The sequence below is a fragment of the Rhinopithecus roxellana genome, chromosome 12 (genome assembly GCF_007565055.1).
Source record: "Rhinopithecus roxellana isolate Shanxi Qingling chromosome 12, ASM756505v1, whole genome shotgun sequence".
Taxonomy (NCBI): domain Eukaryota; kingdom Metazoa; phylum Chordata; class Mammalia; order Primates; family Cercopithecidae; genus Rhinopithecus; species Rhinopithecus roxellana.
This window is the reverse complement of record NC_044560.1, coordinates 24,311,717-24,433,612: the sequence shown is the minus strand read 5'-3', so window position 1 is coordinate 24,433,612 and position 121,896 is coordinate 24,311,717. Positions and strand designations below refer to the sequence as shown.

At 58.5% G+C, this 121,896-nt stretch overlaps 4 protein-coding genes across 13 annotated transcripts in view; 2 read left to right on the top strand and 2 right to left on the bottom strand.

Moving 5' to 3' along the window:
• Positions 1 to 3,315: 3,315 nt before the first annotated feature.
• PEX10 (peroxisomal biogenesis factor 10) lies at positions 3,316 to 11,004 on the top strand. 3 transcript variants are annotated; one of them, XM_030912576.1, is made up of 7 exons: positions 3,365 to 3,539; positions 5,452 to 5,532; positions 7,087 to 7,217; positions 7,419 to 7,493; positions 9,011 to 9,186; positions 9,287 to 9,422; positions 10,053 to 11,004. In XM_030912576.1, the coding sequence occupies exons 1-7, from the start codon at positions 3,428 to 3,430 to the stop codon at positions 10,119 to 10,121; spliced, it is 780 nt and encodes a 259-aa protein (XP_030768436.1). In that variant the 5' UTR covers positions 3,365 to 3,427; the 3' UTR covers positions 10,122 to 11,004. The 3 variants fall into 3 exon arrangements, with proteins under 3 accessions (XP_010350891.1, XP_030768436.1, XP_030768437.1); XM_010352589.2 differs by having other exon boundaries at positions 3,316 to 3,539; positions 7,087 to 7,493; XM_030912577.1 differs by lacking the exon at positions 7,419 to 7,493.
• Positions 10,432 to 26,292, bottom strand: RER1 (retention in endoplasmic reticulum sorting receptor 1). Of its 4 annotated transcripts, none has more exons than XM_030912578.1 (7): positions 26,170 to 26,292; positions 20,242 to 20,329; positions 18,905 to 19,009; positions 16,129 to 16,228; positions 14,731 to 14,809; positions 13,478 to 13,613; positions 10,432 to 12,786 (listed from the first exon to the last, which is right to left on the bottom strand). In XM_030912578.1, exons 2-7 carry the CDS (start codon positions 20,320 to 20,322, stop codon positions 12,697 to 12,699), a joined length of 591 nt encoding a protein of 196 aa, XP_030768438.1. In that variant the 5' UTR covers positions 20,323 to 20,329; positions 26,170 to 26,292; the 3' UTR covers positions 10,432 to 12,696. The 4 variants fall into 4 exon arrangements, with proteins under 4 accessions (XP_030768438.1, XP_010350893.1, XP_010350894.1 ...); XM_010352591.2 differs by lacking the exon at positions 26,170 to 26,292 and adding an exon at positions 24,235 to 24,425; XM_010352592.2 differs by lacking the exon at positions 26,170 to 26,292 and adding an exon at positions 23,965 to 24,162.
• Positions 24,390 to 92,734, top strand: MORN1 (MORN repeat containing 1). Of its 2 annotated transcripts, XM_010352587.2 has the most exons (14): positions 24,390 to 24,734; positions 26,195 to 26,266; positions 28,823 to 28,921; positions 29,950 to 30,060; positions 31,575 to 31,665; positions 32,398 to 32,485; positions 42,960 to 43,056; positions 44,918 to 45,028; positions 55,377 to 55,500; positions 56,489 to 56,655; positions 78,411 to 78,544; positions 78,712 to 78,791; positions 89,858 to 89,904; positions 92,418 to 92,734. In XM_010352587.2, the coding sequence occupies exons 1-14, from the start codon at positions 24,659 to 24,661 to the stop codon at positions 92,642 to 92,644; spliced, it is 1,524 nt and encodes a 507-aa protein (XP_010350889.2). In that variant the 5' UTR covers positions 24,390 to 24,658; the 3' UTR covers positions 92,645 to 92,734. The 2 variants fall into 2 exon arrangements, with proteins under 2 accessions (XP_010350889.2, XP_030798892.1); XM_030943032.1 differs by lacking the exons at positions 78,411 to 78,544; positions 78,712 to 78,791; positions 89,858 to 89,904; positions 92,418 to 92,734 and adding an exon at positions 59,801 to 60,084 and having other exon boundaries at positions 24,443 to 24,734.
• Positions 92,735 to 103,627: 10,893 nt separating this feature from the next.
• The window catches only part of SKI (SKI proto-oncogene), an 88,948-nt gene continuing 70,679 nt past the window's right edge, over positions 103,628 to 121,896 (bottom strand). The window contains exons 2-8 of one of the 4 annotated variants that reach the window (XM_030943028.1): positions 115,332 to 115,553; positions 111,091 to 111,216; positions 110,793 to 110,908; positions 109,731 to 109,999; positions 109,249 to 109,541; positions 107,529 to 107,759; positions 103,628 to 107,195 (exon numbers count right to left, since the gene is read on the bottom strand). In XM_030943028.1, coding sequence (XP_030798888.1) covers positions 107,007 to 107,195; positions 107,529 to 107,759; positions 109,249 to 109,541; positions 109,731 to 109,999; positions 110,793 to 110,908; positions 111,091 to 111,216; positions 115,332 to 115,553 — 1,446 coding nt within the window. In that variant the 3' untranslated portion in view covers positions 103,628 to 107,006. The remainder of the gene's footprint in view (positions 107,196 to 107,528; positions 107,760 to 109,248; positions 109,542 to 109,730; positions 110,000 to 110,792; positions 110,909 to 111,090; positions 111,217 to 115,331; positions 115,554 to 121,896) is intronic. The other 3 variants (XM_030943029.1, XM_030943031.1, XM_030943030.1) reach the window with 3 other exon arrangements.

The window sequence follows — 121,896 nt, the reverse complement described above, 5'->3', positions numbered from 1 at the left end:
CACAGGGCCTCCAGAGGAAGGATGTCGGATGGGATGACACACCTGCGGCTGCTAGGCGGAAGTGGGTGAGTGTGACGGGCAACGCTGAGAGCCCTGCTCCGACGCAGGCTTGGTCTGGGAGCTTGCTGGAAACACAGAACTGGACCTCGGCTCAGGCCCATCCACGCAGACCTGCACCGTGACCAGACACCAGACGATGTGTGCACTGGGCAAGAGCGAAGTCAGCTCTTAATAAACACCAGTTGATTATTACCCAGTCCCATTCCACACACAAGACTGAAGCCCAGGGGAGCTCAGATGGAATGGGTGTGAGAGCCCCCTGTAAACGGCAGGGCTGGCAGAGGGCACAGTGGGCTGCGGTCAGAGGCCAGCCAGGAAGCATTCCTGTGCAGTGTCCCCAGTAGCCTGGTTTCAAAGCTGGGCAGTATATAGGCTGGGTGGCAAGAGATGGTGAGGTACGTCGGGGCTTATCGATTCAAGAACAGGCTCCTCTAGAAGGATAGAAAGCACCGCCAATAGGAATAGCCCTCGGTTTAAAGGCTGCGGTGATCCCCTGCTGGGGCCTGGCACATGGCTGTCAAGAAACCCAAGACTGGGGCTAGGCCCTGTTGGCCACTTCTGCCCAACGCCTGTGGTTGCTCTCCCTAAAATCCACAGCCTTGGCCGGGCGCAGTGGCTCACGCCTGTAATCCCAGCACTTTGGGAGGCTGAGGCAGGCAAATCACAAGGTCAGGAGATCGAGACCCTCCTGGCTAACACGGTGAAACCCCGTCTCTACTAAAAATACAAAAAATTAGGCAGGCATAGTGGCGGATGCCTGTAGTCTCAGCTACTCGGGAGACTAAGGCACGAGAATGGCATGAACCCCAGAGGCGGAGCTTGCAGTGAGCCGAGATCGTGCCACTGCACTCCAGTTTGGGTGACAGAGCGAGACTCCATCTCAAAAAAAAAAAAAAAAATCCAGTCTCTAGCCTCTGCCTTCCTGCCCTCAATCCCCGAAGCAGAGAGGGACAGGGTTTGTGAAAAGTCCCAAGAGCTCAAGAAGCGGCTGCCACAGGGAGACAAGGGCACCAAGCGGCAAATGCCCCCTCCCCTGGCAGGACCCCCCATGCCCCACCCCAGAACCCTGGAACCCGCCAGAGCTCCCTGGTTGCCTGGTCAGCTAGGACATGGAGACCTGACTCCCGCCCCACCTCCCTGAGACCCCCTCCAGGCGCTTCCTTCCCTCCGCCATTTTGGGTAGATGGTCGCTCCACTTGGCTGGTGGTTCTGATCTACATTCGATTGCCTTTGGGGCAAAACTCACCGTCTAATCCCGTGTAACTACAGGGGAGCCCGGTGGAGAACAGATGGGCCAACGCTGCCACCTGCTGGCCATCCCAGGATAGGACCCCCAAATTCATGTCACCCTCATGAAGGACCCTCGGGGTACCAGAGGCCTTCGAAGCCCCAGTGAGTGAGGAAATTGAGGGTCGTGGGTACCATTACAAGACCCAACCAAGGCCTAGAGCCAAGGCTTGAACCCTGGAGGACCCCCAAACCCCACCTGCCCAGGAACAGCAGACACTGGGACACTGTTTCGGGTCCTGCCCAGGCCCCTCCCACTGTGAGGCTGGGATTTGTCGCCCAGGGTGCAGGTGAGAAGAGTGGAGAAAGCAGTCCTGAGCCTGGGCGGCGGTGGGGGATGCCTCCCAGAGCAGGCCATCAGTCAGGGGCCCATCCTAGAACCGAGCGTGAATCCAAAGGAGCCACATCCTCCTCCTCAGAATCAGACTTGGAGCTGTGAACCCAGGGGCCAGAGCAGTTCTGGGCCAGGAAGGGGAGCTGCATCTCAAACTGTTATCTAAGCATTGACCAGAACACACGATCACCTCAGCGGTTCCATGTGGGCGATGCTGGGCTGCCTGGTCCACGGATGAGGGATTCCAACCCAACCAGAGGGCAGTCTCTGTGTCCAGGAGACACGTGTGCACCCGCCGGGTGAGAACGCCAAAGGGGTGCAGGTAGGGGAGGTTCAGTAGCCAGAGGGCCTGCGGGGCCACCCAGGCCATGCCCCTTCCTGTAAGAGGGGTCATTCCTGCAGGGTGAGGCTCTGGCTTTGTGACTGGGCTGTGCCAGTCTGGGTATGATCCCACAGCTGAGCCCCTGTAGAGTAGATGTAGGTGAGGCAAGGAACCCCACGCCCTCCCCACTGAGGTCAGCGGGGCGCAGACGCCCCCTTGTCAGTGCCCTGCCTTCCTCCTGCAATCCTACAGGACTCTCCAGGGCCAAGTGCTGCCCCTGGGGCCAAAAAGCGCCTTCTCCTTCGCCTGCCCTGCGGCCATTCAGGGATGTGCGGGGCACCTCCTGCCCTCCCTGACCAGGTGGCCCCAGAGGCACAGCCTGCAGACACCACCGGGGACCTGCATGGGCCTCCAGTTCCCGCCCCAGCCCTTTCCATCCCCAGTTCAGGGCAGGTCCAGCGGTGGCCAGCGGTTGGGGAAGGCTCTGTCCCCTCCAGGTGTGCAGCCCTGGCAAGTGCTTCAGGCCTCCCTCCACTCCTGCCCTGTGAGCAGAGGGGTCGGGGCGCCTGCGATGTGGTTCCCCAGAGCACCAGCGGGGCTCAGGCCAGGCAGGGTGGAGGGTGGAGGGCCACCTTCCGCCCGTCCTGGAACCACGCAGCGGCCTCCCGGTTGCCCCCCACCCGCCAGGCCCTGCCTCCCGTGGGCACCAGTGGGGAGTCCACACCAAGCCGGCCATGTGCTTTTCGCGCGGGATTACTGGGGAAGCCGGCTGCTCGGTACCTGGAAGGTCCCGGGTCTCGCCTCGTGCCCCTCTGGCCCCCAAACCCACCGGCGCCCCGGAACTAGCCAACCGGTGCTGAGAGCCTGCGCAGCTCAGAGGGCGAGAGGGCGGGACAGCCGCGGCCGGCGCTGGGAGCTCGGCTTCCCGGAGAGCCAAGCGCAGGCCTCCGTCTCCCCAGCCGCAAATGGGCCCGCAGCGTCTCCGCCCCGCAGCGCTGCCCCCAGTGGGAGGGCGGCCCGTGGACGTGCAGGGAGCACGGCTGGGACCCGAAGCAACGCAGGACCCCGGGGGCGCCGCACCCCGCGGCGCTAGCCCATCCCGCGGCCTCGCCAGCGCCTGTCGCCCGCGCGCCCCGCCCCCACCCCGGCTCGCGAGCCCCACCCCCACCCCGGCTCGCGAGCCCCGCCCCGCTCTGCGCCTCCGACTCCCCGTGCTGCCCCGCCCCGCGCCGCGCTGTTTCGGACTCCAGCCCCGCTTCCGCCCAGGCCCTGGCCCCACCTCCAGCCCCGGTCCGGCCCCGCCCCTGCACCGTGACGCAAGGTCTGCGCCGTACGCCGAGCCACGTCGTGATGTCATCAGGTCTCGCCCGCGTGGCTGTGGGCGTGGCCAGCGTGGCTTCTCGGGACCACCTGAACTCACGGCCATGGCCCCGGCCGCCGCCAGCCCCCCGGAGGTGATCCGCGCGGCGCAGAAGGACGAGTACTACCGCGGTGGGCTGCGGAGCGCGGCGGGCGGCGCCTTGCACAGCCTGGCGGGTGAGGGCCGGGCGCGGCCGGATGTCCTCGCAAGCGGCCCAGGGGGAGTTGCCCCTCATGGAGGCGGGGTGTCCACCGTGTGTGGTCACCGTCGCCTGGGCCCGTCCCACCACCTGGGACCTGGCAGTCTCCTTCGCCTGCCCTGCGGCCATTCAGGGATGTGCGGGGCACCTCTTGCCCTCCCTGCCCAGGTGGCCCCAGAGGCACAGGTCGCAGACACCGCGGGGGACCTGCGTGGGCCTCCAGTTCCCGCCCCAGCCCTTCCCGTCCCCAGGTCAGGGCAGCGGCTGGGGAAGGCTCTGTCCCCTCCAGGTGTGCGGCTTTGGCAAGTGCTTCAGGCCTCCCTCCGCTCCTCCCCTGTGAGCAGAGGGATCGGCGCGCCCGCGGCGCAAACGCCTCATACCTCGGTCCGGTTCACACTGACCCCGGCCTTTCCTAGGCCTGACCACCTGCCCAGGCCCCTCGCCCTTCTGATCCCAGGGTAGGCTCAGCCAGGCCCTACCTGCCTCACCAGGCCGTGAGCTGAGTACAGAAGCCAGTGTACTCAATGAAGCAGCGCCTGTCATCCCAGCAGTTTGGGAGGCGGAGGCGGGAGGATCCCTTGAGCCCAGGAGTTTGAGACCAGACTGGGCAACAAGGCAAGACTCCGTCTCTACAAAAAATCTGAAAATTAGCCGGGCGTGATAGTGGCGTCTGTAATTCCAGCTCTTCAGGAGGCTGAGGCAAGAGAATCGCCTGAGACCAAGGGATGAGGCTGCAGTGAGCCATGATTGTGCCACTGCACTCCAACCTGGGCCAGACCCCATCACCGATTAAAACACACACACACACACAAAAGGCCAGGTGCGGCGGCTTAGGCCTGTAATCCCAGCACTTTGGGAGGCCCAGGCGGGCGGATCACTTGAGGTCAGGAGTTCGAGACCAGTCTGGGCCACATGATGAAATCCCGTCTCTACTAAAAATACAAAAATTAGTTGGGCATGGTGGCATGTGCCTGTGATTCCAGCTACTCGGGAGGCTGAGACAGAATCACTTGAACACGGGAGGCGGAGGTTGCAGTGAGCCGAGATCACGCCACTGCACTCCAGCCTGGGGGACAGAAAAAAAAAAAAAAAGGCAATGCCATCAAGTCTTTGGGGGTGGGGCAGGCAGTTGTTAAAGGCATCAACTCCCAGCAGAACATTTCTAGTGCAGCAGTGGCACTAGAGCCCAGTGGCAGGGGTGTCATGGCAGCAGGAACAGTGCTGTGGGACAGGAAGAGCATGGGTAAATATCAGAGGACAGCCAGGCTCCCTGCCAGGAGGGCCGTGGGTATCAGGTAGACAGCCATTGGCAGATTCTGAACAGGAGAGTGACAAGAATTTTTTTTGTGTGTCCATATTTATTTTACAATACACTGGGCACTTAGCCCTGTGCCAGACACTGTTCCCGGTGTTTTACAAATATTAACTCATTGAATCTTCAAACATCCCTACAGGTAGGACTTACTATTCCTCTTCTGATAGATGAGCAAATTGAGATTCCAGAAAGACCTCACAGCCAGGAAGTTGGAGAGCTGCTATTTGATGCTAGACAGTTGGCCTCTGGCCTGTACTCTTACTACCCCAGACCGTCTTTCCATGTTGCCCTCATAGGCCCTAGAATGGTTGCTCAGGGGAATCCCAGCGCGAGAGATGGGCGCAGGTGGGAGGTTCTTAGCAGACTGTCTGCAGCTCACGCTAAGGCAGGTCAAGGTGGAGACAAGGTGGTGCCTCTGGAGACAGAAGCAGAGAGGGAGGCCGGGGACAGAGTGTTGGCTTCATGGAAGGGATGGGACTGGATCTGGGCCTAGACAACTCGGGGAGGACTATGGTCCCTCGTGCTCAGGGCATGCCCACCAGCTGCCCCAGAGTAATACTGTTTCTCCTCTCAGGTGCGAGGAAGTGGCTGGAGTGGAGGAAGGAGGTTGAGCTGCTCTCAGATGTGGCCTACTTTGGCCTTACCACACTTGCAGGTAGAAGCCCCCACTGGTCCTCAGGACTGAGGACAGCCACACACACCAAGTCCGGGGGACGGTGGCCAGGGGGCTGCCCAGCAGTGTGAGAAGCTCCCGGAGCTGGCCCGGGTGAGGCTGCCTCAGGGAAGTGCAGGAGGTGCTGCTCCGAGGGAGACGAGGTGTCAGCTCCCAGCAGAGAGCCCATTTTTCCAGCCTTTGTGTGTCCCTGGGGACCCACCCAGGTGCCACTGAGACCCATTTCTCAGTGGCCAGCCCTGGTAGCACAAGTGAGTCACAGTGCTGAGCCATGTCATAGGGTGCAGTGCCCCTGTCAGAGTGCCCTGGTGGAGCAACAGTGCTGAGCTGTGTCATAGTGTGCGGTGCTCGTGACAGTGCCCTGGCGGCGCAGTGGCGGGCCTGTGGCCCAGGCTGGTCGCCACCCTGGAGAGGGAGTTGTTGAAGAGGCTCCCAGGCTCCTAACCCCAGCTCAGCATGCAGCAAGGACCACGGAGCGCCAGCCTGGTTCCCTATGAGGGGCTCCCCCTGGGCATCCTGCTGCCATGGAGGGCGTGCTCGGTGGGTGGGAGACAGATGTGGCTGCGTCACAGGGCATCTTGGGAATCGAGGGGCTCTTAGAGAGAAAGACCACGTCTTGGGGAAGAGCATTTTCCAGACCAGCAGAGCAAGCAGCTGGGAAAGGCCCTGAGAAGAACACGTCCTTGGCCGTCTGTGGGGTGATCCCGGGGGCTCGTGGGTTTTCTAAGCCCGTAGCTTTCCCTGTGCAAGGCTTGGGGCATTGCAGGGACTTGGGCAGGGGAGAGGCCAACCACTGGCTAAGACCAGACCTCAGGGGACAAAGTTGGGCTCAGGGAGACTACAGAGGCTGACAGTCCCCCATGGGATGGTGGTGGTACAGAGCAGGGGCAGCAGTGAGGGGCTGAAACACGCAAGGAAGGTGCATGCAGGGTGCCCCTTGGGCTTGACCTCAGGAACTGGAGGCCTGGTGTTGCCATCCACAGAGATGCGAAGGGGGAGCAGACTTTTCTGGGTGGGGGAGCTGGAAGCTATCTTGGCAGGGATGGAATTGGGGGTGCTCATCTGAGGATACATGGCAATGTCAGGTAGGTGGCCGAACTGGATGGCTGGCACTGAAGTCAGGTCCAGGCTGGGCATAATCGGGTGGTGCCAGCTGTGCAGTTGGCGGAGAGCCACGGGACTGGATCCAAGTGCTTGGGCCGGGGGAGGTGGCGGGGACAGCTAGGGAGAAAGGGGAAGGAGCAGAGACTCCTGGGGAGAAGCCAGGAGAGAGAGGGACACCGGACACCGGCCAGCCAAGGCCCCAGGAGCTGAGAGCAGCCGTTGGCCAGGCCTGTCATGTGCTGCTTGAGGTCATGGTGGGCTTAGCAGCAGAAGGTCTTGTTGGCCTCGGCCAGCGCGGGGTGGCAGTGGGTTCAAGGGCGACAAGATGGAGCTATTGACAGGAGCCAGCAGAGGGTCGGCTGGCAGGGGCGCCGGGAGCCTGTCCCCGAGGCAGCAGTCTCAGGGTCCACATACCCATCCTCTTCCTTGCAGGCTACCAGACCCTGGGGGAGGAGTACGTCAGCATCGTCCAGGTGGACCCGTCACAGACACGTGTGCCCTCCTGGCTGCGCCGTGGCGTGCTGGTGACGCTGCATGCCGTCCTGCCCTACCTGCTGGACAAGGTCCTACTCCCCCTAGAGCAGGAGTTGCAGGCTGATCCTGACGGTGGGCGGCCTTCGCAGGGGAGCCTGGTGCCAGGTAGGCGTAGCTGCTCAGGGGTGCGGCGCTGGGTGCGTCACCACACGGCCACCCTGACCGAGCAACAGAGGAGGGCGCTGCTGCGGGCGGCCTTCGTCCTCAGACAGGGCCTCTCCTGCCTCCAGCGGCTACATGTTGCCTGGTTTTACATCCACGGTGTCTTCTACCACCTGGCCAAGAGGCTCACGGGGATCACGTACGTAAGTAGCAGGTGCTGAGGGCACAGCCGCTTCGGCCACCCTTGTCACCCCCATTGGACTTGGGTGTGTGCACAGAGCTGGCCCTCCAGGCCTCTCAGCCAACAGGGTTCCACACCCAGAACCTGTGTCAAGGCAGGAACCCAAATCCTCTGCTTGGAAAAAAGGCAGGTTTTGTTTAGTTACACTTGGCTGAAAGATCCAAGGAAATCCAGACCCTGAGGGTAGAATGGGCTCCTGCTGCAGCCCCACGTGGACACCAGGCCCTGCACTCAGCTTTTTACTGACCAGGGGGCCCTGGGTCACGCCTCACCACAGATCCCTAAACCTCGGCCCATGACTGCCCATGTCACTGCTGTGAGGAACAAGCAGCTTCTCCCAGAGAGTGTGGGAGCACATACTGCAGCCCCAGCCCCAGCCCCTCACCCCTCACCCGTGCCTGGCCCAGCAGTCTGCCCCATCAGATGGCTGTTCCCACCTTCTCCCCTCCGCAGCCGTCGGCACCTCTGCCCATCCTAACCCCTAGCTAACGCTCCTGCTTCCAGATTCAGCAACGAAGCCTCCCCAATGGTCCTGACACCATGTCCATCTGCCACAGCGTTAGACCCTGGCCCACCAGAGCCACTGCTGCACGAGCTCCTTCTAGAACAGCCCGCTGAGGAACCCCCTGTCTTCTGTCCCTAGAGCTGCACTAGGCCCCTCAGCCCCCACTTGCCAGGCGACCCCATCTCCACACACCCTAAACAGGAGGCCACAGTGATCTCCTCATCACAGAGCCAGTGGTCAGGCCTTCATTCTTAGCATACCCAGCCTCCCGCATATTTGACACAGTTCCTCGCCCTGTCCATGTTAGTGAGGGATTTGCTGAGCTGCTGTGACAGGGGCTTGGAAACGGGGCTCAAACCAGCTGGGAGGCTCCCTGTCTCCTAGGACAGCCAGGAAGTGGCTGGACACCCAGGGCCCACACTGGCGGTGTGACCTGCCACCTCTGTATGTGGTTCCCGGCCCTGGGCCGAGGCCATCTGGCTGTCTCCATTTCCCAGCCAGTGGAAAGGGACACGGGAAGCCGAGGGCAGCCAGCTGTCCTTCAGTGACACGGCCAGAAGCTACACACGTCACCAGCAGCATGAGGTGGGGAGCAGTGTCCCTGGGGCCATGTGCCTTGCAGCAGGGTAGCTGGTGGGCAGCGTCTACAGCCCAACATGTCTGCTCCCCCGCCCATCCCTTTCGGAGAGGTGGTCCCTGGACCTCCCCATGTCCTCACCCCCTCCGCCAGTGCTAAGACTCCCTCTGCGCTGACAATGCCAAGGCCGGTCTGGAGCTCAGGCCTTTCCGTCATGCTAGGCTGTGAAGCGGTTCAGACTCCCTGAACCTGCCCGTCTTGATCGTTTCTGCAGGGCGCTCCCAGTGCCAGGGAGAGGCCTGGTTCTAACACACTCCGTGCAAACTGACCCTCCCAGCAGGCGCTGAGGCCAGATCCCCTCAGGGTCCTGATGGGTGTGACACTGTCTGCCTTACAGCTCCGTGTCCGCAGCCTGCCCGGGGAGGACCTGAGGGCCCGTGTTAGCTACAGGCTGCTGGGGGTCGTCTCGCTGCTGCACCTGGTGCTGTCCGTGGGGCTGCAGCTGTATGGCTTCAGGCAGCGGCAGCGAGCCAGGAAGGAGTGGAGGCTGCACCGCGGCCTGTCTCACCGCAGGTGCGCGCGGGGGCCACACATGGGGGCTGGGGGTGTCCTTTACACTTCACAAGGACCTGTAAGGTGCACCCACCTTGACGCTCTGCCCCACCTTCCCCAGGGGCTCCCTGGAGGAGAGAGCCGTTTCCAGAAACCCCCTGTGCACCCTGTGCCTGGAGGAGCGCAGGCACCCGACAGCCACGCCCTGCGGCCACCTGTTCTGCTGGGAGTGCATCACCGCGTGGTGCAGCAGCAAGGTGAGGTGGGAGCCTGCTGGGGTCCTGAGATGGCTCAGCGGCTGCGCTGGCAAGACACACCTGGCTGCAGCAGCGGGGAGTCTGGCTCTGAGCACCCTTCAGGTTTAGAGTAGAGAGATGGGCGTCTTTTTCAAGGCTCCCAGGTAGGTCAGATGTGGGGTCGTTGTGGGGGTTAAAGTTCCAAATTCACGCGTATTGAGACTTTGCTGAACACAGGTTGGGGCAGCGGCCGACCCTGAAAGGCCCCACACCTCCCCCATGCACCCCAGCATGCCCTTCCTCCTGGGCTCCTCACCACACTTGGAAACCCTAGCACACTGAATCACACCCATGGAAGATGCCGGCAGGGTGAGAGTGACATGTCTTCCCAAGAGCTGGGCTTCCTGGGCTGTCAGCTGCGAGAGCAGGAGGGAACCTCCCAGCCGAGCCCCACGCCCCCAGCCACGCCCCGGCCCCCACTGGGACTCGGCCTTCTGAAAAAAGGCTGGCTTTCTTGGTCATTAGTTGAAGGAAATACAACATTTATGTTCCATGTCATGGGCAGAGAATGTGGACAGGACAAGAGATGCTGATGGGGACGGGCACGGCCCAGTGGCCCCAGCTGCTGTGACCACTTCCTCCTCTCTGCAGGCGGAGTGTCCTCTCTGCCGGGAGAAGTTCCCTCTCCAGAAGCTCATCTACCTTCGGCACTACCGCTGAGCCGGCGCCCAGGTGGGCCTGGACACAGATGACTTCTACGGAAGTCTGAACGCCAAGATTTAGTCTCAAGATGAACCTTACTTGCAGAGAAATTAGAACATTCTCACAGGTTTTCTATCATGTAAGATACTAACCCAGCCACCCCGGGAGAGAACAGAAAGCTGTCCGTGACTGCTTTCTCAGCCCTGGGAGGGGCGCTAACCCCAACCTGGTATGACTCAGCCACTTCTTCAGGAATTTCACTTATTTGGACAGGATTTTAGGTTTCCCTCCCTTCCCCAAACCATACAGTTGAGAAGTAATTCAGAAGTAGGCCAGAAGACACTTTATTCATTTATATTGTGAGAAAATGGTTCCATCAGGCTTGTGTTAAGGCAATGGACTGAATGAGTGCATGTTGAGTTGGGATGGGGCACGGGGGGGCTGGCGGTTTGCTTCAGCCAGTGTGGTGAGAACAGCAGTCCCACGGCCCCCATCGGAGGCGGTCAGGCTCTCCCCCAGAGTAGCTGGGCAGAGAAACCAACCAAGGTCAGCACCTCCATCTGAAGCATTTGGCACACACCTTCAAAACACATCAAGGCTGCTTCCAGTTTCCGAAAACAGAAATCTGCATCTCGGGCCTGACATGCACACAGAGCTCTCCTCCTGACCCAAATGCACTCACGTGCCAGGTCCTGGGGGTTGGGGGCTGCCAGGGCGCCCAAGCCTTCTCCTGGGGGCCCGCTGGGTAGGCAACCTGCTGACCCAGCGTCACTGCTGTGCTTAGCCCCTCAGCTCGGCCCCAGCCTATTTCCTGCCTCCATTTGACATTTCCAGGTTTTCAAAATTGCATTTAACCTGTGCCAGAGACTTCACTGTAGGCATCTTTAATAAACTCACTCCACCAAATGTGGGCACATTAATAACAAGATGGAACTTGAGATTTCCTAAAGCGCAGTGTTAAAAATGCCTCGAGGGCATATGCCCCATTTCCCTACTGACCTGTCGGCAAGGCCGAGGCCTGGCCAGCAGCACCGGCTTCCAGCAAAGACCCCCGCAAACCATGTCCTGCTGTTTGACTTAGGAATGAGGATGACCCTGTATTCCCGGGTTCGTCAAGGTCAGCTTACCAGCGGCTGGGGTGGGGAGGCTGTGACCCTCTAAACTGGGAGGAGCACCAAGAGAGGCCCTGGGGGCTGCAGCTGGGTGGGCAGATGCCACTGTGGCTCCATCCGTCAGCACCCAGTCCTTCGATTCACACTGTGCTCTGGCCAAGTGCATGCAACCTCCTGTCACATCTTAGGCCTGAGCGCTTAGGAAAACAGTATGAAAAGTGACAGACACTGCTGTCTGGAGTCTGAGAATCCAAGTGTCTCAACACAGTACCAGAAGTACCACCTGGGAGCAGCACTTGCTATCCTGGGCCAGGGACCCACAAGCTTGAACGGGGCCTCTTAAGAGCGGAGCTCAATGTCGGATATGCAAATACTGGCACAAGAAAATCCAGACAATCATCTTTTACCGTGTAAATTCTAAGACAGGACACACCGCCCAGAGTGAGGTGCCTGAGCAGCCCGGGACCCAGGAGAGGCCTTCACTCGCGTCTGTGTCTCATCTGGGACCACAGCTATGATGTTCTGCTGTTGGCAAAATGGGTTCACCTTTCGGAAAGGCCGAACGCAAGTCAGGCTTTCTTGTGTCCAGCGACTGTCGTGTTTTAGATAAAGACCTTAATAAAGGTGGAGTTAAAATCACTTGGTAAGATGTTGAGTATTTTATCACATCAAAAACGCTGACATGCAAGTGGGTTCTACCTCTCCCCCCACAGTGGGGTGCCGAGTGCTGAACCCACAAAGCCAGTCTGCTCGCCGCCAGCTTCGCTGCCCCTCATGGGGGTTGCATGAGGACAAATTTAAATTAAAAACAAAACACTCTTTACATATCAAAGAAATGTGTCAAAATAATCTCAAACAATTAAAATATAATATATATTTATAATTCTGGGCCCTCAAAAGCAATCATGGTAGTTAAGAACAAAGTTTTGAGTCATTAGGATAGAGACCAACTTTAAACATCTCCAGTGAGATGGATTAGGAAACTGGCATTAGAACCCCACACAGTTACTTGACAATCATCTTTAAAACGTCTCTTTCAGACACGCAGGAATCAGGCTAGATCATCACTCGGGCTCTGTGGAGTGGCTGGCACACCTGTGGCTGGTGGGGAAGGCGGCTGGTGGGGAGCGGCCCATTCCTCCCTCGCAGGCCTCGCTCCTGCCTGCCCACCTGGCACCGGGGGGGACCGGCCACTCGCCCTTGCTCCCATGGGCTCCACCCGCCTGGCTTCCTGCCTGCAGCTGACTAGAATTCCATCCGTGAGAAACACTTGAACGTCACTGAAAAAGAAATCCATGCGATTTGGTTTAAGTGCCAGTTTCTTCAAGAACCTGATATTTCAGTTACAAATCATTGAAGCTCCTTTTTAAAAAGAAAATTCAACTCCCTCGTAATCAACTACTTTATGTGAAGAAAAAAGGCATTGTTAACAATGGCTCAAAACCGTTCTTGCAACACGTGAGGCAGCCTCAGTCCCGCTTCTAGCTGGCAAAAGCCTTGCCGGCGTCCTCCTTGCCTCTGTACCTCCTCTTCCCATGTGTGAACGGGATGTACCGGTACTTAATCATGTGCTGGGGAGAGAAGCACAGACTCAGTCACTGCACAAGCGCTCTCCAACCAGCCACACTGTCCCCACATGGGAGCGGCCAAAGGCCCCCATCTTTTCTATACATCAGACAAGTGGAATTGGGGCCCCAGTGGCTTCCTGCGCCCACGTCAACACAGCAAGGCCTTCCATAGCCCACAAGGCCTAGGTTTGAAACCCCATCAATCCCAGTGTTTCCTGAGCCTCCTATGGAGGAAGGGCAAGGGGGATGTGAGGTGGCCCAGGGCCCTCTCTGCAGCCAACACCCCTGAGCACAGAGTGAGGCCTGCAGCAGCAAGGCCATGCCATCGAGGGGTCAGTCCGCAGTCTCAGCTAACTTCCCCCTAATGCCCTCCTCCTCGGGCAGGCTGGCGCAGGGTGCTGGGCCCCCTAAGAGGAGCCACTGGGACACTGCACACGCTGGGGCTCTCCCGTTCAGCTCCCACAAAGCTTCCACCAAGAGCCCACCCGCTCCGACAGATGCGCTCTCCGTTTAGTTCACCGGCTGTGCTGGGAACGGAGCAGTGTCCTCGTCACACACAAGACAGTGCCACTGAGCTCCACATTCACACCAGGCAGACTCTGCCACCACCCGCCACAGCCCACCACGGCTCCCCCATGCTGCAGGTAACAGAACAGCGACTGCGGCCGGCGTGGCGGCAGTGCCTCTGCTTTACCTTGATTTGCCTCTTCATTGTGATACAGAAGAGCATGATGAAGTACATCACCAGGATCGGCCAGAACACCGGGACGTTGAAAGCGTCGAAGAAAGTACAGACCATAGCCACAAGGATGCCCTTGGTAGCTGCGTGCCTTCAAGTGGGGAGAGAAGGTTAGCGCAGCGTCTGCAGCCAGCACCGGGCACCTGCCGGCCGCCTCCAGCCTTGCAGCTGCACCGACCGTCCCCGCAAACAGAAGCATCCCTGTGGAAAGGAGGGGTCTACCCTGGGCACAGCAGCAGCATGACCCTTTGCATGTAGCTCACAGAAATGTACTGTACTGCCCTCACCACAGAGACGTCCTTCTCTTACTCCCTTGAAGCGTACAATTCTTCTTAAAACTACACAAAGTATAAAGCATTAGTGCTGAGGCTGGGGGCCCCATGCCTGCTGGCTGGGCCTGCGATCTGGAGAGAAACCCAGGCTGTGTCTTGTGGACCATCCAGGGCCTTCACCTTGTCACTGTGGCATGGCCACCAGTGTTCCCTCCCGCCCCAGCACATGGCCAAGAGATGCCATCGCCCTTGAGTCTCAGCTCTCCCTTCCGACTCCAAGCCTCTGGTGGCTTCCAGGGCCCCTGATCTTTCTGTCCCCCACTCCATCTGGGGCTGCAAAGTCAAGGTGTGGAGCCCCACGAGCTCAGCAGGCTCCTTCACTTTACTGATCCAACAGACTTAGGTTCCTCTTGTACCCCCAGGGTGGGGTATGAGGGACAGGACAAACAGATGCAGCCACAGAGCTCCCATCCCTCTGACGGCTACGCCACCCACCTCTGCCTACCCGTGCAGATACGGGCACCTCGGCTCAGACTCCTCTCAAAAATGACTCCAGGAGGCGGCTAGTCCCCCTCTGCCAGCCACAGGGAGCCACAGGGCTGGGGATGGGAGAGAGGAAGGAGGGAGGACGGAGACTGGGGGCAGGGCCTGCCCTCCCCAGGCCACGACCACAGGAGCCAGTGCGCACTCCATCCCAGAGTCAGCCTCCTTTCCGCCAGCCTCCGGGGCACTGGTGCTGACTTGAAAACGAGAACGCGGCAAGGTAGTGAGTGGCCTTCCAGTGAGAGCCCCTGTGATTCCCCCTGTGCCCAGCCCAGCACAGCAGTCATCTTTCGGGTGACTTGAACAAAATTTCAACAAAAATCAGTGTAGTCTCAGTCTCAGCCACCCTTGAGCACAATTTTTCTTTTCAAATACCGTGAAGAATTAGCTCACCAAAATTTAAACTCTGGAAGCCTTCGAATGAAGGGGCGGAATTCCTCGTTCTGTTTGGTGGGTAGCGAAGGACCGTCATCTGCAAGGCAAAGCAACCATCAGGGAGGGGCAGCCTCTTTTCATTTCTACCATTTCCCCGCAAGGCTTCGGACTAGCAGGCCTCACAAATCTAAACCGAGATTTGTATCGGGTAACCAAAGAGAAAATGGGGGTCTGTGGTCAACTGACACACCCAGTTCACTGCTTTCAGAAAGTGCTATCAAAACGTTTTTAAAGACCTCCATGCGTTTTCAATGCACAAATAATTCAACCACATATAAACCTCCAGAACATGTCAGCTGTGCCACGTATAGGCACAGAAAGAAAACAAAGGCAAATTAACACAAAAAGCAAGCGGCAGAGAACAGGGCGGGGCAGAGGATGTGCTGACCGTGGAACCCGGGCACCAGGCCTGTCCCACCAGCAGCTGTGCCAAGCCCGCTCTTACCCCACCTCCCACCCGGACGGGTGCCGCTCCCCATTTACAGATGGGAAAACTGAGGCCTACAGGAAAGGGGCTCTTTATTATTTTCTAGTCTTCTCCAAATAGCAACAAATGAGAGGAGCTATGTTCCATCAATCTTCTCATCACATACCCTACCCAGAAGACTCACAGGCTTCTGGCCACACAATGAGAGCACACCCTGCTCCCTAACAGCAGGTTCCCCGGAGGAGGAGGATCCTGGCAGGGAGCTGCATGTGGGTTTTCCCGCAGTGGCCACGATGTCCTGGAAAGCAGTTGTTTGTTCCTCCCCTGGGGCTGGCCAGTCAGGCATGAACTCAGGGCCCCTACCTGGCCCAGGCAGACCCAGGAGCACCGTGAGTCTTCCAAGCATGGAGCACGAAGCGCCAGGAACACTTCAGCTCACAGCTCCTCAGAAACCAGAGGCCGCCCAAAGCCTGACCCGACCTGATGTTGGCATCAGGGTCCTAGCAGTCTCTGTGCACCACAGTGAGCTGCCTGTGGAACCCTCTGGCTATGGGAAAAGGTAACCTCATCATGGCCGCCTCCACTGATTCTGAAAGGGGCCGTTGACTGGGGTGGGATAGGGGCCAGAGTTGGACCATCTGCCTCAGACCCCCACTGTCTGTGGTGCCATGTGACCTTGAACACATTACCTAACCCAGTACACCTCAGTTTCCTCATCTGCAAAGTGGGAAAAGAGTGACCACCCACTTCGTGGCTATCAGGAGGGTTTGAAGAGTCGTTCTACAAACGTATCCTGATCACCCAACGTTACAAGTACATTTCAACCCCAAGAGAAGAGTCTCGGGTGTTTCCAAAGAACACTGGACAATCCCATTGGAAAAAAAAGGCCCAACCTGCCCACACAGCCCAGTGCACAGCCGCTACCCTACCTGAGTCTTCCATTAAGGAAGGATCCACTTTGGGAGAAAGAAAAGCTATGAAAAGATTTAGATGGTAGATCCCCAAGGCATAGGTCACAATGTACCAGCCCTGAAAGAGAAGGAAAGAGAGTCAGTGGTGCGCTCCAACCGTCCATCGGCCTGAGTCAGTTCATGTTTGCACTCCAGTTCACTCTCAACTTCAACTGATCTTAAAACACACAAAACTTACAGCAACGACAATGAAATACAGTGAAATCCCATGATAACAATTTATCTCAAATTATCCTTTGTGGGTACTGAAACTAAGAGGACAAGCGGGGCCCCAAATGAGCAAAGCTCTTCAAGGGTCCAGTTAGACGCACGTAATCCCCGAAGCCACAGACGCCCCACAAGGAGCGCAGCAGAAAAGGAGGCTTTTCTCAAGAAGCACATGCTCAAGCTACACCACGGGCTCGGGTGGCCCGGGCACCCGAGCAATGCTGGCCCAGAGCCCCCACCAGGAGCAGGTTCATCAGAAACAGAAGACAGAATGTCAACTGTGACTGGAGGTATGCTAGCTGATGTTCCTCTAACAGACAATTCACACTGCCAAACACACTCTGCCAGGAGGGCAAAACCTTTGCCCAGAAGAAATCCACAACTGGGCAATCAAGAAAAGAGAGCCTGAGCCAAGCCTTCCTCCAGAGACGCAGAGTGGGAGAACTCCGCCAAGATGCCTGAGTGCAGCACACTTGCAACTAATTCATTTTTAAAATGATTAAGTATATCCCATTAGAAGCCAGAACTGCATTCTCAATTTTAAAAGCCTTACATTTCTCAGTCGGGTGTGGTGGCTCACGCCTGTAATCCCAGAACTTCGGGAGGCCAAGGTGGGTGGATCACCTGAGGTCAGGAGTTCAAGACCAGCCTGGCCAACATGGTTAAACCCCATCTCTACTAAAAATACAAAAATTAGCCAGGCGTGGTGGCACATGCCTGTGATCCCAGCTGCTCGGGAAGCTGAGGTAAGAGAATCGCTTGAACCCGGGAGGTGGAGGTTGCAGTGAGCCAAGATCTCGCCACTGCACTCCAGCCTGGATAACAGAGTGGGACCCCGTCTCAAAAAAATAAATAAAATATAAACGCTTTAACTTTCTCATACAAAGAAGAAATCTTTCTGCCTAAACATTTTTCGAGTCAGACTTAGGGCTAACCACTAGATGTGAGGGTTAACTGGATGTCTGTGTATCTATCTTCGTGCTGCAAGGCCACGCCTGAAGGCACATCAAATGAGGCACGAGCTTCATTTAGAACATAGTAAAACTGCCGGGTGCAGTGGCTGAAGCCTGTAATCCCAGCACTTTGGGAGGCTGAGGCGGGCGGATCACGAGGTCAGGAGATCGAGACCATCCTGGCTAACGTCGTGAAACCCCGTCTCTACTAAAAATACATTAGCCGGGAGTGGTGGTACATGCCTGTGATCCCAGCTACTCGGGAGGCTGAGGCAGGAGAATGGCGTAAACCCAGGAGGCGGAGCTTGCAGTGAGCCGAGATGGCGCCACTGCACTCCAGCCTGGGCAACATAGCGAGACTCCGTCTCAAAAAAAAAAAAAGAACATAGTAAAACTGACCTGTGGGTGCTGCATTCTTCCTGTGCCCTGCTCCTGCCTGATGTCCCTGATTCAAGATTTCTAGGTTATTCTTTCCATTAGACAATGGACCGAGTTCCAATTAAAAAAAAAAAAATCGGCCGGGCGCGGTGGCTCAAGTCTGTAATCCCAGCACTTTGGGAGGCCGAGACGGGTGGATCACGAGGTCAGGAGATCGAGACCATCCTGGCTAACACGGTGAAACCCCGTCTCTACTAAAAAATACAAAAAACTAGCTGGGCAAGGTGGCGGGCGCCTGTAGTCCCAGCTACTCGGGAGGCTGAGGCGGGAGAATGGCGTAAACCCGGGAGGCGGAGCTTGCAGTGAGCTGAGATCCGGCCACTGCACTCCAGTCCGGGCGACAGAGCGAGACTCCGTCTCAAAAAAAAAAAAAAAAAATCAATTAAGGTGGTAAACAAGGAAGAATCTTCCACAGTCCCCAGAGGAGAAAACAGCCCTGACAAAGCTTTCAACCTGCCCTGCTCTACACATAAGATTAAATAACCTCCTCTAAAGATCTACAAAGAATTCCCGTCTTGCAGGTTTGCTCCTAGAAACCCCGTGTTTACTAGCAAGTAAAGGAACACCAAGGTGAAGTCTGAGACCACATCGCCTGACCTAGGGGTGCCCCAAAACACGTGAAGGTTTGAAACCTTCAAGGCCCCCTTTGGTCACCGTCTCTCTTATTTGACTCAGCGTCTCAACCTGCACTGTCCTCTTTGGCCTCATATAAGGTAGAACTCAGGAAAGGCTAAATAAACCCTTTGGATGCCAAATCATTCATGACACCCAAGGTATGGACTCTTCACCCGAGGAATGAGGCAGCCACAGAGCACCACTTTGTCCTCAGCATCATGCAGCAGGGTCAGAGGGACACAGCGGCTCCACTGTCCAGGCCTGGACACGCCCAGGGCAGGGCCAGGCTGGGCTCAGGACCGCCTGGGTACAGTGAGGAGCCTGGTGAGGGGACTCCGGGTGAATCATAAACAACCCTGTTTGTTAAAGACAGTCACTGAGATCTTTCTGACATTTGGCGTTTAGCTGAAAACTGATTACTACAGACCATTTCCTGCAATACAAACTGGATCAACAGCATCCCCACCAGCACCACGTCCAGGTAACATGGACAAGGCCAACTCACATCAGCCCACACCTACCTGCAGCAGGTAAACTCGAATCATGTAGACAAAGCTCAGGCCCAGTGTCACGACCCATCGCACGGCCGTGTAGGGTGTGGACTTGTCTAGCCAGGACTGATAAATCTAGAAAGACAAGAGTCCAAAAGCATGAAGCAAGCCCTGTAACTTCTGCACTGACCCTGCCACAAAATGTACCTTCTGCTAGCGTTGGCTTTCAATTTTTAAAAAAGCTAAGAGTGAGTTACAACAGGAAGAGATTGTCTATGTATCAGCACAAAGCAGTGACTATAATTAATCCAAAGTTTATTTTCAATAATTCCTGAAGCAGGTTCATCTCTTAAGCAAGACTATTACAAAACAATCTCCTAGGAGATTGTGACATGGTGCTGGCCTAAAGGGATCACTATGGGGAAGACCCGGCCTCACCCCAAAGAGAGGACTGTGCATCTCAAAGTCCCCACCCTACAGCACAGCCCTTATCGTCACATCTCAAGTCAGCTCCCCCATCTGCTACAGCCAGCGGCCAGCCTTGCCCCACTCCCAGGCCCACTGGCCACAGCCTGAGTCCCAGCAGCCACAACGGCATGTGTGTGCGTCCAGGCGGCTGTGGACATGACCAAGGGAGCCCTTAGTCTTATGTACTTATTTTTACAAATATATGTATGTATGGTTTTTTATTTTGAAATTTAATTTCCAAATTGTGAGAAATTTCCAAATTCACAAAAGTAAAAAGATTATAGAAGCCCACATATGCCCATCACCCAACTTCATTAATCGCCAATCGCTTTTCATATGTGATTTAATTAAGGTGATGAATTTTTTTTTGACCCAGATCCTCAGCACCTGGAACTACCAGTGACCCAAGCTTTTCCTGAGACTAAGGTTCCCAAGACTCCAGTGTTCAAAGGCAGCTCTAGGCACCTCACTCACCAAATGCACATGCAGCCCACACAAGAGCCTCCTGCCCTTGGGGCAGAACCTCCGACCTGACATGGGGCAGGTGGGGCTCCCAGCACCAGGGACGTGGGTGGCCAGGAGAGGGACAGCAAGAGTAGAACGGCAGCCACAGCCGTGTCTGTCCTGCCTGGGTGCTGAGACTGGGTTTTGTATTTTTAAAGGTTGGTAAAAGGAAAACAAAAACAGAAAACGCATGTGACAGACCACGTGTGGCCTCAGAGCCCGATCTCTCCACAGCTGGCGCTTTACGGTGAAGAGAGCGCTGTCTTCAGGAAGTCTGAGCCTGAGGCAAAGTAACTTCTCCACATCAGGAACACCAGCACACAGATCCTTCCGGAAAATGCTGGGAGTCGTTTCTTGTTCAAATATTTACACTCATCTACTAAAAACCCACCAACCTGTCCAAGTCTTGTGAAAAATCTGTACACCACCGAAGGCTTCCCATGGACGGATTCTCCCACACTGTCCCCTTCAGACATTCTGTAACTGGGAGAAAAACACAAAATACTTTTCAATAAAAAGCATTCAAGGGTGTGAAATCTTGGCCCTATTTTCACCAACACTGTCAAGTAGGTTTCTTCAACATTCAGTATTCTGTCCATACCATTTGTGTTTTTATCATGAACTGTTCGGGAAAAAGTAGCAGGTGCACAGGCTTCCGTGGAGGGGAAGGACAGCGTTAGACACGTGGGCCCAGCACAGGCCGCGTTCTCATTCCCACTCCGGCACCTCAGTCACCTGCGTGGGTGGCACTGTCCACCCCACTGGCGCCAGGAGCAGCCTTGGTGCCATGGGGTCCACTGGCTGGTCTATGGCACGTGGCACTGCACGTCCTCCCTCCAGGGACCACATCCTCTGTGGATCCCTCAGAGTACCCCCAACCCAGGCACCCTGTCTGCTCCATGCCCTGTCCTGGGTCTCTGGTCTGGCAGGAGCAGGAAGGGTCCCGTCCTCTCAGGGCCAGGTCCTCCACCCCATGAACAGGAAAATGTTACCTACAACTCTCAGGGAGTCCATCCGTGTCCCAGTTTCTTATCTGGCAAGTGGAAGTAACATATCTGCTCCTATTTCCACATACTGCTGTGGTGCTCTGAGGGTTTCACCTGAGAACCCAGGTGCCAGAGGTCACACTGTTCACCCACTTAATTCCCAGATGCCCAAGTGAAGGGCATCATTACCCACATTTCACCAAGAAGGACCTAGTCTCACAGTGGAAGCCACGTGTCCAAGGTCCCGCCACAGCTCTGCTTCCGGAGAGGCCAAGCCAAGCCTGACTGCTACCTGGCTCCTCAGCCGAGCATGCCACCACCCACTCCTGGGACCAGGCGGCACCAGGACCTGCCGCTCTTCAGGAAAGCGCTGCTGAGCACCCAAGGCCTGCCGGTTGTCATTCCTACTTTAGAAGATGAGATGCCTGCTGGCCCGAGCTAGAGAAGATGGCAGGGGTGCACTCACCTCCCCCGCCACCCCCATCTGCTGCCTCGGCAGGGCAGTGAAGAGAAACAGACTCCGGTCTCAAGTCTGGCCTAAAGTCCCACCTGTGCTAAGCGGCTGTGAGGCCTTCAACAAACCCTCTGAGCACGCAGCAGCCGGCCTCAGTTTCCTCATCTGTAAAATGAGGCTCTAAGAAACACCAGACAGGAAAGCAAAGACATCGTTCCTCGGCAACCCTTAGCGTCAGTCTTATCGTTCTCACGCACAGGTAAGAAACGTGAGGCCCACAAAAGCTAAAGCGTTGTCCTGGCCCATCAGCATGTTCGCAGTGGGCAGGAGCTGGAACCCGCATCTTCCTGAAACCAACGCTCCTCCAGTCCCACCCCGGGAGCGCTAGGGAAACCTTCCCTGCGGGTGGAAGGCAGAGGGGGCCAGATGCAATCCTGCCCTCAAGTGCCTCCGCTCTCCCATCACAACTGATGCGGGGAAGTGATCCAGGCAGCTCCCTCCACGTCATCAAGTCTGTGCAGAATGTGGCTCCCTGACACCATTCCTGGATCCTCCGTGAGGAGTGCCAGGCCAGCTCGAGGAGACCGAGGGGCCCTTTGGTCTCACGAAGCCATGTAAACCAAAGACACACAGGAGCACTTTTACTCTCCACTGAGAGAACTCCACATTTAAATAGAGGCTACACTAGAATGCGCCACCTGGAATGGCCACCCTATTTAGGCCAAAGCCAGGCCATCTGAAAGACACTCATCACATTCTTCGTCTTGTAGCTCCTTACAGTTTTCCCCCTATTTTACTCAGACTGTTTCCCATTAAAGCGCTTTTACTTGACTGCAGGTATGAGAGTAATGTCAGAGAGAAAATACTCGGCTCTCCCACCAAAGGGTGTTCTCTAGGCAAAGTTCAGAACGTCTCACTCTCCAGCTTAACGTGTAAAAAACCTACTCGAAACGCATCAGCCAATTCTGCTTCTCTGACACACACAACACGTATACCAAACACACACAGTTAGCTTGCACCCTGACTGAACACATCACCAGGAATAGCCTGAGGTAGTGTGGCAGGAGCAAGAACGTGAACTTTGGACTCCAACGGCCTGCTTTCAGATCCTGGCTCTGTCACTCTGTCAGTGTGACCAGGACAGGCCATTCCAGGATGCCTCAGGTTCCAGTCTGTGAAATGGGACAACAGCACCTCTCGTGCCTTCTTCACGAGGCTCTTGCGAGGAGTCACTGGGCAGCCCGTGGAACACCCTTGGATCCAGGCAAGGCAGTGCCAGCCCTGTTCCCAGATCAAGGCCAGCCCTCACAGCAGCTGTCCCCACTGCAGCCCTCCTCTCTGCTCAGTTTGAAGGCCACCTCCTCTTCAGAGGCCTCCATTATCGCCCACACTGACCCCCAGTACATTACATCACATCACCCTGTTTTTATTTTGTGTACAACTGTTTCCTGATACCTTTCTGGCTTATTTCTCAATTTTCTCCTACTAGAATGAAGCTCCTGGAGGGGTCCCTTGTCTGGTTCAGGGCTGGGCCCTACCACCTGGAAGTCCATTACATAGCAGACAGCCCATCAATTACCTGCTGAAGGTGACTGCTTTATGTCTAGTCACAGACAAAACAGAAAGGGAGATAAAACCAATCCAAGCAGAAACCTTGAGGACATGCCAGAAAGTGTAAAACTCTCTATATGCCTTGTTCTAGGGCCCGCCACATTCATCCACATCTGTGGTCCATCACTATGTGCGTGGTAAAGATGAAGTCCTCCGCCTGGCGTCCAGGAAGCACTGAAGTCTGGGATGAAGTCCTCCGCCTGGGGTCCAGGAGCACTGGTCTGGGATGAAGTCCTCCGCCTGGCGTCCGGGAGCACTGACAGCCTGGCTCCCACCACCTTTCTCTTCACGTCCCCATCCCCAATGCCTCCCGGACTAGGAAAGCCCCTGGCAGCGGTGCACCAAGCTTCAGGCCTCTAGTGTTCTTCGGTCCTCTGAAATGCCCTCCCAGACCCCATCTTTCTTCTTCCCAAGGCCACATTCCAGCTTGGGCTCCTCCCTCCTCTGGGCCTGACCATCTTACATCTCCACCTGGCTCTGACACACTGTAACCGCCGTCACCTCGGGCATACGGCAGAAGCCAAGCGAGTCTGAATTACTGAGAACCCTTCATCCACTTACGGGATAACTGCATTTCCTGTGAAATGTCAACCCAACTAAAAATAAAGTGTTTCCAGAACCAACGGCCAGCCTCTACTCTTCACAAAGGGAAAAGGGCGAAAGCCCACCGAAGGTACTCAGGCTGAAAGCAGCCCTCTGTGCTGTAACACACCTGGCAGAGAAACGAACGATAACTTTATCAGTGGGGCCACAGACCAGTACTAAGTCAGCCTGGAGAATTTATGATTTTATTGCCTATTTAGAATACGATCAAAACCGATGTAACTAGTTTCCCTTGAGCCCGTCAGTAACGCCTTCAGCCCAGGGCTTAACACTAAATCCTATAGATAAGCGCTGACCTGGACGCAAGATGGGGAGAGGGCCTATCCCCTCCCGAATCCAGCCCAACTCGCAGCGCTGTGGGGGCGGCGACTTCCCGCTTCCCCCAAATGCACAACAGGGAAAGCGGACAAGACGCGGCCCGGGAGGGAGGGCTGCAGCCCCCGCCCGGCCCCTCTCCCGCTCACCTGCCCCTCGCAGGCCCCAGGGCTCGGCCTGCACCTCCGGGCCCCTCTCCGCCGCACCCCCTGGCCCCTCGTCCCGGGTCGGCCCCGAGGCGCGACCCGTACCCTTCAGGGCCGCGGGTCGGGAACACGGTCCCCGCGGCCACCCTGGCCCCGACGTCCCTCCCCGCCCGGCCCTCAGCGCGGCCCCGCCCGCCCGCGGCCTTGACAGCCCGGAAGGAGCGGAGGCGGTGCTGCCCGGCCGTTCCCGCGCCACGCAGCCCTTCCTGGCACCTCGCAGCTCCGCTACGGCCGAGCCGCGGTCTCCCTCACGGCCGCGGGAAGGAGAACGGCGGGGCAGGGGCGGCCGCCGGCGCTGCGCTCTGGCTCCGGGAAGCTGCAGCGAGCACTTCCGCTCCGTCCTCCGCGGCGCCGCCTCCAGGGCCCCCAAGATGGCGCGAGGGCGGGGTCGAGGGCTCCAACCATTTCCGCTTCCGGCGCAGACGCGCAGGCCGTTGGCGGGCGGGCCTCTCCGCGGAAGACACGACAGCGGCGGAAACGCGCGCAGGCGCAGCTGCGTCCTCTGGCTCCGGGTCCGGCTGGCTTCGCTCCAGAGATTGCGCGGGCTCAGGGACTAGGCCCGTGGCCACACCCCCTTGCGACAAAGACCAATGGAAGCGGGCGTTGCTGGTCGCTAAGGAAACCCCCCGGCGGCAAGATGGCGGCGGCTGGCGAGGGCACCCCGAGCTCCCGCGGGTCGCGCCGGGACCCGCCGAGGAGGCCGCCCCGGGACGGTAACGACTGCGGGCCACGGGGCAGGTCGCCGGCTGCCCTGGGCTCCGTTTGGGGTGCAATCGCTCTACGCCCTCTACCCCCAAATGTTCACCTCTGAAAGTGGAGGTCCAGGTGTCGCGGCGGAGCCGGGGCCGCCTCCGCGTCCCCCACTCCCACAGGACTCGCCGTGCGCCTCCCCGGGTCCGGCTCGCACCCTTCCCCGAGCCCTCCTCCCGCAGCAGGCCCAGCCCTGCAGGGGGTCCCCCCCCGCTTGCTCCCAGCAGGGAAGACCGGGTTCCGGCCGCAGCCTCACAGCCAGCGGGACCTGGGGTTGCCATGGGGATCCCGAAGCCCGGGACGTGGGGCCAGGACAGGCGCAGGAGCAGCACTAAGCCTCCTGACTTCCTGGCCGGTGCTGTCCAGAAACGCTAGGACTCGTTTCAAAAGCAGATTTTGCCTGTCACTCCCAGCACTTTGGGAGGCCGAGGCGGGCGGATCACCTGAAGTCAGGAGTTCGAGACCAGTCTGGCCAACATGGCGAAACCCCGTCTCTACTAAAAAATACAAAAATTAGCCGGGCGTGGTGCCGCCTGTAGTTCCAGCTACTCAGGAGGCTGAAGCAGGAGAACCGCTTGAACCCAGGAAGCGGAGGTTGCAGTGAGCCAAGATAGCGCCACTGCATCCCAGCCTGGGTGACAGAGCAAGACTCCGTCTCAAAAAAAAAAAAAAAAAGCAGCTTTTGATAGGAACTGTTTCTAGAATCAAATAAACGGGTCTGGAATGAACGCAGAGCCTACACTAGTATCTTCAGGTAGAAGATTTGGGGCAGATACAGTAGCCTGTGGTAACCCCCTGACCTCCTCCTTGACATTTTCCCATAAACCCTCCCCCCAAGATGTGCCCGAGGAGGAGCTGGTGGGGAGGGAGCCCTACCCATTCCAGGAACTGCAGGAGTTGGCGGGTGGCACACCCAGCAAATGGGAGGAGTTGAAGCCGACCAGGCCCTCCTTAGGTTTGAGTGTGGATTTTGTCCCCAGGGATAGGAGACCACTGAAGGGTCACAGCAGGGGATGGGAGGGTCTGCTCCTCCCCTGTGTGCCTCACTGATGCTGCCCGCTCTGCCTTCCCCTGGCTCACTCATCTCCCTCAGCAAGGCTCCCAACCTGTCCCTCGCCACTTCCCGAGCACCTCTGCTGTCTCAAGGACCTGCCCTTGTTTCAACCCAGCCCTCCTCTCACTGGGCCTGCCTTCTCTGCACCAAGTAGGTCCTCATCCTTGTCACATAAACAAATGAGCAAATGGACGGCCCAGCAGCCGACAGGAGAGCTCATGAGCCCACAGGCCGCCTCTGGGCCGCTGAAGGTGATGTGTACCAACCCCTTGAAGGCCCTCGAGGGAGCTGGACTCCCTCCTTCAACACTGGAGACCATCCCTCATCTCAGTGTCTGTGCTCACCTGTGTGTGTCTTCTCAATATTCAGGTTATGGTGTCTACGTATACCCAAATTCTTTCTTTCGATATGAAGGAGAATGGAAAGGAGGGAGGAAGCACGGTGAGAAGCCTCTGTGGTTTCTTCTTGCAGCTGCCACCCCACGGCTGATGAAGCTGGTTTCTCCCCGGGAGGCTGGGTGGGCAAGTGGCATTTCCTGTGGCTTTCGAGCCCACTGTACCCTGGTGCTTCCCTGGCTGCTGGGGGTAAGGCTGGTTGGACAGGGGAAACAGAGGCCTGCGAGACCCCCCTGGAGGGCCACCTTTAGCAAAGGAAGCTGCAACTTAGAAATTCTCCCCAGAGGTTGAGTTAATTTGTCTTTTCCAGAGTGAAAACTGGCTTTATGGTTTATTTCTGATTATAAAGAGAACCTACTCTTGTAGTAAGTCCAAGTAATAGAAGAAAGTGTAAAGTCAGGCCAAGCGCAGTGGCTCAAACCTGTAATCCCAGTACTTCTGGAGGCCAAGATGGGTGGATCGCTTGAGGTCAGGAGTTGCAGAACAGCCTGACCAGCATGCTGAAACCCCGACCCTACTAAAAATACACTAGCTGGATATGGTAATGCACACCTCTAGTCCCAGCTACTTGGCAGGCTGAGCCAGGAGAATCCCTTGAACACAGGAGGTAGACGTTGCAGTGAGCTGAGGTTGCGCCACTGCACTCCAGCCTGGGTGACAGAGTGAGACTCCATCTCAAAACAAAACAAAAAACAAAGAAACCAAGTATAAAGTCAATAACACCTGTACCCCCTCAACCCCAGGAAAATGCCATGAGCCTTCCATAGTGTGGACCTTCCCACCACTGTGCTCCTCTCACACAGTTTTGTATCTGCTCTCTGCCAGTTTTCTTTTCTTTTCTTTTCTTTTTGTTTTTGTTTTTTGAGTTTTGCTCTTGTTGCCCAGGCTGGAGTGCAGTGGTGCCATCTCGACTCACTGCAACCTCCGGCTACCAGGTTCAAGCGATTCTCCTGCTTCAGCCTCCCAAGTAGCTGGGATTACAGGCACCTGCCACCACACCCAGCTAATTTTTGTGTTTTTAGTAGAGATACAGTTTTGCCATGTTGGCCAGACTGGTCTCGAACTCCTGACCTCAGGTGATCCGCCCACCCTGACCTCCCAAAGTGATGGCATTACAGGCGTGAGCCACTGCACCCAACCACTCTGCCCAGTTTTCTTTCTTTCTTTCTTTCTTTCTTTTTTTTGAGACAGTCTTGCTCTGTCGCCCAAGCTAGAGTGTAGTAGCTCGATCTTGGCTCACTGCAACCTCTGTCTCTCGGATTTAAGCAATTCTCCTGCCTCAGCCTCCCAAGTAGCTGGGATTACAGGTGCGTGCTACCACACCTGGCTAAATTTTTTTTGTTTTGTTTTGTTTTTGAGACAGAGTCTCACCTTGTCTCCCAGGCTGGAGTGCAGTGGCATGATCTCAGCTCACTGCAAGCTCCGCCTCCCGGGTTCACACTGTTCTCCTGCCTTAGCCTCCCAAGTACTTGGGACTACAGGCGCCCGCCACCACGCCCAGCTAATTTTTTGTATTTTCAGTAGAGACGGGGTTTCATGGTGTTAGCCAGGATGGTCTCTATCTCCTGACCTTGTGATCCGCCCATCTCAGCCTCCCAAAGTGCTGGGATTACAGGCGTGAGCCACCGCGCCCGGCTGACTTGTATTATTTATTTATTTATTTTTAGTAGAGAAAGGGTTTCACCATGTTGGCCAGGCTGGTCTCAAACTCCTGACCTCAAGTGATCTGCCCACCTCAGCCTCTCAGAGTGCTGGGATTACAGGTGTGAGCCACGGCACCTGGCCATTCTGCCCAGTTTTCTCATGGGAGGTTGGTCTTCTGGCATTTTTCTATATGAGCTATTTTTGTATCTGTCAGTATTTTCTATATTTTTAAAACGTTTAACTTTTCTTTAGTGTTTTTGCTATGCAGATGCTTTTTCTGTAGCGTCTGATAGGAAAGATGCTTGTCCACCAGGCAGGCGTGAAGGCTCCTGTCTGCGGCTGCTGTCAGAGCCTGGCCTGGGCAGGATGTTCCCACTTTTAAAAGGTGCTCTTCTGTGGCTCTATGTTCTGCAGACTCTCTCTCTGTCCTCACATTGACAGAAGCAGGGTGATGGGAGTGTCCCCTCAGGAGGCTCAGGGATGAAGTCTCATCTGCACTTTTATTTGTTTGTTTATTTTTGATGCGGGGTCTCTCTCTGTCACCCCGGCTGGAGTGCAGTGGTGCAATGACAGCCCACTGCAGCCTCAACCTCTTGGCTCAAGTGATCCTCCCACCTCAGCCTCCTGAGCGGCTGGAACCACAAACACGCACCACCATACCCGGCTAATTTTTAACATTTTGTGTAGAGTCAGGGTCTCTCCACATTGCTTAGGCTGGTCGCCTGCACTTTGATTGCTCTGCTTGTTCTGGCTGAAGGCGCAGGTTGCTCAGGCATGTTTCGGCAGATGATTTTGAGAGCATTTTTTATTTTTAAATACATGTATCGCATGAGTGATGGAGCCAAACACAGGTTTTGAAGGCAAGCTCTCCATTCTGAGAAACGGGCCCCACACTGCACAGGGCCATTGCAGTCAACCCAACCACTGTCTGACTTTACACAGCGATTTCTCCTGCCAGGTCATGGGAAGTTGCTATTTAAAGATGGCAGTTATTACGAAGGGGCGTTTGTGGACGGAGAGATCACGGGAGAAGGCCGCCGGCACTGGGCCTGGTCAGGTGAGCTCTAGCCGGGATGGCACATTCACTCCTTTCTCATAACCCACTGGGCTCAGTTGGTCCCACGAGTCTAGACGCGCAGAAGGCGTGACGTGTAGACGGGAACCTTTGTGCTGTGAGGAGCCTGGCCTACCCGGCAGGACTAGGGACCTGACTGAGGCTCTGTGGTCACCTCTGAGAGCAACTCAGGCTTCTGGAGACACTTTTCTGGAATAAAGATTTCTCTATCCCAAGTTACACTATTTCTTTTTTCTTTAAAGCTATTTCAGCCACATTGTATCCCTAGATGGGAAACCTCCTCTGGGGACTCCCGTGCTCGTTGCCGGAAGCTGTGTCTCCAGGAACCTCAGACCCTCACACCAGAGGGGTCGGTGGGTTCTCAGTGGAGGTCTTTTCTCTCCGGCTTGGCTTTCAGTTTTTGTGTTTTTTTTGAGACGGAGTCTCACTCTGCCGCCCAGGCTGGAGTGCAGTGGCCGGATCTCAGCTCACTGCAAGCTCCGCCTCCCGGGTGTACGTCATTCTCCTGCCTCAGCCTCCTGAGTAGCTGGGACTACAGGTGCCTGCCACCTCGCCTGGCTAGTTTTTTGTATTTTTTAGTAGAGACGGGGTTTCACCGTGTTAGCCAGGATGGTCTCGATCTCCTGACCTCGTGATCCGCCCGTCTCGGCCTCCCAAAGTGCTGGGATTACAGGCTTGAGCCACTGCACCTGGCCGGCTTTCAGTTTTTAAAGAGCCAGGGAAAAAGCTCACCCTTCACCCTGCAAACTCTTACCAGAGGGTCCTTTGCCCTCGGGATAGATGTCCGCAGAGAGTGTCTGCCTGGGGCTGTCTGCGTGCCCAGCTGCTGGGGAGACCAGACCTGCTTACCATGTTTTCCCTCATGAACCAGACTAAGTAGCACAATGGAGGTGGGGCCGTCCATTCTGGAGTGGCTCCTGCGTCTCATGGGTCAGGGACAGAGGAGAGCCGACTGGGGCCTCAGCCCTGAACCGAACCTCGTGTCTCTCTTCCTTCTTGTCCACACGCAGGGGACACCTTCTCTGGACAGTTTGTTCTGGGAGAGCCTCAAGGATACGGCGTCATGGAGTACAAAACCGGCGGATGTTATGAAGGGGAGGTCTCCCATGGCGTGCGGGAAGGTCTGGCGTCCACAGGAGCCGGGTGCTGTGAGGGGCGGGTGCTTTCAGGGCACGGGATCCTACGTCCGCTTGGGTTCTGGAACCTCTGATGGGGCCTATCTGACTTCAGAGGGTGGGAAAGAAGGTAGGGGGCCCATGCTATCTTCTCCCCACCCCCAGACCGTGTCCTGTGCCCTGCATACACCAGTATGCCCACCAGGTCCTGTGGCACTTGGTGCATCTCTGTTATCCGCTACTGCGGAATAGACGCCCATGGCTTAGGGGTTAAAATGGCCACTGCTTTATTAACTACTCCTGATCCTGGAGTCAGTAGGTTGGCCTGGGTCCTGCAGGGAGGGGCTTCTAGTCTGGTCTCATGTGGGGTTACTAAATGGCTATAGTCACAGCAACTCCACCAGACCTGAGGGTCCCTGACATCCTCATAGGCCTGGGAAGCCCAGCTCCTTGCCCAGGAGTCTTGGACAGCTTGGCCACTTCCTCTACCTTCTGTTGGCCCAAGCAAGTCAGGAGGCCAGACTCAAGCTAGGAGGGGGCTGTGCCCTGTCCCTCTACCCAGCCAAGCCAGGCAGAGCACGGTCCACAGTCCCATAGCCAAAAGGCCACCTGCACCCAAGACAGGAGTCAAACACGTGATACTCTCCACCACAGATGGGGCTTCTTTTTCCAATGTTTTTCTTATGTTAAGAATCTGAGGCCAGGTGTAGTGGCTTATGCTTGTAATCCCAGCACTTTGGGAGGCTGAGGCAGTCGGATCACCTGAGGTCAGGAGTTTGAGACCAGCCTGGGCAAAATGGTGAAACTCTACCTCTACTAAAAATACAAAAATGGCTGGGCGTGGTGGCACACGCCTGTAGTCCCAGCTACTCAGGAGGCTGAGGCAGGAGAATCACTTGAACCCGGGAGGCAGGGGTTGCAGTGAGCTGAGATCATGCCACTGCACTCCAGCCTGGCCACAGAGCGGAACACTCCGTCTCACAAACAAAGCAACAACAACAAGAAAGAATCGGAAATACTCTCAAATGTCTGAGTTGTCCAAAACCTGAAAATGCCACAGTTTACTGAACTCCCATCCTCTTGAGTTTCTCCTTGTTCAGGTGAAGCCCTGCCTCCCTCACTGTGAACTTGAAGTTTCCTGTAAAAACAAACGACAGGCCCCAACTGCACCCGGCCTCACCCCAGCAGGACGCAGAGCCTGTGCAGCCTCAATTGGCAGTCTGCAGGGTCCCTCAGCAGCACCTTTGAGAGCTGGACCCCAGGGCCATTTTTGCTGCCCTGTCGGCTGACCGACCTGTCCCAAAGCACATCTGCCCTTCCCATTCAGAGCCTCACCGAGCCGTGCCAAGGCCCTGTGTAGCCAGGCCTGGAGGGTTTGTCATGCTCCTGGGGGGTCCTGAGCCCCATGCCTCCTAGACTTACCACTTTCCTCCTACCTGCCCTCTGAGGAGCAGGGAGGCAGATCCTTTCTCAGATGCAGGAGGCACAAAGCCAAGTCTGTCTCTTGGTCCCTTCTCCAGGACACGGGTTTCTGGTGGACCGGGACAGACAAGTGTACCAGGGCTCCTTCCATGACAACAAGAGGCACGGCCCTGGGCAGATGCTCTTTAAGTGAGTATGAGTCTTGCAGGTGCTGCCCGGCGTATGACAGACACACAGGACAGTTGTGAGGCCATGTGGCCTGGGGGTGTAGACGAGACTGCCGTAGGACACCCCAGGCCTGTTCTGGCCCCTGCTGCCACCTGCCACCTCTCCAGTGCCAAGTTGCTGAGCCACATTCTGTGGTTTCCATGTTATTCTGTAATTTTCCCCTTATTGATTGAAATTGACCGATTGTGTATTTAGTAGATAAAACATCACCTCTCCCATTAAAATACCTCCTGAGAAAGTCAGGCTGGCAGCAAGATGGCACCACAGGAGCTTCTCCAGGTCTAAATGAGGATGGGGGTGCCCTCTGGCCAGCAGAGCCTCCCGCCTCCCAAGTGCTAGGCGTCTTCAGCCCGTGTGGAAATTCCCACGGCGGAGTCTCAGCCTCACTGGCTATGGAGACTGCAGCCCCCTCCTGTTGCCTCTCCGTGTCATTTCCCATTTTGAGTGGCGGAGGCTAAGCATGTCCCGAGCAGGCCTGCCATCTAGGGTGGGGGTGGGCGGACGTGTCCCCGCCGCCTGTTGTCGGCCCCCAGCCGGCCCTGGCGAGGCAGGAGCTCTCGGGGCCATCTGCTCGGGCCTATTTTTGCCTCCGTCCCGCAGTGCCTGCGGAGCCCGGTGGGAGGAGCCGGTCTGAGTCACTGCCACCACCTGGCTCCCCCTGCTGAGAGTGGACTCTGTGCGTGTGTCCCCCAGGAACGGTGACAAGTACGATGGCGACTGGGTCCGGGACCAGCGTCAGGGACACGGGGTGCTGCGCTGCGCCGACGGCTCCACCTACGAGGTACCCAGGGGTGCACAGCACCTGCTGCCCAGAGGGTGTGGGCCTCGTGGGGGCGGGGCGCGTGGGGTGTGTGGGGAGCCTCACCCTGGCAGCTTCTCCACGTGCCAGGCCCTGCAATTCCCTTATCCCGTGTGGGAAGATAAGTTTCCCTCTCCCCTCACAGCTCCCTGTCGGGAAAAGAGAGAAACAAACAGGAGCGTATTCATATGTGTGCCTTGTATGCACTCGGGAGGCGCGTGGAGAGGCAGGGAAGCTCACAGGCGGCCCTCACCTTTGACTGAAATCCCATCTTCAGCCAAACCAAAGGAAGAAGGGTGTTGGGGGCCAGTCATGGGATAAGGCTTGTGGTGCAGCTAAGGCAGGGCCTTCTCCACCTACAGGAGCCTTTGCGCCTTGGTGATCTGGGGCCTTTCTCTTCCTGATACGGAGAGGATAGACCCTTACCATTGGAGTTTCCTTTACAGATGCAAATTTTTCTTACAAAAGGGAAACTTCTACTCTGTTTTCAGAGCTTCTCCTGGGTCTCCAGTTTCTCAAAATAATCAGCTCAAAATAGTGCTGATGCCAAAGAGGCAGATTTTGAGGGGGTACATTCTGGTCTGTGACAAGCCCTACAAGGCAGGGACCAGGATTGTTCTCGGGGGCTTGGGGCAGCAGCCCCATAAGTACAGAGAGCAAATTTCAGGATGTTTGGAGGAGAGGATGCCAGACTTGTTGACAGGCTGGATGTGCGGGCAAAGGCAAGAGAAGAGTCCAGGTTGGCACCTGAGCTTTCGGTCTGAGTGTTGAATGGACAGTGAGGCCTGGTTCAGGATGCAGCCAGGAGGTAGAAGCAACACCCATCACTCCAGTGGGGAAAATGTCATGAAAGAGTCTCTAACAAGGACGAGGCAGTAGCTACCAAAAAGGGCCAGAGAAGGAATACCAGCATCGCAATGTCAGGAGGGTCCTGGAGACAGAGCTTCTGCAGTAGCTACCAAAAAGGGCCAGAGAAGGAATACCAACATTGCAATGTCAGCAGGGTCCCAGAGACAGAGCTTCTGCAGTGGAGTCTAGCAGTGGCGTGGTTGTTGCTTGGGCTGGGCTGCAGGCCTGAGCCCCTGGCTGGTGGGAAGGGGAGGCTGCTGGTCCACAGCCTGGGGGAGCTTTCCAGTTAACCAAGCCATCCCCCACGCTGGCCGTGAGACACCAGCCCAGTCGAGGGCCTCAGGAGCCCAGGTGCTGCTGTGTGAGGCTGTCACAGCCATGAGGATGACCATGACTGCAAGGGCTGTGAGGGGTCCCCTGAGCGTCCAGCAACACTAACAGGAAGAAACCACACATGCAGGTCTCTCAGTGCAGCACAAGTCACAGCCAGTCAGGACTGCCATGGCCGTGGAGAGAAGTCCCTTGTTCCCTAGAGCCTTGGGGCTGCTTTGATGAGAAACGCAACATTTAATTGTGTGGGTCGCAGAATTACAATGTCAGTTGAATTCCCTTCCTTGCCAAGATTCTCGTGTGAAAGTTGGAGCAGTGGTTGGAGTGAATAGTCCCTCGAACTGGGAGGAAGCCAGCACCCTCCTGAGACTCAGACCTCAACAGAGAGGGTGTGGCTGCCAGCCCAGGCGGTAGAGAGGTTTTCTAGGGTGCCAGGGGCCAGAGCTGCTTCTCAGGAAACTCCCACTGAGGTGCAGGAGACGCTTGCTGGAGACCAGACCCTGTGGGGTTTTCCACAGGCCACTGGCCCTGGCCATAGGAGTTAAAGTAGAAACACTGCTTCCCATAGTCCCGCCTTGTTCTCTGTTGACAAAACCTGGCATTGCACTTGCTGGCAAAGGAGAAACATTGACAGGGTCCACTTCCCATCAGGGAAAAGTGGGCAAGGAAGGGGGATGCTGGGAACTGAGAGGTGGTGGGTTCGCAGTTGGCATGGGGCCACACGGTAATGGAGGAGATGGGGGTGGGGATGGGAGCCTCATCCTGGCTGGCACAGCTGTCCGCTCCGCAGCAGGGCCTCAGAGGTGGTCAGATGTGGGGCCCCTGGAAGGGTGGTCAGGTGGGAGGTGCAGTGTGTCTCCCCTCCGCATGCATGTCCACCCTCCCTGCTCTTGAAACAGAGCCTCCTGCTTGGGTAAAAGTGCCATCCATGCCCTCTCCGGGGAGTGCCAGCCCTGCTCAGGGCAGTTGGCCATTGGCAGTGTCCTTGCTGGACCATGGGAGTCCTTGTCAGTCTCGCTGCTGCCCCTGCTGGCCTAGGCTGGTGCTGCAGGTTCTCACCTGAGCCACATGCAGGAGACACTGCAGCCAAGCCACGGCTCTGCCTCTTCTCCCCGGGGACGTGTGTCCATCCTGCAGGACCAGACTTCACTGCGTGCTGGGGCAGCCACCACTCCCTTGTCTTCACTCTCCAGAACGGCTGTGAGAGAGTGCGGCCAAAGGAGTCTCTGGGCAGAATTCTCTTCTCCCCACCCCAGCACACCCGGGCCCCCAGCCCACTGCCACCATGACGATTCCCTCGCCTTGCAGGGCTGGGGCAAAGCTGGGGCCGGCGCTGGTGCACAGCTCTGGAGCTTGGGCTCGGGTGTGTGGTTTCACTTCCTGGATGCGAGGCGCTGCTGTCAGCCTTTTGGTGCGTTGGCTCATGGTCCCCACCAGTCCATGCAGGGTGCAGGTGAGGAAGCTGAGGTGCAAGGGCAGCAGGCTCCCTCACCAGGCAGTGGCAGTACGGCCCTGGGGGCCCCCGGCCACTCACCCAACCCTCACGTTCCCTGAGATTCAGGAGGACCTGCTCAGGGCCTATCTCATGGCCCAGGGACACAGAGGTGCTGCCTGCTGCCAGACAGCGCTGTCCGCTCCAGCCTGGGCTGGGCAAGAAGCAGCTCTTGTTCTTCCAGAGGACCATGGACAGCTTCGTCCTCCCCACCCCTACTCCCAGCACAGCCCTGTCCCCAGAGGCTGTTCTGTCCCACAGGTCCCCTGGCTGCCACGCAGGTGCCAACTCGGGTCCACGCTGCTTGCTGGTCACCAGCACCCTGGGCCGAGAGAGAGGACCAGGCAAGGGACGGCGCCCTCCTCCTGGGCTGACGGCAGCAGGGTGCTCAGCGCATCCACCAGGGGGCGGCCCAGCCCTGTCCCGGCACCGCACTGGCCTCCCCGGGAGCTCCGAGCTTGTTCCCAGGCCATAGTTTGGACAGGCGAGCATGGCCTGGGATGGCCGCTGGGCCCAGGGGCTGGCTGGGTACTCCTGAGAGCCTGGCCCTCGAGCCGCCCCCCAGCCTTTCTGCTTGGGATGGTTTTTCCCCTTGGCGCTAAAGCCTTGAATTCTGCAGACGGTTTTGCAGAGGATTTCTATGAGAGTCTTGGTGCAAAACCCTTAAAGTGATCTACATTCCCAGGGGCTATAATATGACCTCCCCACTCCCTCTGCCGTCCAGGCCCAGAGGACTGGGAGACCTGGGCAGGCCCTGGGACCGCCTGCCGACCAAGGCCCACACACCCTCACCAGGCAGGCCTGTGGCCTGAGCCCTGTGGGGACACTGCTGTGCGCCAGTGCTCACTGCCCTGTGGGGTGCCCTGGGCAATGTCCCCGGTGGGAGCAGTCCCCTGGCCTTGTCCACACCCCTGACACCTGCAGGCACACACAGACTGTGGCCAGCGAGCTGCCCGCTCCTCCAGTGCCTTCTCCGGGCATTGCTCCTGCCCAGACCGATGTAAATGCTACAAACAGAGAAGGGTGCCGGAGGCCAAGAGGACAGGCTGGGCCCCCATGCCCTCAGCTCAGGACTGGGCCGGGGCCGCCTCCCACACAGCACAGCCATGGCTGCCAGACTGCACTTCAAAGGAAGGAGGTTTTCACATGGCTGTTTGGGCAAGAAAACATTACCAGGTCTGTCCCGTGGACGCTGGTGAATGAGGAGAAGCAAGGTGCTCTCGGCTCAGCTGCTCAGTTCTCTGTGTCTTAGTGCTGGGCCCTCCGGTCACAGTGCCCCTCCTCCACCTTTATCCTGGAGAGTCAATGGCATCCACCCGGAGAGGCAGCAGCTGCCAGAGATGGGAGTCACTCCACACATCCTGAGGGCTGGCCAGAGTGAGGGGACAGCTGTTCCTTGTGGTGTCATTAGTCAAATATTTAGCCTGCTTTAAAAAACGTTTTGTCGGCTAGGCATGGTGGCTCACACCTGTACTTTCAGCACTTTGGGAGGCCAAGGTGGGAGGATTGCTTGAGCCCAGGAGTTCAAGACCAGCCTGGGCAACACAGGGAGACCCTGTCTCTACAAAAGAATTTTTTAAAAATACAAAATTAGGCTGGGTGCGATGGCACACACCTGTGGCCCCAGATACTCAGGAGGCTGAGGAGGGAGGATTGCTTGAACCTGGGAGGCAAGGGTCGTAGTGAGCTGAGATCATGCCCACTGCACTCAAGCCTGGGCGACAGAGCAAGACCCTGTCAAAAAAATAAAAAACAAAAACACCAACCATTTTGTCATGGTAAAATCCATATAATATAAAACGTAGCATCTTAACTACTTTTTGTTTTGTGGAGGCGAGGTCTCATTGTGTCGCCCAGGCTCATCTCCAACTCCTGGGCTCTAAGCACTTCTGCCTTGGCCCCCAAAGGGCTGGGATTTCAAAGGGCGCGAGCCACTGCACTGGGCCATAACCATTTTTAAGCATGCAGTGGAGTGGCGGGAGGCACATGCACATTTTGTGCAGCCACAACCACATCCACCTCAAGAACTTTGTCACCTTCCCACCCGAACCTCCATCCCCTTCCAACACGAACTCCCCACGCTCCCGCCCCGGCGGCCACCGTTCCCTGGGTCTGTAGACTCTGCTGGTCTCGGGGCCTCCTGTGAGTGGTGCCCTTTCGTGCCAGGCTTGTTTCACCCAGCACGGTGTCCTCAGATGCCTCCATGCTGGAGCCTGTGCCAGCCCCTCCTTCCTTCCTACGGCTGAGCCGGTCTCCCCCCATGTGGACAGACATGCTTCTCTGCCCCTCTGTGGGTGGACTCTAGGGAGGCTTCCCCTCCTGGGTCCTGTGGGTGATGCTGCTGTGAATACGGCTGCACAGAGAACTCTTCGAGGCCCTGTGGGCCGCAGCCCCAGAAGTGAGACTGCTGCATTGGATGGTGACTCTGTTTTGAATTTTTGAGGAACCGCCATGCTGTTCTCCGCAGCGGCCTCACCCTTTTACCTTCCCGCCCACAGTGCACACCGTTCCGGTTCCTCCGCAGCCTCCCTCACCAACACTGCTTATTTTCGGTTGTTTTTGTAAACGGTTACCCTAATGAGTATTAGCCCTCTTAACAACGACCACACTTGAGACGCAAGCCCACCCACTGTCAGCTGTGGCCAGCACTGCGCACCCGGTCTCCCCCTCTTTGACACTTCTTGGTGACTGTGTTCTCCCCCAGTCCTGGCCACCAGCCGCCCCCATCCGGGAGCACCTGCCCTCGCCATATCGGTGCTGCAAGGCTTTGTGCACAAGAGGTCGGGCCATTTCGTTTCTTCCCTGGGAGCTTAAGCCATCACTCGAGGCCACGAGGCCGACGCCAGGCCCTTCTTGGACACTGAGTTGCCTCTGAGAACTGCCCTGCCCCTCCAGCCACACCCCAACCAGCGCCGGCTGTTTGTTTTAGAGATCATTTTATGTTCTGAAAAGACAAGAAAATGGTGAGTCCTTCTCTCTCTCCTGGCCTTCGTCTCTGCCCACGTCAGAGCATGCCCTTGGCACCTCCTACGTCAGCTCTATAGTAGGAGAAACTCCAGGAGACGTCGGCTGCTACCCAGGGCACTGTGAGCTCGAGGTGGCAAAGCCCTCCAGGAGACCTGTTCCCCTCTCGACGGCAGGTGTGTCTCCTGCAAACCGTGTCTCCTGCAAGCCGTGTCTCCTGCCTTGCAGCCAGTATTCCTTAACGCAGAGCTCTATGAAGAACCTTTTTTAAAAAAATGCATTCTAGAAAAAATACATTCCTGAAAATACACGTGTTACAGCTTCTTCTGACGGAAAATAAGAACAGCGGATCCCAAAGCAGAGGAGGCTCCTCTTCCACAGGGACAGGAGCCACGCAGCTCAGGCTGGGCCCAAGCCACAGAGGTCCTGGGCTGCGAGCACCCCCACCAGCCTGCGATGCCTCGGCCATCTCTGTCCCCCGCACTCCTGGTTTACGGCTTACTGCCTCAACCTCCCAGGACCCGAGGGCTTGGGCAGGCCCCACACATCCTCAGAACATCCTCGGTGGGAGCTGGACCAGAACTCGGAGCAAACAGATCGGAGGCCACGCGTTTGTGTACACATCAGAGCGTCTCCTACCCATGTTGGCAGCAGCGTGGGCCGCCGGGCGTCCCTGGCTGCATCAGCTGCACCATGAGTGTTGGCTGTCTCACACACCGGCTTTCCCAGAGTCGCCGCTGGGTGCCGAGCACCTGCTCACCACACGGAGCAGGTGGCTCCTTCTGGGCAGCTTTGCCCGCCGCAGTCCCCCAGCCTCCTCTCCTCAGCTGGGCATGTGTGGGAATGCCCACCCGGGGGCCTCCACGGGGCCTGCAGCCTCCACATTTGGGCCTACTGCCCTCGGACCCAGGGGTCACAGTCCAGGAAGCCTGGGCCAGTGGGGGTCCCCTGGCGTGCATGTAACACTGAGAACCATGTAAATAATTTGGGGCGTTTGAGCACACATGGCCTTTGGGGAGTCTGGCCAGCTTGCCTCACGTGGACCCCCCACCACCCTGGGGCAGAGGAGGGGGCCGGCTATCGGGACACCAGGGTTACACTAGGGCAGAGCCCATGTCCCCTCTGGAACTCCTCATAGTTCATACCTTGAAGCCCAGGCACTTGAAATGGGACCAGCGAGGTCAAACACAGGACCACTGGTCCTCACTGTTATCAGGAAGTAACACAGATGACCAGTCCTCAGAAACCGGAGCTAGCCCCACCCATCCCACCAAGGCACAGCAGCCCCTGGGCAGTCGCAGGGCCCAGGCAGGAGGGTCCGGCGGGCTCCTCACTCATGACATGGCCTGAGGGGGCTGGGCAGCTGATCCTGGGAGCCCCCACCTTGTGCACCAGGCCATAAACCTCAGCAAAGGCCCCGCCTGCTTCATGCCCAAGATTTGTCAATTTTGGGGGGTTACTTTCTCCAGACCACAACACCCTGAAGGCCGACACTGGGGAAGGCTAGAGCCCCCGCTCTTCGCCCTCACCTCCTGGGGCTGTCAAACCCCAAGGAGCACCAGACCCAGGATCCCCCAGGAGGGCTGGAGGCAGGAAGTGCCTCATGGTGCCAGGGCAGGGTGGACGCCTGACTATGGCCTGAAAACAGAGGGAGTTGCTTCCAATAAAGCACGGAAAGAAAACAGCATGAATGGACCAGAAGTGCTTCCCAGAGTGAGAAAGGAGAGCGCTCACAACCTCTTCCACCCCAGGCTGCTTGGAGTGGGCCAGCGCCAAATCAGTCCCCGCACCAGCCGAGCCGTCGGAGCTCATCGACTGTCAAGGAAGGTGTGAGCCTTTGGCCAAGTGGTGCTGGGAGCTGGGGAGAGCTGAGCACTGCCCAGGGCCTCCTGAGTGCTCTGCCACCTGGCAGGGCAGGGCAGGGAAAGGAGGACCCCTCACAGAAAACACCCTTATGGTCTTGGGGTCACCTTTGTGACCAAGGGGGATCGTATGTGTGTCACCATCATCCTGCACGACCGCTTCCTGACTTTGGAACCACTGTTTGCCTCTTTATTTTGGGTGTGGACCTGGACCCCAAGAAGCCCTTCCCCAAAGGTCATGTGACCATCACCACCTTCCTGGGTCCTGCACCATACACCTGTGCTCACCTGGGTGCCAGGCAGTGGCCCGGCAGGGAGGAGGAGGGAGAGCAGGTGGCGGCGTGCCCATTCCTCTGTCCCGGCCTCTCTGTGACTGAGGCCCTGCACATAGCTCTCCACGCTGGGCATTGCCCTGGGCTGTGCCTGGGTGCTCCCTGAGGCCCAGGCGGGAGGTGGCTGCTCCAGAACTTTCAATGCCCCAGTCTGTGCTGTCAGCAAGGAGATCAGGAGCCTCCCCTGCACCCTATTTAATAAGCTCCTGCTCATTCCTGCCTGGGGTGCATGCAACAGAAACTGAATTGTCAAAGGTGTGATTGATAACATGAATTAGACAAGACCATGCTATTGGATCCGTTGCATTGATCACTCAGATGTGCTTGGACTGACCAAGTGCTGCATGAAAGCTTGCCCGGCTCAGCCCTCCCACCCGGACACCAGCGGTGAGCACCGAGGATGCTGAGCCCTGACCTGATTGCTGAGCACCCAGGGAGGGGGATGCCAGGCAGGCTCGTGCCACATATGTGAGCCGCAGCCCCAGACCAACCATGGCTGGAGTCACTCACCCCAAAGGTGGGCTCTGCACCTCTGCGTTTCTCGTGACCTGAGTGTGTCTGGCTTCCCCTGCCCAGCCGTGGCCTCACTGGGTACTCACCCTAGACACTATATGGCAGCTGGTGCTGGCCCTGCCCCGCAGCTCCACCTTCCTCTTCCTGAAAGCCCAGGGCACCTTCCAGAGGCCAAGCAGGTAGAACGGGGCAGAGACCAGACATCACCATTCTCATTACTGATGGTGACAGGGGCCCCGGACGCCCTGAAGAGCCCTCAGCTGTGAGCTGACTTGCGCCTCTCCCCATCCAGCGTGAATGAGATGAGAGAGAGAGGACGATAGTCCCAGGAAGGGACCCTCAAGAAATGCCAGTCAAATGCAGTGGACTCTCGGCCAGTTTGGTGGGAACGCCTGAAGTCACAGGACAGAGAGCTGAGGGGGCAAGGCCGAGGGGAGGTGCTGTGTGCATGCCAGGGCACCCACAGCCTCCAACAGGCCTTGGCCTCCAGGCACGCCGTGCAGCAGCAGTCAGGACAGCCCATGGACTCTGCGCCAGTGCTCGGTGTCTGAACCCCAGAAGCACTCTCACCTGACCCCACATGCGATCAGCTCTGGGACTCCCATCCACTGTAGTTGCCAGTGTGGGTGGTGCTTGCCCAGGGCCCAGGTGGCACAGTGAACCAGACTCTGATCTTCAGGGCAACTGTCTGGACAATGGGGTGATGTCAGTGGTGTGCTCAGCTTGGAACATTGCAAGAATGCAGCCGGGTGGGTGCTGGCTGGGATCTTGGGGTCTGGGTGCTGGAGGGACAAGAGCCTCAGGAGCAAGGGCCCTGTCCAGACAGCAGCCGGGTCTCTGCCCACCTGGCACCCCCAGCTGGCTGCCAAGCCTCTCCTGAAGCTGAGAGCTGCCTTTTTGCTGCCTCTGGGCACCCAGGCAGGCTGCCAGTTGTCTCGGATCAGATCGGAGCCCCCTGTCTGGAGGCGTGAGCCGTGCTCCTGGCCCGCCGCTGTGAGTGGCCCCCGCCCTGCCCTGCCCCCAGCTGATGGCCTGGACCTGGAGGCTCGTCTTCAGCCACTCTGCAAATGCGATCCACACCACCCCCGCCCCCCGCCAGCCCCGCATGCACCGTGGCTCTCCCTGGCCTTTGGGGCCATCCAGTGGCCTTCAGGGCTGTCTGCAGAGCCCTTGTCTCCCTGCGGCCGGAGAGAACTCTGGCACCATCCACTTCTCCCTGATCTGCCGCACTCCTCAGCTCTGGCCCTCGGCCCTCCTTGTCTCTTCCCACGCATCCCAGGGCCCAGGATCCATGGAGAGGCCCTGGGAAGGCACACACTGCGCCCTGCAGACCTGCCGCGGCTGCCTCGGGGTTCGCCTGGGAAAGGCACCCAGGGAGGGCCAGGCAGGGAAGCAGGAGCCCCCTTGGCTCCTGCCAAAGAGCGAACAGAAGCAAAACGTGCCTTTGGTTAATTTTTCTTCTAATAGAAGTAATTGAGAGTCAAATGAAATACCGTTGAAATTTCCCATGAAAATAATCACCCCTGCTATTTCACATGATTTTCCCAGGCTTTGTTGTATGACTTGGAAACCAGGCTTGTTATGAAGGAGGCAGAGTTGGGGTGTGCAGCGAACAGGCGTTTCTCCCAAGTGCATGGGCACGTTTTTTCAAACTGTGTTCTTTAATTGGCCTCTTCATGTACAAATGAGCAGTGTAACGGACAAGCAGGGCACCTTAATCCCAGCGCCACAGTCGGCCAGTTTGCAGGTTCAGGCCTCCTTTATGATACATGCCACAAACGCAGTGTCTTTGTATTAAAAGGATTTTTGTGCTGAAATGTGCCCGTTCGAGGTTTTGTTTGCATTTTATATACTGTGCCATTGTTCCCATACCTCCTGGCATCGTTAAAATTCAAAGGGGAGTGTATTTTACAAAGCAAATTGGATCGCATTCTAATGAAATATAGTTTCTCACCACCAAGGGACAGGCTGCAAGGACCCTTGAGACGATGTGGTTTTCTAGCAGCCTTTGGTCCTCGGGCCCCGCTGTAGCCCCAGGGAGCTGAAGTGCCATGCGGGGACCCACAATAGACCCTTGGGAGCCACCAGCCTGAGCCTCACCCTTCTGTCTGCAGGGACAGTGGCACAGCGATGTCTTCAGTGGACTGGGCAGCATGGCCCACTGCTCAGGGGTCACCTATTATGGGTTGTGGATCAACGGCCACCCAGCAGGTAGGTGTCCCTGCCTTCCCGTGGGCACTGTGAGGTCCACTGTGGGGTGTGTCCCTGGCCCCTGGGCAGTCACATGGGAGATACTGACCCAGAGCACACTGGGGAGGAGTGGGGTGCAGTGGAATCTAAAATCCCATCCCTTTTTAGGAAAAACATGTTTGAATCTGATGTCAGAAGTGCTCCTGCTGCAAGTGGGGCCTCCCAGATTTGGGGCCTGAATGTTTGAGGGTGACCTGGTCACAGCTGCACTGTCCCCCAAGTGGCTTCTGTCCAATTTCCCTGAGCCCTCTGCACTGTGATGTGACCACAGGGTGGCCTCGGCTCACGGAAGGACCAGCCAGTTGGGCCTCCTCTGGGGGTGCCTCCCTGAGCCACCTTCCCTCTTCCTGTGGTGTTCCTCGTGGCCTCTGAGTGGCCTTTCGATAGATTTCAGGATGAGGGTGCCACCCCAGGGGTCAGTCTGGCCAGGGACATGACACTCATCCAAACCTTGGGGCCAAGTTCGTGACAGGTGCAGGTGCCGCTAGCACCGACTCGGGCTCTGCACTGGGGATACCTGCAAGGTCTCAGCCCAGGGAGCCCCACACATACCTCCTTGGCTTGGAGGACCTTGGAGGACCAAGACCTGTTAGCTGGGAGAGGTCACAGGGTTGACAGGTAACAGTAACTGCTGCCCTCAGCACAGACCTGCTGGCCCTGGGCTCCTCGTGGAGGCTGAGGTCTTGGGGAAGGCAGAAGTGGCCAGGTGCCTGGGGGGCCCTGAGAGGCAGGTCCCAGCACCCGCACGCACACAGTGCACCCTGCAGGGGATCCTGGGGCAGAGGCCGAGCCTGGATCCCGGCCCAGATGCTTCTCCCTCAGGTGGAGTCTCCCTGAGGGGCCCCTGGATCCTCAGCAGAGCCCTCCAGGAGCGTCTTGGTGACACCTCAAGGGGAATAATCCAGATCCCAGCCCCTCCTCCCAAAAGTCTCTTGGTCCTTGTTGAAATTCCTAAGTGAGAAAAACGGGGCAAGAGGTGCAGGACGTAGCCTGCTTCACCCTGAGGAGGGTCTCCCTCCAAGCCAAGGTGGGCTCTGGCTTTGCCCCCAGAACACAGCAAGAGCTCCCACGGGGGCCAGAGCTTCAGGCCCTTCCCCAGCCCCACCATGAAGTCCAGGGCACCCGCCACCCTGTGTAGCAGGCGTCACCTGTGCTGCCTTTCAAGGCAGCCTCAGATTCCAGGCGTTCTCCCAGCATCTGCTTTTAAAGCCCCTCCATTGTGCTTTGCTGGAGGCCAGTCCATAGTGGAGAGTCAGGGATGGCAGGTGGGGGGCAGGGGTGGTGGGCAGCAGGACACGGTGTGACAACACTGCCCACAGCGATGCCCCACAGGCCCCAGTAGAGCAGGGGCGGCCCTGGCTGCCAGGAGGCACTGGCCAGCCAGTGGACCCACCCTTGCCGGGCCTCGCCCCAGCCCCAGGTCCAGCACCTCAGGGTGCTGACTCAGACGCAGGGAATGCAGGGCCTGAATCCCAACCAGCGGGAAGACATGCCGGAACATTCCATGGGCAGGAAAATCCCACAGCCCCACACCGCCCACTTGTGTCTCTTGCGTACTCCGTGGTCCCTGTGGTCCACTTGATTCGATTCCACAGTGCTCCGGGCCAGCAGAGGCGAGCCGCACGGTCTGAGTGCAGACGACTGCCCAGGGTCGCTGCTCTGCAAGGTGGCTCGTGGTGGGCTTCGGCCCCAGCATGTGCTTGTGTTCCAGCTGCCACACCGAGCTCTGGTCGGTTCCCGGGGCGCCCACTGCTGACTCAGCCATGGGGTGGGTGGGGGGCTGTGCCAGTCACCGCTAAAGCCACACTCTGTCCTCTCCCAGAACAAGCCACGAGGATCGCGATCTTGGGTCCGGAGGTGATGGAAGTGGCCCAAGGGTCTCCCTTCTCGGTGAACGTTCAGCTGCTGCAGGACCACGGGGAAATTGCCAAGAGTAAGCATCTCCGGGGGAGATGACCTAATGTTTCCGAAAGAGAAACAGGCAGTAGGTTCTTAAGCAGTGAAGATGCGGACAAGATGTTGCATGTGGTTCCTGAGGCACAGAGGTGACTTCGTGCCCAGAGCCTGGCAGAGAGGTCGCAGGCGTGCCAGCTCCCCTGCCAGTCAGGGCAGCCATGGGTGTGTGTGCAAGCATGCGTGCACCTATTGTGTGATGTGCGTGCTTGTGTATGTGTGTGCATATGTGTGTATGCCTTAGGTGTGCACAGGTCTGACTGTGTATGCGTGTGGTGGGGGGCACGCGTGCATGCATGTCAGTGTGTCCTTCCTTTTTAGGAGGAATAGTCTCCGTTCCAGTGATGGGCCACTGTCTGCTTCCCCACTCATCTGCTGGTGGGCGTCGCAGTTGTTTGCACCTTGGGCTGTAGTGAATAGTGCTGCTGTGAACATTTGTATACAAGTTTCTGTGTGAATGTGTTTTCATTTCTCATGGGTATGTACCTACAAATGGAATTGCTGGATCACATGGTAGATTTATGTTTGAACTTTTTTTCTTTTTTGAGACAGAGTTTCACTCTTCTTGCCCAGGCTGGAGTGCAGTGGTGCAATCTCAGCTCACTGCAACCTCCGCCTCCTGCGTTCAAGCGATTCTCCTGCCTCTGCCTCCCGAGTAGCTGAGATTGCAGGTGCGTGCCACCAGGCCCCGCTAATTTTGTATTTTGAGTAGAGATGGGGTTTCACCATGTTGGTCAGGCTGGTCTCGAACTCCCGACCTCAGGTGATCAGCCCGCCTCAGCCTCCCAAAGTGCTGGGATCACAGGCATGAGCCACCGCACCTGGCCTGAACTTTTGAAGAAACTCCTAAACTGTTTTTCCAAAATGGCTGCAGCATTTTACAGTCCTGCCAGCAACGCATGAAGGTTCAGATTTCTCTGCATCTTCCCAGCACTTGGAATTACGTCTGTGTGTAGCAGCTGCCCTGTCGGTGTGAATTGGTAGCTCCTCGTGATTTTGATTTGCATTTCCCTAACAACCGTTGATTATGAGTGGCTCTCGCTGTGCTTATTGGCTATTTGTTTATCTTCTTTGGAGAAATGTCTATTCAAATATTGTACCCTTTTTGTTGTTGTTGTTGTTGTTGTTGTTGTTGTTGTTGTTGTTGAGACGGAGTCTGGCTCTGCCGCCCAGGCTGGAGTGCAGTGGCCGGATCTCAGCTCACGGCAAGCTCCGCCTCCCGGGTTCACACCATTCTCCTGCCTCAGCCTCCCGAGTAGCTGGGACTACAGGCGCCCGCCACCTTGCCCGGCTAATTTTTTGTATTTTTTAGTAGAGACGGGGTTTCACCATATTAGCCAGGATGGTCTCGATCTCCTGACCTCGTGATCCGCCCGTCTCGGCCTCCCAAAGTGCTGGGATTACAGGCTTGAGCCACCGTGCCCGGCCTCAAATATTGTACCCATTTTTTAAAAATCGGACTGTCAGTCAGTACAGTGGCTCACACCTAAAATCCCCGCACACTTTGGGAGGCTGAGGTGCGAGGATCACTAGAACCCAGGAGTTCTTTCTTTTTTTTTTTTTTTTTTTTTTTGAGACAGAGTCTCGCTCTGTCGCCCAGGCTGGAGTGCGGTGGCGCGATCTCAGCTCACTGCAAACCCCACCTCCCGGGTTCACACCATTCTCCTGCCTCAGCCTCCCGAGTAGCTGGGACTACAGGTGCCCGCCACCATGCCCAGCTAATTTTTTGTATTTTTAATAGAGACGAGATTTCACCATGTTAGCCAGGATGGTCTCGATCTCCTGACCTCATGATCCGCCCGCCTCGGCCTCCCAACGTGCTGGGATTACAGGCTTGAGCCACCATGCCCGGCCCCAAAATTGTTTTTAATTAGCTGGTCATAGTAGTGTATGCCTGTGGTCCCAGCTACTTGGAAGGCCTACATTGGGAGGGTCCCTTGAGCCCAGCAGGTTGAGGCTACAGTGAGCCCCGTGACTGCACCACTACACTCCAGCCTGGGAGACAGAGGGAGACCCTGTCTCAAAAAAAAAAGTGGGGAGAGAGAAACAAGAAGAAATTTTTGAAAAGTCGTCTTCTTGTTTCTGAGCCGTGGAGTTCTTTACCGATTCTGCCTACAAGTCCTTTATCAGATACATCTTTGCAAATGTTTTCTGTCCACGTATGGCTTTTCTTTTCATTTGCTTAATGCTATCTTTGGAACAGCAAACATTTTTAATTTTGATGAGTCCAATTTGTCCATTTTTTCTTTTATGGATCATAGTTGTGGTACCGTATTTAAGAATTCTTTGCCTAACTCAAGTTTCACAAAGATTTTCTCATATCGCTCTAGAAGTCTTATAGTTCTAGCTCTTACATTTAAGCCTGTGATCCGGTTTGAGTTATTTTTATGGAAAAGATAAAGTTCTAAATTCATCTTTTCTTCATGGGGATGTTCAGTCATCCCAGCACCCACCATTTGTTGAGAACACTGCCCTTTCGCCATCAAGTTGCCTTGGCACCTTGGTTGGAAATCAGTCAGCCCTAAGAGTCAGGGTTTATGCCTGGACTCCCAGTCTGCGCCACTGATCTGTCTATCCTGATTTATCCTCAGTCTATGCCAGAACCACACTCTCTGGATTCTTGTTGCTTTTAGCACGTTTTCCAGTTGGAGAGTCCTCCAGTTTTGTTTCTCCTTTTCAAAATGATCTTGACTCTGCTGGGACTTTTACATTTCCGTATGAAATTTTAAGATCAGCTTGCCAACTTCTGCAACAACAATAAAAGAAGGCTGCTGGAATGTTGAGGGGTGCGTTGAACCCCTTTGGAGAGAACGGCCAGATGAAATCTTACCAACACTGAGGCCTCCAGCTCATGAACGCAGAAGCATCTCTCCATTTAGTTCGAGTTCCTACTTTATCACCAGTGTCTTGTTACTTTCAGCACACATCTTGCACTTCTTTGTGAAATCTATTAATACGTAATAATATTTTATTTATTAGATATTGAATTATAAGTATTTTGTTAATTATTTCTAAACACTGATAAATTTGTTGTATTCTTTTTATGCCATCATGAGTAGAATTTTCTTAACTTCATTTCAGAGGTTGCTAGACTACAACTGATTTTTACATATTGACCTCATTTCCTTTGACTTGCTTTACTCATTTATTAGTTGTACTAGTACGCCACCTCGCCCGGCTAGTTTTTTTTTTTTTTTTTTTTTTTTTTTTGTATTTTTTAGTAGAGACGGCATTTCACCGGGTTAGCCAGGATGGTCTCGATCTCCTGACCTCGTGATCCGCCCGTCTCGGCCTCCCAAAGTGCTGGGATTACAGGCTTGAGCCACTGCACCTGGCCAGAATTTTATATCTTTAGGCCAGGCTCACACCTGTAATCCCAACACTTTGGGAGGCCAAGACAGGTGGATCACCCGAAGTCAGGGGTTCAAGACCAGCCTGGCCAACATGGCAAAACCCCATCACTACTAAAAAATACAAAAACTAGTTGGGCATGGTGGTGGGTTCCTATAGTTCCAGCTACTTGAGAGGCTGAGGCGGGAGAATTGCTTGAACCCAGGAGGCAGAGGTTGCAGTGAGCCAAGATCACACCACTGCACTCCAGAACAAGACTCCATCTCAAAAAATATATATGTATATAAAATAAATAGAATTTTATATAATATTTATATGTAATTTTATTTATATATAATTTTATTTGTATATATAAAATATATATGTAAATAAATATATATAAATTTTATATATATTTTGTATATATACACAAAAATATGTATATATTTAGCTCTTACATTTAGGACTCTGTATTCAGTGTTACTATTTTTGTATGGTGTAAGGAAGGAGTCCAACTGCTGTATATTCTTTTGAATGTGGATATCTATTTGTCCCAAGATCATTTGTTAAAAAGAGTATTCTTTCCCCAATTATCTTTTTGTTTGTTTTTGTTTTTTTTTTTTATAGAGACAGAATCTCACTATGTTGCCCAGGCTGATCTCGAACTCCCAGGCTCAAGTGATCCTCCCACCTTAGCCTCCCAAAATGTTGGGATCACAGGTGTAAGCCACAAAGCCTGGCTTTTTTTCTTCCTTTCTTTCTTTTTTTTTTTTTTTAATAGAGCAATGAATTATCTTGTCCTTCAGTTTGCTAAAGTTTTGTTGGGAATTTCTGCATCCCTCTTCATGAAGATGATATTGGCATGAAATTTTCTTTTCTTGTAATGTCTTTGTCTAGTTTTGCTATCAAGGTAATGCTGTCCTCATAGAATGAGTGAATTAGGAAAAATTCTCTCTTCAAGTTTCTGGAAGAATTTGTGTGCACTTGAGAAGAATGTGAATTTTGTTGCATACAATATTTTATAAATCAGGTCAGTTTTGTTGATATTATTGTTTAAGTATACTATATCCTTGCTGATTTTCTGTCTGCTTGTTTTATCAGTTATTGAGAGTAGCATATTGAAATATCTGACTATGATAGATTTGCCTTGCCAGGTGCAGTGGCTCATACCTGTCATCCCAGCATTTTGGGAGGCTGAGGCAAGCAGATCACTTGAAGCCAGGAGTTTGAGACCAGCCTAGGCAACATGGTGAAACCCCATCTCTACTAAAATCTCTACTAAAAATACAAAAAGTAGGCATGGTGGTTCACACCTGTAATCCCAGCTACTTGGGAGGCTGAGGCAGGAGAATTGCTTGAACCTGGGAGGCGGGGGTTGCAGTGAGCTGAGATCACACCAGTGCACTACAGCCTGGGTGACAGAGCAAGACTCTGTCTCAAAACAAACAAACAAAAGATTTGCCTATTTCTGCTTTTATTTCTCTTAATTTTTGGTTCATGTGTTTTGGGGCTCTGTTATTGGGGACATATACGTGTGGGATTTTTATGTGGTTTAATCAGTTGATCCCTTATCACTGTGAAATTACTTTCTTGATCTCTAGTTAACTGTCTTTACTCTTACATCTACTTTCTGTGATGTTAATATGGTCACTTTTTATTTCTTTTGACTAGCATTAGCATGATGTAGCTGTATCCATCCTTTTACTTTTAGCCTGTTTATGTTTTTAAGTGTTCTTTTTGTAGGCAGCATATAGTCGTGTTGCTTTTTTATCCAATCTAACAATCTCTGCCTTTTAACTCAACTGTTCATACCATTCACATTTAATATGGTTGTTGACACAGTAAGATTAAATTTACCATTTTACTATTTTTTAATTTGCTCCAGCTGTTTATTTCCTCTCTATATCTATTTTTATCTTTTTTGAATCGGGCATTTTTTATGATTCCATTTTATCTTCTCCGATTTTTTTTTTTTTTTTCCGAGACAAGGTCTCACTGTGTCACCCAGGCAGAAGTGCCGTGGTGAAATCATAGCTCACTGCAGCCTCGACCTCCTGGGCTCAAGTGATCCTCCTGCCTCAGCCTCCTGAGTAGCTGGGACTGCAGGTGCACACCACCCATGCCTGGCTAATTAAAAAAAAAAATTTTTTTTCTTGTAGAGTGAGGTATCACTCTGTTGCCCAAGCTGCTCTTAAACTCCTGGTCTCAAGCAATCCACCCACCTGGGCCTCCTGAAGTGCTGGGATTACAGGTGTGAGCCACCGCGACTGGCCCTCTGTTAAGTGATTAATTATAACTCTTTGCTTCATTATTTGAGGGATTACTTTAGGGTTTACAATTCATGAAGTGAAAGTGGACCATCATGAAGGGATTGGAGGAGGAGGAAGAGGAAGGCTTGGTCTTGCTGTGTCAGGGGTAGCAGAGGTACATCTTGACTTACCAGTTACTTTCTTTCTTTCTTATTTTATTATTTTCTCCTGGCAAACTGTGACACAGTTATTTTCAAGAGCTATGATACTACTTGACGTGGAAGAACTGTACCATTGTATACGTTTTTTGCCACTCCCAATTTTTATGCAATTGTTTTCCTACATTTTATGTTCATATATGTAATAAAATTAATAATACATTGTTATTTTTATTTAAATGGCCACTTCGGTTTTAATGTGCGCTCAATAAACAGTAAGCAGCCTCTTCTGTGGACCCACATTGCTGTGGCTTCTGGTTCTTCTTGCTTCTTCCTGTGGGTCCGTATTTCCATCTGCTCTCATTTTCCTCTGTCTGAAGGACTTACTCTTTCACATTTCTTTTAGTACAGGTTTGCTAGTAATGAATTCTTTCCACTTTTGTATGTCTGAAAACATCTTGATTTTAGTTTCTTTCTTTTTTTTTTTTTTTTTTTTTTTGAGTGTTGCTCTGTCACCCAGGCTGGAGTGCAATGGCACCATCTCAGCTCACTACAACCTCTGCCTCCCAGGTTCAAGCCGTTCTCCTGCCTCAGCCTCCCGAATAGCTGGGATGACAGGCGCCGCCACCACACCCGGCTGATTTGTTTTGTGTTTTAAGTAGAGACAGGATTTCGCCACGCAGGCCAGGCCGGTCCCAAACTCCTGACCTCAGTTGTTTCATTAAATTTGGAAAATTTTCAACCATTATTTCTGCCAGTAGTTTTTCTGGCACAGCCTCTCCCATGTGTTACCCATGATGAGGCTACTTGAGGTTGTCCCGCTGTTCGCTGGTTCCCTTTCTTTCCTCCTTCTTGTTTTTTCTTTCTTACTCTTTTTTCCTCGATGGTTCACTTGGGATGGCTGCTACAGCTGTACAGTCGAACAACACAGGTGTGAACTGCGGGATCCGCTCATACACAGGTTTTCCTCTGCCTCGGCCACCCCCGAAACAGCAAGACCAACCCCTCTTCTTCCTCCTCCTCCTCAGTCTATTCAGTGTGAAGACAAGGATGATCTTTATGATAATCCACTTCCACTTAATAAATAGTAAATATGTTTTTTGTTTTTTGGGGTTTTTGAGATGTCTCACTCTGTCGCCCAGGCTGGAGTGCAGTGGCATGATCTCGGCTCATTGCAACCTCCACCTCCTGGGTTCAAGCGATTCTCCTGCCTCAGCCTCCCGAGTAGCTGGGATTACAGGCACGTGCCACCACGCCCGGCTAATATTTGTATATTTAGTAGAGATGGAGTTTCACCATATTGGCCAGGCCGGTCTCAAACTCCTGACCTCGTGATCCGCCTGCCTCAGCCTCCCAGGGTGCTGGAATTACAGGCGTGAGCTACCGCGCCCGGCCTTGTTTTCTTTTACTATGATTTTCTTTCTTCTAGCTTACTTTATTGTAAGAATACAGTACAAAATAGGTGTTAATCAACAGTTTCTGTTACCAGCAAGGCTTTTGGTCAACAGTATGCTATTAGAGTTAAGTCATGGGGGAGTCAGAATCGACGTGGATTTTCAGCCGCATGGAGGGTCAGCGGCCAGCATCCCCATGTTGGCCCAGGGTCAACCGCATTTCCAGGTTCATAAATCTTTTCTTCTGCAATGTTTAACCTGTTGTGAGCAACGGCATATTTTTTTTATCTCATACATTATAGTTTTCATCACCAGAAGTTTGACATCGTTCTTTTTTTCTTATTGATTGATTGATTGATTGATTGATTGATTGATGGAGACAGAGTCTCGCTCTGTCGCCCAGGCTGGAGTCCAGTGGCGCAATCTCGGCTCACTGCAACCTCCACCTCCCAGGTTCAAATGATCCTCCCGCTTCAGCCTCCCAAGTAGCTGGGATGACAGACACGTGCCACCACACCCAGCTAATTTTTTGTATTTTTAGTAGAGATGGGGTTTCACCATGTTGGCCAGGCTGGTCTCAAACTCCTGACCTCAGGTGATCTGCCCACCTCAGCCTCCCAAAGTGCTGGGATTACAGGTGCGAGCCACCACGCCCGGCTCTTTGTTCTTTTTTATATTTTCTGTGTCTCTATTTAACTTTGGAACATGGAATACAGTTATGATCACCATGCTTGAATGTCCTTTACTGCTGATTCTAACATCCATGTCAGTTTTGGACCGGTTTCAGTCAATGTATTTTTCTCCTTCTTATGGGCCATACTTTCCTGCATTCTTTGCATGCCTCGTCATCTTTGATGGGATGACAGACATTGTAAATTTTACCTTGTTGGATGCTGAATATTTTTGTATTCTTGTCAATATTCTTGAGCTTTGTTCTGGGGCACAGTTCAGTGACTTGGAGACAGTTAAGTCCTCCTGGGTCTTGTGTTTATGATTTGTTGGGCAGGTCTGCTGGAGACCTGTCTGCCTCACACCAATGGTTCCCCATGACTGTAGCAAGAACCTTCTGAGAGCTTGTCCCAGCTTCCTGTGACTTCTGAGTTTTTCCAGCCTGGCCGATGAGAACGGGCACCATCCCCAGTCCCGTGTGCGGCCCAGGTCCTGGTCCCTCCTAATTCTTCAGGCGGTTCTTCCCCAGCCTTGTGGAGTTTCGTCCCAGGTGTGCTGACTGGTGCTCCGCTGAGTACTCCAGGGCCTCCTGCAGGCTGCGGGGTCCTCCCTCTACTCAGGGTCCTCTCTGTCCTCTTCGCTGCTCTGCCTTTTGAACTTTAAAACTCTGACTGTGTGCCTTGTTCCCCAGACTCTCTGCTCATTTTTCTCAGCTGAGGAGTTTGTTGGGCTCTGCCTCAGTTTCCTCTGTCTGCAGCTCATCCTGCACGTTCTCTTAAGGCAGCGGCCACATCGTTTGTTTCCTTCTTTGAAGAATCTGTCCTGAGTTGCCTGGTGTCCGGGATCCTGGTGATCATTTTCATCGCACTTTGTCGGCGTTCTTGGTGGTTTGAACCGGGGTGTCCGTCGATCCCAGTCACTCCGTCCCCATACAGAAGTCCAGCAGGCTACGCGGGTGTTTTTACATTTCACATCTTTGCTTTCTCAGTCACGTCTCCTGCGCCAGATCTTAGGCTGGGTTCCTGTTGACCTTTTCTTCTCCATGGGACCTTGACCTCAGAGTCCACGTGACCAGGCCCTGGACCTGTGCCTAGTGCTAGGGGTGCAGGGTGTGATCCTGCATCTGTGATGATCAGGGACAGCCCTAGGCTCTGAGGCGACCCTCCACTGCCACCCCAAGTGGGAGCCCGCCTGGGCCCTGCTTTGTCCGAATGGCCCGTGTTCGCTGAAGTCCAGTCACTTCCCACCTGGGAACCCAAAGCTTGGCGTCCACTCTGGGGCCCTGAACTGGTCTCCTTCCTCTTCTTTTCTTTCTTTCTTTCTTTCTCTTTCTTTTCTTTTTCTTTTTTTTTGAGACGAAGTCTCACTCTGTCGCCCTGGCTGGAGTGCGGTGGCGTGATCCCGGCTCACTGCAGCCTCCGCCTCCTGGGTTCAAGTGATTCTCCTGCCTCAGCCTCCCAAGGAGCTGGGATGATTACAGATGTCTGCCACCACCCTTGACTAATTTTTGTATTTTTAGTAGAGACAGGTTTCACCATGTTGGCCAGGCTGGTCTCAAACTCCTGACCTCAGGTGATCCTCCCAACGTGCTGGAATTACAGGTGTGAGCCACCGCACCTGGCCTCCTTCCTCTTGCTCTTTGCTCCACTCGGCACAGCCATCTTGCCTCCACCCACAGTGCCCAAGCCACTCCTCCCTGCTATCCAGCTCCCACGTGGGGTCTTCTGAGTGGCTGAACACCCAACGCCGCCACCTCCGCCTGCCCAGCAGGGCCCAGAGCATCTGTACTCAGCAACTCAGAGGGACCGTGGCGTCCACTCCTTGGGCATAGTCCTCTGGGGGCCACCTGCAGCCTAAGGTTCCCAGGAGCATTGGGGTGCAGGATGGAGCAGCTGACTCAGCAAACACTTGGTGGGCACCGGCTGTGTGCCAGGCCCTGTGCTGGGTACCTTGGTGGAGGGACCATCCCTCCCGGGTCAGGGTGGGAGATGGGCATGGAGGGCCTGCTATCCGCCAGGGGGATGAGGACCACGTTGGAAGCCCCGGGAGCTTGTGAGTGCCAGTGCCACCCCACGCCCCTGACCAGCCCAGGGTCTGGGTGTACCTGAGGTGAACCCCTGAGGCTGGTTGGCAAGGAGACGCCTTCTGATAGTGTGCCACCCCCAGGCTCGGGCAGAGCTCGAGCCAGGGATCCCCGAGGCCCAGAGCTGGAGATTCAGGATCCAGGACCTGAGGCAAGGGGCACAGGGGTGTTGGGGTGAGTGTGGCCAGCACCAGAGATCCCAGGGCCGGGAAACTTCTGCAGGGCATGGGAGAGGAGTAGAGAGGCCACGGAGGGCAAGCCGGGGTACTCAGCCCCCCGGGGTCACGGCTGCCAGCAAATGTGGCCCCGCTGAGTTATAAACACAGTGTCCCAGAGGCCTGCCCTGGGCCCCTGCCCACAGGCAGAGTCTTGGTGAGCCCTGTGCCCGCGCACCCTGCTCCTGGGTGCCTGTGAGTGTTCACTGCTTGCTTCTGTCTCCTGGAAGGCGAGAGTGGCCGGGTCCTGCACATCTCAGCGGGCGTCAGATACGTGCAGCTGTCGGCCTATTCTGAGGTCAGCTTTTTCAAAGTGGACAGAGACAACCAAGAGACACTCATGCAGACCCCATTGTGAGTACGCGTGACACCCGTGAGCGAGCTCTGAGTTTGGTTTGAGTTCATTTAGATCACATTAATTCCTTGTCCTTTTTTCCCTGGAGACCTGGGCTAAGTCCTGGTTATGACAAATGAAATATTCGATATCTGTTCTAAGGAAACAGCTCCCTTGAATTTCAGTATCTGACCCTTTGCTGTGGTCCCTCTTGCCTTCTGAGACCACAAGCCCCTGGTCAGAGCCCCCAGTCTCCCCCAGCAATCGGCCCCGAAGCCTCTGGGCCTGGGTCCATATCTGGAGGGGAGTCGTCAGGACTCTGGCCCTCGGGTGCTCCTGGGAGGAGGGTCGGCTGCAGAGATGCTCAGGCCTCTCTTGATGCAGCCAGCAGGGGAACAGCCCTTACCAGCCAGGCCTAGTTGGGCGCCACTCCCATGCACACATCACCAGGCCTCCCAGGAACACGCTGGACCAGGCCAGAGTGTGCACGAACCCACATGCAAACAGAGGCCTGAGCTGCAGGACTCCAGGAAGAGGCCTCACTCTAAGCCCCTCCACATGACAATCCATGCATTTTCCCATTCACAGGCAGAACTTAGCAGTGCCCCAGGCGACCAGACCTGAGTGGTACCGCCGCAGCTCTGACACTCCCTTTTCCCACCAGCCCTTCTCCAGAGTTAAGGACAGTCTGACATTTGCGGTAAACTTGGACCCACTGTGAAAGTCAGAATGCACCCAAGAGGTGATGCTGCTGGGGTTGTCATAAAGAATAATGGGGGTGGCAGGCAGCTCTTCCTTCAAGCTGAGACCTGCTATCTGGCTAGGCCTTTTTTCTCTCTGGGCCTCTGTTGATCCCATCCCAGCAGGAGACCTCCCAGAGAGGCTGAGTAGCACTCCCTAGACTCAGTGTAGGCAAGTCCCAGGGTCCAGGGCATGGACCACGCTGTCTGCCTGCACTCTAGCTTGGTGTGGGGTGAGCAGAGCCAAGCTGCCCCCATTCCTTTGCAGTGGGTTCGAATGCATCCCTTATCCTGTGTCCAGCCCCGCAGCTGGGGTGCCGGGGCCCAGAGCTGCCAAGAGAGGTGCAGAAGCCGACGTGCCCCTGCCCAGGAGAGACTTGGAGCTGGATTTGGGTGCCCTCCGTGGCCAGGAGGACACCCCCGGTGGCCTGCTTGGTAAGTGAAGCTCACAAGCCAGTTGGGGGTGGGTGGGCCCAGGCCCAGCAGTCAAGGGAATGTGCCGTCATGGGGACCCAGAACCAGGCCAGAGCAGAAGCAAGCCGCACCCAGGGTCAGTCATCACGTAGGTGAAAGGAGGCAGGGCCAGGCAGCCCATATCCCCAGACAAGCAGTCCCGGGTGGCTGCGGAGGCTCAAGCTGATTGTTCGTCTCCCCTGAGCCTGGCAGGGGCTCAGCCTTGTAGGGTCCTCAGGGCAGAGTTTCTGGGTCTACCTGGCTGAGGGCAGCAGACTCACCCAGGCCTCGAGGCCAGTGGCCAGCCTGGACATGGCCCCAGCCACTCCTGCCACCTGGTAGCCCCCACAGCGGCCGCTGGCCGTGGCTCTGAGGGGCCGAGGCGCCGACTGCTCTCTCAAGGTCTGGGTTTCCTGCTGCTCCACTTCTGCCTGGGTGGCCTCACATTTCCTCGTGGAGATGAGGCCTAGGTGCTCCGACAGAGCCCCCCGGCCCCCAACTCTGCACCCCAGGCTGGGGCCAGTGAGAACTGCACTTCCATAGAATGTGTGGCCTAGACTTCACACGGATCATTGCAGAGTTACTCATGGAGTTGAGTCAAAGCTTAATCCCTCCCATGCAGCACAGTGTGCCTGTCACCCTCCTGTGCAGAGTGATGTGCCCATCAAACCCTCCCATGCAGCACGGTGTGCGCATCAAACCCTCCCATGCAGTGTGGTGTGCGCATCAAACCCTCCCGTGCAGCATGGTGTGTGCATCAAACCCTCCCATGCAGTGTGGTGTGCGCATCAAACCCTCCCGTGCAGCGCAGCATGCACGTCAAACCCTCCCGTGCAGCACGGCGTGCGACTCAAACCCTCCCGTGCAGGGCGGCGTGTGCCTCAAACCCTCCCGTGCAGCACGGTGTGCGCCTCAAACCCTCCCGTGCAGCACGGTGTACGCCTCAAACCCTCCCGTGCAGCGCGGTGTGCGCGTCAAACCCTCCCGTGCAGCGGGCGGTGTGCGCATCAAACCATCCCGTGCAGCGCACGGTGCACATCAAACCCTCCCATACAGCGCGGTGTGTGCATCAAACCCTCCTGTGCAGCACAGCGTGCACGTCAAACCCTCCCGTGCAGCGTGATGTGCCCATCAAACCCTCCCGTGCAGTGTGGTGTGTGCGTCAAACCCTCCCGTGCAGCGCAGCGTGCACGTCAAACCCTCCCCTGCAGCGTGATGTGCCCATCAAACCATCCCGTGCAGCGTGGCGTGTGCCTCAAACCCTCCCATGCAGCGCGGCGTGTGCCTCAAACCCTCCCGTGCAGCGCGGTGTGCGCATCAAACCGTCTTGTGCAGTGCAATGTGCGTGTCCCATGCAGCACGATATGCATGTCAAACCCTCCCGTGCAGCGCAGTGTGTGCATCAAACCCTCCCATGCAGCATGGTGTGCGCATCAAACCCTCCCGTACAGTGCGGTGTGCGCGTCAAACCCTCCCGTGCAGCGAGCGGTGTGCACGTCAAACCCTCCCGTGCAGCGAGCGGTGTGCACGTCAAACCCTCCCAGTGCAGCGCGGTGTGCACGTCAAACCCTCCCGTGCAGCGCGGTGTGCGTGTCAAACCCTCCCGTGCAGCGGGCAGTGTGCGCATCAAACCATCCCGTGCAGCGCACTGTGCACGTCAAACCCTCCCGTACAGCGAGGTGTGTGCGTCAAGCCCTCCTGTGCAGTGAGCAGTGTGCGCGTCAAACCCTCCCTTGCAGTGAACCATGTGCACGTCAAACCCTCCCATGCAGTACAACGTGCATGTCCCATGCAGCACAGTGTGCGCGTCAAGCCTTCCTGTGCAGCACAGTGTGCGTGTCCCATGCAGCGAGCAGTGTGCACATGAAACCCTCCCATGCAGCGAGCGGTGTGCACATCAAACCCTCCTGTGCAGCACAGTGTGCATCTCAGTGCCAGAGTAAGGGAACAGTCTTGACAGCGTTGGGAGGCCCTGGGGTGCTGCCAGCCACCGGGTCCTTCTTGCCACAGCCCTGCACCCCAAGGCTTGGTAAATGGGGGTCGGGCGTGGGGGTCCCCACTGTACAAATGCCTGGCACTTTGAGTTTGAGGGCCTTTGAAGAGGGCCCAGCTGACAGCTGAGGTTCCCGGCCCCACAGCTGGGATCTGAGCCTGGGGTGCTGCTTGGGGAGGACACAGGCCGCAGGTTCCTGGGTTGAGGAGCACAGGGCAGATCTGAGAGGCTGTGGTGAGCCCAGATCCACAACTTAGCAGGGGTGGGCTGTGCGCCACCACCTTCCGCATGCAGGTAAATGTCCCAGGTTTGATGAGATGTCCCGAATCATCCCCAAATGCGACTCATATGCCAGCCCTTGTCACCTGCCTTGGCCGATGCGAGCTCAGTCCCTGCCATGTCTCTGCCCGGCTCTGCCCACCACACGCAGCCCCAAGTCCCCTGGGGGCTGTCTCCAGGATTTGCACAGATGGCACCACCACTGCCTCCCCAAATTCCGAGGCCTCTCCACTCTAGACCTGAGCCCCACCTGCCGCCCCTGAATCCTCACAGTCCCCTGACCCGGCTGTCCCACTCAGGGGAGCCCCAACTCCGACCCTCCAGGCCCCTGGGGCGGGCAGGCAGGGCCAGCCCCTCCCAAGCCGGAGTCTGGTGAGCCTTGGTCTGGACTGCCCTTTCCTGTCCCTTAAGCCAGCCTAGCAGGCCCTAAAGCCTCGCTCACATCTTCTTGTCCAGGTGTGCCTGTCCTAAGGGTGCCCCAGACCTCAGCGCGGCCAGCCACACCGCCTCGTGAGCTCCTGCAGGGAGACAGAGCTGAGGGGTGTGGTTGGCAGGCTGCGCCTGCACCCTCCCTCCCGGGCACTGTGTGGCTTGTGACCCTCCTGGTCACTGTCTGCAGCAGCCCCTCTCAGCAGCCAGCATTCCTGGCCGGTCACTTGGCCCCAAGTTCTCCCTGAAGATCCGTGACTCACACAGCTGAAGTGGGAGGAAGCAGCAGCGAAATGGCCCTCGCCATCCTGGGAAGAGCCTCTGCCACCAGGGCCACCTTCCACGCCTGTGCCCCTGCTCCCGGAAACCTCGCCCAGCGGGTGGCCAGAGCCCCAGAGCCTCAGAGCCTCGGGGGTCTGCTTGTAGGGAGCTCATTCTTCTAGGATCAGATGAGGCTCCATCAAACAACGGCTGTGAGCGGAGCAGCAAGCCCGGCGTCCTTCTTCATGTAAAAGAGCATGCGGGCATCCCAGGTGGGACAGCAGGGCCCGGCGCCTCCACAGGAGGCCAAGGCGGCCAAGCCTCGGGCCAGCAGGGCCACGGGGGGTCCAGCCCGCGCCCCCTCGTCTGCCTTCACCTCAGTTTATAGAAGCAGTTTTATGCTGCATAGGTGGAATAGTTCTCATATTTCTGCATAAAAATACTTACTGGGCGCCACGCCTTCTACTTGGAGAGATTTTCGGAGCCAAGGTCTCGATTGAAACCAGCCTTGTGCCTGCATCGCACCCTACCCCGTGCGGGCCCCTGCACCAGCCCCACTGCCTGGGTCTGGGGGCCTCCCCCAACTCTCAGCCCAGCCCAGGCTATTTCTGGCTTGACGATGATGTGAGTGTCCAGCCATAAATTATCCAGCACAAAAGAAATGTCCCTTGGGAAACCTAGAGGTACATGCTTTCGTTTTTGTAAGACCTGCTGGGGCTTGAACCCCAGACATTTGGATTTGGTGCCAAGCTCTGCCTAGGCCTCATGGGTGCATCCAAGACCAACCCTGGGAGGCTGGGCTGCTGCTTTCACACTGATGTGAAACTAAACCTCTCTGTGCCTCAGTTTCCTCATCTATAAAGGGAGGGTAACAGCAGTGTCCACCCCAAGGACGGATGACTGAGTACACATGCTGGTCTCCACCCCGACCTGTGCAGGGGCACCCTGGAGGGGAGGAGCCTGGCCTGGGGTCTGGTGCAGTCAAGTCCATGCTGAGAAGAGGAGGGGGAGGCCAGAGTCAGGGAGGCGAACTCCAGTAGGCTCCTACTTCTTTTCCATCACCCAGGCTGGAGTGCAATGGTGTGATCTCAGCTCACTGCAGCCTCCACCTCCCAGGTTCAGGCGATCCTCCCAGCTCAGCCTCCAGAGTAGCTGGGACCACAGGCACAAGCCGCCATGCCTGGCTAATATTTTGTATTTTTTTGTAGAGACAGGGCCTCGCCATGTTGCCCAGGCTGGTCTCAAACTCCTGAGTCCAAGCAATCCTCACGCCTCATTCTCCCAAAGTGCTGGGATTACAGGCTGCTTTTACTTTCCTTTCCTTTTTTTTTTTTTTTTTTTTTTTGAGGTGGAGTCTCGCTCTGTCGCCCGGACTGGAGTGCAGTGGCCAGATCTCAGCTCACTGCAAGCTCTGCCTCCCGGGTTTACGCCATTCTCCTGCCTCAGCCTCCCGAGTAGCTGGGACTACAGGCGCCCGCCACCTCGCCCAGCTAGTTTTTGTATTTTTAGTAGAGACGGGGTTTCACCGTGTTAGCCAGGATGGTCTCGATCTCCTGACCTCGTGATCCGCCCATCTCGGCCTCCCAAAGTGCTGGGATTACAGGCTTGAGCCACCGCGCCCGGCCTACTTTCCTTTTCTTAAAACTGGATGACTCCCTCACGGGAAGGGGCTGGTGGGCATGTTTCCCCGGGGCAGCGTCGGCAGGTCCTTGCTTTGTCTGTCTCCTGTCTCAACGACTGGGCCAAGGACCCAGCAGGACTAACCCTAGCACCACACCCGACTAATTTTTGTATTTTTAGTAGAGATGGGGTTTTGCCACGTTGGCCAGGATGGTCTCGAACTCCTGACCTCACGTGACCTGCTCGCCTCAGCCCCTCAAAGTGCTGGGATCACAGGCATGAGCCACCATCCCGGCCTCTTTAGTCTTTTATCTTCCCTTCTTTATGTAATCCATAATCCCATTTAGGACTGATTGATTGGGCTTGCTGCTTCCAAACCCCTTCATTCCATGCAGCAGTTGACACAAACTTTTCTTTCCAATTCCCATCTCCCGTTGAAAGTCTGCCCCCAACAAGTGGCCTTCACAGCACCCTAGGACATGGTGGGGCCTGCCTGCCCCAGGACAGCAGGGTGCTGGGCAGAGGGCCCCACTCAGTACCTGGAGCCCAACCAGGCCCCCACCACAGCCCTCAGGCTCTAGGGGATTGGGGACGCTGGCCAGGAGCCCTACAGAGGAAACAGAGTTATTTCGAACTTTCAGTTCCAGCCGGGACAGCATTCATCCCCAAGTAGGAGAAAACTAAATAATGATGGCTTAGACAAGAGTAGTCCTGGCCGGGAGGCCTGGAGGTATCAGCCCCACTGTGTCAGGAACCCAGCTCTGTCTACCTAGGCCCACCAGCATCACCCCGAGGTCTGAGGCAGCTCCTGGAGCCCCCTCCCTCAGTCAGCAACGCCTGCTCAGGCCGGAAAGGGCGGGCCGATTCCAGACAGGCCCAGGCCCAGCTGCACGGAGGCCCTGGAATCAAGGAAGACCTCACAACCAGCCAGTGGGGACCAGGGGCCGGCTTTAGCCACCGTCCTGAAAGAAAACAAAAGGGAGCCGCTCCGAGGCTGTCCCGTGTGTCCAGGGAAAATACACCAGGAATCATTTCCTTGTAAGCATGAATTTCACATTCTCAAAAAAAAACAAACCAAAGTCCGTTGCTCACACTCGTCCCTGGCCCGGTCGCAGCTGCTTGCTTGGCCCCCAGACGGGCGTCCTTCCCTCTGGCCAGACCCTTGCCAAGGGGTGGGCCCCGTTGAAGCCTCTGGCCTGGCCTGCAGTGCGTCCTGGGGCCGCATTCAGCTGTGCTGGTCCCAGCCTCAAGTTTCCGTCTCTGTGCTTACCTGGGAGAGGGCCAGGGACCATGGGACGCGGGATGCCCAGTGAGACCCCTGCCCCGTGGCTGCAGAGACGGCACCTGTGGAAAGTGCCCACCCTGCACCGACCATGACACGCCCTCCAGCCACCAAGCAGGATCTCCCACCCAGACGGCCACTTATGTGCAGGGCAGAGACGTCAGGCCAGAGACCTTCAGGCCAGAAGATAATCCAACATGAGGCCTGAAAGAAAGTTGGGCCAGAAAATCTCCAGGGCACCTGCCTGCCGAAGTCCCTTCCGAGGCCTCTCCTGAGCCAGTGGCTGAGACACGTGCATCCACGGCGGAAGCTCCAGGTCTGGGCGACACCCTCCCCGCAGTCACAGACCACGTACACTAGGGACAGCCACCTGCAACAAAGCCCGGCCACAGCCAGACAGCAGGATGGCTCTCGCCAGGCCCCTTGGGTCGCTCCCCGCCGCTGACCCCCTGCTGCGTGGCACAGGCTTCCCCAAGGCCCTGCCACTTCGGCTTCCTCCTGGCAGGCCATGTGCTTAGGATGAGACATGGCTGCTTTTAGTAAACAACACTAGGGTGACTTCAGTCCAGCCAAGATGACTTCTCACATCAGAGCTCAAGAGGGAGAGGTGAGCTCCCTCCCCAGCCACTGGGGACCCCAGTTCCTGTTACCTGTTCTGCCACTGTCATCTTTCTGCACCACCTCATGGTCCTGGATGGCTGCACAGGCTCTAGCCATTACGCCCCTATTCCAGCTAGCAGAAAGGGGGAAGCATAAGTGGCAAGGAGAAGGGCCCTCCGCTTCTTTGTTTTTAAAATTGCTCTGTGCATTTATTATTAGCTATTATTAATGCAGAACGAGGGGACAAAAAGCTCACAAACACTCTACACAGTTTCACAAGACACATTGCAGGGGAAAAAGTGACTGAGATGGATGCATTCATGGGGGAGGTGGACCTGTCATTCCTGGTGGAGGGGGCCTCATTCCTGGAGGAGGCATGCCTTCTGGCGTCCCTCAAGCAGGGGGAAGCCCAATTGGTGGGCCTGTGGATGGCCTCATGCCACGTTCAGAAGCACCACGTTTTACTGTGGACATCAGATCTGGTGGAACGGCAATCATGACTGTGGGCCAGAGGAGCAAGATGCTGCTGCACATGGACCACAGAATGAGACGCATCCTACAAGATGGCGGAGTCTTCACTGGCGCCCTTAAGGCTTTTGATAAGCATATGAATTTGGCCCCTGTGATTGTGAGAGTTCAGAAAGACGGAACCAACGAATGCGAAGCAACCAGAACGTGAAGAAAAGCGGGGTTAGGACCCTCCCCTCCTGAAGAAGCTTCCTGGAGGCGCCACCCTCACTGCCATTGCTCAGAACTTGGTTACACGGCCCGGCCACACCAGGCCACACAGCCAGGCTAGACCACACAGAGACAAGAAGCGCAACGTGCTGGCAAAGACTCTGTTACCAGAGCAGAAGGGGAGAATGGCTGTCTTGGCCAAATGGCTCGTCACGAACGTACCCTGCTGGGTCCCCACAGGTGCACCAACCGACTTGAAAGTCCTGGAGAGGGCCGGCAGGCAAGGACCTAAGTCTCTAGTCACCCCTGCAGGAGGAGCCCAGGGAGCCTCACTCGCATCTCTGGTAAGGAATTGGGTGGGGTGCCCTGCTGTGACCCTGAAACAGCCTTTAGTCTCACCCTCCATCTCCACAAGACTCTAAGCCTACCGCTTTTGCAGTGAAAGCCCAGTGCTAGGGGTGAGTGTGTGCGGAGCATGGGAGACGGGCGCTGACCCGGCCACCCTGGGCAGCTGTGCTCAAGCAGCACCCCTGCCAGTCCCAGCTGGACTTTGCCTGGCAGGACACCTGACAGGCCTCACTGTGGCCTCTGCCCCGGGAGTCGTGCGTGGGGAGCTGGGTCGGCCCGACCAGTGGGATGTGCTGCCTCCCTGTGCTGCTCCACCTGCCACAAACACAAACTGGAATGTTCTCAGCCACCTCCAGACTTCACAGCCTTTGGGCTTTGGGGCACAGAGATCGGGCTGCCCTGGGGAGAGGAGGGAGAGAAGGAGAGCTTTGAGAGAGCATGGACATGAGTCAGACCTGAAATCAAGCCAAGCCAAGCCAAGCCGCCTCACGTTTTAAAGCAGTTGCCAATGTCTCAGCATGTTCTGCAACTCAGGGCGACAGCCAGGGGCCGATAAACACCTGCCACAGATGCCCAGCACACCTATGTCACCCCCGTGCTGCCCCTGAGGTCTCTGGACTGAAGGAAACAGAAGGCCCCGGAAGGCACCTCCTGCTGGGTCAAGGCCACTGGGGTCTCCCAGGAGCACCTCCAGCCCCGCCCCTCATGCCCATGTTGTGGGGAGCACAGGCCTTGCTCCACTGTCTGTGGAGGAGGCTGGAAATTCAGCCCAGCCATGTCCACCCCAGGGACAGGCTTCCCGGGAGCTCACACTCGCCCCCAACAAACTGACGTGGACCCCAGGCATCTTTCCTCCCAGACCCGACAGCAGCCGGGAACAAACCCTCCAGAAACCTGCCTTTCACTCATAGAAATAAGTCGACAAAGAGGGCAAATCCTTTTTCTTTCTGGAGGCCTAATGTCAGTGATACATAATTGCACATCACAGTATTTTATTATTTTGTTGATATGAAATGTTTCAGTTGTTCAGTTGTTTTTAACTTTCAAATAAGGATTTGCATTTCGTTGAGAAGAAAAGTCGATTTCCAAGGCGTGGACTATTGCCAGATACTCTAAACCCTATTTTGGTTAAATTACAGCACCCAGATTTTCATAACAAAGCACACTGATTTTATATTCAAAGGATTTTTATATTTAGTCTCTTAACCTTTTGTAATTCCCACCCACAGCTTGCAGCGCAGAACCCTTCTGTGTCCCTTGTTGTCAGTGGGGTGTCTGCCTGGGCCCCGTAATTTGGGCCATTGAGTTGGAGTGCAGGTGCTGCCCATGGCGGGTGGACATGGTCAGGCCGGCTGGAGCCCAGTGCCTCAAACAATCCCCTGTGAATTGGATTTGGGAACGTAGAGAGGCCGCAGGTGCGAGAGGACGTCAGGTTGCTTTTCTTTTCTTCTTCTATTTTTTTTTTTTTTTTTTTTTTTTTTTTTGCTTTAATGCACAAAACCCTCCCAGTGAATATTTTCAACAGATCTGAGTGGTTTCTCTTTTTCATGTGTTGGACAAATGGTTTTGAGTATTCATCAGATGGGATCTATGAAGAATCAATCATTATTGTAAGATGATTTTAAAAATCAAGGTGCCCTCGGCCACTAATCCAATCTTGCCAGTAAAAGTGTCTGAATGTGCAGCAGAGAATTTCAGGAAATTTCATTGCCTCGTGGGGTGGTAAGAGCTTTAAATATTAATTGTCTATGGTTAATTATGGCAGAGTAGCATGAAAGAGCCATATTTTTAAAGGAATGTTTGTGCTATAAATTCTTTTTCTAGGAATCACATCATATAGAGGGACTGTCCCAGAAAAATACAGTATAAAAAGATATCATGTTGCTTCCAATGCCAGAACAGTGGATGAAAATGGAAATGAACTCAGACTTCGGGGTGTGCGTCTGTCTAAAACTAAGCAGGGATGTTGGAGGGGGCAAGGTTAATTCTCTGCCTTCAGGCAGGCATGTGGGTGCCAAGGGGCTCTTTGGCTGGCAGGCGGGTGGAGCACCCCTCCCTTGGGGTTAAGCAGCCTCTTTGGAGGTGGCTGCTCTTTTGGGTAAAAGCTTAAGCTTTCAGGTTCCCTCCTCCTCCACAGGTCCTTTTCTCTTCTCCCAGGTTCCTTCCTGTTCTTCCCTCCCCTTCCCGCCTGGAACAATTCAGTCCTAAAGCCATCAAGTCCTGCCAAGTGAGGTGGCCATTGGGGTCTCAGAGCCGTGTCTGGGTGTTGGGCCCAATGGAGCAGGGAAGCCCCCAAGCATGGGGCCTGAGGGGGTGATGGAGGCAGCATCCAGGGGGTATCCCTGCGCTGAGGGTACAGCAGGGCCTACAGACACAAAGAAGGAGGGACAAGAAGGAACCCTGGGCTTGCATTCAGGAGTGTGAACTGGGGGTTTGCATCATAGAGAGGAAAGTGAACATGTGCGTTTGTGTGCATGTCTGCATACACACGGCTGTGTGTGTGTGCATGTATGTGTATGTGCCTGCACAGGTACGCATGTGCATGTGTGTGTGCGTGCCTACGCAGGTGCGTGTGTGCATGCGTGTGCGTGCCTGCGCAAGTGTGTGTGCGTGCATGTGCGTGTCTGCGCAGGTGCGCGTGTGCATGTATGTGTGTGCCTACATGTGTGTGCGTGCTTGCGCAGGTGCATGTGGGTGTATGCCTGCGCAGGTGCATGTGTGCGTGTCTGCACAGGTACACGTGTGTGTGCCTGCACGTGTGTGTGCACGCGTGCATGTGCATGTGTGTGTATGCCTGCACAGGTGCACGTGCGTGTCTGCGCAGGTGCGTGTGTGCATGTGTGTGCATCTGTGCAGGTGCACATGTGCATGTGTGCGTGCCTGCACAGGTGCGTGTGTGTGTGTGCATGCGTGTGTGCGTGCCTGCACAGGTGCGTGTGTGTGTGTGCATGCGTGTGTGCGTGCCTGCACAGGTGCGTGTGTGTGTGTGCATGCGTGTGTGCGTGCCTGCGCAGGTGCGTGTGTGTGTGTGCATGCGTGTGTGCGTGCCTGCGCAGGTGCGTGTGTGTGTGTGCATGCGTGTGTGTGCCTGCGCAGGTGCATGTGTGCGTGTGCGTGCCTGCACATGTGTGTGTGTGCCTGCGCAGGTGCATGTGTGCGTGTGCGTGCCTGCACATGTGTGTGTGTGCCTGCGCAGGTGCATGTGTGCGTGTGCGTGCCTGCACATGTGTGTGTGTGCCTGCGCAGGTGCATGTGTGCGTGTGCGTGCCTGCACATGTGTGTGTGTGCCTGCGCAGGTGCATGTGTGTGTGTGCGTGCCTGCACATGTGTGTGTGTGCGTGTCTGCGCAGGTGCGTGTGTGCGTGCGGGTGCATGTGCATGCCTGCGCAGGTGCGTGTGTGGGGGGAGGTGTGCGTGTGTATGCCTGCGCAGGTGCGTGTGTGCGTGCGGGTGCATGTGCATGCCTGCGCAGGTGCGTGTGTGTGGGGAGGTGTGCGTGTGTATGCCTGCGCAGGTGCGTGTGTGCGTGCGGGTGCATGTGCATGCCTGCGCAGGTGCGTGTGTGGGGGGAGGTGTGCGTGTGTATGCCTGCGCAGGTGCGTGGGGGGGGGAGGTGTGCGTGTGCATGCCTGCACAGGTGCGTGTGTGTGGGGAGGTGTGCGTGCATGTGCCTGTGCAGGTGCATGTGGGGAGGGAGGTGTGCGTGCGTGTGCACTCACTGTCCGGCTCTGCCAGGGCCCGTGGGCAGTGGCTCCCCAGCAGACAGGAGCAGACAGCACCCAGGTTCGCATCTGAAAAGAACTGGGGTTCCCTGGAGAAGCAGCAGATCCGGCTGGGGCAGGATGGAGGAATTTCCCCCACGGAGGGCAGAGGGAGGAGGAGTCAGCTCCCCTTGCAGACGCCCCACCACCCTCACGGAGCCATCACGGTGGACTCCACTGGTACTGGATCAGTGAGAATCCTGCCCCACCCAGCAGTGTGAGCTGAGCAGACCACAGCGTCGCATCCATGCCTCTCCTGCCAACGATGCGTAACCCAGGCCTCTCTGTGATGAGACCTCAGACAAGGCCACATGGGGGAACCTTCCCTGAAAGGCCTGGCCTGGAAGCTTCAAAGACGCCAGGACCCCGGCAGTCAGGGAAAGGCCGGGAATGTTCCGGACCGACGGAGACTGAAGACACAATGACAGCTCTCTGCAATGTGTGGTCCCAGGCTGATCTCCTTCCTGGGAGGGACATCACTGGACCATGGGAAAGCCCGGGCTGGGGTCTGACCCTGAGGCGTGCCCTGCCCCAGGACGACTGTGCTGGGTTATGTGAGGCAAAAAACTTCTTGGTTTGTAAAATGCACTCAAGGACGTGGAGTGAGGAACAAATTCAGCGACAAGGCCAGGCACGGTGGCTCACACATGTAATCCCAGCACTTTGGGAGGCCGAGGCGGACAGATCACGAGGTCAGAAGATCAAGACCATCCTGGCTAACACGGTGAGACTCTGTCTCTACTAAAAACACAAAAATTAGCCGGGCGAGGTGGCGGGCGCCTGTAGTCCCAGGTACTGGGGAGGCTGAGGCAGGAGAATGGCGTGAACCTGGGAGGCGGAGCTTGCAGTGAGCCAAGATCACGCCACTGCACTCCAGCCTGGGCCATAGAGCGTGACTCCGTCAAAAAAAAAAAAAAAAAAAAAAAAAAACGGACTTTCAGACAGCCCAGGCAGGGAAAACATTCTTTGTACTCTACCTGTGACTTTTCTGTAAATGTTTGATTAAACATTTACCCCAAAATGGAAAATACCAGTGCACCCAGCACACAGGGCAGCAGGGGGGTGACGGAGGTGGCGGGGGCCGAGCAGGAGCCTCAAGGCCACAGCAGCCGCGCAGTCCACCCCCTGCCCCGCAGTCAGAATCTAACCCTGAGGCCATTGGGAGCATCGCACGGGCAGCCACAGCGGGGAAGACACCTGTGTGGCCCTGTCCCCCGCCACCGAGACGGTGGGGCCAGCAGCTGACTTGGGGTGCTGACCCTCCCGCCTCAGCCTCCCAACACTTCTGAATATTCCTGGGCCTTTCCCAGACTGCCGGGGCCCTGGCATCTTCGAAGCTTCCAGGCCAGGCCTTTCAGGGAAGGTTCCCCATGTGGCTTTGAGGGCTCATCACAGATGGAGGCTGCATCTCTGGCAGACGTGGAAAAGGGGAGACAAGATAGAACCCGTGGGCTTGGGGCGTGTGAGCTCGGGGTGTGTGTCGTAGAGATAAGAGGAAACATCCAGGTGTGCGTGTGTGTGCGCGTGTGTGTGCGCGTGTGCGCGTGTGTGCGTGTGTGTGCGTGTGTGCGTGTGTGCGTGTGTGCGCGTGTGCGTGTGTGCGTGTGCGCGTGTGTGTGCGTGTGAGTGTGGGCGCGTGCGTGTGCGTGTGTGTGCGTGTGTGCGCGCATGTGTGTGCGCGCGTGTGTGCGTGTGTGTGTGCGTGTGTGTGTGCACGTGTGTGTATGGCCTCATACACGCGGCTGTGTGTGTGCTCCTGCTCTCCCCTGGCAGGGCCTGTGAGCAGAGACTGCTGGCGTGGGCTTGGCTGGCGTGGGCACCGGGCACGTGGGGTCAGAGCTGCTCACTGCAGCCTGGCCCTAGGCCCTCGGCACAGTTTCTGTTCCTCGAGGAGACCCTGGGACACAGAGCCCCTGTGTTGCTGGCTAGGGCGCCTTCATCTCCATCTCTGGTCAGCAGCGATGCTGGCAGCCTGTGTCCCCTGGCGAGGGGCAGGTGCTGCGGTTGGCCCTCTGAGCAGCCTGAGGGTCCAGCTGGCAGGGCAAAGGGTCTCCCGGTGCAGAGCCTGGCCCTTGTTGTTCAGAGCCATGTAGGGTGAGCCCCAGGCTCTCCAAGGAGGACAGAGGTGAGGCAAGTACCCCAAATTGTCCTGTATCCCCCAACAAGGCTGGCCCACGCTCGGCCGCCAACAGGGAGCAGTGGGGGAGTGCGTGACTGCTGCCCCAGCAGGTGGCAGGTGGTGGGTGTGCAGGCCTGGCCCTGGCCCGGTGGAAGGAATGGGTTGGAGGTGCCAGGGGCACAGACAGACCCTGAGTGTGGCAGCCTGAGGACTGCCTGTGCCTGTGCGAGGGTGCGGGTGCATGTGGCCACCCATGAGTGCAGAGCGTGAGGACACGTAGATCCCTCCTGGTGGCTCACCTGTCTTCGTTGCTCTCACTTGGTGCCAACAGAGATGGTGATGCTCCCACTGGCAGAATTCTGCATTTGGGGACTTGGCATTTGCTGCTGGAAGGTGGAGGTGGCCCCCAAGGACCTCCGTAGCCAGCTTCAGCCCTGCCCCCAGGCTCCGCAGGTGGCCGTTGTGGCTCATAGAGCCCGCAAGTTGGTGCAGCGCTCCCCCTTTCCCTTCCCACTGGGGCGGCTGGGCCCCATCTGTGCAGCGCAGGGACAAGGCCCCCAGGGACGGAGGCCGGAGCAGGCCAGGGTCATCACGCTTGCCCTGAGAGGCCAGCAGGGACCAGCGTGTCCTTTGCACAGCCCGGCCCATGCGGGATCCCTGTCCAGAGGAACTGCTGTCTGTGCAGTCCCCACCCCTGGCGTCCTCACCAGCGTCGGCCTTAGGGCTCCTGCACCCCACACCCTGTCCCCCAGGCCTTTCCCAGCCCCCCAACATGCTGCTGGTCGCTGGGCCTTCCTGCTCCCCCATAGTGAGAGTGTGGCCCTATGGGGGACGCTCGGGGCCCTGTGGGGGATGCTCGGGGCCAGCTTGCCACACCGCCTTGTCGAGTGTGCTCACTGGAGCTTCTGGGGAGCAGCTGCCCGGCTTCAGAACCACGTCTCAACCTGCCCTGCAGATCCCTCCCAGGCCCACCGGCCCCTCGTGCCTGGCCACGCCCAGCCCTCAGGTGATGCTGCTCTGGCAAGAAGAGCCCCTAAGGCCACCTGAGGGCAGTGCCCGTGAACGTCCTCCTCAGCCGTGACTGCGGGGACGCACGTTCTCTGCCGGCCTGATTCTGGTGGGTCTGGGCCAGGCCCTCCCACACTCCTTTCTCTCCTGCTCCAGATGGGAAAGAAGGCCGATGGCCAGGAAGAGGGTCCTAGGGAAGCTGGCCCACCCCCACCCCACCCTGCCCCTGGCCCCAGCCCCACCTCAATCACCCACACAGCTGGGCCTGCTGGTAGCAGGGGAGGCCTGCGGGAATCCCGCCCAGCTGACACGGGACCACGGTTTCCTCCATTCTCTTCCAGAAGAACAGGGGGCCATGGATTCTACACCGTTTTGCTAAAAGAAGTCCAAACCCCAAGGCAGAGGCGGACTCCACGGTGTTTAGAAGCCTCGGGAGGCAGCCAGTCCCCGGGAGGGCTGGCCTCTGTGGCTGCGCCTCCTCCTGCCGCCCTGTAAAGCTGCTTCCACGGCTCCGCGAGGCCTCTGTCTATCTGAGGGCCCAAGACAGCCGTGGCAGGGTGGCTCCTGGCCTGTCCTCCCCAGGAAAGCTTCAGAACAGCTCCTGAGAACACAGTGGGGATGAGGAGAGCCCTGAGGACAGCAGCCGCGGGAGCCCCAGACCTTGTCCAGGGCCCCAGGCCCGAGTCTCAGTCCTCGAGGGGCCACTGCTACTCAGCACAGCACCCCCAGAGGAAGAGGAGCAAGATGAGGGGCCTGATCCCGTTCCCGCCTGACAGGAATAGCACCCACCTGGCCCCAGCAGGGCTGGTGCCCCACAGCGTCGTCCCCAGGGCCCAGCGGCTCTGCCAGCTGCACAGACAGCTTTGTGGGGGGCTCCTGGAGGCGAGGAATGGGCAGGCACAGAGAGAGCCCAGAGCAGTCCTGTCTTGGCAGCTTTGCCAGCAGAGGCGCCCGCACATTCCAGAAGCAGGTCTGAAGGCAGCAGTGGAGAAACATCAGCATCGTGCTGGCAAAATGTGCAGGAGCAGCCGCAACCGATTAGGCCCCGGGAGCTCCGGAGCATCCTTTATTTTCTGAACATTCGGGAAGGATGGAGGCTACTGGAGACGGAGGCTTAGGGTCAAGCACATTTTCTATGCCTCAGGAAAGGCAAGGAGCTGGCACGGAGCCACACCTGTGATCCCAGCACTTCGGGAGGCTGAGGCGGGAGGATTGCTTGAACTCAGGAGTTCAAGGCCAGCCTGGGCCACATAGGGAGGCCATCTCTATGATAAAATAAAATATTTAAAAAGGCAAAGACCAGCATGGGTTCCTTCTTGGTGACAGTGCCAGGGCCCACGCTGGCTCTGCTGAGGGAGGCCAGGTATGGTGGTGGCCCAGCCTACACCTCCCCATGGCTCTTAGGTGGCTCGGGTCAGCGGAGCCATGTCTGAGGTGTGGGAGGTGAGGAGGGTGAGGGAGGTGAGGACGAAGCCCGAGGCTGGGGACAGCAGGGGAGTCTGAAAGGCCCCCGTGTGACTCCTGTCCCCCCACGTATTCCCGCTGACTTCTCCAGGCCCCGCCCTGCATCTCTAATGAGCCACACTTCTCGGCTGACTGACCGACTCCTAAAGACTAATGCGCTGTGTCTGGTCACCTCCGAATGAGACTGTTCTTGTCCCCTTAGGGCCAATAACATTTTATTTTTTGAATCCACTTAAATGAAATCAATGTTTCTGCTCTGGCCTGCCCTCCCCCTGGCCAGGTCCTGGGCCTGCAGCGGCCGTTCTTGGGGCTGGCCTGGCCTCCCCCTGGCCAGGTCCTGGGCCTGCGGCGGCCGTTCTTGGGGCTGGCCTGGCCCGAGCAGCCCTTGTTGATTCCGGCAGTGTCCCCGCCTGCTGCCTGGTGCCCTACACAGGTGACTAGGGAGTCTAATTGAGTCCGCCGTAAAAAGATAATGACTTGGCATCCCCTCCAGAGCGGTCAAGCTGCCCGATCCCGTCCCGGGCTGGCGCTCAGCCTCTCGGTTCCTGAGGCCCCCTCGAGGTCGTACGGTGACCTTTATTTTGCTTATAAAGCTGTAATTGATGTAATTAAGACTGGCATAAAGGCTTTGGAAGTCACTCCTGAGAGCTGGGGATGGGCATGGCTGCTGGGAGTCTGGGGATGGGCACGCCTGCTGGGAGCCCTGCCTCAGTGGGTCGGCCTGGCCGGGAGGTGATGAGCATGGCCTTGGGTCAGGGAGTGCCCCAGACACTGCCAGGGATCCTTCCTCACTCTCCGCCATGAGTGGTTCCTCTGGGGCCCATGGAGCCCAGAGTTTGATGAGCTGATGTGTCTGTCACAGAATTTGTCTCCCTGAGCCTGGGAGTGAGGCCTACTCAGGCTGGCGGGCGCCACTCAGACGGGGAAGAGAGGGTCTCCACTGACAGTGGGCACTGCGCTGTCTGAAAGCGTCTCTCACCTCAGCTTTTCTGAGTTTAATGCCTTTGGGGGGCACTCGCCATCTGACTTTTAGCCTTTTCTTTCTTTCTTTTTTTCTTTTTTTTTTTAAGCCTGTGGCCAGGCTGGAGTGCAGTGGCGTGATCTCAGCTCACCGCAACCTCTGCCTCCCAGGTTCAAGCGATTCTTGTGCCTCAGCCTCCCGAGTAGCTGGAACCACATGCATGCACCACCACACCCAGCTAATTTTTGTATTTTTAGTAGAAATGGGGTTTCACTGTGTTGGCCAGAATGGTCTCCATCTCCTGACCTCCTGATCTGCCCGCCTTGGCCTCCCAAAATGCTGGGATGACAGGCGGGAGCCACCGCGCCCGGCCCCTTTTAGCCGTTTCTTTTCGGTGGTTTGGCCTAATGGGAGCACATTTGCAGACGGGGGCACAAGCAGGACGATGCCCAGGAAGGGGGTGATGTTGGGGGGCAGCTACACTGTGACCAGCAAGTTGGCTCAGCTGGGCACCTGGCCATCACACGGTCAGCAGCGTGCCCAGGACCAGTTGGGGAGTGCTAGGGACAAGACAGGGAAGTGGGCTCTGCTGGGGACAGATCCACAAAGGGGAAGCTGGGCAGCAAGCAACAGGCGGGACACAGCAGGGCTAGGAGAGGCTCGGTCGGGAGGGGCCACCAGACCAAGGCAGTGTGGGGACCGGGACAGAAGGGCAAGGCCAGCCTGCACCAGACAAGCAGCAATGCCAGGGCCAGAGGGGCCGGGTGGAGACGGGCAAGGAGGAGAGAGAGGACTGGAGGACAGCCCGCATCATGGCCTCGTGGCTGGTATCATGGGCTGCACTATGGGGCCCATGTTTTGGCCTCTATGGCAGCCCTCACCATGGCCTATGTGGTGGCCTGTGTGGTGGCCACAGGTCGTGGCCTTTGTATGGTAGCCTGTGTGGCAGCCTATGTGGTCACCCTAGCCATGGCCTATGTGGCAGCCTGCATCATGCGGTGGCTCGTATGGCAGCCTGTGTGGCAGCCTGTATGGCGTCCTGTGTGGCAGCCCAACATTATGGCCTGTGTGGTGGCCTGTATGGTGGCCCTCATCGTGGCCTGTGTGGTGGCTCACATCATGGCCTGTGCTCACATGACAGGAAAAGCCTCTGGCCATGTGGAGCTGGTGAGTGACAAGGTCCACCTGCTGCCTCGAGTCCTCCATGTGCTGGAGACAAACAGTGGGTGACAGGACCAGGGGTGCTGGAGGCCTAGGGACCCACTGCAGTCCTCCAAGCCACAGATGATGGCCCAAACCCCAGGACTGCAGCCATGGAGGTGCCCACAAGGAGGATCTGAGAAGTTTGGAGAAACTTGTGTGGGCGGAGGGGTGTCATGGAGTAAGGGGAAGAGTCAGTGACTGGGGGAGGGCAGGCCCCTCACCAAGGGGAGGCCGAGCTGGAGGAGGGACTCAGCTCTGCTCTGGTGTCTACAGGGTGTGGGATGCGCAGTACACAGCATGAGGGGGCTGCTGGCTGCCAGGGCTGGGTGTGTGGCCCCTGAGGGGGCAGGTGAGGGGTCATCTGGCTGAACGTGGTGCTTGTGTCCATGGGAAGCGAGGTGACCACCCAAAGGGGTCTGAACAGAAGAGAGGCCAACCTGCCCCAGGGACAGCAGCCTCCGAGGTCCCCTGGGGCCCAGTGGCAGGAGGAAACAGCGCCTGTGGGGACAGCGGCCATCTGTAGCCGATGACACCGGGGGACAAGTAGGGGCTCAGGCCAGGGCCACCCTGATGTCAGCAGCAGAGCCCAGGCGCAGCCTTGGAAAACCTGCCCCTTCAGCAAACGCAGAGAAGCCGTGCGGCGGGGGTGCCTGCTTCTGCACGGAGGGTGCCCTGAACAGGAGCAGCCAGGTGGATTCCAAACCTTGCTCCACAGAGAGCAGCCCCGCAGGACACTTTGGCTGGGCCTTCCTGTACCCTCGTTTTCTTTAGGGGATGTGCAAGCTTCTGTGGCGTTTCTGGCCCAGCATCAGGCAGGGCCAGGCCGGGCTGAGCTCCGGGCCCTCGGCAGGGGAGGGACTGACCTGGCTTCCGTGTGAGGGTCCCGTGTAAACAATGGACTGAAGGGCGAGGGGGACCCAGGAGTTGGGCTCCAGCTGAGGGCAGTGCCAGTGACTTGGTGGGAGACACTGGGGCCTGGCAGGAGTGTGGCAGGGCAGTGGGCAACCTTGGGGGTCCAGGCACAGATACGTTTTAAAGGCAGCCCTTGATAGCCTTGTTGCTGCAGCTGCAGTAATTGTGGGTGCATAAGATATGGGGCAGGGGCAACTGGAGGCTGATCCCAAACTTTCAGCTTGAGCACCTGGGGGTGTGGTGCCAACCTCCAGGAAGGCGGTCACAGCCAGGACCCAGGGGCTGCTGCGGTCAGCCTGCAGCCCCGACTCGGGGAGTGCATGGCAGAGGTGGACCTCTGTCTCTCATGGCCAGGCAGTCCCCCAGCGTGGCAGCAGAAAGGCTCCCTCCGTGGGCCTGTGCCATGTGGCGGTCAGAGCCTGAGGGAGGGGGAGGTGACATCCAGAAGAAGGAGACACAGTGTGGGCTCCTGGATCCAGATGTGCTGGGATCTAGAAGGCTCCTCCGAGCTCAAGGCTGTGGACAACACTCCCCTTCCGCTTTTCACCATTTCTCGTTTCTCTTGCTTGCAACAAAAGTGTCTTGGCCAACCCAGAGGGCCTCCTTTTCACTCTCGGACAGGGACCATGCAGACGGGAGATTCTGCCTGCACCTCCAGGAAACCCCCCGTGTCAAACCCACATGGGCTCAAGGAACCCGGTTTTACAGGCCCTGGTGTCCTCTGTCTTCTTCCTGCTGAACTGAAAGCCGTTAGTTTCTGTTTGTGCTGCGCAGGGAGGCCTCCCTTTACCCGGCTGAGCCTTGGCTGCTTATCAGCCAGGGGCAATCACGACAGAGCCTTTACTCTGAGAGCAGGGATGTTGCGAGAGCCTGCCTGAAGGCGCCTGGCACTAGCCATTGTGATCACCAGGCAAAGGAGGCTCTTCAAACAGCTTGGCCGGAACCCCTGATCCTCAGCGATGCAGACAGCCTCCAGGCTCCAGGCGGATGTATGTTTATTTACACACCAGGAATGCCTGCTGGGCTTCTAAAAATACATTTTCCAATCTCCCACCTTGCCCCCCCGAAATGGCACGTGGCAGGTGGAGGTCTGAAGCCCCCGCCGCCGTGTGAACCACGCATACTTGGGGCTCAGGATCTGGGCCCACTCTGGAGCAGTCACCTTGCCGAGGGCAAGGGCGTCTGCATGATCAGGATACAGAGCTGGCGTCTTTATTGCCCAGGGGGTATCGATAAAAGATGCAGTCCAAGTTAGCTCCAGTGCAGTCCACGTGGAAACCATCGGTGCGTTAAGAAATGGAAATTATGCCATCAGCAGTGCAGCTCCCAGCCATCGCCCCGGGACGTAAATAGTGCCGGGCCAGCAAAAGCTGCTGGAAGAAGGATGTCAGTTAAAGAGTGTCCTTGCAGAAGGAAGACTTTCTCTCTATAATGCACCATAATGATTAAATAAAGACACCTCCGAGAGAGATAATTCTCCCTCCTGTAATTTGGAGATACTTCTGAGGCTGGCTCTTCTTAGCGTCTCTGTCGCTTCCTACAGAAGTTGGGCTCCGGGAAAGGGACATTAATGCCTCCATCCCCAAGGTCCTATCCAGCGCCCCTCCACTCACTCAGGGCCCCACGTGAGGGTTCTGCCTCCTGGGATCCGGCCACAAATGAAACTGAGCCCAAATAGACCTGGCCTCCTGCGCACCCCTCAGCAGCCCCTGACTCCTCCTTCCCTCCTGGGCACTGTCCTGGCTCCACCCTGGAGCTGGGTCTCTTCTGTTTTTTGATGGTGTCACTGCCTGGTGGGGACACTTATTTGTGGCCCTAAAGCCACCACACCAGCCCCTGCCTCCCTCTCAGAACTCCCCCATCCAGCCAACTCTGGAGCCAACCTTCAGCCCTCACCACATCCCATGGCCTCCTGCTAGCACCTCCTACCAGTGGTGTGTGCAAGGGGAGGGCCCTCGGGGCAGGGACGTCAGGAGAGCCCCAGGTGCCTGTGGGAGAGTGGGTTCTGATGTGTATGTGTGTGTGGAGGGGTTGCACTAAAGTTATCTCCTTCAGGCTCAGCCACTGACCGTCCTTGTAAAAGACACAGCAGGGTAGGCCCTGGGGGCTGTAGCTCCGTCTGTTCGTGGCGGAAGCCAAAGGGAAGCCCCCATACCTCACACCCTGGGATCCTGGGAGAGGAGCTGAAGAAAGCTAGGATGGGCAAGGGTCTGCAGGGGTCCCACTGAGGGATGCACAGGCTGAGCCCACTCACAGCCTCCTCCGATGCCCGAGGACTTGGGGTCCGCTGCCACTTGGAGGGACTGGCAGCCGCCCCGATTTCTCCCCTCCACGCTGGTGGAGAACGGGGCCCGATGCCATGCCCATCTCGATCCATCGCTGGAGCAGAACCGTCTTCCTCCTCATGCTACACTCAGAGGAGGGCACGTGGCTATGCTGCTGAGCACCAGCCTCTCTGGCCAGGGTCCGAGGCCCGGCCCTACCCTGGAAGCAAGTGCCTCGGCTGGCAGGGGGCTGCAGATGGGAGACCCTTCCTGCCACAGAGCACTGGGCTCCCAGGTGCTGGGGTGGACTCAGAAGGGAATGGAGGTATCATGAGGCCGTGGATACAAAGGACCCCCACCTCCACTGTCGGTGGCCAGAGGGAGCACCCAGGAGGGACAGTCCCTGCCCCCTGACCTGCCCCCACCAAGATGGCATCGCTGCTTATGTCTGTGCCCGCTGCCCTGGCCAGAGCCACACGTCAGCACAGCCATGCGGGCTCCCTCTGTCTCTGCCCCGAGCCCCTCACAGAGCCTTTCTTCATTCTGTCTCCTCAGCCGGGGGACACACGCCCCACTGTCCCGGGGCCTGTCGGCGAGTGGATCAGGGCTGTGCCGAGTTCACCGATGTCCTACTGGGGCCGCCCCCGCCCGGGTACCACCCCTTCCTGTTCCTGGACAGCCTCCACAAGGTGGGTGCCCATGGCGGGTGGAGAGGCCACCCCACATCACTCAAGACGGTCCCTGCCCACCCACCACCTCAACACCCAGGCCACGTGTGCCCGGGGGGTTTCGAGCAGAGCTCTTGGCCCCCTTTCTGAGCCTCTCCCTCTCCCCTCCTCCTGCCCAATCCTTCTAGAAGGCAGGCAGCAGATCCAGAGGCGGCTTGCACCCCAGAGGGGCACCACCCACTGCACAGGAACCGCCTGGAGGCAACAGGTAGCAATGTCCCGCCCCACTGGCCGGCGTTTGGAGGGTTAGCTCTGGCCTCCTCATCAGCTGGGCCAGGAGGACAGGGAAGGCCCAGGGGAGCCAAGGACCTGGTCTGAGAAGGCAGTGAGCCTACACGGGCCTCGCTTCAGGGAGCCCCCCACCAGGGTCTCGCGGGGCTGACAGCTACCCTGTGACTTGCCTGGGCTGGTACGAAGTGGGCGGAGCTGGGGCCGGTCCATCTGCTTCGATCACTACAACCCCCAGACCGCCGGGTGGACCAGGCTGTGGGCACGTGAAGGCAGAGAGGTAGGAGGAGCCCGGGGGTTCCCAGAGGAAGGCGGCTGGTGGCCAGGGTTCAGGGCAGTGGTCTAAGGGGACTCTGTGAGCTGGAGGACAGGAGTGGGACCAGGTGCACATTGTGGCACATGCAAGTGGGGACACCGTGGGGGTTTGTGGTCGTCACATCTCATCATCCTGGGCCTGGCAGTGCTACGGGCACAGCACATGCAGGGCCATAACCGGCTGGTTCTACTGGGAGGAAACGGGCTCAGGGCCCAGCCACAGCTTCCACCTCAGGTCAGGACTCTGTCTACAAAATGGAGGCAGCTGCGCACTGGGCTGGGCTGGGGAGGCCCCCGCTGATGTGCCCTGGGGACCCGTCCCTCCTGGCCTGAGCCCGAGGACACAGTGGCTTGTCCCACCAACCCTCACTGGCCCCGCAGGCTGTGGAGGAGCTGCTGGGTTGCTCATAGAGTGACCAGCACCCATCCTGCTCCCACTCGCCTGCCAGGCACTCGCTATTTTTTTTTTTTTTTTTTTTTTTGAGATGAAGTCTTGCTCTGTTACCCACCCAGGCTGGAGTACAGTGGCGCGATCTCGGCTCACTGCAAGCTCCTCCTCCCGGTTCACACCATTCTCCTGCCCCAGCCTCTCAAATAGCGGGGATTACAGGCTCCTGCAACCACACCCGGATAATTTTTTTTTTTTTTTTTTTTTTTTTTGTAATTTTAGTAGAGACGGGGTTTCACCGTGTTAGCCAGGATGGTCTCGATCTCCTGACCTCGTGATCCGCCTGCCTCGGCCTCCCAAAGTGCTGGGATTACAGGCGTGAGCCACTGCGCCTGGCCCAGGCACTCACTCTTGTTTTCTTGGGTGGAAGCTGTGACATTTGGGATTCCTGATTGGGGCAAAACATTCTGGTGACGCGCTGCACAGACCCTGCTTTGGTGACGCTGCACAGACCCTGCAGGAAAAATCACCTGCTCTTGAGAGACATGGGTCCTCCTGGGACAGGGTTGGCACCAGGGGCCTTGGGCAAGGCAGGTGGGTGGAGAACCAGACCCCTGCAGTGGCCACAGAAGAGCTTCAGGGGCAGAGGAGGGCTCCAGGTATCCCCAGCGCCCGCCTGGGACCAACACGGGGTATCGGGCCCTTGAGACCTCCTGTGCCTCTGCCCATCCAGCAAACAGAAGCGGATGTGAATGTGAGTATGCCGGGGCCGCCTCCTGCTTCCACGGGGAGGGGTGGCGGGTATGGAAGTAGCCAAGGCAGCGAGCACAGGCCCAGCGGTGGAGCTCCAGGGAAGAGGTCCAGCGAGGTGGGAGGAGGGTCTGCTGCAGCCCCTGCAGTGAGGCCCCTCGTGGGGGACGCTCGGGGGCTGCCAAGGTGCTGGCACTGGCAGGCCTTTGATGCCACTCACCCATGGGAGAGGCGCCGCCCTCTGTCTAGCTCTGAGTCATGGTTTGTGAATTAAATATGAAATTCGCTTTGTAAGATAACTTGAGAAGCAGAGACTAAAAAATAGCCAAGATCCTGCAGGCGCGGGGGCCCTGTTTGCCCAGCGACTCGGCCGTGGGAGCATTTGCGAGAGCCAAAAGCTGAGACACTCTGAGAGTCACTCCCACAGACACGCACAGACCCAAACGCCCAGGGCAGCACCTCCACTTCGTTCCATAACCGTGGCAACCTCAGCACTGAGGGTGATGTTGAAACGTCTTATTTCAGCAAAAAGGCTTTCGCTCTTTTCCACCTGAGAGAACGCAGGGGTCGGCGTCTCCTCCCAGCCTGGGCTGCGCCCACGAAGGGCTCGCACTGCCCTCAGGTTAAGCATCTTTGGACTAGGATTGTTACAATCCCAGGACGACGTGGCCGCTGCGTTGGAGTGTTCAGTGTTAAAACGATGTCTCTTCGGGGCACGCGTTTGTGACCAGCAGCGGCTTCCCCTGCCTCCTGCCGGCTGCACGGCCGCACAGCTAGGGCCCTCCCATTGTGTTGGGGCAGGCATCCCAAACCGAGGCCGCTCCCTCCAGGGAGCCCTGCCTCTCTGTGCAGCTGGGCTTACCTCTTCTGGGTACGGAAACCCTGGGGAGTCTTTTCCATCGCGACCTCTCTGTAAGCTCTGCCCGCTCCTGGAGTGAGCACCCAGCATGGAGGTGAAGAGCCGCACATTTGCAGGCCTCTCCGCCATGGATCCTGGGGTGGCAGTGGCTTAGAGACAAACCTGGGCCTGTGCCTCTCGTCCTTGCCGGAGCCTGGCTCCCCTGCCCCCACCAGCGGGTCATTGCAGCCACGTGATCCCTTACCGCCCTCGCACCTGCTGTCCCCCACCACCCAGAGGCCTTCAACTGTGGCTGACCAGGGCGTGGACCTCACAACCTCTTCCAAGGCCTCCCCAGCTCTGTCCCTGCTGAAGCCCCCCACAACCCATCTGGGTGTGTGTGCGACGGCCCCCTCTTAGGAAAGAGTGGGGGACCCTGCCTGAGGCTCCTCCCGCTGTTGCCCCCGTGCCTTCTGCCTGCTGTGCGGTGAGGAAGAAGCACCGCTCCCTCCGGTGTAGGTCCCAGCTTCCTGAACCAGTGTCCAGACCTGTCTCTGTGCCCAAAGAGCCCACTTTTCAGAATTCTAAGAAAGCCATTCTTTCCAGCAGCCAACCTGGCTCTGGCAAATCCAAAGCCCTCGAACACTCAGTCAGCTGCATCTGGTTTGCATTTAAGGAACCCTCACTGTGCCGTGGCCGAGTGGTTCCAGGCAGGGTCCCCAGCCCGTGCCAGGCACAGGGGAGGGCAGGGCGGGGCAATGCTGGAGTCTGTGAGCGATGGTCAGGGTGGCCAGGCTGTGCTCACCAGGGTGTGCTGAGACTGGGGCTCTGGGGGAGCCATCTGTCCCTCAAAACAGCCATATCTGTGTCCCCTTCGTGCAGCTGCACAACAGGAGCTCCTCTCAGCATCCACTGGGTGACACCGGTGCCCTCAGGAGGACAGGCAGCCCCGCTGGGCACCTGGTGAGCGCCAGGGCACCTGATGCACTCCCCACTGGGTGGCCCCTCAAAGCCCACATCAGAGCCTGTCACCGTCATCCAGGAGGCTCCAAACAACAGAAATGACTGACAAAAAAAAGGACAAAGATGAAGAGTGACATACCAGCCTGTAATTTCGGGAGAGGCGTGCACAGAAGAGGCGCAGCAGCCCGTGAGGCGCAGCAGCCGGAGAGGCGCAGCAGCGCGTGCGGGAGAGGCGCAGCAGCGGGTTTCAATTTACATAAGAAGCACGGCCCACGCGGGAAAAGCACGTGCCTTTGTTACGACTCTCAGGCAGGATCCTGCAAAGTCTTCTTTGACTGCTCCCTAAAATAGGAAGAGGAAAGAGGGACCAAGGTTCCTTCACAAGCTGTGCCCCAAAGGAAGCCTGGTTTGTGGGCACAGAGGCCGTGTCTGCCCTCCCAAAGCCCAGCCAGGGCCACCAGGACCCCCGCAGGCGTGCTCTGACCCTCCGAAGCCCTCCAGGGCCTGCTCACCCTTTGTGCAGGGTGGCCAGAAAGGAGGGTCCTGCTGCAAGGGCCTTGCAGACATAGCCAGAGGCCAAGGCCCTGCACCTGTCTGCCAGGGCACCCCCAACTGCCCCAGCACGTCCAAGGATGTCAGGGAGCCCCGAGGAGGAGCCCCACCCACCCCTGTGGCCACGTGGGGCAGAGTCCAGGCCTGGAGGGCCACGGCTGCCCTGACTCATGCTGCTCTGGCAGGACGACAGGGAGAGGTGCTGACCAGGAGAGGGGTCCCGAGTGGCTCTGGAGAGGCTGCACGAGGGGCTCCTGCGCCATCCGCTGAATCTGGCTCCCAACGCGTTGCCTCACCACGTGCCCCATGTCCACCTGGGGCCGAACCCCAGCTTGTGGGAGGGGAGACAGCATGGATGGGATGGCCCTCCCTGTAGTGGGCGATAGACGCAGACCAGACATGAGGGCCCCGCACGTGCCCACCGCCTGCTGCCCGGGAGGGGACGTGTTTCTGAGAGGGCCTCTGGCTGCATTCCTGCAGAGACATTCCAGGCGTGTTACGGGATTCCACAAAAGGACAAAGTCCTGTCAGTTCCTAAAAGATGTGAAATTATGTCAGCTGCAGAAGAGGGACTCGGTTTGATCAACGTGGCCGTGATTTTGCCCAGCCACACAGGAGAATTCCACAGGAATGGTGGGGGTGGTGCTGGCCCCAGAAATCCTAACTCCACGCTTCATGATAGGAAAATGTGGCCACCCGAGCCCCATCGGCCCGGGACGGGGTCCATCAGCCCGACCACAGACACGGGTGCGCGGAGACCTTGCGTGTCACGGCTCACGGGTGGCTGTCGGCGTCCAAGCCCCTCCTCCCTCCTCGGCTCCAAGAAAAATGGGCTTAATTAAGACTTCTGTGATTAGTCATTTAATCAGTCATTAGGCCAACACAGATGGAGTCAATTAATTTTTTTTTACTTGAAAAGATCATGGAAGCTCCACAGCCCACAGAGCCCCTTCCTGGCACCATCGCCAGTGACCGTGGAGCGTCCCACACAGGCCTTCATCCCCTTTGAAAGGCCACCGGTGGGGACAGGCACCTGGGCTCCTCACCTGTCCCAGGCCCAGAGGGCGCAGGACACCGACCCGTTCCTCCCTCATCTGCCACGAAGAGGTGACAGGAGCCAGGAGAATGGCCTTGGAGCCAGCAGCCGCCACTGGTGCCCAGAGACACGTGAGGCAAGAGCCTGACCATGCACCTGGGCCTGTCGTGGTTGGCTGGGTCTGAATAGGGACAGGACTTAGGGCGGCAACGTGTCCTTTCTCTGAGCGTGAGTCCTGGCCAGCACCCTGTGGCCAGTTAGGTGCAGGCCTGGCCAGTAAAGCAGCCTGTGATTCGCAGCCTAGGTGGGGAGGCCCGTGCCACCAGCTTGCCTGGCCGAGGGGTGCGGATGGAGGAAGCACAGAGAAGCCCAGCAACCACCCCCACCCCAGCCCCAAGACGGACAAATAGAAAATTCCCACAGGCACAAGCCAGGGGTCCCACCTCACCCACAGCTCCCCCCAGTCCTCTCCTGGGCACGCTGGTCTCCGCCATAAACACACGGACACAGCCCAGCAGCCCAGCCTGCCCCTTGGCCTGAGTCTGGCCTGCTCACTGCTGGTGCCATCTCTGAGCATCCTTGCCAGTGCCTCCTCCACACTACACCTGCACGGGGCCCAGCCCAGTGGGGCCTTGGAGAACATGATCTGGAATAGACTCTCAACAGACCCAAAGGGGCCCGCATGATGCAGTGGCGACTCTGGTCTCCTCGGCTCACCTGCTCACCCTCCCCAAGGGCTCTGCCTCCTCTCTGGGCCTTGCCACCTACTGACCCTGTGGCCAGGAGGTCCCACTCAGCCCAGCCCCTCCATCCCCAGGGAAGGCGCCCAGGGGATGCCCTGGCCCGTGGGTCTCAGCCTGCACCTGGCTGTGGTCCTCATGGGATCTGGCCCCAGGGTGGGGGACTGGTGTCCAGCAGGCTGGGGGCTGGGCACACAGGGATGAGAGCTCCCAGGACAATGGGGTGGGCTGCAGGGAGGGCACTGGGCAGCTGGGGGCACCAGGGTCCTCAGTAGGCAGCACCAGGCGCCCTGGCCCCACTGCTGGAAGCACCTCCAAGTGGGAGTTCAGCCACGAGAGAAAGGGATTGACTGCGTTCTTCTTTAGAAACTTTTTTTTTTCTGAGACGTAGTCTCGCTCTGTAGCCCAGGCTGGAGTGCGGTGGTGCCATCTCGGCTCACTGCAAGCTCCGCCTCCCGGGTTCACGCCATTCTCCTGCCTCAGCCTCCCAAGCAGCTGGGACTACAGGTGCCCGTCACCGCGCCTGGCTAATTTTTTTGTATTTCACCACGTTAGCCAGGATGGTCTCGATCTCCTGACCTCGTGATCCGCCCACCACAGCCTCCCAAAGTGCTGGGATTACAGGCAAGAGCCACCGCGCCTGGCCTAGAAACTTCTAAAGGTTGAAAAACGAGCCCTGTCTTGTCCAAGCAGTGATACTAAACCAAACCAGGTGTGAGGGCCAGGCGGGAACAGCTGGGCCCACGGATGTGCCCAGTGCTCAGGGGGATGTGCAATGATAACCCCACAGCAGACGGAGGGGCTGGGGCAGGGCAGCTGTTAACTCTTCGCACACCCGCACCGGCAAATGCCCACAGGTGAACAGGCTCCCCCAAATAGAGAACACCTCTCAGGCTTTCCAAGACCTGAAGCTGACCGCCCACTGGGGACAGGGCACCTGGGGGTCTGTGGCGGTTGCCTCCCCAAGGCCTGGGGCCAAGAATCCAAACTCTGACCTTTGACCTGGGAAAGCAGTCACAAAACCACCATCATCTCCCCAGCCTGCGGGCGCAGAGGGGCCTCCCTGGGAGGGTTCCCCTGGCAATGTGGCCCCCAGTTCCTTGGCCCAGGCCAGGGGCAAGAGGCCTCCCTGGTGCCGGCATGTTCTCCAGGTGCTCCATGGGGCAGGACACACAGACTGTGCTCTGGGAGAGGAGCCGGGACTGGCGTCTGCACCCGTCTGTGTCTGTGCCTGGGGCTGTTACAGAAAGCACTGGCCCCTGGCTCTCATTTCTTGGGGATACTAAGGAGGTGACAACGGTTTCCAAGCTGGCCCCAGATCTGCGGCCAAGGGTCCTGATTTTTGGACTTTCACAGGGGCTCCCAGAGCTGCAGAAAACCCTGGGGTGTGCCTCCTGCGCAGCAGGTGGGGAAGCCTGGGTCCTTCTCTGGAAGTCACACCCCCCCACCTCCAGGTGACAGATTCCTCCTGATTGTGTCTTGCTTGGCTCTTGCCTCACCAGCTCCCGGCACATCCTGGTGGCCCTAGAGGCCATGTGGAACCCCAGAGCTGGGCAAAGCCTCCTGCCCTTGTCACCAGGATCTGCCTGGACTCTCTGACTCCCAGGCATGACCCCTGACGGCTCCAGTGGGCGCCCTTCTCCAGGAGCCGGAACACCAGGCCAGGCCTCAGACCCCTGCCATGAACTGCCCTCCCTGGCCTGGCAGCAGACTGGCCTCAGGCCCAGCTCTAACTTCATGCCCAGGTCAGGGCATGCCAAAGCCGTGCATGAGGAACATGTCCACGTCACAGACTGGAAGACTGAGGACAGCAAAGGCCGAGCCCAGGCCCGAAGGAGCGGGTCTGGGTAGACAGGGTCAAGGGCTACAGGCTGCCAGAGGTCCCTTGCTGGGCCTGCACTCGGCCAAGGCCTCTCTGACGCCGTTCCCTGGAGCTCTGCTCGGTGACTCGCTGCTATCTGCACACAGAAGCCTGTGAGGAGCTCCTCAGGGGACATCTTGGCTTCTCGGGGCATCTGGCCTGGGAAGGTGCAGTGAGGGGGGCTGCCAAGGCCAGGAGCTCACTCGGGGACACCGAGATGCGATGCAGGGCCTCAGGAAAGCAGCCCTTACCCATCAGGGTGGCCAGTTCGGCTGACAGGCCACTCTGGTCACTGCCAGAGGCACAGGCAAGAGGAGGGAGCCGGGCAGCACCTGTTGGCCTTGCAGAGGTGGTTGCCTGCCCACCATGCCTGTCCCTCCTCACGGCCCTCCACCCGTGCCGCCTCGTCCACCTCATCTCCTGTCTGTGCTTCTAAAAGCCACAGAGGCCACTCGCAACCGGCCACAGCCTCTGGGCCTGGGGTCAGCAATGGAGCCCCTGCGGCCTAGACACCGCCCACCATGTTTCTGTGTCTGTGTGAGCGCTGGGGTATCCACAGCACGAGTCCGTGGGGGCAAAACAGGCCTCAGATGTTCAGCGCTGCAGAACAGGCACACATAGACCCTGGGTGAGGCCCGGACTGCTGTGTCTTCACCCGGGTCCCCAGACACTGACCCCGACAGGGAGGCCAAGACTGCCAGGCCAATGCCGGGCCAGACCTCCAAAGGTCAGGAGGAAGCAGGATGTGTCTGTGCGGTGGTGGCAGCTGCTGCCTCGGGCAGAACTGGCAGGAAACGGCGCCGGGGTGGTGCAGACTCACTGGGGCCTCCAGTGTCAGGGCCGTCATGGCCAGTGACTGAGGGACAGGAGTGAGGGGCTGGCACCCATGTGAAGGTGCAGTTCCAGGCACGCAGTGGGCGCCCAGACGCCCCCCAGGCCACTGCCTGCACCGCCTCCCCATGTGCGGTCTCTGTGGACGCTGGCCTCAGGCCTGCTTGCCGTCCGTGGGGCACCGATGCCTGCGTGGACGCTGCGTGGACACTGGCCTCGGGCCTGCTCGCCGTCCGTGGGGCACCCATGCCTGTGAATCTGCACTGCCTCCTCCCTAGGCCGAGACTCCCGAGCTCCTTCCTGGCTCTGCCTGTGTTTTCCTCAAAGCCCTGGGGGTTCTGTAAAAACTCTCAGGATTCCTGTAATCCTGCTTCTTTCTCTAAGGCTGGCAGCCTGGCAGACTAGTTACTCTCAGTGCTGAATTATATACCCCGCTTCCCCTCCTTGCTCACACTCCTGTGTCTTACATGGGTCCTGGGGCCTGGCAAGACCCATTCTCCCCACTCGAAATGAAGTCATTTCAAAGTCTTCTTTCATTCTTTTTCACCCAGTTGCTGCCTGTAGGATTTAGGTTTGTCGATGGGTAGGAACCTGGCCAGTCAAGGAGCCCTTGGCTCTCTCCCAGCTCTGGGTGGGCTGTTGACCCCCTTGAGCCACGAAGGACAGGAACTGGCCAGCCACAGAGGACAGGGCGGTGGAAGGAGGCCGTGGGATGGTGCCAGCAGGCTTCCCCAGGCCCATTGGATGGGTGATTCTGGACACAGCCCAGCACACCTGGGGCTTCACACAGAAAGAACGTCTCATCTGGGTGCGGTGGCTCGTGCCAGTAACCCCAACACTTTAGGAGGCCAAGGTGGGAGGATCATTTGAGCCCAGGAGTTTAAGACCAGCCTGGGCAACATAGTGAGACCCCATCCCCACAAAAAAAATTAAAAATTAGCTGGGCATGATGGCATGTGTCTATAGTCTTAGCTACTTGGGAGGTTGAGGCTGCAGTGAGCCATGATCAGGCCACAGCACTCCAGCCTGGGCAACACAGTGAGACCCTGTCTCTATTGCTAAAAAAAAAAAAATTCAACAAAGGCCAGGTGCAGTGATCCCAGGACTTCAGGAGGTGGAGGTGGAAGGATTCTCTTGAGCCCAGGACTTTGAGACCAGCCTGGACAACATAGTGAGACCTCATCTCTAAAAACTTTTTCAATTAGCTGGGCATAGTGGCACACTCCTGTGGTCCCATGGGCATGGTGGCACACTCCTGTGGTCCCGTGGGCATGGTGGCACACTCCTGTGGTCCCGTGGGCATGGTGGCACACTCCTGTGGTCCCGTGGGCATGGTGGCACACTCCTGTGGTCCCATGGGCATGGTGGCACACTCCTGTGGTCCCGTGGGCATGGTGGCACACTCCACACTCCTGTGCTCCAAGCTCCTTGGAAGTCTAAGGCGAGGGGGTTCCTTGCTCGAGCCCAGGAGCTGGAGGCTGCAGTGAGCCGTGATTGTGCCGCTCATTCTAGCCTGGGTCTCAGAACAAGACTCTATCTAGAGAAAGAAAGGAGAGACAGACAGAGAGAGAGAGGAAGAAAGAACAAGAGAGAAAAAGAAAAAGGGAAGGAAGGAGGGATGGAGGGAGGAAGGAAAGGAGGGAGAGAGGGAGGGAGGAAAGGAGGGAGGAAGGGAGCGAGGGAGGGAAAGTAAGATGCACTTCTGAAGTGCATCTCCCTGTCCGGGGAGGAGGGTGAGTGTCCACACGGAGCCAGCCCCTTGTCCCTGCAGCAGGAGCATCCGAGGCACCTGCCGGGTGGCCCAGCTTCCCCATGTGCAGGGACTGCCTCCTCCCCAGTGGCTGAACCATGAGGAGCTGCTCACCAGCAAGGCCGGCTGCCGGGGCCTGGTGGGCCGGGCTGGGCGGGAGGTTCCTCCCACCGTGGGAGCTGCTGTGGGGACAGTGAGGAGGGGTGCAGCGAGGGTCTGGAGGAGGCTCAGGTGCCATGACCATGTCCTTAGGGCCCACCTGCCCCCCTGACCCAGATCCTGCCTGGCCATGGCCCCGCCCCGGCCCGCGGGTCCCCCGAGACCCTGTCCAGCAGGAGGAACGGGCCCCTCACTTGTTGCAGATCAGAAACCAAGGTGGGTGGTGGTTCCCCCAAAGACTGCCTCAGGGCAGGAGCTGCACCCCCCAGGGAGCCAGGGCAGTGAGTGTCTCCATGGGGAGGCCTCGGCAGGACCCCGGGCCCCTCCCATCCTCACTGCTACCTCTCCTTTCCCAGCCATGGCGCTCCCAGGTGACACTGGACCTCTGACCCTCCGAGGGGACACCGTGCCCCTGCCGGGCCTCCTGGCCCCTCTTGCTGAGACTTCTGCTGCTCCTCAGTTGCTCCCTGCAGGCTCCGGCGTCGCTGCCTCTCAGGGGCTTCGGGCCTTTCCCGCCCTTTAGGATCTTCTTGGCTGCACTGGGGAGGCCTCCTCCTTGTCAGAAGCCTGTGGAAATGGGGTTGTCAGTCCCACTCCTGCTCCAAGGCCATAAGCACATCAATAATTTAGACAAAGAGGATTTGCACAGGGCAGCCCACGGGCCCGAGGGGCAGAGAACTGGGTGCAGGCTGCCAGAGGACTCTCCCTATCCTGCCCGTGGCCCCGAGGTGGAGTTTGCAGGCCTCTGCTGTCCTGGGGCCCCGAATGCACCCTGGAGCCACTAGCCCTGGTTCGGGTCAGGGATGCCACATTCTGGGGGCCCAGACAGGGCATTCAGGGACCTCACTGTGTCATCTCCACAGGCCTGAGGGGAGAGCCACGGAGGAGCAGGCCGCGGCAGCATACCCAGGTAGGTGTGCCACTCTCTGGAGAGGCGAGAGGCCACAGCCCAGGGCTGGGGGTGGGGTTGGGGGAACTCGGCCCGGGGTCCCCAGAGGCAGGTGGCAGTGGGTGGGGGATTTGGGAGCAGCCGAGCCCTCCCAAGGGCCTGAATGGGAAGGGGCTGGGGGTTTGGGGGCTGGGGACGGTCCAGAAAGATTTGAAGCTGGGCCAACACAGCCCTTGATGTGGGGAATGTCCTAGAAAGGAGGAAGCCATGGGGACAGGGAGCACGGAGGCGCAGAAGCCTTGGGGTCCAAGGGTTGCCAAGGGGAGCTGAGGGGCAGCTGTCGAGGCCCACGGTGGCTGAACCATGAGGAGCTGCACCCCAGCAAGGCCGGCTGCCGGGGCCTGGTGGGCTGGGCTGGGCGGGAGGTTCCTCCCGGCATGTGGGCTGCTATGGGGACAGTGAGGAGGGGTGCAGCGAGGGCCTGGAGGAGGCTCAGGTGCAGACCCTCAGCCGTGGGGCCTCCTCCAGTCGCCCCAGTCCTGGGGCTCAGCCCCACAGCCTAGGCCTGGCATCCCCCTCCAAGCCAGAGGGGCCAAATGCCAGGCACCTCAGCTACACAATGGCTTGGAGCCCTAGCAGGGCCCGAGCACCGCGGCTGACTGGGTGCCTGACGGAGAGCGGAGCCTCTCTGTCCGCTGGGCCAACGTGAATGACCTTCCTCTGGTGTCTCTGGGGTTCTGGCTAGAGAGCCAAAGGCTGGAAGGTCTGGGCCCACCGCTCACTGGGGTCTGGATGCCACCACGGAGCTGCCTCTGGCACAGCGGGAGCAAGCGGAGCCACCCTGGTCATGGGGACCGCACCAGTGCGGCCAGGGCTATAGCCAGCGAGGCCTTGGTGAGGGGTGGGGCCGGAGTCCTGGGCGGTGTCTCCTGGGGTCCCACAGCGGCCCTCACACCATCGACCAGGCCACCCCGTCCCGGCCATCCCAGGAGGAGTAGGTGGGCGAGGGTGGGGGCGGGACATCACCACATCGACGGCGGCTGGTCCTGGCATCTCTGCACAGCCGCCCGGCCAGGCTTTATGTGCTCAGTGGAGACAGCTCAGGGGGTGAGGAGCGAAGGGAGATCCGACGTGGGGGCCATTTGGGGCTAAGCCACATATGTATGGCCGAGGCCCCGGGTGAGAGCTGGCCCAGGGCTAGATCATGTGGCCATCGAGGCCCTGCCTGCCGTATAGTGGCCACCAGCCAGAGCCCTTCCCGCCCTTCCCATCTGCCGGGACGCTGGTCTCAGGAGTGGGGTCAGATGGGGCCTGCGGCCGGCTCCTCAGCCACTGCCCACTGAGCTCTCGGCCCCCCGGCCAGCGCCTTGGCAGCCGCTGGTATAGCTGGATTCCTGGGAACACCTAGAAACCAGGCTGCTTGGAAACACTGTGGCGTTGCCATGTGGGGCCCTTCCTCCGCCCGCCAGGGAGGCTGGCCCTGGTGCCCAGCGCTGTGGCCCACACCCGCCAGGTTGCAGAACGTGTGTCCCCCTGCGAGGCCCCCCAGAACCATGTTTTTTTCTAGAGGAACTGACTCAGGGCCAAGTACATTCCTCCCGGCCCCCGAGGCTCGCTCTTGTCCAGCCCTGGGAACGCACAGGCGGCCGAGCCCTTGGCCTGGCCGGAGGAGGCCGCCGTTCTGCGAAGAGAGCGCTGTTTTCCAGGCCGGCGTCTGGAATGTTGCTCTGCCTTGCGGTGTGAGCCGACTCCTGCCCCCATTTCAGCTGCGGCCGCATTCCTGGTGTGAGCCCGGGCCAGCCGAGGCGCCTTTTCCACTCTCTGGTGCCAGCCCCGGCAGGCTCAGGGGAGGGGAGAGGACGGTTTCTATGGCAACCTCACTTTTTGTTATTTCTTATTTTCTTTTTTATGGTTTCTCCAACTTTGAAGCTCTCCAGACAGTTTACAGACTGTGAAAGGAAAAGTACTTTTCCTTCTCTGCCGAGTCCCCCCAGCAGGGCCGCCCTCCAGCCCCACCCAGAGAGCGCGGGTGTGGGGAAGGGGCCGGGGCGGGGGCTTCGAAAGCAAGTCACACACACCTGCCTTCAGAGCGCTCGTTATTTTTAAAAACAGTTTATAGAGGAAATGAATTATTTTTCTTCTAAAAAGTAGGAAAGTATTTGCAAAAGAATCCTCCAGGGACCCACAGCCAGGTCAGCGGCAGGGGCTGGAGAGTGGCCGCCGTGTGAGGGTCGTGTCTGTCCTTGCCAGCCTCTGAGTCGGAGGCCGTAGCTGGGCGGTGGCCTGAGGTCAGAGGTGGTTTCCTTTACCCAAAGTTAGTTTATCCACCTATGCTGACTGTGTGTCCAGCACCCCAGGACTGGTCCGGTGGCCGGTGCTGTGGTTACAGTGCCAAGAATCCCAGAACCCGAGCAGAGATGACCAGGGTCAGGGACACAGGAGCCAGTGGGCACACGAGAGTGGGCAGTGGGCTAAGGCCAGGGAGGGCAGGGGACAGGAGCCTGCTGAGGACCAGCCCAGCCCGCCCCTTGCAGGGGAGTACGTGCTCATGATCCATGACGTGACCACTCCGCCATTTCTGGGACGCACACTGCCCCCCGCCTTCAAACACCTGCGGGTCGTAGTGAAGAGGGCTGACCAGCCACCCCACGTCCTGGAAGAAGGCCTGAAGCCTCAAGTGGCTGGCAGGCCCATGGCTGCACCCCAGAGCCACCAGCGCCTCGGTGAGGCCCCGTGTCCACAGGAGGCCACCTCGGTGTGAACGGCAAGAAACTCTGCCTCTGCTTGCGGGACCCTGTCCCCGATTCCCCAGAGCCCTGCGGCTGTTTGAATACAATGCTCAGTGGCAGCTGTGGAGGGCACTGCTCCTTGGGCCCGACGCCCGCAGCGAGGCCCTTTCCACGCACCCACATGCTCACGGGTGAGGCCGCAGGACTGGAGCCCGCGTCCTCACTCACTGCCGTGGCCTCCGCTCTGCGCAGAGCCCTGGGAAGCCTGGGGGCTCAGGCGGGACACATGGGGTGACTCGTCTCAAGGCCAGGCTGTGGCAGTCGCCCAGGCACCCTTCGAGGCCAGCATGTCTGTCCCACCCACACTGTTCCCAGGCCCAGCCACGGTCGGTGCCGGAATTCCCTCCCAGGCTGGGGATGGGAAGGAGGGTCTCTGTCTCCCTGCCACAGAGCTCTGCAGTGAAGCCCAGCCAGGCAACCCCCTGGCCTCCGCCTGGCACTACCCACTCCAGGCAATCCTGCCCGCAGGACAGGCTCCCATGGCGAGAGGCAGGAGGCATGCGATCAGCTCTCCTGACCCGGTATCCTGCCTGCCTGACGTCCCCACCCCGCACTGAACAGGGAGGACGGTCAGGGACATTCTACGGCTGCCTCTGGAGGGCCCCTTAGACACTGAGAGGGGCCAGAAGGTCATTGGGGAGGGGGCACTGAGGTGGCCCATGGGCAGCCAGCCACTCAGTCAGCACAGAAGGTGGCGACTGCAGACACCCTGCCTCCTGGCCCCGCCGCGCCTGCTCTGGCCCCTGGCTTCACCCTGCCCACCTGGGGCCTGCACAGCCTGGCTGGTCTCACCCTCTGCCCTCTCAGCGCTGGGCAGGGAGCCAGCCTCCTCAGGCCCTCGCTGTCCCGGCAGCCCCTCAGACCCACCCCTGTTCTTGCAGCCCACCCTCTCAGAAGACCACTGTTTGGAGCCCTGGGGAGGGAGCGTCCAGGACCCAGCTCCAGCCCTACACCAGGCCCGTGCCCCCGATGTTTCCCTCATGCTGCTGTCCCTGGCCCTCCTACGACTGGCACCGACCTCCTTGCGTTACGGCCCGACCCACCGTCCCACCGTCCAGGCACACTTCCCTGGGAACACACCCACGTCCCGGGCCAGCTGCCACCGGGGCCTCTCTCCAGACCCGCACAGGCAGCTGCTTCTCGGCGGAGGGAGACTGTGGACAGAGGAGCTGTGTTCACAGCAGTGCAGAAACCCGGGGCAGCCCCTGGGCACACGGGGGTGAAGACCCACCCAGAAGCTGGGGTGCTGCACAGTGGGGGAGCCCCGGGAAGCTCTTAGGGAGAGCCTGGTTGGGGCCAGGTCGGGCGCAGCGTGGTGGATGCACCGAAGAAGGCCGGCTGCCCCAGGGCAAAGGGGCGAGCTCAGGGGGCATTGCGGGGAGGAACCAGACCAGATCATGGGATGCTGGGCCTCCCATCCTTGGAGGTGACAAGCTGGAGGCAACTGGAGCTGCAGCGAGGGGACCCTTCCTCTACCAGTGCAGAGTGGCCCCAAGGCCCCCTGGTTCTGAGCTCTGCCACTTGGAGGTCGAGCACATGTGAGGGGCTCTGGCATCCCTGAAGTTTCCCCAGACACCCAGGCTTCCATTCCAGACAGCAACGCAGGCAGCCACCCTCCTGTACCTTCTAGAAGCCCAGACGCGGGGCAAGGCTGCATCTCCCAGCTGTGGCCATCCTCGAGGCTCCCAGAGCCCAGGGCGGCTTCGTCACAGCCATGGCTCCAGCCTCTGGTCCCTGGGGGCCCTGTGAGTGCCCTGCGGTTCTGACACTGTCCCTTGCGCTTGGGGTTGGCTATGCCTGTCAGAGGGGAGGCTCCTGGCGTGCCTGACCTGCCCCAACCTGGGTCACCTGCCTTCCAGGAGGCCAGGCACACATCGGCCAGGCCGGGCCCACAGAGGAGCCCCCGTGAAGGGCAGATGCCACCGCGCCACGCTGGCCCTGATCAACTGCAAGTGAGCGATGCTCACCTGGGTCTGCCCCTTACATTTGGCAAACTGCTTTGTAGCTTTTTTTCACTTCAGGATGAAACCACATTTGTGTCAGAAGAAAAATAGAAAATGATGTTTCAATTTAGAGAGAAAAAAATTGCTGGGAACATCAGCAGCTGCTGGGTTTCCAGTGTGGGGAGCGGTGTCCTCTGCGATTTAATTCCCAATCAGCAGCCTCAGCTTTCAGAGTCACAAAACCCATGACAGGAAATCCAGGACTGTTTTCTCCACACGGGTGCGGCGGGCGTGGGGGTCTGCACTTCGGGAGGCTCCTTTGTGGCTGACAGGTGCGTCTTGCCGTCCATCGAGGCTGACTTTTCGGCAAGCACAGAAGCCCAGAGCCGTCCGCTTCCTTGGTTATCACAGCAAAACCCAGGGCAGGCATCGGTGTCCCCTGGGCTTGCTGCTGGGGCCACTGAGGGCCCAAGAAGGTGGCCAGGTGGCTGCCTGGCCGTGCTCCTCTCCCCATGCCCAACCCACCAGGACAGGCCCTGGGGACCCTGGGAGGGAGCAGAGAGCCGTGGCTTCCTAGGACTGCCCTGGCGCCTCTCTGGCCAGCATGCCTCAGAGCTAACAGGCAGTCGGCCTTGGAGAGATGCAGCACCTGGGCTTTGCCTGGACTCCCGCCCCAGCCCCACTCACCCTACTCCTCACACCACATCCCAAAGTTAAAATACACACGAAATTTCAATTTTTAAAAACAAAAACAGCTGGGGAGAGAGGCTCTGCGGAGACAGCCTTGTGGCCACAGACACTACTCTGGAGGGCTGGACGTGTGGTGAGGAGCCGGGTGGGAGAGGGAGGGACTGCGGGGAGCAGCGTCCAGAGACCAGGAGTGGCGAGGTGGCCACAGGCCAGGCCTCACCCAGGGACGGTGACCGTCCCCTCAAACTCTGCTTGGACAGCCCACGGTAGGGACAGAGTCCTCGGGACGGGCCACAGAACACAAGGCCTCCCGCGTCCCTTCACCCTGGCTTCTGAGTCTGCCAGTCCCCATGGCCCTGGGGAGGCCACAGAGGCTGGCCCATCTGTCTGGTCCAGCCGACCTCTTGGGCAGAGTCCCAGGACCCTTTGCTGTCTTGGGGTGGGAAGACCCTGGAAGGACCCAGAGCCCCCCACATGTGTCTCCCACCAGCACACGTCCCCGCTCCAGGGTGTGCCCCGCCCCCGTGAAAGTTCTTCCCCATTGCCTGCCCCATGCGGGCCGGAACCAGTCCCCGAGTGCCGAGCCCGGGGCGGGGCCAAGTGGAAGGATGGAGGCCCATGGGCTGACCTCGGCTCGCCTGCCCCTGCTCACTGGGTCTGCGTCTGAGACTGGGCACTGATTCCTGGGCACCGGCCTCACACCTGGCATTGGGGCCTCAGTGACGGCGTGAGTGGACAGACTTACTGCAGGCCGAGCAGTGTCACTGAGCGGAGGGTGCGGGCTGGGGGCAGACATGCTCCCAAAGGCCTTGGCAGCAAGCGGCGGCAGCCCACCGGCCCTGTCCATGGCGGCCATGGTCTCCCAGCCTTCCCAGTCCTCTTGGCCAGGCTCTCCTCTGTGTGTCGGGGCGAGAGCGGGCAGCTCGTGGTGCTGGAGGTGGCAACACACCGGCTTTGGGGCCAGGGTGGCCATGCCATGTGACCGTCTGCCAACACAGCCAGACATGAGCTGGGCTAAGGCCTCCTCCCAGGCTGAGCAGGGGCTCTGTTGGGCTCCTCCTGACCTGGTGGGCATGGTAGGGGATGTGTCTGCCTCCGGCCTGCAGACCACGGCTTACTGGTGCCACCCCTGGGAACCCGAGGCCAGGGGCCAGGTGGCAGCTCTCTGGCAAGCTCATAAGCACAGTGTCTCGGAGGTGGAGTCCCCCCAACCCCAGCCAGCCCCCACTCCTGCCCCAGGAGGAGTCTCGGGGAGAGAGCTCCAGGTCCAATCCCCGCCTCCCTGTGCCCTTCCTGTTCCTTCCACCTCCAGACAAGGGAGCAGTGACCGTTCCTCCTTTCCTCCCACCCATGGGTTACCGAGCGAAGATGACGCTGAAAGCCATCAAGCCAGTTGCTGCCATGGAAGACGGAGTCTGTGAGCCAGAGAGAGACAGATACACACAGAAAGAGGCAGAGACACACAGAGAGGCAGAGACAGACACAGGCGAAGACACACAGAGAGGTAGAGAGATGGGGTGGGGGTGGGGAGGGGATGCCTGCCTCACCCCTTCAGCAGGGGCTCAGCCAGGACACCTTCCAGACCATGCCCAGGCCCCTTTGGTGTTACCAGTGGACAGCATAGCTATGCCACAGCCATGAACCAGACAGGACCCACCTGACCTGTGTCCCCCTCCCAAAGCCTCTCCCTTTTCACTTCTGGTGCCTAGGGGGGTGTCGAGACCAGCTGTGCAGAACAGCCCCTCCCAGGCAGGCCTTCCTGGAGGGCCAGGTGCCCAGCCCCATAGGCAGGTTCCTGAACAGCCTAGCCTGGCCTTCCCTGGGAGCCTCAGGCCTGGGCCGAGTAAGCCAGGAGTCACTGGGCCTGTGGGCTGGCTCAGCAAGACCATAGCTCCGCGAACAACTGTTCGCTCATGTCTGGCTGTGTTGGCAGACGGTCACATGGCATGGCCACCCTGGCCCCAAAGCCGGTGTGTTGCCACCTTTCAGACGGTGTGTTGCCACCGTCAGCCCCTTTCTGTCCTGCCTCCAGGCCCAGAGGCATCCAGGTCCTCCCTGATGACAGAGCCCCCAGTTGGGGCTTGCAAGGGGAGCTGCCGGCTCTTCAGCGAGCCTTGGGGAGACCGCCTGGGGCCAGGGTGGTGCCTGGCTGCCCTCTCTGCCCCCAACTTGGCCTCTGGCGGTGGCACTTGTGAAAATGCTGGACACTCCTCCTAGTACTTCCACCTCCCACTCACGGCAACCAGAGCCAGGAGCCAGGCTGGGGGCTTCCGAACACAGCTCCAGGGTCAGTGGGGCCTCCTCAGTCTGTGGGGCCTCCTTCCTGAGGACCCGTGGGGAACAGAGGTAGCTGCCCACGCCAGCCCCCTAGTCTCCTTGGCTCCTGAAGGTCCACCACAGCCAGGGAGGGGCCCCCATCAAGGGTTGAGGCCCTGCCCACCCCTGCCTCACGGCCCAGGAGTCCCCAGGGGCAGGCCAGGACTCAGCTCTCTCAGCTCATGCTCCCAGCTGCCCAGCCCAGTGGCTGCTCCCTGGAAACCCCTCGGGGACTGCATCTTGGCTCCCCAGTGGCCTCAGGACGCCACCAGTCAGTCTCCTGCCTATCCCTATCCAGGCCCACGCCTGGAGACCCTGTCCTGCTGTCCCAGACCTGACCCCACTGGGTCCTCATCCACCCACACATCACGCATGTCCCCTGCTAGGGCCCCCCCTGCCGGCTTCCACCTGGGGACAGGAGGACACGGCTCCACGGTCCTGCCCAGGCAGGGAGAAGCAGGCTGAGCGCCATGAGGCTGCTGTACTCCTGATGGGGGCTAGCGGGAGGGGCCTCAGTGCCTGGGGGCCTTCCACCGAGCTCCAAGCAGAAGTGGCCTGGGATGCAGCCAGGCTCCCTGCCAGGAGGGTGGGTTTCAAGCCCACAGCTTACAGCATGGGTGGGGGTGCCTGGGCTGGGGGTCCCTGGGCTGATGGCCTGAGGCGGATAGGAGGCCATGCCTGCAGGGAGCCAGGGGGCAGGTGAGAAGGAAAAACAGCTGTACGGGGCAGGTCTCGGGGAGGCTGCCTGTGTCTCATGGTCTCCTGTGGTTGGATCCACCAAGTCCCCCAGGCCCCTGCGGGTTGTGGCCAGTGGGCTCACCGAGAGCCCAGCAGCGACTTGGCGGCTGGGGCCTGCGGGCCGGGATCGGGGGCGGTGGTTCTTCCCGGGAACGGACCCCCAGCCGAGCAGAACAGGGAGGCCGCTCCCCAGGGCGAAAAGCACCCCAACCTGCCAGGCTGGGACCTTCCGGGAGGGCAGGGTTGGCAGAGACCCCCCACCCGAGCTCGGCCGAGCGGCAATTCCCGCCTCCGCCGCCGGGGACCGCGGAGCTGAAACCCCGCGGGCGGTGAAACCGTGAAGCGCGCGCCGCCTCCGCAGGGCCTGGGGTGGGAAAGGGGGACGAGCCGGGGAGGAGCGGACGGGGGTGGGAGCGCTTCCTGCCGCCGCCCGCCTCCCGCAGCGGCCTCTGGGGGCGGCCGCGCCCACCGACGGGAGGAGCCACCACCTCGGAGACCCCCGCACTTCGCCCGCCTCGGGCTGGGGGGAATTCCCGCCTCGGGAGCCGCCCCCGACGCTGCAAGAAGCTCCCAGGGCCTCCGTCCCGCCCCTCAGCCCGGGTCTGCGGCTCGGACCCGCCGCCCCCAGGCCGGAAGCCCCCGCCCCGCCCCGCCGGAATCCGAGGCGGCGGCCGCGAATCTGGGGGGCGCCGCCCCGGACGGCAGGGAGGGTGGGGGGAGCGGAAGCGGCGGCGGGGGCGGGGGGGAAACTGAGGCTGCGGGGCCGCCCCTCCGCCTGGGGAAGTGGGGCCCCCAGTGCCCCCGGACCGGGAACGGAACGGGAGTCGGGGAGGCCGCCCCGCTCCTGAGGGCGCGGCGCGGGGACCGGGACGGGCGCCCTCCCCACCCGCACAGCGCGGCTTCCGGCCCGGGCGCAGGAGCGGGATCGGGAAGGTTTCGGAGCCGGCGCTGAAATTTCTGGGCGGCTCCTTCCCCCGCGCGGCCGGCCTGCGACGGGGCCTCTCCAGGGTGAGGGGCAGGCCCTGGCCTGAAGCCAGAAACAGGATGTCCCCGATGCCGGGACAGCGCCAGGGCCGGGCCCCACCGCGGGGTTTTCTGTCCTGCGCGCCACTGAGCCCGCAGACCCCGCGCACGGGGCGCAGGATGGGTTGGGGGCCCAGAGCCTTGGTCAGTCAGACCCCCAGCGGCCAGTGCGGGTCGGTGGCCATTTCAGAGTTCCGGCCACTGTCCTGTGCAGGAGTGGCCCTGTGGCCGCCTTGGGCTGGCCTGAGGGGGATTCTAAACATGGAGGGGCCAACACCGACCCCTGAAAGACCCCGGCCTAAGCCTGACCCAGTGCCGGCCACACCCGCCGCACCCCTCCGCGTCCCTGGGATCACAGAATGGGGCAGTCTCCCCCGCCCAACCCCCAGGCCCTGGCGAGCGCAGCTCCTCCGACCCGCTACAGCCTTTTTCCTAGGACTGTTTTTCCTTCGAAACAGGAAGCTGGGGCGTGGGCCTCACGTCCCTCGGGTCCAGGCCCCACCAGGGGCAGGGCAGAGTGGGGCTGGACCACAGGGCACACAGCACCTTGCCCAGCTCCTGCCCCAGGGTGGGCACAGCAGGGCACAGGGCAGTGTCCATCTGGGACTGGTGGCCTGGCCTAACCCGGGCATAGCACCAACCAGGGTCATTTCACCCAGCTGGGGGCATCTCCATGAGGGAGGGACACACAGCTCCAGTGGCTCTGGTTCCTGCTTGCCCGCCACCCAGACCCCAGCCTGGCCAGGCCCACCTTGCAGGAAGGGCAAGAAGGTTCCAACAGCAGAGAGGGGGATAGGGCTGTCAGGGAGAATCTGGCAGGGCCAGGCCAGAGGGGCAGCAGCCGGCATTGGCCAGGGTATACGGGACCCTTCAGGGTCCAGGGCTGGTGGCCTGCCCGGCCCCCACCAAGGCCTCTAGGCGGCCTTCGACCCTCCACACCCCTGGGCTCTGGTTCTAGGTCTGGAGGGCAACTCACCCTGGTTTCTGGGCTGAGCTGGGCAGCCAGGAGCCCACCTTTCCAAGCCAGCCAGTTGTATCCCCACAGGGCCTGAGCACTTGGCGCCCCTATACCTGAGAGTATTCCTGGGACAGCTGCCGGACAGGCAGGAGGTTGGGAGACACTTCCCAGGGAGCCCCTGCCTCCAGCCTCCACCTCCCCACTTCCCCACAGTTCCTTGTCCCTGGAAGTTTCTGGAACAGGCCTCCTTTGCAGCAGGAGCCGTGCAGGCCAAGCCTGGGCTGCACTTCTTGCCAGTGAGAGCTGCCAGGCCTGGCCATGGGAGAGAAAGGTCCGTTCCCAGCCCAGCCGGACACCTGGCCCAGCACAGGACACTGCAAAGACAAGCCAGGCTGGCCAAGCTGCCCCTGCTGGTCCCCACCCGCAGTGAGGCCACCTGCTCCAGGGCTGGGTGCCCCAGCCATTGAAGCCCCCGCCCACCTGGCACAGGCTGGGCACAGATGGCCATCTGCGTCACTGAGACCAGGGGGTGGCAGGGCTGGGCGGGCATCCAGTCCCCAAATGTTCTGTCCTCTCCCCCTCCCCAGGGTCCCCTGGGGGTGGGGTGGATAGGGCAGTTTCTGTGGGGAGGGTCAGGACCCCCCCAGGGCCAACACATCAGGGTCACGACCCCATCCTTTCCTGAGGGCAGACGGCCCTGGCCTGGGGGTGTCCCTGTGGGCTCCACACCTCCTTGCAGGGGAGGCTCCGTGGGGTCCCAGGCTGGGTTGCCTGGAGCAGGACCAGCAGCTGTGCAGAGGCCACGAGAACAGAGTGGTGGGGGCTGCCTCTTCCTGGCCAGAAGGAAGTGGGGGAGTCGGAGCAGGTGCTGGGGCATGGGGGTGGCCAGGCCTGGGCCAGGATGGGGTCGGGGCCCAGGCCTGTGGGCTGGGGCAATGGGCAGAGCCCCTCATGCAGCCACGAGGGGGCGTCCAGCTTGGGGGCCCCTGGCCATGCCCTCGGAGCATTGCGCTGGGGCAGGAGGGTGGGTTGGGGATGAGGTGAGGGAGGAGCCAGGTCCTCGCCCAGGCTTAGGGGCAAGGGACACGCTGGGCTGAACCAGTGGCTGCAGTGACTGGTCAGCAGTCCCCACTCCCCACTGAGGACGTGCCGGCCGCTGCCTCCCCAGACAAGGCCAGGCTGCTCGGCTGCTGCCAGCCCCCTTGACAACAGAGTGGTGGGGGAAGGCCGGCAGGACTGTGGCTCCAGAAGGAGGGGAGACCAGCACAGCTGAGACCCAAGGGTGGCCCGAGGACAGCTGTTGGTGACTGAGGCAGAAATGAAATGGGTGGGGCAGAAACTAGGGATGGATTCATCTTCCCCAGACCCCAGCTCTTAGGGGACTGGGAAACAGGGACTGCCAGGAACAGGGGTACTGGGAGCTGCCTTTCCAAGGAGCTGAGGCTGGAGGGCCAACCCGTGGTCCCTGCAGAGGCCCAGGCAGGTGTGAAGGCTGGAAGTCCTGAGTCTGAGGATGCAGAGGTAGGGTGGGGAGAGCCATCCCTCCCTGGCACAGAGGCAGGGAGCTTCTCCCACCCTGGCCTCTCCTCCCCCAGCCCTCAGGAGACCCCTGGACCCCTTTGAACAGCTTTGGGAAGAGGGTTCTGACCCTGGGTGATGGCTGGCCTGGCTCAGCAGGTGGCCAGAGCCCTTTAAAGCTCTACGTTTATACCCAAAGATAAACACCAAAGAGAAGCCTGGGGCAGCTTCGGGAACAACTGAGCCCAGAGCCGCCCCCCGCCCCCGCCCCCCCACCGCGGCGTGACTACTGGACGCAGTGCCTCTGAGCCTCCGGGAAGGCCGACATCAAGCCCTATGGCGCTCAGCTCCGAGACAGAGTGCCCATGTGGCCACAGGGACAGCCCGCGAGGCCCACCCGACACCTCTGCCCAGCCCTTCCCCCACTCCTCCGTGGGCCCCACCGCACTTGACCGCAGGCTGGGGCTCCGTGTTCACAACTGAGTGTCTCAGGGTCTGGCCAGCGGCACTCTGGAGCCGTCCAATCCTGTCCCCCAGAACATGCAAGTGCCCAGGACCAGTCCACGCCTACTCCTGCTGTGGCCCATGTTCCCCTCAGCCCACACCACGGCCCACTGCCTCCAACACCCAAGGGCCTAGCCTGGATGGGGAAGCCAGGCCCACGTGGAATGGGTGTTTTCAGGCCTGCTGGGGTGGGCCTGTGTGGTCTAGAGGCCGCCCTGTACCCCCTCCCTGGGGTGGCTCCGTGAGGCCTTTGGGGCCCTGGAGTTGGGCAGGGAAGGAGGAATCCCTGTGTGGCAGTGAGGGGAGGGCCAGGTCTGTTCTAGCCCCAGGCTTGGGGGTGCTTCCCGAGGGGTGTAGAGAAGACATGGGGACCCGGGAATTGTGCTGGAGGCTGGGGGGAGGGGCTCTCCAGCCCAAGTATTTCTCAGACCACAGACCAGATGCACCTGTCAGGGCCTGGATGGGCTGGAGATGCTGGATGTGGTGGCCTGGCACCCCAGGACCCCAGCCCGGGGCTGTGCCTCCACAAAACGGGCGTGCGGCACTGCACCTCCACTCCCCAGAACAGGGGTCTGGGAAGGGCCCACCGTGAGGTCAGGTGGGGAGAAGGGACCTCTGTGTCTCCCTCAGGGCAGCTCGCTGGGGTCCAGGGTTCTGATGCCACCTCTCCTCCCGCAAGTGACCCAGGAGCTCCTCAGGGAGCTGGCAACCCACCTGTTGGGGACAGATCTGTCCATGTGGGAGCTGGACCTTGGCCAACCCCAGGTGTGGCCTCAGAGGCCCCTGTGGAGGCCCAGTCGGGAACACCCCATCCCATCTTCTGTCCTAGCATTGCCCTCTGTGGGGTTTTCTCTCAGCCTGGCCAAGGCCACGGTGGCCTCAAGCCAGGACTCCAGCCACATCCAGCGCTACAAGGAGGGACTGCAAGCTCCCTAAATCGCAAGGGTTTGAAACCTCTGTGGCCTTGTCCAGCTCAGAGGAGATGGGGACTAGGTGAGAGGGCAGTTGTGCCAGGGTGGCCGTCTGGGCCCCACGTGCCCTCGGGGTCGATGGAAATCCCGAGGCCCACGATCTGACATGTGACAATGCCGCCACCCCCAGTGGCCTGAACGCGAGGGGGTCCCAGCCGCCCGTGTGTGGCCAGTCCAGGGAGGGGCTGCGGTGGGCACATGCACGGCTGTCCTGCGGTCCTCTCAAAGTCCTTTATTGTACAATGTCATCTGTTTCGGGGTCGGGGAAGGACTAACAGGTACACAGCGAAATAGATAAATATGCCAAGCTCTTTTTCTTTTCTTTTTAAATCAGGCATTTATAAACAAGAAAGCATACATTAATTACATAAAAATAGTTTCCGAGTAGCAGAGTAAGCATCATACTGTCGTTAGCAGCAGCGTGGGGCACGGGCAGGGGCAGGGTCTGGGTGATGTTAAAGGTAGAGATGGAGCTTTTTCCTTAATTGAAAAAAAAAGTCATTTGTGACTCCTGACTTAAAGCAAGAACAAACGTCTCCCTGGACCCTGGCGGGCTGAGGGCGGGGTGGGGGAGCTGGAGCTCGGACCCACAGGGAGGAGGGGGGCGGGGGGGCCGGGGCTCGGACCCACAGGAAGAGGGGGGCGGGGGTGCCGGGGCTTGGACCCACAGGGAGGAGGGGGCGGGGGGGCCAGGGCTCGGACCCACAGGGAGGAGGGGGCGGGGGGGCCGGGGCTCGGACCCACAGGGAGGAGGGGGTGGGGGTGGCCGGGGCTCGGACCCACAGGGAGGAGGGTGTCACATGGGAAACACACATGGGTTTCTCTGTCTCCCCCGCCCCCCAGCAGGAAAGCATTTTTTTTTTTCCTCAGTTAAAAACAGCCCAGAAAACAAGACGACTCTCAGGTAAGAAAAGAGTTTCTGAAAAAGGACCCAGCATATACATGTATAATACAACGGTGAAAAAGGAAAAAGTATTTACAGGTGAACTGTTTTTACATTGGCTAGTTCTGTACGAAAAGCAGACATTACGTGTATGAGTTAGCTGCTCCAGAGATATGAATGTTATTGCTGTTGTTTTTCCCTTCGTTAAAAATCTTCTTTCAGTATAGAAATATAATGAGAATTAAACTGAATACAAAATCACTTAGATGAAGGGCCTCACACAGAGGAGTCAGCAGCCCACGCAGCGGACACCTCTCCCCCTCTTCTGCTGAAAGGAAACTGACTTGCACCCGTGCCAAGGGAAGCCAGGCACGCACCCCTTGGGGCCTGGGACCCCCGTCCAGAGCGGCCCTGCAGCCACAGCTGTCTCCTCAGACTCAGGCCCCTGAGGGTGGCAGCGACCCTGGCGAGGTGAGCCAAGAGCTGCGGGAACCGCCTGGGAGGGTCCCCAGCTCCAGTGGCTGGTGCAGGGAGGGCCTGCCCGCGTCCGGGTCCCACTGACCGCACAGGCCTGGCAGCTGCAGGAAGGGGTGGGCCCAGGTGACACTGGCTGGACGCTCCCAGAGCCGAAGTGGGGAAGGGCTGCCACTGCAGACACAGCGCTTTCCGTTTGGGGCAAGACGGGGCGGTGGAGGCGTGGACCCAATGGTGACCATCAGGATGGAGCAAGGGCAAGGAGAGGCTCTGGCCCAGACAGAGCTTGCAAAAGTTCATCTCCCTCTGGGGTGTAAAAACTCAAAGCAAACGGAGCAAACCTGGTGGCCCCGGGGACGGGGCAGGGCCTCTACCTCACTGTGATCTTCGACCTGGCGACAGGACAGCCACACAGAAGCACGCCAACACACTTAAAGCTTTGCTCCAACTAAATTGTTTAGTTTCCCTTGAAGAAATGACTGAAAAAACGCAACTCTGGTAGAACAAGGCTAAAAACAGCATTCTGCGTGTTGCGTAACAAAACCGACCCTTTACAAGACACGGTAATAATGCCCGCTGACGGATCTACCTACGGCAGAGGTGTGGAATCCATGCACACAGATAGAACAACCGCAAAGAAAACAAAAGCAAAGAAAAATCCAAACAAACGCTGCATATACATGATGTCCCTTTTGCATTGCACTTTAGAAGGGGTGGGGGGCTTCAGCAGCAACCAAGACCCCCCTCAGTAAACCAAGGGCAAAACCCTGCAGGCAATTCCGCCACCCAGACGCGAGGGCTCAGCAGTCTCTGGTCTTTGCTCGTCACTGCCCCGAGGTCGTCTGTACCTGGGCGAGTCATCTCCACCTTCCGAGAGCGCGTGCAGCTGCCGTGGGTGTCAGAACGGATTCAAGCAAAGAACTCCGGTAAGATCTTCTTATGTAAATAAATACCGTAACTGTAGGGTGGGTAGCCGCCTCTTGTCTACTGGGAAATCATTTTTCAAGCTTGGGCATAAGAAACCTTATACAATTTGCATAAACAGGTGAGAGTAAACGAGATTATTTGGAATAAATGCAAGGAACTTATTCTGAGAGTGGCAGATTCAGTCGCTACTGAAGACAATATTTTGGGGGTAAAAAGACACGAGTCAGGATTTGCTGTACAAGATGCTGGAAGGCACAGAACGACCCCGAAGTTCAGCTTTTGCATTTTCGTTTTCTTGTGATTCCCTTGTTCAACCAAGCACCAGAGGGGTTTCTAAGCACTCGAGCACTTAGGATTTGACTGCTCTATAAATCGGTAAAAACCTCAGTTCACTGGGGAATAGAAAGGGAAGGTTGGTGACAAAGTGCAGTTCTAAATATACGTTTAAATGAACCAACAAAAAAAAAAAAAAGAAAAATTGAAATAATGCTGTTTTGTTCCAATGCTGCAGCCTCAGTCCCAAAATGAAGGGAGCGATGTTTGCCGAACTGAAAGGATCGCCCGGTCAGGCGGCACGTGTGCCCGGAGGGGCTGAGGGTGTGACCGCCAGCCACGGTCACCACCTGACGCAGGTCAGTGCCTCGTGGTGGAGGAGCCTGGGCAGAATCACGGGGTGCAGAGGAGCCGAAGACCGTCCCTTCAGCTCTGGGGCAGCTCCTGTGCGGCTCTGCACCACCTGGTACCCGTGGGGGCAGCGCTGGCATCGACGGCGACATGGCAGGCGGGGTGGGCGTAAGGCGGGCAGTGTTCAAGCTCATCTCGCACGCGGCACTGTCCCTGCTCTCCCTGGCAGCAGCAGGAAGACCTGGGTCCTTGTCGCTGAAAAAATAGACTCTGAAGAAAAAGCCCTGCTGTCCTCACGCAGCCGCGGGCAGATGAGCTGTGATGGCTTCCCGGCGGGGAGGGTGGGGCGGCCGCCACCCCCACTCCGTTGTGGGTCTTCAGATGGCGTTGTGTGTTGGGGGCTTTTAAAAGTTAGTCATTTAAAAATGTGTTGATTTTCTGAATTTCAAGTCTCCTTACTGGTTTTAAATAGCTTATAACAAAAGTGTAAATGTTAGAATGTTCTAGTAAGCAGAGGACCAGCATGCCGCCGAGCTGGCCCCGTCTCCAGCTGCAGTTGGGGGACACGGCTTGCTCACTTGAACTTGGCCAGTAGAAAATTTTGCAGTGGATTCCAAAACTACATGGTTACAAACACTCGCTTGGTAATAGGCACAGTAAGACGTTGTGCTGTGTGGGCGGGCTGCAGGGGCGCGGCTGGGCAGAGCTGCACCGCCCAGCCGCGCCCCCCTGCACCCGCGTTGTCGGCGGCGCCAGGCACGGAATCTAGGGCTCCAATTCCGCAGCGCCCTCGCTGCCCGCAGCCTCGGGGCGGGCCCGCGGCCACAGCTGCTCCTGCAGCTCCTTCACCACCTTCTCCAGGTGCTCCCTGGCCTCGCGCTCCCGCAGCAGGTCCGCCCGCAGCTGCTCCCGGTCGGCCTCCGCGTGCTGCAGCTTCACCTGCAGGTCTTCGATCTGAAAGGGAGCTGCGTGGTTAGCGTCTGCTCGCTGCCCTGCCCGGGCCCGACGCTGCTTCCCCCACCGGAGGCTCCTGCACCGCTCCTGTGCCTCCCCCATGCCACGTGCCGGTCCCTCCTCCACCTGCCAGGACACAGGCTCAGGAGACAGGACCCAGCAACCACCCACCCTGTGCCCGTCAGGGCGGGCACTGAACATGGTCCCAGCCCTGGATTCTGCTCCAAGGCCTTTCCAGCTGGGCAGCGCTGGCCACCAGGCCCCACGGTGGCCCCATGCGGTCTGGGCTCCACGCCCGCCGTGCCACGTGCCTCAGTCTCCGCACCCACATACCTGGGCCGAGTACTTGGCGCGCAGGCGGCCCGCCTCACAGCCCTTGTCGCACACCCGGGCCTGCCGCGCCTGCTCCAGCTCCCGCTTCAGGCGCAGCCGGGACTCGTTGGCCTCTTTCATCTTCTTCTCGTTCTCAGCGCGGAGACGCTCAATCTCTTTCCGCAGGTTCCGCTTGGCTTCTGTGGCCTCCCGCAGCTTCTCCTTCTTGGCCACGCGCAGGAACTCCAGCTCCTGGGGGCCAGGGACGGCTCAGGGTCACCGCCCAGCCGGTCTCAGCACCGCCCCCCAACCATGGCCAGCAGCCCCCAGCCCGCCCCGTGGGGTCATCCATCTGGCAATGTGCCCTCGAGCCCCGCCCCTAGTGCCCCATCTGTGCCCAACACGTGTGGTGCCCCCACCCCACAAAGGCTTTTCAGACCCCCATCCTGAGTTTCTGCCAGGCCTACGGCAGCTGTGCTAGACCTGGGGGCCTGAGTCAGTCACACTTGAGGCTGCAGCAGGCCCTCCCCTGACATCCAGGGCCATGTTCCCCTTGGGGGCAGCCAGCCAAGGAGGCCCCGGCTCCCACCAATGTGAGGAGGGCAGCCTCAGACATCGCACCATCTGAGGGCCCTGGGTCTCTCCACGCGGCCAGATGGAGACATCTATCCACCGGGCGCCTCCACAAGCCCCCTGCCTCCCCATGAAAATATCCGTGTGACTCACACCCCACGCTGCAAACACACCACATGAATATGCATGTGGGAAATCACACCTCCAACCAGAATCAAGGACAACAGTGGTGGGGGACGCGCTGGGGCGAGGGACTGGCACGCGCAGGGGGGCACGTCGACAACCCTGCAGCTCTGAGGGCCGACGGGGTTGTGTTGTGCTAAAGCCCACGCCGTGGAAGCTGCCAGACACCGCCGAAGTGTGAATTTAGCGAGGCTGGGGCCGGGTGAAGGCCGGGCCACCCGCACACCTCTCTCCCCAGGCAGCCCTGCCTGTGAACTGCGCCTCCCTCAGTCAGAAAGAAACCTAAACAACGTAAAAGGAGGCGCGAGACCGGAGCTGCAGCGTGAGAACCGTGAGGCAGAGCCCAGAGAAGCAGCGTGTGCAGGTGGGGGTGTGCGCGCAGGCCGAGCCCTCTCCTTCCTACTTGGGAGGCCTGGCAGGAGCCACCTTCTGGAACACCAGGCTTTAGGAAGCACACCCCTCACGCCTGTGTTTTGCAGAAGCCAGGTCTTGCTGGCGGAGCGCGTGAACACCCACTCCTGGAGCACACAGACCAAGGAACTGTCCCCGTGCAGCTGCTCCCGACTCTTTCTGCCACTAAAAATAGACCGGCCTTCTTTATACCAGAGGAACACGGCTACTTCCTTGGTGGGGCCACCACGCAGGGTGTGTGATCCTGATGGGGAAAGCTGTGGTCAAGCCAAATGCAGGGGCCTCCTGGGATGTCCATCGGCCTGGGGACACTGAGGGGCTCACCATAGCCAGAGCTGCAGCTTTCGGGAGACAGACCTCCAAGGTCCCAGGCAGGCCCACTGAGGTGGAGGCGGAGAGGAGCACATGGGGCAGCCAGGAAGGGAGGAGGCATCACTTGTGCCCGTTCACCTAGTGGAGGCTGTGCCCACTGCCCGCGCCCTAGACCTCCTAGCGCCACCCGCCCTGCTCACCTGGTAGAGGCTGCGCTCACCGCCCGCACCCTGGACCTCCTAGCGCCACCCGCCCTGCTCACCTGGTGGAGGCTGCGCTTGGCCTGCAGGGCCGCGCTGAGCTTCTCCTCCTGCTTCACGCGCATCTTGACCACCTCATGCAGGAACTTCTCTTTGGCTTCCTTGGTGTCCAGGCCGCCCTCCAGCGCCTGCCGCAGGTGCTCCAGCTCCGCCTCCAGCCCACTGGGGGTGTCGGCAGGGGCCGCGGCATCAGGGGCGGCCGAGGGCAGGGCACGTGCGCCCGGGGAGCCCAGGTCCTTGGCGGAGCTGGATGAGGTAAAGGACGGGGAAGAGAGCGAGGACAAGGAGGAGGTGACTGAGGAGGAAGCAGAGACAGAAAAGAAGTCACGGAAGTGCCCGGCAGCTCCACATCAGGGAGACGCGCCGCTCCTGGAGGAACCCGTGAAATATGGGGCCGCCGGAGCACCCCCCAGGCGACCGACCCCCTCAGCCGGTGCCACCCCCACAGCCCACGGCCCACAGGGAGGCACAGAAAGCGACTCACACGTACATTCCTCCCTGCTTTCCACTTCCACCTCGGCCTCCGAGTCCTTGTCCTCCTCTGGGGCAGCCACGGGTGCCAACGTCTCTGGGGCTCCTGGGGTGTCCACAGTCAGCTTCCGCTTCCGAGGCTGGGTGCAAGTGGCGAGAGGCTCGGGGGCCCGGGAGACGGCGGCAGTACATGGAGGGCTGCTCACAACCTTCTGCTGGGCCGGCGGTGCGAGGGCCACGTTGGGGGCCACAGCTGTCTCAAAGCTCTTGTAGGAGTAGAAGCTGGAGAGGCAGGCGGGTGTCGGGAAAGTGCCTCTGTCCCCACGCGCCACCCAGACCCATCGTGGTGCACACCCGCTCTGAAGGTGTTAAAGAGGAAAGACTTTCTCTCCCAGCTCTGATTCTTTTTTTTTTTTTTTTTTTTTTTTTTTTTTTTTTTTTTTTTTTTTTTTTTTTTGAGACGGAGTCTGGCTTCGTCGCCCAGGCTGGAGTGCAGTGGCCGGATCTCAGCTCACTGCAAGCTCCGCCTCCCGGGTTTACGCCATTCTCTCGCCTCAGCCTCCCGAGTAGCTGGGACTACAGGCGCCCGACATCTCGCCCGGCTAATTTTTTGTATTTGTTTTAGTAGAGACGGGGTTTCACCGCGTTAGCCAGGATGGTCTCGATCTCCTGACCTCGTGATCCGCCCGTCTCGGCCTCCCAAAGTGCTGGGATTACAGGCTTGAGCCACCGCGCCCGGCCTCCAGCTCTGATTCTTAAAGCCAAGCTTTCAGTTCCTAAGAACCCCTAAGTATTTTCTACTTGCTGGGTCTCTCGCACAGGCCAGACACAGGCCGACCATCACATCAAGAGGCTGCGCCCAGCAGACAGGACTCCACCCACGACTCCACCCAGAACAGGGAACTCTCTAGGTGTGCTCACCCTGACGCCAGCCAAAGGAATCAACACAAATTGCCCTGACCAAAAGGCGGCAGGTCTGGGCACCCAGCCTGCAGAAACACGGGCGCGTCCGCGTGCACAGCCCTCGTGGGGCCTCCCCCGGGGCCAGAAACACCCGTGAACGGCGCCCACTCACCTGTCTCGGATGAGGGCTGGGAGGTGTGGGGAGAGCTCCTTCTCACTCGCTGACACCGCGGGGGACCAGGGTCGGAAAGCAGAGAGGCGCTGGCGAGGGTGAACACAGCCCAGGCTCTGTCGAGAGAGAGTCGTCTGTGTGAGTGACCAGGAGAAAAGCCACTTCATGTCCCCGAGGCTGTGCCGGGTGCCAGCCCTCAGTAGGGGGCAGACAGCCGCCAGCCGCTGGGTCTGCCCAAGGAGAAGGGCCCCGTACCCACCACCCACCACCCCAAGGACCCTGACAGGCCCCACAGCACCTTATTGGAAGAGCCGGCCAAGGTCCGCAGCCAGCTGGACGGCTTGTCCTTTTCGGAAGGCGCAGGGGACTGGGAAGAGGTGTCATCTGTTTTGGGTCTTATGGAGGCCGGGGGCTCAGAGGAAACCTGCGATCAATGAAAGGCCTTGTTGGCAGGCACACCTGGTTCCCAGGGCATGGTCCCTCCACCAGCCCCGTGGCCAGCATGGCAGTCAGAGCCCCAGGCACTCTGGCCATGAAGGACCCTGAGTGGTGCAGAAGGCAGATTCCAGGGTACCCCCCAGGAGGCCGAGTCCACTTTGCATAAAGGCCCTTGGGTCACGCGCAACAGGTGCATGGAGGCTGTTCTGAGGAACAGGTCATCTCCGAGAGAACAGAGCAGACCCTGTCCTGCCGTTCCAGGTGACCTCACCCACGGCTGCAGCGGGTTTGGGATGGAGAACCAAGACCCACTCTCCCCTTCCACAGCAGCTCAGCCTGGCCCGGGGTCCCTCGTCCTTCTCCTGCCAAACCCCTTTCCAAGAACCCGAGTGTGTTCTCAGAGGGTGCCCATGCTGGGCACTCAGCTCAAACAGCCACAGCGCGGCGAGAGCCACTCACGACAGATGCGTCTGGGAAGGGCAGCTGCAGCACAGGGGTGGTTCGCGAGAAGGGGACACTGTGTCCCTGTGGGCCGCTGGCACCGGTGCACTGAAGAGTGGGCATTCTGGCTCCCCCCTCCCCACAGGAAGGACACATTTTCAAAACGAAGGACACCATCCCCGAAGGAGCCTTGGTCTACAGGATGGCACCACACACACCTTTTCCTCGTTCCCTGCCAGCCCCGCTGCTGGAGAAAGCTTAGCGAAGGTGCCCGGACCCAGCCCACCCAGAACCAGGTGGTGTGTGTCAGGTACCCAGGCACATCCCCCAAGAACCAGTGAATGATATGGGCTGTGTGCTGGGGCCTGAGACGGTACATCCAGCCTCAGGCAAACATGAACTCCCCCAGCCCTGTGGCTGGAGATCCCTGAGACATGCTGCCCACAAGGCACAAATGAGACCCAAGGTCTCTTCCCAAGCACAATCACAGGGCAGTCTCTGTACGATGCGCCATTCCTCTACTGCCAAAGACCCCACAGGACAGCACAGAGTTCCCAGGGCAGCTAGTGCCAGGTCTGCACCACGGGCCAATGCAGAAGAGGCCACACAGGGCAAGGAGCCCTTCACGGGGTGAGGTCCCACTCACTCTGCTGAGGCCAACCTCAAGCGGAGGCAGCACAGTCGGGCGGTGGGGGCGCTGCCCTTGCCCTCAGCCAGGAAGCCTTGGTGGACAGAGCACACTCAGGGCCGGGGGCTCTTCCCACCTCCAGGACTCCAGGAGAAGACGCGGCATCAGGAACCAGCCTCCTGGAGGCAGCAGGGACCCTGCTTCCCTAGGGGGAAGATGGGGCACAGGGCAGGCTGTCTATCAAAGTGCCTCAACTACGGGGATGGAGGGCCCTGGGGGAAGATCTGGCCAAAGCCTATGGCCTCCCCTGTAGAACGTGCACCTACCCTGCAGCCCTCAGGGAACAAGCAGGGTGGGGCCAGGGGAGGGGCGGGTGCCTGGCTCTGACCTGGGCCCAAGGGAGGAAGGTAAGTGTCCGGGCGCACAGGGCCGCAGACGCAGGAGAAAGGTAAGTGTCCGGGCGCACAGGGCCGCGGACGCAGGAGGAAGGTAAGTGTCCGGGCGCACAGGGCCGCGGACGCAGGAGGAAGGTAAGTGTCCGGGCGCACAGGGCCGCGGACGCGGGAGGAAGGTAAGTGTCCGGGCGCACAGGGCCGCGGACGCGGGAGGAAGGTAAGTGTCCGGGCGCACAGGGCCGCGGACGCGGGAGGAAGGTAAGTGTCCGGGCGCACAGGGCCGTGGACACAGGGCAGGCAGCCCCTGAAGGGGATGGTTTTTTCCAGACACTAAAATAGCTGTTCAGGAAAAAAGACTGAAAATAGCCCCTCTCTGTGGTCGCTTTCGGGGGGAAGTGAGTGTTGGTGACGTCTGGCGGAGGCCCTGACCGCAGGGTGCTGCGCCTGTGCCCAGCAGGGGCGGGTGCCATCCTAGCGGCAGCAGAACCCCTTCCGGAATCATGCGGACCCTCCCAAGAGGCACAGAAGGCCGAGGACACCCAGCTGGGTGGAGCTTCCTGTATAAGCAGCCACTGAAGCGGGCGCGGAAATTCGGCTCAGTTCTCACCCGGGGAAAAGCCACAACAGCTGGCGCTGACTCCGGGAGACTCAAGAGACTCCTCGAGGGGAAAGAGACACCTCAGGCCACCTCCATGACAGCCAACGTCGGAGAACACGGCTCTGGCGGGGCCCCAGCAGCTGCCCTGTGGAGGTGGCGGGAGGACCATAGGCCCAGGACCCCGATCCCCATCCACTCAGTGGGGGTGGCCGAGGACTGTGTGGATCTGGAGGGTTGAGGCAGATGGGCTCGGGACCATCCTTGGGGCCAGGGAGGCTCCTGGTCTTCAGGGGGCCAGGACGAGCCTTCGGAGACATGACTCCGTGAAGACCCCGGCTCCTCATCAGGCACTGGGAGCTCTCTGCAGCATCACGAGAAGAATGTGTAAACAGAAGGTGTCTGCGCCCTTGTGGGCCGGCTGGAGGAAGTGACAGTCTCAGAGGGACTGTCACCTGAGCAGTATTGGTTTCTCAAAGCCCACGGAAGCAGACAGCCGTCTTCAGGCCTGGGATGCCACCCGCCCTACCAAGGCCCCCGGGGGCCCCAGTGTCAGCTGTCGGTCAGGAACAAAACCACACCCAGTGACAGACAGCTGAGTCTTCCTCTGGGAAGAGCAGCTACAACCACTGGCCTCTGGTGTGACCCTTCTTGGGGCTTCAAAACTGGCCCCTGGAGCCCACAGGCCACGAGGCAGGAGCACGGCTCCAGACCTGACACACCAAAGCAATGGGGCTGGGCCATCCCAAAGCCCTTCAGGCCACTGTCAGCTTGCACAGCAGAGGCCAGCCAACACACTGCGCTGCCCCGCGGCCACTTCTCCTCCTGGGGTCCTTCCCCACACCCTGACAACGACCAGGCAAGCTACCTGGCCAGCAGGCACCCGGGGAACGAGTGTGAGCTTGCACCCACGTGCAGGTGCCGCCCCCCTGCCAGGGCAGGGCTGAGGAACAGTGGGCCCAAGGTTGTGGACACCCTAGGCCCTCTGACGGAACAGTTCCTGCCCAAAGCCCACAGGACCTATGCAGAGGTGGTGGCCCAAACAGGTGAGGAGCTGGCAGTGGCTGCCTGCCCAGAACGGGGCAGCCACAGTATACTGCTACAGGCAAGCCAGCGGCTCCCCATGGCGGAGGGGTGTCCCAGAAAAGCCGCTCTCCAAAAATGCACACCCCACCCTCGGGGGCTCTGCGTATCAGGCCTGCAAGGTGCCAAGAACAGAGAAGAGCCATCAAGAAGGCCTTGGGACCCTTTCCTGCCTGATATGTGCAGATGCTCAGGGCTCAGAGCGAAATACTGGCCCATTCCCTGCAATGAGGAAAGGGAGTTTGAAGGTCACAGAACTGCCATCTCCCTTCCCCAGGCCCCTGGCTCAACAAGACTGGGGGCTGCTTCTCCTGCCAGATCCCACAGGGTCCAAACACACAAGAGCTCAACCCCCGAGAGCAAGGAGAGGCTCCATGTCGCCTACCCTGGCAGGCAGGCTGGAGTCCTGGATGGCTGCCGAGGGAGACGCCGCAGAGGCGGACGGCGCTGAACCCGAGACTGAATACAGCAGCGGTTACAGCTGGCCTCCGTCCCCAGGCACCTGAGCCACCCCAGACAGGCTGAACCTAGTCTGCACATGTCCTAATGACAGCTCCTCCCAGGGCACCGAGAGCCCGGGTGGTCAGCTCAGCCACCTCCCCCACTGTGGCCTCAGCACCTCTCACTTCCAGAGCCCGTGAGGAGGACATGGGCACCAGCTGTGCCCTGCCCGCCCGTGTGGTCCCGAGGCAGAGGCGGTCACTCGTGTCCCTGAGCTGCTGCCCAGAGCTCCGGCCCGCTTCTCCACACATTGAAGCTGAATGACAGGGCTCAAGGCCACATCCCTGCCCTGCTGGTCACTCAGTGCTGACGGTCGTTGCCTCGAACCTTCTGGGGACACTGGGGTTTGAGTCAACCTTTGCTGAGAGGATTCACACCCCAAATCAAGACAACCACACATAGAGCCTGCTGTGAACCTCCATGACCACCCGGCATCCACCCACCCTGGGCTCACTCACAGGCACCAGCGGGCAAGGCTCCACAGGACGACAGAAGGCAGATTCCACACCAGGACCCCCCCAGGGCAAGACTCTGGGGAGGTGGTAGTGAGTGGTGGGCAGGGAGGGGCGCACAGCAGCACTCATGATAACGTCTTCCTCCAACACAACTTCCTCCAACCACAGGGGGGACTTCGGAGAGTGGAGAAAACCAGTTTCCTGTTCAACTTGCAGCCCAGCGACCTGTCAGGAGGGCACCAGCCCCAGTCACCCCAGGACCCCAATGTCCAGTGGCCAGATGTACCCCCATGAGGGGCACAGCATGTATCTGGCTGAAACAGACATTGAGGCCTCTGTGGCGTCAGCTTCACATGTGAACAACGCACAGTGGCAGAGCAGGTTGTGCACCCCACAGGTCAGTCCAAGGGCCACCGCCAAGCTCTGTGGGTCAGGCTTCTGTCTCCACACCTGCACGGACACTTGGCCCACGACCACCTGGTGTTAAAACTGCATCCTGGTGCGGGGATGGGCCACTCTACGCCCCAAGGCCTGCTGCACAGCACAGCCCGCCCTGCAACCCCTCCCGTGTGTCCCGCTCAGTGTCTTCTCCTGCCAGGCTGCAGCCATGAGGTCAGGGGACCCTCCAGGGGAATGCACACGCCACATGGAGAGGCCAGTCTCTGACCCACTCACGCACAGCAGGCAGGCCCAAGCCTCCTCTCGTCAGCATGCAGCGTCTGCACCCAGGCACAGCTGCCACGACGGGAATGGGGGGGGAGGAGAGATGTGTGGCCAAGGGCCGGGAAGTCCTGTAGATGCAAATGCTGCCTCGCAGGGTGAGTCTGTGAGCGCCAATTCATCTCTGTACAGGGGCCACCGGCCTGTGGAGGGGATGGCTGCCACCAACATGCAATGCTATGGAGTGCCGCAGATGTTGTAGGTACCAAGAAGTCTCCAGAAGCTGCTAGCCACAGTCCACATGGCAGTGCAGCCCTGGGGCCACAGCAGGTGGAATGGCAGGATCACCCACAGCAGGTGGAGCGGCAGGATCACCCACAATCCAGGTTCTGTGGCGATCGCCTGTGCTGGCGTTCTGACATTCCCAAGAGGCTGCCCGCAGCGTGGTGAGCGGGCTGGGTGCTCAAGGTCCTGCCTGCAGCCCTGCTCCCGAAGTACACGGCCCAGCAGCATTCTGCTGTGGTGAGCTTTTCAGTGTGGCTGAAAACCCGTCTGCTATTCCTTAAAAGGATACAACCCAAACTTCAGCCGTGGGCCCAGCGTGGTGGCTCATGCCTGTAATGCCAGCTACTTGGGAGGCTGAGGTGGGAGCATCTCTGGACCTCGAAAGGTGGAGGCTGCAGTGAGTTATGATCCCACCACCGCACTCCAGCCTGAGCAACACAGCAAGACCGTGTCTCCAAACAAACTGTGGTTTTCAGAACATCTTGCCACATTCTTCAAGTGGAAGACAGCCTATGCCCACACCAAGAGCCTGGGCGGGTGCCTGGCACCTCAATTCAGCATTTCCAAGGGAGGCCACCGATTCTCACCCGCAGAGGCCACAGGCCCTGTAACCAATTCTCACCTGCAGAGGCCACGGCCCTGTAACCAGTTCTCACCTGCAGAGGCCACAGGCCCGGTGGGAACAGCACCGTGTGCTCTCATGTCCCTCGCTGCAAAGACGGTTTTTGTGCACGGCCTCCTTAAACATTTCCCAGAAACCATTTCCCAGACTGAACCGTCTGTGGAGCCGAGGCTGCGAGGGTACGTGAGGGTTTTCATAGCAGGAACGCAGCGGCCTCAGCCCAGACCCCCGCCCCCACAGAAGTGCTTCGATGACACCAAAGCACAAGGAACAGACAGAAAACAGAACAAGGCTTCCCAGAAAACAATCATGACATTTTTGTGCTTCAAAGGACACCATCGAGATAGCAAAAAGACAGCCCACAGGATGGACGGGAAAACGTGCAAACCCGGTATCTGACAAGGGACCAGATTCAGAACACATGAAGAACTCTGCAAGTCAGCAAGGAAAACACAACACACAACCCCATTTCCAAACGGGAAAGAACTCGAGTAGCCACTTCTCCAAACAGGATGCCAACATCCAGTAACCACACGCAAAGCTGCCTGACACCATTCACTGTGGAAACGCAACCACACCACAGGGAGACGCCGACTCAGGCCCACCACGATGGCTTCAATTGGGTTGGTTGGTTGGTTGGTTTTTGAGACGGAGTCTTGCTCTGTCACCCAGGCCGGAGTGTAGTGACGCGATCTCAGCTCACTGCAGCCTCAACCTCCCAGGGCTCAGGCAATCCTCCTGCCTCAGCCTCATGAGTAGCTGGGACTACAGACATGTGCCACCATGCCCAGCTAATTTTTTGTATTTTTTGTTTTTCTAGAGCCAAGGTTTCACTTTGTTACCCTGGCTGGTCTTGAACTCCTGGACTCATGTATGTAATCTGCCTGCCTCGGCCTCCCAAACTGCTGGGACTACAGGCATGAGCCACTGCGCCCGGCCTAGAATTTTTTAGTTTGGACAAGTGTTGATAATGACATGGAGACACAGGGACCCCTATGAACTGCTGGGAGGAATGTACGATTATTTTGCTGCTGTGGAAAACAGTCTGGTCGGTCCTCGGAAGCTTAACACAGTTACATCGCCCAGCAATTCCAGTCCTCGGCGTACACGCAGGTTACTGAAAATACACGTCCACACGACAGTTTGTGCACGAGTGCTCACAGCAGCAAAGTGGAGCTGCCCAAGTGTCCGGGGACAGATGACGGGATAGACAGATTGTGGTCTATGCACACAACGGAGTATGACTCAGCCATGAAAAGGAAGGAAGGAGCCTTGGAAATACTGTGCCAACACCAGACACAGCCACACGTGGCCCGGACACACAGCCACGTGTGGCCCAGACACGGTCACATGTGGCCCGGACACAGCGTAACTCGTGGCCCTCATATAGTCACATGTGGCCCAGACACACATACAGTCACACATGGCTGAGACACAGTCATGCATGGCTCTCATACACACAGCCACGCGTGGCCCAGATACACACAGTCACATGTGACTCTATGGAATGACCAGGACAGGCCAATCACCAAGATCAGTGTCGGATGGGGTATGGGACCTGGAGAGTGACGGGTCATGTGTATGGAGCTTCTTGTTGGGCGTGACAAAAATGTTCTCAACTTCGATGATGATGGTTAAACCATTAAACTATATTCTGTGGAAGGAAGAAATTTTATGGTATGCAAATTATATCTGAATACAGTCTTTTTTTTTTTTTTTTGAGACAGAGTCTCACTTTGTCACCCAGGCTGGAGTGCAGTGGCGCGATCTCGGCTCACTGCAAGCTCCACCTCCCGGGTTCACGCCTGCCTCAGCCTCCGAGCAGCTGGGACTACAGGTGTCCACCACCACGTCCGGCTAATTTTTGGCATTCTTAGTAGAGATGGGGTTTCACCGTGTTAGCCAGGATGGTCTCGATCTCCTGACCTTGTGATCCGCCCGCCTCGCCCTCCCAAAGTGCTGGGATTACAGGCGTGAGCCACCATGCCTGGTGAATACAGTCTTAATTTTAAAAATCTATTAAAAAAACAAAAATATGAGAGTGAATTCTTGGTTGAAAGCCAAACTGTCGAGGTGAATGGTTTTCACCACAGCACGGCCCTCAGAGCGAGAGAGGATGAGATGCCTGGGAGATAGAGGGGCGCGTGGCTGGCATGGAGGAGCCAGAGGGGTGTTCGGCTGGCATGGTTGCTGCCGCGACAGGGAAGGGCAGCTCCTGGCACAGAGCTGCCACATTGGCACACCTGTGTGGACACACAGGACACCAGGAAGGTTCCAGGTTTGAGTCTTTAGCACCTGTCTGGGGTCAGGCAGCGCTTATTTGCCACAAAGCCCATAGTGCAGCTTTACCTCTGGAAGCCTAGTTTTTCACCTTCTAAACCCCATCAAGAAAAGAAAGCTCCATCTCAGCCAGAGGCCTGACATCCAGTTTAGGGAACATTCTGGTCCCTGTCACCGAGGCCATCCCACAGAGCCCTGTCACCACCCTGAGGTCAAGTCTCCTTTTCAGAGGGGCCCCACTGGGTGGGAGTGGCCTCCACCCCAGGCACAGGGACTGGCAGTCATGATGCTGTGGAGGGTGGGTCCTGCCCTGCTGGGGGTGCTGCCTGGCGCAGACCCCAGCCCAGGTGCCAGGAGACTGGCAGACGGGGGCCTGAGGGCCCTGGGAGAGCAGGTGGCTCTCGGGGAGGACAAAAATGTGAGAAGCAGCTAGAGCGGGGAGGGCCAGGCCCCCAGAGGCCTCCCTGCCATGGGGACAGACGTGCATAGCCACCCCCGGCAGCCAGCACCTCCCACAGCTTCTGGGCAAGACTGAGGGGCTGGTATCTACATGGACCCACGTTCAGTGGAGGACGTGACAAGGTGGCCCTGGATAAGGCCCAGTGTGGCAGCAGGTGGGTCTGGGCTTACAGGTTCCCTGAGACAGCTAACCGGCTCAGGGGAGGAGGAGACGGCACGACGTGGTCTTCTTCCTGCCAGAGAGGTCAGGTTGGTCTCTGGAGCCCGCATCCCCGCTCATGGCAGGCACAGCCCTGAGCCCCACCTGGGTTTGCTCAACAAGGGCAAGACACAGGTTCAGACAAACCCCACAGCCAGAGATGCTGCCCATGGCAACAGGCAGCGCAGCTGTGCCCGGGGCCCCCTGCGACCCCTTGTCCCCCAAGGGTCATACCCCTTCCCACGGCACCCCCAACCCGACTCTGTCCAACCCTGCTCCCCACCGTGCCCAGACACCACCAAGGTGACACTGACAGCTCTGTGAGTCCTGTCATTATCTTGCTGGCCACTAAAGAAAGAAGGTGGCCTCCAGCCCCCAGCCATGAAACAACTCCTGGTCTTGGGGGCTGGAGCCAGGAGCTCCTCGGAAAGGTCGGGAAGGACCAAGCCGCCCCACCAGTCCGCAACAGCACACCTGAGGGTAATGAAGCCCTTTCACCAAAGCGACAAGAGCAACCTGAAAACCACGCCCAGGAATCTCACAACACCGTAACTTAGAGACTAAATTTTAAAAAGAGTTCCTATTTTCAATAGGCAGTTTTGGTTTGTTTGTTTTTTTTGAGTCGGAGTCTCGCTCTGCCGCCCAGGCTGGAGTGCAAAGGCGCGATCTCGGCTCACTGCAAGCTCTGCTTCCTGGGTTCATGCCATTCTCCTGCCTCAGTCTCCTGAGTAGCTGGGATTACAAGCGCCTGCCACCGCACCTGGCTAATTTTTGTATTTTTAGCAGACACAGGGTTCCACTGTGTTAGCCAGGATGGTCTCGATCTCCTGACCTCATGATACACCCGCCTCAGCCTTCCAAAGTGCTGGGATTACAGGCGTGAGCCACCGCGCCCTGCCAATAAGCAGATTTTAATAAGGAATTCAGCTACTAAGTAGTATTTCCAAGTTAGAAAAAGTAACTGCAGATTGAGAACTCAGATATGACCAACATTTCTATCACCCACAGATTCTGGGTGAAGAATAGTAAAAACACACGATTTTTATCACATCAACCTCGCTGAGGTTCCCTCACCCACAGAGAACCAGGGCCCAGGGCAAGGCAGGTAAGAATGCCCCCAGGTTGTGTGCGGTGACTGCAGACCGGGGACTCGGCCGGAGCTTGGGGCAAACAGGGACAAGGGCAAAGCCTGCCACGCATGGGGGAGGCCAGGGAGAGTCGGGGCTCTGGATGGGGGCAGCCATTCCCTTGCTGAGGGAAGCAGCCACACAGCAGCCTCATGGGCAATGAGTGCCAATTTTGTGATTTTCACGCCATTTAGCAGGTCACCAGATGAAACCTTTTCTAGAAACGTCGCCCTGCCCAGCATCAGGCCTTCCTTAGACGTCTCCATCCTGGGTGTGACTCACAGTCAGGCTCAAACCCCACGGGCACCGGTGAGAGGGAGGCTCTGGAAGGCCCCGCTCAGGGTAAGAGGAAACTGCCGCACCTATCACATTGGCTTCTCAGGACCACCCCGAGACCCTCGCACCTTCCTGCACGACATCCTTCCAACATCTGAGACAAGATGAGCACCCCTCAATGTACTGTGCACCTCAGAAACCACGAGGAGCCTCTGAGGCCACAAATTAAAGGAGAAGGAAAAACCCAGAGTGGCACCCATCCCATGACCACCTTGCTGCCTGGACCACCATGGTGGCGCAGCGACCACTGACTGCGCTGGAAGGAACAACGCCGAACCCAGGACAGATGCCGGGAACCCGCAGCCACAGGACTGCTCATCCGGCACCGAGTGTCAAGGCGCCAGTTGAAGAAGCCAGGAAATGGTGGCTGGGACAGGTAAGTCAGTCTCAGGCCGGGCAGCAGCCACCAGACCCAGGAGCCCTGCACGGGGATCCCAGACAGAACAGTGCCCAAGAACAGGGGCAGCAGGAACACGAGGACACGCAGCTTAAAGCAAGACACAGGGGAATGAGAAGGAGACATCCCAAACACTAGGGAGATACCAGATGCTCGAGCAGAACTTTCCAGAATAAAAACAGTTCAAAGAAATCAAACGCAGT

What these genes read in the sequence shown, in the direction of transcription:
- PEX10 (XM_010352589.2), top strand. Translation starts at nt 3,428, where the DNA reads ATGGCCCCGGCCGCCGCCAGCCCCCCGGAGGTGATCCGCGCGGCGCAG. An exon ending in CGCCTTGCACAGCCTGGCGG is followed by an intron (nt 3,540 to 5,451) that starts GTGAGGGCCGGG and finishes TTCTCCTCTCAG; the next exon opens with GTGCGAGGAAGTGGCTGGAG. An exon ending in TGGCCTTACCACACTTGCAG is followed by an intron (nt 5,533 to 7,086) that starts GTAGAAGCCCCC and finishes TCTTCCTTGCAG; the next exon opens with GCTACCAGACCCTGGGGGAG.
- RER1 (XM_030912578.1), bottom strand. Translation starts at nt 20,322, where the DNA reads ATGTCTGAAGGGGACAGTGTGGGAGAATCCGTCCATGGGAAGCCTTCG. An exon ending in TTCGAGTTTACCTGCTGCAG is followed by an intron (nt 16,229 to 18,904) that starts GTAGGTGTGGGC and finishes CTTCTCTTTCAG; the next exon opens with GGCTGGTACATTGTGACCTA. An exon ending in TTCCTTAATGGAAGACTCAG is followed by an intron (nt 14,810 to 16,128) that starts GTAGGGTAGCGG and finishes TTTGCCTTGCAG; the next exon opens with ATGACGGTCCTTCGCTACCC.
- MORN1 (XM_010352587.2), top strand. Translation starts at nt 24,659, where the DNA reads ATGGCGGCGGCTGGCGAGGGCACCCCGAGCTCCCGCGGGTCGCGCCGG. An exon ending in CCACGGGGAAATTGCCAAGA is followed by an intron (nt 45,029 to 55,376) that starts GTAAGCATCTCC and finishes GTCTCCTGGAAG; the next exon opens with GCGAGAGTGGCCGGGTCCTG. An exon ending in GGCCGCGGCAGCATACCCAG is followed by an intron (nt 89,905 to 92,417) that starts GTAGGTGTGCCA and finishes CGCCCCTTGCAG; the next exon opens with GGGAGTACGTGCTCATGATC.